General features: G+C 43.6%; 2 protein-coding genes across 2 annotated transcripts; both read right to left on the bottom strand.

Annotated features, from left to right (window-relative positions):
- Positions 1–12,342: 12,342 nt before the first annotated feature.
- Positions 12,343–45,491, bottom strand: SLC6A4 (solute carrier family 6 member 4). Its single transcript, XM_080826524.1, has 14 exons — positions 45,345–45,491; positions 33,394–33,847; positions 31,087–31,221; positions 29,748–29,967; positions 28,758–28,896; positions 28,096–28,230; positions 27,666–27,769; positions 26,269–26,396; positions 25,166–25,278; positions 24,406–24,537; positions 23,285–23,384; positions 21,280–21,380; positions 17,199–17,366; positions 12,343–14,754 (listed from the first exon to the last, which is right to left on the bottom strand). Exons 2-14 carry the CDS (start codon positions 33,734–33,736, stop codon positions 14,680–14,682), a joined length of 1,893 nt encoding a protein of 630 aa, XP_080682650.1. The 5' UTR covers positions 33,737–33,847; positions 45,345–45,491; the 3' UTR covers positions 12,343–14,679.
- Positions 45,492–54,503: 9,012 nt separating this feature from the next.
- Positions 54,504–98,715, bottom strand: BLMH (bleomycin hydrolase). Its single transcript, XM_080825972.1, has 12 exons — positions 98,492–98,715; positions 97,973–98,170; positions 94,085–94,194; positions 93,261–93,402; positions 92,573–92,661; positions 90,777–90,869; positions 75,227–75,382; positions 73,935–74,093; positions 73,748–73,815; positions 72,382–72,499; positions 69,627–69,696; positions 54,504–55,437 (listed from the first exon to the last, which is right to left on the bottom strand). The coding sequence occupies exons 1-12, from the start codon at positions 98,502–98,504 to the stop codon at positions 55,286–55,288; spliced, it is 1,368 nt and encodes a 455-aa protein (XP_080682098.1). The 5' UTR covers positions 98,505–98,715; the 3' UTR covers positions 54,504–55,285.
- Between the last annotated feature and the right edge of the window lie 20,308 nt (positions 98,716–119,023).

Below are 119,023 nucleotides of genomic sequence, written 5' to 3'. Positions count from 1 at the left end.
AGAGACAAACTACAAATTAAGGGTTTTCTTTTGATCTCCAGATACATGGATGTTTTTGCCTCTCTGGCATTCATTTTACCCTTTTCTTGACTTGGGTGGTAATTACTTGGCTGTTCTTTTCATTGTAAATATGTTTATAGATTCTCTATGTGTAATATATCCCACAACATTTTTATAATCTTAAAATTTCTAATACATGTGTCAGAGGAACAACATTGGCCATCCTGGTTAATCTTAGTCATTTCTACAGGAAGAATCTACAGAGATGTTGATTAATAGAATGGCTTACGCATAGGGCAGCGGTTATTTGAGAAGTATGATTTGGGCTAGTGTGAGTAAGAAATTCACTAGATTTGTTGGTGATGTGTGGTTTTTTGTTTTTCAGGGTTTTTTTAGATTTCATTTATTTGGGCGCCTAAGCATATGCCTTTGGCTCAGGTCATGATCTCAGGGTCCTGGAATCGAATCCTGCATCAGGCTCCCCTCAGTAGGTTGTCTGCTTCTCCCTCTCCCTTCTGCCCCTCCCCCTTCTCTTGCCCTCTCTCTCAGATAAATAAAATCCAAAAAAAAAAAAAAAAAAGGATTTTATTTATTTACTTGGAGGGAGAAAAAGACTCCCCACTGAGCAGCACTCCCTCCCCTTGTTGATTCTCACTGCAATCATATCAAATACATAGTGCTGTTTCATGATAACCATGCCTTCTACATACTTTACTTTGCCTAGAATGCCACCTATGTTTCTACCTAACTTCTTATTTTTAAAACTGAATTAAAGTGATACTGCCTCCATAAAGCCTCTCTCAATAACCATTTCAGCTATTTCCCTTGCATTCTGTGTGTTATAATATGACAGTATGTTAGTTGTTGGAGGGCAAAGATCCAATCTCAACTTTATATGCCTACTGCCTACTATAATGCAAAGTTTGTTTCTTTTATCTTAATATCCCTTAAGCATTTCTTAAAATCAGAATTTTTAGACTGGAATGACCTTAGAGATCATCTAATGTAACCCCTCCAATTTAAAACGTTTTTAATGCACTATGACATCATGTTTAGAGCTGAGACTTAGAGCTCTAGGGTCTACTACTTAACTAGCTGCATAACCTTGGACAAATTAAGTTCTCTAAACTTCAGTCTCATTTGTAAAATAGGGCTAATAAAAGTGTCTTTTGGGGCACCTGGCTGGTTCAGTCAGTGGAGCATGCAGCTCTTAATCTCAGGGTGGTAAATTTGAGCCCCATGTGGGGTCTGGAGATTACTTAAAATTAAATCTTAGGAAATAAAAAATAAAAGTGTGTCCTTCATAAGATTGATGTGAGAATTGCTTAAAACAATGCATGCAATGTTGTGCCTAAAATTAGTAAGCACCCAGTAAATACCAGTATTTGTCATCAGTTATATTACTACTACCATGAGGAGATGGGACCAGTGAAGTTGAGTGACTTATGTAAGGTTACTTAGTTTGGTAGTTGCTGAGAAAGGACTTGAGCCCTTGTCTTCTCAATCCCATCTGGTTGTTCTTTGCATTGGTGCAGGGAACTTTTTTGCTTTTGGAAAAATATATGGCATCACTCATACTTCTGATGGAGGGAAACTAGGCCAGATGAATGACATGAAATATGATATATTTTCAAGCATTTAGCAAATTGAGGGGTATGTGCCAGATGTGTCAGATTCTTGTTCATTATGTTAAGAAGACAAAGCCTAAAAGAAGAAATAAGGAATAGTTGTCAGGAAAGATGGTGGGTTGGGAAAAAGAGTTTAAAAATACACTTTAGTTTCTCCCCTGAAAGATGCTTTCTTTGTCCAAGCTCTGCCCACCCAATTATACTACTAATCCCCTTCCTCACTTTGCCCCTTAAGAAAATATGATGGCTAGGGACGCCTGGGTGGCTCAGTTGGTTGAGCGGCTGCCTTCGGCTCAGGTCATGATCCCAGCGTCCTGGGATCGAGTCCCACATCGGGCTCCTTGCTCGGCGGGGAGCCTGCTTCTCCCTCTGCCTCTGCCTGCCACTCTGTCTGCCTGTGCTCGCTCCCTCTCTCTCTCTCTCTCTCTCTGACAAATAAATAAATAAAATATTTAAAAAAAAAAAAAGAAAATATGATGGCTTTTAAGGCTATAATTATAACTATGAATGTAACCTGATCCTCTCCCCTTCTGATCTCCCTTCCCTAGCAATTCAGTCCATTAAGTGGTGCTTTGAGGGGTAAAAGCTGTCATGGCCCAGAGCTGGGTGTCACTAAAACACCCAGTGTTTAAACTGAGTGTTTAAAAAACATCCAATTTGGGGGCACCTGGGTGGCTCAGTGAGTTAAAGCCTCTGCCTTCAGCTCAGGTCGTGATCCCAGTGTCCTGGGATCGAGCCCCGCATGGGGCTCTCTGCTCAGCAGGGACCCTGCTTCCTCCTCTCCCTCTGCCTGCCTCTCTGCCTACCTGTGATCTCTCTCTGTCAAATAAATAAATAAAATCTTTAAAAAAAATAAAAAACACCCAATTTTTAGTGAAGAAAAGAATTATATAGGAGCAGCCTACACTCTATCAGCCCAAATGAGGGCAGTGGGTAATCATGCAAAGAGGAGGCCTATGCAAGACGTTGAGCCCAGGTGTGGTCGAGAAGGCCTCCATAGAGTGGTGGTGTGACTGCACAACACAGGTGGTCAGCCTGAGCAAGGTGAGAAGGGCATTCGTTCAGGAAACAATCCCAGCATGAGGTGTCAGACCCAAGTGGGATAAGGAGACCAGCAGCTGTAAAATATTGCTCACATTCAGGGACACTGATCAAATAGGTAAATATATTCAGGATAATGGAAGTCAAGTTTCTCATTGTCCTAGGAGGGGTTATAAGTATAAAGACAGAAAACTAGAGAGAACTTTGCAGTGTTAGGTTAGAATTGGAGATACTGGTATGCACTCCGTTTTCACAATAGAGATGGAGAAATAATCATGGATGCAAGTGTGTGTGTGTGTGCGCGCGCACACGCATGCGCTTGCGGACATGCACACACATACTTTTGTTCTGTCCAATGAGAGGACTTGGGATCAGTGACAGCCCAATAGCAACGATCATACCTACCCCTTAAATTTTGGTTTCTAAATACATTATTCACTAAAAGGAACCAGGGCTTCCTGGAGGGAAGGCTGTGTCAGGGAAAGTACAAAATTATCCTGGAACATTTTACTTCAGAAAGTAAGGACGTGTTCTAACTGATGGGGGCATGTTAAAGGGACAGCTTGCCAGGACTCTCACTAACTAAATATGGGATGATTTAAGCATCAAAATTAATGATTATAGTCCACTGAACAGAATAGGAATCCATAAAAAATAAATGAATAAAAGAGGAGGAAGGGGATATTTGCACAATCTCAGAGAAACATTCCCTACAAAACACTAATAACAAAAAAGAAAAGAAACTTGACAGCAGAAAGCCTGGCAGACACCACCTTATTTGGGTGGTTGAGTTAACATCAATATGGGACAAAATCAGATTGTGCTCTACCAGATAGAGGAACACAGCAATATTCCCACAGTAATTGCCAAAAATATGTAGCCTGAATCTAATCATGTGGAATCCATCATCAAACAAATCAAACTGAGGGACGTTCTGCCAAATATCTGACTTGTAATCTTCAAAAGTATCAAGGTTGTGAAAGTCAAGGGAAGACTGGGAACCTGTTCTGGCCTGAGGGAGACAAAAGTGACATGAAACTAAATGAAATGTGTGATTCTGGACTGGATCCTTTTGCTGAAAGGACGTCATTGGGGTCTGAGATTAAATGGCAGTGAGGTATCAATGTCACTTTCCTGATTTTGATGGTTGTATTATGATTATGAAGGAGAATGTCCTTATGTGTTGAAAATATATCCATCATGATTTTCATTTTTGAATTTAGGATCTGTGTATTTAAGCTTTGATGGGTAATGATTTTAAAGACAGCATGCAAGTTAATAACCTTTGGCCGTGAATCAGAAAACCAAGGCATACGTAAGTCCCGTCCTGGAACTTCTCAGCTGTGAACTTGAGCAAATTAATTGACTTTTTTGAGACTCAGCTTCCTCATTGGCAACACCACCCAGGGCTCTGATGATCATGTGAGATGATACATGTGAAAACACATTATAAACTAAAGTTCCGCTCAAATTACAAAGAATTGTAGTAATCTAGCTTTACTGAAATTTAATATTTCTAATTCTAGGTAGTTTTGATACTAAGTATTTGCAAATGACATGCAGTATTGGGGAATGGTGTAAATGTTTTGATAATATACAGTTAAGATTGAGATTTTTATCTTAACCTTAACCCTGGAAGTTTTGTTTTTGTTGTGAGACAGAACAAATCTATGTATCGTGATGTTAAGAGTTATTACAGTTGACAGTTCATAACATAAGGCATTTGCTGAGATCGCTCATTTAACCTGGACCATTTATGACTAAACTGCATAAATGAAAACAGAGGCATGCTATGTGTCTTAAAGAGGGGATTCTATTTTTAAACAAATAAAACTTAGTTTAGTTCTGCCACTAAAGTTTAAAACGTTTTATGTAAAAAATAACAGTGAGAAATTTCATTTTACCACTGTTAACAGAAGTGAATAGAAGAAGGAATTTACATCATGTTAGCTGTGGGTAATGTGGAAGAAGAAAGTAAGGGTGAGGGGAAAGAAATACCATTTATATAATTCAATTAACCATAATCCAGGATTTGAAGTACCTCACTGGTATGTCCCACATAGAAAGTATGCTGAAAAATTGTTTGTAAGTAAAATCCTATTTATTTTAAAGATCTATTTATTTGAGAGAGAATGTCTGAGTCAGGGAGAAACAGAGGGAGAAGAGAATCCCAAGCAGACTCCCTGCTGTGTGCGGGGCTCAGTGGGGGGCTCAATCTCATGACCCTGAGATCATGACCTGAGTTGAAATCAAGAGTCAGACATGCAACCAACTGAGCCACCCAAGTGCCCCAATCGAATCCTATTTTATTTTTAAAGATTGTATTTATTTATTTGACACAGATAAGATCACAAGTAGGGCGGCAGGCAGAGAGAGAGGGGGAAACAGTCTCCCCACTGAGCAAAGCCTGATGAAGGGCTCCATCCCAGGACCCTGAGACCATGACCCAAGCCGAAGGCAGAGGCTTAATCCACTGAGCCACCCAGGCGCCCCTCAAATCCTATTTTAAATTCCATTGGAGAAATAACTGCAAACTCTTAAAGTCCCTAATTTTATCTTAAAATTTTTTCATATATCAAGTTTTCTTAAGGTACACTTCTACTATTTGAGTTTTAATAAGAAGCATCTTTCAAAATAGCTTTTTTTTCTTTTTAAGATTTTATTCTATAGTAATCTCTACACCCAACATGTGGCTTGAACTCAAAACTCTGAGATCAAGAGTCACATACTCTACCAACTGAGCCAGACAGACACCCCCAAAATAGCTTAAAAAAAAACAGAAAAATGTTCTTCTTCGGTTATAATATTTTAGGTATTTTAGCATAAAGATGGAATAACTCCTCCTCCACAAATATTCGTTGTTTGGGCTGTCAGTGTTTACAGATTGCTAGAAATAATGATCTGCTATAATTTAGTCGATCAATTTGACATGGATATTGTGATGTGTTGGTAAGAGAAATATCATCTGAAATTCCAAGTGAAATATATTGTGAATTGTTAAAAAAAAAAAAAAGACTTCCCTTGAAAAGTGAGTTGTTTTGAAACACCCAGTTTAGAAACAATACTAAATAGATCCCAATTATATGAAACAGAAGGACATACATATGTAAGATTCCATCCTAAAATGTCTATCTTTTTCATGGAGGTAAATGCCAACTAAACCAATTGATAGGAGTTTTATTTCATTCGAGCAGAGGAAATACCTTCACCTTCATTTAGAAATTTCAAGATCCCAGGAAGAGCAATTAGCTAGATCACCAGGCTTGCTCTGCCTGTAATGTAGTTATCTGAACTTTAAAATATTGTTCTAGTGTCAAAATTTAGAGAGAGTTAAGCAATGAAGGGAAAGTAAGAAAAGAAAAAAATTAAAGATTTGAAATATTCCATCCATGGAGCTAATCACACTGAATTTTAGTAAGATAATATATTTATCTCTGATATTGAAAAAAAAAAAAGTCAAAACCCAGAACATTTCAAGTGGACCAGAACAGCTTTCTACAGTTTAGGAATAATCTCTTCTGTAACATTTCTTTTCCCATATTTGGACTTATAAATTCTCTAACATTCTTCTCAGATAAGCACTTTATAAGCTCAAATTCCTAGTGAAAAGCCTTTTGTGTAACTCACCTTGTGTTTTAATGATGTGTGAGCTCCATGTTGACTTTATCAAGAAAGGATGCTGTACTTTATCAAATGCTTTTTCAGCATCTATTGAGAGTATCATATGGTTCTTGTTCTTGCTTTTATTAATGTATTGTATCACATTGATTGATTTGTGGATGTTGAACCAACCTTGCAGCCCTGGAATAAATCCCACTTGGTCGTGTTGCATAATCCTTTTAATGTGCTGTTGGATCCTATTGGCTAGTATTTTCGTGAGAACTTTTGCATCCATGTTCATCAAGGATATTGGTCTGTAATTCTCCTTTTTGATGGTGTCTTTGTCTGGTTTGGGGATCAAGGTAATGCTGGCCTCATTAAATGAATTTGGAAGTTTTTCTTCCACTTCTATTTTTTGGAACAGTTTCAGGAGAATAGGTGTTAATTCTTCTTTAAAATGTTTGGTAGAATTCCCCTGGGAAGCCGTCTGGCCTTGGGCTCTTGTTTGTTGGGAAATTTTTTATGACTGCTTCAACCTCCTTACTGGTTAAGGGTCTGTTCAGGTTTTCTATTTCTTCCTGGTTCAGTTTTGGTAATTTATATGTCTCTAGGAATGCATCCATTTCTTCCAGATTGTCAAATTTGCTGGTGTATAGCTGCACATAATATGTTCTTATAATTGTATTTCTTTGGTGTTGGTTGTGATCTCTCCTCTTTCATTCATGATTTGTTCTTTTGGTTTCTATTTCATTGATTTATGCTCTGTTCTTTATTATTTCTCTTCTCCTGCTAGATTTAGGCTTTCTTTGCTGTTCTTTCTCCAGATCCTTTCAGTGTAGGGTTGGGTTATGTACTTGAGGCCTTTCTTATTTCTTGAGAAAGGCTTGTATTGCTATATACTTTCCTCTCAGGACCACCTTTTCTGTGTCCCAAAGATTTTGAACAATTGTGTTTTAATTTTAATTTGTTTCCATGAATTTTTTTTAGTTCTTCTTTAATTTCCTGGGTGACCCATTCATTCTTTAACCTCCATGTATATGAGTTCTTTCCAACTTTCCTCTTGTGGTTGAGTTCTAGTTTCAAAGCATTGTGGTCTGAAAATATTCAGGGAATGATCCCAGTCTTTTGGTACCAGTTGAGACCTGCTTTGTGACCCAGGATGTGATCTATTCTGGAGAATGTTGCATGTGCACTAGAGAAGAGTGTGTATTCTGTTGCTTTGGGATAGAATGTTCTGAATATATTTGTGATGTCCATCTGGTCCAGTGTCATTTAAAAAGTCTTTTATTTCCTCGTTGATATTTTGCTTAGATGATCTGTTCATTTCAGTGAGGGGGGGGTGTTAAAGTCCCCTACTATTATTGTATTATTGTCGATGTGTTTCTTTGATTTTGTTATTAATTGGTTTATATAATTGTCTGCTCCCATGTTAGGAGCATAGATATTCAAAATTGTTAGATCTTCTTGTTGAACAGACCCTTTTAGTATGATATAATGTCCCTCCTCATCTCTTATTATAGTCTTTGTCTTAAAATCTACTTTATCTGATATAAGGATTGCCACCCTTGATATAAGGATGATAATGATATCATTACCATGATATAAGGATTTCTTTTGATGTCCATTAGCATGGTAAATTGTTCTACCCCCTCAGTTTAAATCTGGCAGTGTTTTGGGGTCTAAGTTTCTTGCAGACAGCATATCGATGGGTCTTGTTGTCTTATCCGTTCTGATATCCTGTGTCCTTTGATTGGGGTATTTAGCCCATTTACATTCAGGGTAACTATTGAAAGACATTAATTTAGTGCCATTGTATTGCCTGTAAGATGACTGTTACTGTATATTGCCTCTGTTACTTTCTGGTCTGTTACTTTTAGACTCTCTCTTTGCTTAGAGGACCCCTTTCAATATTTCCTGTAGACCTGGTTTGGTGTTTGCAAGTTCTTTTAGTTTTGTTTTCCTGGAAGCTTTTTTAATCTCTCCTTCTATTTTCAGTGAGAGCCTAGCTGTATATTTTTCTCATTTAATGCTCTGAATATATCATGCCAATCCTTTATGACCTGCCAGGTCTCTGTAGATAGATCTGCTGCCAATCTAACTGTTGTATGTTACAGACCTCTTGTCTCAAGCTGCTTTCAGGATTTTCACTTTGTCACTGAGACTTGTAAGTTTTACCATTAGATGATGGGGTGTTGACCTATTTTTTACTGATTTTGGGGGGGATTCTCTGTGCCGCCTGGATTTTGATGCTTGTTCCCTTTGCCAAATTAGGGAAATTCTCTGCTATAATTTGCTCCAATATACTGTCTGCCCCTCTCTCTTCTTCTGGGATCCCAATTTATTCTAATATTGTTTCATCTATGGTATCACTTATCTCTCAAATTCTCCCCTTGTGGTCCAGTAGTTGTTTCTCTTTTTCTCAGCTTCTTTATTTTCCATCATTTGGTCTTTTATATTTATTTTATCTTTATTTTCCATCATTTGGTCTCTTCTCCCTCATTTATCCTAGCAGTAAGAGCCTCCATTTTTTATTATACCTCATTAATAGCTTTCTTATTTCAACTTGATTAGATTTTAGTTCTTTTATTTCTTCAGAAAGCGATTTTATTTCTCCAGAAAGCGATTTTATTTCTTCAGAAAATGATTCTCTAGTATCTTCCATGCTTTTTTTGATCCCAGCTAGCACCTTGATAATCATCATTCTGAACTCTAGTTCTGACATGTTACTAATGTCCATATTGATTAGGTCTCTAGCCATCAGTACTGCCTCTTGTTCATTTTTTTGAGGTGAGTTTTTCTGCCTTGTCATTTTATCCAAATAAGAATAGAGGAATGAGAGAACAAAATACTAAGAGGGTAGCAACAACCCCAGAAAAATATACACTAACCAAATCGAAAGAGACCCAAAACCAGCAGGGAGAAAGGAGAAGAAAAAAATGTATATAGATAGATAGATAGAGATATAGTTATATAGATATATATCTATATATATGGTATCTATGGTATCACTTATATCTATGGTATCACTTATCTATATCTATAGCTATATATCTATATATACCTATATATAGATATATCTAGATATATATCTATATCTATGTATCTATTAACTAGTCTAATATATATCTAATATATATATCTGTATCTCTAAGACTGGTGAATAGAACAGGGCCACACACTTGATTTTGGGTGCATCTGGGGCTGTTAGAAGAAACTTGCCTCCCAAAATTACGAAGAAAGAAAAAAAAATAAGGGTAGGGGCACCTGGGTGGCTCAGTGGGTTAAAGCCTCTGCCTTCGGCTCAGGTCATGATCCCAGGGTCCTGGGATGGAGCCCCACATCGGGCTCTCTGCTCAGCGGGAAGCCTGCTTCCCTTCCTCTCTCTCTGCCTGCCTCTCCGCCTACTTGTGATCTCTGTCTGTTAAATAAACAAATAAAAACCTTTAAAAAAAATAAGGGTAAACACAATGAAAGGATGGAATATGACTGTAATGATGAAAATTTTTAAAAGATTCTAAAAAAGAAATTGATAAGAAGTTGGTTGAGGGCACCTGGGTGGCTCAGTGGGTTGAGCCCTTGCCTTTGGTTCAGTTCATGGTCTCAGGGTCCTGGGATCAAGTCCCACATTGGGCTCTCTGCTCAGGAGGGAGCCTGCTTCCCCCTTGCTCTCTGCCTGTCTCTCTGCCTACTTGTGATCTCTGTCTGTCAAATAAATAAATAAAATCTTAAAAAAAAAAAGAATTTGGTTGAAAAAAGGGGGGAAAAAAGAGAATGTAATCAGGCTGGAGACTAGCACAAAGCCATGCACTAGATAGGGTATATTTTGATCTGTTAGAAGAAACTGTATCCCAAAATTCTAAAGAAAGAAAAACCTATATGTATACAAAAAATGAGGTTAAATACAATGAAGGGTTAGAATAGGACTATAACAATGAAAATTGAAAAGGATTTTTAGAAAGGTATTGATAAGATAAAATAGTTAAAAAAATTAAAATAGGAAAGATGAAAGAATTTTTAAATAGAGTAAGAAAAAAATAAAATTAAAAAAATTTAACTTTGAAAGACTAAGGAATCATGGGAAAAGAGCCATGAATTCTACGTGTTGCTTTCTCCTAGCTCTGGAGTTCTGCAGTTCTTATTGATCGGTGAACTTGGTCTTGGCTGGGTGTTCTTGCCGATCTTCTGGCAGAGGGGCCTGTTGCTGAGATTCTCAAATGTCTTGGCCCGAGGTGGAATTGTACCTCCCTTGCCAGGGGCCAAGCTGAGTAATCTGCTAGGGTTCCCTCTCTGGAGCTTTTGTTCCCTGAACGCTTTCCATACCACTTTGGCGGCCTTCCAATCTCCGGCCTAGAGGAGCTGAGAGCTCAGGGCCCCACTCCTCAGTGCACCCTCAGAGAAAAGCAGTCAATCTCTGGTCTCCAGCCGCACTCCATGCTCACCCAGCTTGTGACCGAGCATTTCTATCTCTGGTGCATGGCCCCATTTGGAGTCTTCAAACCCAGCAAATTCCTGCTGCCCTCTACCGCTCCTGGAGGAGGAAGGTGAGTCTCCCTGGATCTGCCACTTGTGGGGTCCCTGCTCAAAAAGTAGTGGTCCAACTGTGTCCCAGATCACAGTTTAAGGTAACCCTGAGCTGAAAGCCCACTACTTAGGTCCATCTCTGCATCCGGTTTCCCTGCTCCAATACCTGAGAGCTCCGCTGCACTCAGACACCCCCGGTCTGTCTGTGACCCTGAGGGACTGATACCGCACTGTCCCCGTGAGGGTTCCATCCCTCCTTAGCCTCTGGAGTGACGTCTCTCAGTATAGCAGACTTCTAAAAGTTCCAATTTTGTGCCCTGCTGCTCTATGGTTGCTGGGAGCTGGCCCCTCCCCTCCACAGTCTATCATCCCGTATATCACCCCTGACTCACTTCTCTGCATGTCCTACTTTCCAGAAAGTGGTCGCTTTTCTGTTTCTAGAATCGCTGCTCTTCTCTTCAATCTCCTGTTGAGTTTGTAGGTGTTCAGAATGGTTTGGTAACTAGCTGAACTCCTGGGACCCAATGATATTTATGTCTCATAGTCCTCCACCATCTTGCTCCATCCCCTTCCATGTTGACTTTAAAGTATATAACTCTTCCCATTGAGCGTAGGACTATTTTGCTTTTATTACATTACTTAATTACTTATGGGATGACAGGTTGTAACATAGTCTCTCTGGGGAACCTACTGCTTTTCCCCACTAGCCCCCGAACCAAGAAAAAAAGGAATGGAGAAAGGGATGGTGAAAAATGTTCTCTGATTGCTGCCGTATGAATGACCACCATCATTCTGAACAATTCTGGTATTTTATGCACCAGTTGTTGATTTATGAGTAGACATATGCTAAGAAGGGAACCAGCCTTGGATTGTCCAATTCTGTAACTAAGCACTAAGATATGGGGTAAGAACACCACAGTTAAGCCATTGCATTCCATAGTTTTAAACCTCGCTTTGACTGTGAAACCCAAATCAATTATACAATAGGTATAACATATCAGGTCACTCCTTCCTACTTATCAGAGAGAAGTATCCTTACTTCTAGAAGAGTAATCTCCCTTTTCAGGCTTGGGGATGGCATGGATAGGTTAAATGGAAATTCATATTTAAGCTTAAATTTTGAGATTAACCAAATTAACAAGTTTAGTAAAAAGAGGATGGTGAGGGGTTGACTCATCTCACCAAAAACCTTTTTTTTTTTTTTTGCCTTATTGTTAGATTTTATTATTTGATATGATTTTCACAAGTTGATTTTGGAGCTATTGTGTTGACTTTGTGCTTGTCAAATGGGGCAGCCAGGGCAATGAATTTAGGCTACCAATCATATGCATTCTAAACAACAAATGGAATAAATTTTAAATAGATTGTAAGTTTTCTGGAAGGGAGATGAATTCTTTGGCTTCATTGCTTATCAATATAGGAAACAACCTTAATCAGTTGAATTCCCCTGGCTGCCTTCCATGCCTTTATCTTCTGTATTGCCTCTTTCCTGGGTGTTGCTTACTAATAAAATCACAGAAAAGAAAATTAACTTCAGTAGTGAAATAACTTTACAATTCAATTCCATTTTATTTTTTACTTTTATGTAAATACTACATTAGATGTAAAAGGTCTTTAAAAGATTGTTTTAAGTCCATCTACCTGCTTCTAAGTTCTCCTTTAAAAAAAAAATCCATAGTAGTACTGATAAATAGGGATCAAGTAAATGAAAAAAGATTGTTTTAAGTCCATCTACCTACTTCTAAGTTTTCCTTTTAAAAAAAAAAATCCATAGTAGTTCTGATAAATAGGGATCAAGTAAATGAAAGTAAATGAAGTAAAGTAAGTAAATGAAAACTGTGCAGAACAGAGATTTCGTTATTTTTTTAAGTCCAGTGAAGTCTGAAAACTTTTCCAAACACCTATATAATTCCTTCAACACCTGGCTTGGCAGAACTCTAATTCTGTTTGAAAAAGTGCTTTTTTAAAAATTATGTCTCTGGAAAATGCATAAGTGTGGGGGGGACAGAAAGAATCCATATCTGAATATCTTCATAAAGTAGTTCTTTCAATTTGCAAAGGTAGTTACCACTGACTTACGCTGCCCCTTAAACAACCCCTCTCCTTTCAGCACGCTAGAAAGCGAAGAGAATGGAAATAAGGAGCATGAAGGAACGAAAGAGTGAAGATAATGAAGGTAGGTCAGTGAGGTACTTTTTAATCCCTCTACTCTTTTCCTCTAATATTTTGGGAAACTTCTCAGCAGCTCACTTCTATAAGGAAAATATCCTGCTGGGAGAAGCAAAGAATCAGAAATAGAAGGATATAGGGAGAATACAAGAAGATGGCTGGGGCAGAGATTGTTGGGGAAAGAAGCCAAGAGAGGAAGATCTATAATTGGATAAAACCAAGTCTCTGCTAGATGGGTCTTCTTTCTATAAGGCTGTTAGAATTAAATGCTATATATATAGAGGACTGAAATGATGTGCAGCAAGATGATTGAGTCCTTTTATCATTAGGTTTATTCCCTTTAAGATTTTGGTGAGGAAATCTTACATTACAAGGTAAATTTACTTCTTTACTTATGAATCTGAAAGCCATAAGCCACCCGGGGTCAAATTTACCTGATCCGTATTCAAGGCTTTATGTGGAATGCAAGGTTATTCATTTAACTGACCCTTTTCCAATTAGCCTTACTTAGTTTAGCCTCAATCTTGAATATTATCTGGAGGGCTCACAATCCTGGTAGTCAACCAGGAAGGGTTGGGGGAATTCCATTTAAGGCTAATCCAGAGTCTCCAATTACTTCTGGATTGAGGGCAACCTTGGTTAAGGTCAGGGTACCAGACCTTTATACCCTGTAAGCAAGAATTGGATTTAATCCTCTCTTCACAAATCAAAGTAACCTGAGCAGTCAAACCAGGTCATCTGAAACAGCTTAAATGAGATGGTCACCTGAACACCGAAGGAGCATTTGTCAGTATCCACCTTCAAAGCGGTTTACGGCCAAGCCACAGTCACTAATGAAATGGGCCGGATTTGCCTGTGGGACATTATCCTGAATGTTTAGCTGGTGGAGACAGGAAGATGGCAATGAAGTGCAGCAAACGCTGAACACGGGCCCATAAAGGAAGGTGGGCGCTGAAGTGTGTCACTGGAAAAGGCAGAGGTGGCAATGATACCCTTATAATAACATACACACACATTTGAGTAGGTGGAATTGTTAATGTAAGAAAAATCAGAGGAAATTCATATAGTTTGTAATGGGCCCAAAGTATTAGAATAGAGAGAAGGATACACTGAGACAACAGTATACACAAACACACGTGCTCACATGAATACATTATTTTTCCATTTAGTTTCTACATCTTCCTCTCCTGACTCCACAAAGGCACACGGGTTACAGGGTTCTAGAAGATTCCAGCTATAGAATTCTATGCTACTCAGAAAATATATGGCTAGCAAAACAGCATCCCTGTTTTCTCCTACGTGATTTATGCACTCATCAACAGTGAAACCTTTAGAAGCAAGTGGATGTCGGATACCAATGATCATAACAAGAAATGATGCAGGAGACTTATACAAACTTGATTCTAAACCTAATCCTAACTGATTAGATGGTGGCTCTCATCACCTCCATACACACCCTCACACATCCAAAATAGTCCAGTTTAGCTGGTCATAGAGCTAACATGGTGATATGTCCAGGAGATTTCCCAGAAACAAGTACTTGGAGGCCATAAGAGTCTGGGCACCATAGTCTTTTGGGACAGTCTCTCCATGAAGAAGCCCCGTTCATTGTCAGGTGTAGCTGGAAACTTGTTCACTGAGAGGGGAGAAGGCGAGGCATGACTTGTCAGAACCAGAGGAAGAGGTTGTTGGGAAGCCATTTTCCTCTCACTGAAGCATGTTATATGGCATTCAAGTGGATGTCCCCATAGGGAATTTCTGTAGCTGTTTCTGGAGTGATACCTTTAATAATACGCTGTTGGGAAGAAAACACAATGTTAAAAACATTCATTAAAACTTAACAGTATTGCAAAAATATTTCAACATTAATATGAAAACATTTAAATAGCGTTTTAATGGCATTTACTAGTAAGTGGGAATAGTCTCACTGACTTTCCTTAAGAAATGCATTCCCAATTTATTTGTTCCCAACTATAGATAAAAATGATACATTCAGGGAGCCTCTGGCTGGCTCAGTTGGAAGCTGTGACTCTTGATCTCAGGGGCAGGAGTTTGAGCCCCATGTTGGGTGTAGAGATCACTTAAATAAATAAATACAACTTTAAAAATGACATATTCAGGAACTATAAGCATCTGTGAACTAATTACAAAAATCATTGTAATATTAATGGGAGAAAATGATGAACTTTCAGTAGAACCTCCACTGGGGTATAACATGCTTTCAAGGACCTGGGAAAGCAAATCTTTTTCTCTGGACCAAGTAGGCTTCCTGTGGCCACACACAGCTCAGGGAGCAGAGAGAATGCTGGACTCTGTCCACCCCCTGCCCCCTGCACTCCTGCCCCAGCCAGGCTCCTTGCGCCCTGCACACACACCAGACGCATGATGTGGATGCGGCCACTGCAATGGCTAGGATGTCCCTGATCCCATGAATCTGCCTGTGAAGAAGTACTTGTTAGTTCATACAAAGGTACAAATTATCACAAAATTTAAAAAGATGTGATGATTTAAATCATCACTCCTAAAGCAAACTCACGTTGACATAGGACTCATTACAGGGAAGACTTTGTAGGAATTTTTAGTTTGGAAACAGCTGAGATACACAGAAGCTTTAAGACGATCTGAAATACACTTGGGCTTGGGTATGAAATATACAGCCCACCATGTAAAACTTAGCATCAGGGTGACATGAAGAAGGGAAAACAGCAGCAATTCAGAGGCTCAGATAAATCTTTATGAAGCTGCTTAGTAAAATTTTTGATGGCTGAGAGTATGTACAGGAAGTGGGCAAAATTGGATCTGGAAGCATTTTTGATTTATGGATTGTAGGTGAAGCTCTGCTACTCATCCTTTATATTTTGCATTGAAAATGAAAGTCTTTTTCTTTCTTTTTTTTTTTTTTTGAGTATAGTTCCTACACAATTTTACATTAGTTTCAGTCCTTCAATCTTTTTTTTAAAATTTTATTTATTTATTTGACAGAGATCACAAGTAGGCAGAGAGGCAGGCAGAGAGAGAGGAGGAAGCAGGCTCCCTGTTGAGCAGGGAGCCCGATGCGGGGCTCGATCCCAGGACCCTGAGACCATGACCTGAGCCGAAAGCAGAGGCTTTAACCCACTGAGCCACCCAGGTTCCCAGTCCTTCAATCTTTTATTCCCTGATTCTGGGAGTTTGTTCTTCTTTGCGGAGCAGGGCCTATGAAATTCAAATAGTTCCATCTGCATAGTAACGACATTAACAAAACTGTATATTTTGTGTTCCTAATCAAGTTCACATTCAAGAACTGAAGTCTCACGCCAGAAATCCCCTTAAAAAGAAATTGCTGCAACCCTCATCAGCTACCTGGACGTGTCAGCTCATTGAAAACATCATTTCACAAACCATCCCTCCCTATAGATGAGTACGTAAGCTGTAACTGATTAAGCTGAATTAAGTCTTGCTAATTGGGAACTGGACGCAGATCATTCTAACTAGTCTCGAGGGGAGCTATGTTATACAGGAAGAGCAGAGGGCACTGAGATGTATGGTGGAATGGTATAATGAGCAACGAAAGTAGAACTTTTGGCTTTTGTGTCCTAGTCCGCAGCCACCCATGCCCTTCTGGCTGCTGATCTCCCAAAATGCCAGGCCCACTTTTGTTTTCCCTGTTTTGGTAGCATTCTCGTTGCCACACTACCATTGCTCTCAAAATTTGCCAGGCCATGGCCTTTTGCAAGGTGACAATCTAAGAAACAGATCACCCCTGACTATGACCTCTGGATTTTAATCAATGGAACCAAGGGACTGCAGTAAAGGATGATTTAAAGGAACAGATTCAACAGTTCTGGGTCTGAGTGTATATTTCAAGCAACACCAGGGTCCAAGGCCCTTGGGGAAGAATGAGGTTGTGATAAAACAGGAAACATAAAAAGTGTGTATTGCTTCAGATGTGACAGATCTGCTGTCCATGCCCGAAGGCAAGCAGAAGGCAAAGCGGTCATTCTGAGAAGTTTAGAACGCTAGACACAGCTCAAGCTGTGGTGCATGCAAGTAACCAGCTCTCTCATCACTGCATCTAAGGCGCTCCCAGGAGAGGCAGCCGTTACAGGTCACCCACTGGTGTAGACTTACAAATACAGAAGATTGAGAGCCAACTGGTGAGCTTCACATGGGGGACTCATCTCCTCTGAACAGGGCACAACCAGAGAATCCTTTTCTCCCAAAACAATTACTAGTCGGAACACGCACACGAGCACCTACCTCTTTAAATGTCCCTGGAGTGACGATCAGCCGGTACGCTATGTATGTGGGGATGCAGACGAAAGACGAGGTCCCTATGCAGTAACCCAGGATGATACTCCACTGAGGGTAGTTATACTGGAAAAGTCGGAGCTGGGGTGGGCTCATCAAAAAACTGCAGATGATGAACTGGAACCGGAATGCCAAGAAACATTACAAATCGTAACGACATCCTTGCAGGTAGGGGCGGTTCTGATACCACGGACCCCAGATGCTAAAGCTGGGATCCTCTCAGGAAATTCCCCAAATGTGATAAGATCCTCGACTGAATCCTGACGCATAGAATCTACTCATTGCTGCGCCCGAGCTGCAACCAGGAAACAGTCAGGTGCTTGTATTGATTCTCCTCTCCACCCCCATCTCGACCCTTCGAGCGAGGATGCCAAGGCCTCAGAACGTTGTTTCTGAGGAGTTAAAGCAATCCCTTCGGGGCAAAGGGGAAAACACCAGCAACTGTGAAAAGTGGTTTGGGCCCCGTCTTGCCAGACAGTGGAAGAATGATCTAGATGGCCTCTCCACAGCATCTGCCAGTCCCAGGGCCCCACAGTTCTCTAGGTTCTGTTTTCACTTCCTCCTGCATTTCCCAGCTGTCAGATGGAAGTTACCTGTGTCCGGGAGAGATACTAAGGTTCTCAAGACCTGGAGAGGCCTTGGGCTCCTGTGTATGTGTGTCCCCTCTTTTCTTGAGGTCTCTGCTTTCTGCATTGAGAGCCTTAGCCTGGGGTTTCTACAGGCATGGCCCTGCCACGACGTGTCTCAGCCACGCGTGACCGCCCGCCCCGGCCCTCATCATGACCAGAATCGTGGAAGGAAAAAGAAAATTCGAGTGAAAATGTCTCCCCCACCCCCCCCCAAAAAACACCACGGTGTGTTCCCAACACTCAGTTTATAGGTTTTCTTACTTCAGTTTGGTTTCCAGAGGGAGAGCGTAAACACCAGTTTCTGCCTAGTAACCACAGGGCCGAAATCGTCACTGCTCTTGATTTAATTTTATTACTCCGTAGTCATAATGAAAGCAGTGATGTAAACTATTTGTATGGTTCGACAACTATTTATATCTTTCCTTCTTTGTCTGCAGGTAGTAAAATGGGAAGTTGTTAAACACACATCCATCTTCCCAACAGTGTTATCCTAAGTCTGGGAGAAAGCTCTCCCGACGCAGACCCTTCTCGGGACTCACTCTCCTCACCCCTGGACCCAGCTACTCAGGGAGCTAGTTCTGGAACATGGCAAGGCTGCACGGACGCCGTGAGGAGCCTCCCTTCTATAACTCCTCTCATCTTCACGTCAGGTATGTGAAATCCAGCCCAGTTCAGAAAGGCCTCAGGCTCCTGTGGTAGCCAGTGTGTGCTACTCCGGACACACCCCATGCAGGGACGGCCCTGCCTCTCCCTGCTCATATATACTTTCTTTTTTCTGAAACTTGGCTTCAGTGAAAAAGAATAGTTTTAGTAAGCTACTCCTTGTTCACTGAAGGCAGCCTTAAAAAGCACAGAGCCAGGGATCTGGTACAGAGACCCAGAAGTGGAAGATTTGCCTCCCCTTCGCTGGGCCCTGGAGCACTCGCCTTTAGAGGAAGCGAGTAAAAGCAAACACCGCAGGGATGGAATGGGGGGGCGGGGGTGGTGACGGGCCTCAGCCAAGTCTGTGCGTGAGTTCTGCTGGGCATGGGAGCTCACTGACTGCACACCACGCATTTGCCCAGGCTGCAAGACAGCCAGAGGCTCACAAAGATGAAACTACTATAAAGCCTGGGGCCAGGACGAGGGGGGAGCCTGTGAGGCACTCACCTTGGGCACAAGAGTTAAGTCGATTTTAGTCATCAAGGGGGAATACTTTAGTGAAATATTTTTAAAAAGACAAGATCTGACAGGGCCAGATTAGGGTAAGGTGAGCGAATGAGACACGCAAGTCCAGGTCAGGCCTCGTGTTTATTTAAAATGTTGAAATCTGCTGACTGGGGACTTTCCTGCATTAATTTTGGTTTTTAAAAAGTCTTGTATTAAAATGTAGTAGTTTTGAGTAGTTTTGGCACAACCCCTCCCCGCCTTCAATTTGACACCTGTGGCAGAATGCCTTACTTGCCTCTCCCGAATCCCAGCCCTGGACATCCTTTCCTTACTGGGTGGGGGATACAGAAGTAGAGAGACAAACAGACAGAGCTTCTTCCCTCAGGGAACTCAAAGGAACTCTCCTCTTCCTTTGAAAGCCAGATGAAAGGATCTAAGTAGATTATCAATAAGCACAGGTAATCACATAAATTACTAATTCATCTATGTGAGAACTGTGTCTAGTGATGGCAGGCTAGGCGGTTCATGCCAACCGTCTCACGGAAAACAACTAATGTCCTGGATTTAAAGAAAGACATGTTTTTAAAACAGATGAACATAGGGGAAGGGGAAAAAGAGAGAGCAAGGGAAAGCAAACCATAAAAGACTCCTAAGGATAGAGAACAAACAGGGTGGGTGGAGGGAAGGAGGTGGGAGGTGGGCGGGCTGGGTGACGGGGATTAAGGGAGGGAGCTTGTGGCGATGAGTACGGGGTGTTACAGGCAAGTGATGAATCACTAACTTCTACTCTACTAAACATTACACGGTTAACTAACTCAAATTTTAAAATTTTAAAGAAAAATATACACGTATTTTTAGTTTACCAGTGAGCTGATAAAGTAATAAGAACTACCAGGCCAAGTCTAGGGGAACACTAGAGCCACCAGAGCACTCCCCAGAGCCACCGGGCACTGAGAACTATCTGCTGCCCAGGGCAATGGTTGGCTTTGGTTTTGGAAACCTGCGGGGGCGAGGGGAATGGAAGTCAAGCAGGGCTTCTGGGGTACAGACAGACTCACGCAGCATCACAGAGGCAAGAGGGAACTTACTGCTCATCTTACACGTTCATGTCCAGATTACGGGCACAAAAAGTACCAAAAAAAGGGCCGCCCAGAGAAAGTCAGAACACACGAAGGGATTTTCCCTTGTTGTTTTAAACAAGATGGGGAAGGAACAACGACCTCGATGTCAAAGCCAGAGATGTCCCTAAGACAAAATGTTTGGCCCAGACATTCCTAACAAGTTAGAGCCGGATGGAAGGACCAGTCCAACAAGCTTTCTGGCTCTACAAGATTAAAAAAATTCCCTCCAAGATAAAATTACAGTTAAATGAAAGAACTGGAGAGTGATCCCTGCTGACCGGCACGGAGCCACTTTACGCAGGGCTGCCTCGGAGCACAGCTGGGATGTGAGCAGGGAGCTTCACCATCTTGGGGCAAGTGTCTCCTTCGGAGGGACACCGGGAGGTAAGCAGGGCTGCCTGCTGTCAGGGGGGGTGAGGACTGAACACAAAGAGGCAATGCTTGGAACTGAATGTTCTCACCCAGGTCCCTGGGCATTAGATGGATTCTACTTTTGACTCAGGTCCACGCTTGAGGACTTTCGTGTGGGGCATCTTGAAGAAAATGAATACGAAATTACAAAGACCCCTCCTCCCAGGGCCTTCAAGAGCAGCTGAGGAAATCCTTCCCAGGTCTTGAAGAGCTCTTACGTGTCACATGTGACCTGGGACCCTTCAGGCTTCAATGTCCTTAACTGTAAAATGGCGTATGAGGACTACGCTCCTTCGTGGAACAGTGGTAAGGATTCACAGAGCAACGGGTCTAAGTTTAGCACAAAGTCTGGTCTGGCACGTCATGTTCAATAAATGTTATTTATCATTCTCACTGAGCAGGGTTGTGATGGGCACATGCCGCAGGGACCCAAGCCCCGACTACCCTTCCATGGTGCTGGAAGTCAGAAAGCGGGGAAGCCTGGGGGACACAGTGACTGGGAGGGACACCGAAGGGGCTTCTCAAGGGCTGGTCATGTTTTTGTTTCTTAGCATGGTTCCTGCTGCGAAAGCATGCTTGATTTATAAAGTTGCAAAGAGAGGTACACTTAAGATTTACACACTCTTCTGTATCTATGTTACACTTCAGTACAATTTACTCTACGTAACAGTTGGGATGAACCTTTCTTCGGGGCCAGAGGAGAGGGAAATGGCCACTCACCAGGAGAAAGAGAGGGCTGATGGCTACCCAGCAGATCCTCCAAAACCACCCAGGGCTGAAGCCGAGCATTTCCTTCACGTCACTGCAGAACTGAGTGATGCCTAAAGTCACCCGCAAGAGAAAGAGAGATTGGTGAGGGAGGACATGGACCCCCTCAGAGACAGTGAGCAGCTCCGGAGTTTGTCATGGCGGGGGCTCAGGGGCACCAATCTGGTCTGAAAGTGGGACAGGGGACTTGTCACAAAACTGCATTTGATGGCCAGCAACGTTCTCTCTACATGGAGTGGGTGGCACAGGTGGACATTTGGGGAGCAACCCAAAGCCCCCTCTCGGTGCCCACACTGCGCTTGACTTCTGAGATCTCAGCACACATCTGATTTTACTGTTACTGTAGAAAAGAAAGTTACACTTTATCTAGGAATTGTGACCCCACTTGACAGAAACGGACTTGGACCGTACATTGGAAACATTCAAGAGGAAATTTTAACTGCAGATTGCCCGCTCACATGCCAGATCAAGATCAAGGTTCTTCTATAAAAAATATGTGAATGTGAGAACTGAGAGCTCCGACTGGTGAGAAACTGGAAACGGGAAGGCGGGGCGCCCTGCGGTCCATTCCCCGAGAGCCTCAGCAACAGCAAGGTCCACAACCACGCCTGTACCCTGAACTCTGCCCTCAGGATCACTGGCTCATTCATAGAACACGGGACTGGGTGGGATTCTTTTTAAAACACTGGGCTCATGTGCAACTCAAAATACGGGGCCTCCCCTTCTTCATGTTATGTGTAATGACAAACAGGCTAAGGCTGTTCTATTACCATAGAAACTAGGGAAATCAATACATTTTCAGAATGAAATAATCACTTCTTGATTTTAAAGATGAAGAGAGGTATCTCTGAACCTGGTTTCTCTCTCTCTTTTCTCTCTTCAAAGATTTTTTGGAGTAATCTGTACATTCAATGTGGGAGTCGATCTTAGATCAAACCCCAATTTTGATTTCTCTCTCTTTCTTTCTTCAAATATTTTATTTATTTTGAGTAATCTCTACATTCAATGTGGGACTCAAACCCTGAGATCAAGAGTCACACGCTCAGAGCACCTGGGTGGCTGAGTCAGTTAAGCATCTGACTTCGGCTCAGGTCATAGTCCTGGGTACTGGGATCCAGTCCTACATTGGACTTCTTTGCTTATCAGGGAGTCTGCTTCTCTCTCTCCCTCTGCCTGCAGCTCCCCCTGCTTGTGCTCTCTCTCTCTCTCTGTTAAATAATAAATAAACTCTTAAAAACACACACACACACACACACACACACACACACACAAAACCCAGTCCCGTGTTCTATGAATGAGCCAGCCAGGAGCCCCTGAACCTGGTTCTCTTCATGTCAATTGCCCAGGTCATCCCATCCCCACCCACGGATTCTTGGGAGCCCTGCTGATGGACCCATGTCAGCTTCCTCTGCTGCTGCAAGTTTCACCCCTATCAGATTGTATCCCGGCATCCCAGGGGCTGAACTGGGGATTTTACCAAAGCAGATAATCCACACAGGAACATTCTTGTGTCTTCCCTGGGAGAGGATCTCCCAGACTCTATCCTGGGGCTTTGCGGGGAGCTCTGTAGAATACCGGTATATTGTACCCTCTCCAAATGCATTCCCCGTGCACTGGTTCTTTGTTGTCTGTGCCACTCTCAGACCCCGCAGCATGTCCAGCATCCTCCACGGGTGAGCTCTATGGAACTGGTCAGCCCTCGCCCGCTGGGTGACCATTTAAACTCAGAAGGAGACCGTGTCCTCCCACGAGCCAGGGGAATCTGTGGCACGGAGTGTGGAGGACATGGTGACCTGCTTCTGAAGAAGCCATTCTGCGGGCGTGGTTTTCCAGACCCCCGGGGAGGTGACGTCTGGTACCCTGCCCCGGCTTTCTTGGATGAAATCAGCCCTTCTCTATTGTGGGGGCTACAGGCTGGTGTAGAAAGGCTCACGCCTGGCGGAGGGAAGCATATTACCATAAAACCAGTACACAGCCACGGCCTCGATGAGGGCAACAGTGAGCACCGCGGGGCCCGTGGCGTACTCCTCCAGCAGCTTCACCACGTAGGCCCCTCCCTGGAAAGGAGATGGCAAACCAGTTAAGGGCCCTCGGACGCACTGCCTCCTCTTCATGGGGAAGGCCGAAAGCCGCTTCTTAACTTTGGATCAGTCCCACCTTGGACCTAATATAAATTTCCCAGAGCCTGCCTCTGAGACCAGCCCTCGCAGCGTGGGCCAGACTGCACGGCACCAGACGTCCCTTCCTGTCTCCTTGCTTCCTCTCCCACTGAGCTTTAAGAGACAAACTCAGAAGAGACCCTGGATCTGTTTTCAACTTCCTTCCACTTATGTAGCACTTACTGTATACTCTGCCCTAAAGAATCCCAGTCCCTAAAGACTGGACCTGGGCCAGTTCGCAATACCAGACATGCTGAGCACGTTAGTCCTGTTTCACCTTCTGTCTTAACTTGCCAATCCCTTGGGTCCTCCTCAGGGCGCCCCCTCACACCCCACCCAACCCTGCTGGGGTCATAGCTTGAAGATGCAGGTCTTCAAAATCTGCCTTGAGTCAGGAGGACATAAGCCAGGGATGCCTGTGGGTGTGATCTTATTCCATTTTAACTGTATTTGCCTCCGCTTCAAAAAAAAAAAAAAAAAATCATGGGAGCGGGTCTGACTTCTTCACCATTGCACATTCTCTGGAGGAGACAAAATGAGATTACAAACAGGAGATGCCAGCCTCCAGATATTCTGGATATCGGGACATCAGGGCAGTAATCCCACGAAAGCAGCCCTGAAGACTGGAAAAGCAAATCTCAGTTCTTCTCCAGACACCCTGCCAAGCCTGAAATCCAGCTGGGTCGATTGCAAGACGGAAAGCCCTCCAACTACCAAGCACAGAACAGATTCTACACACAAACACTGCCGGAAACAACTTTCCTCCTGATCCCTGGTGACATTTTCAGAGCGGCGTCAAGCCCTCTTACTTGGGCCCCAAAGCCAGGGCGCCACGGAGGATGGAAGCAAAGGGATAGGTTCTTGCGGGGCTCTGCTGCCCACACAGAAGCTGCTCAAAGCTGGGGGTTGCGGTACTCACGAAAGTCAGGGTGGCCAGGGAGCCAAAGAAGCACGTAATGACGACACCAAGCACAAACCACTCCCGGCGCTTGGCCCAGATGTGCGGAAACTCGTCGAGCACAGCTGTGATCACCCCCTCCAAGCCTGCAAACTGAGAGGGACACGCCAGCTGTCACGGGGGAGGCTCGAGGCAAGTGTGTTACCTTCGAGGACAGCAAACGGGAGGGCAGGTGGCTGGTCATGATGGGTTCCCCCCAGACCCTGGCCCTTGCTGGCAACGTATCACCCCATTTTACACAGTCATTTAGAAGCCCCCCGCCCCGAGCACATCAAGGAAAGAAACAGAGCGCCCGGACAGGACTTCTTTATGTGAGGCCTCCCGGGGAGACTGCCGCTTCGCCAGAAAGACCAACTCAAAGCTGAGAGTCTTCCCACGCTACTAAGTGCCAGGTGCTGAGTCAAATGTGGGGCAGCAGGGCACTGAGACCCAGGAGGGACCTTTAGGGTCCCTCTGGTGCAGGGACAGCACCCAGTAATAGCAGTTCACATACCTGAGCCCTGGCCTGTGCAGACTCCTTACCCTCCTTAGCCCCTTAATGACTCTCTCAGGTCCTAGAGGGCCACGAGCACCCGAAGGGAGACCTGAACCAGGGGCTGAGGGAGCACCGGGAGGGAGCAGCCAACACCGCCTGGGGCGGCCAGGATGGGAAGGATACATGTGCCTTCCTCTCCAAACCCCTCGTCTCCAGAAAGCCAGGCTTCCCTCCCCATTCACTCACGGTGCTGTCCAGGCCCAGCGTGATTAACATCAGGAAGAAGATGATGGCAAAGAACGTGGATGCTGGCATGTTGGCTATGGCCTCTGCATACGTGATGAAGAGGAGGCTGGGGCCTGAGACAGAGGGGAGAGAGGAGGAGGTGGTCACCGACACCTGCCCTGCGAAGACGTCTCAGGGAAACACAGCCACACCAACAATTACACTTCTGTCACGAGAACTTACATGTGAAATAGGCTTTAACATATACCGAACACTTCCTCACACTCCACACCATCCCACCTGCCCATCCCGACATCACGTGAGGGAAGGAACCGCAGCCATCTTGAAAAGTGTAAACCCTCAGTCAGTTGGCGGGGGGTGTGGATGGAAAGAAACCCAAGACCCTAACACTAGCAAAGCTGCACACGGGAATAAGAGTTTCCACCATATCACAATTCAGAGCTTTTTTTTCTGGGCCAGGACTGATATCCAGACCATTTAGTTCTCTCTGATGGCATTAGCTAGAAAACAGTAGGAAAGGTGAAACATTCCAGAAGAATCATAGAGGCCTTGGAATAAAGACCTCCCGCTATTTTTAAAGTCCCTTTTGATAGTGTGAGGGACATGTCCTCCACCTCTCACGAGCTGGATCGAAGTGCCTGAGTTTGGGGTACACGGATGATAACAGCTGTGCATCAGGTCAAAGACAGAAGTATGTTGGCAGGAAAGCCCTGGGATTCCATCCACAAGCTTCCATGGCCACTTTTTCAATATCTGTTACTCCTTTTCCACGAAAACCTCACAATACAGTATCATGACTACATCATCTATATTTTATTTTCCTCCAAGGGGAAATTCTAAGGATTAATAATCATTTGCTTATCAGACTTGGACTCATCGGCAGACCCAAACCCAATGCTTTTAAAAGCCCTCATCCAGTCATCCAGCTGCCCCATCCCCCCTCATGGCTGAGCACACAGAAGGCGGTAAGTTTCTCTAAAACTGTGGACAATGTTTAAAGGAACATTTAGAAATATCTCAAAAGTTAGATATCTGTAAGGACCCAAAGAGCAGCCAAGCCATTCAGTGAGAGCAAGGGACATAAAGAGAACACAAGTTCCCACCTGCATCTTTGGCCACCTCGGACACATCCTCGTTCCGCATCTCGGCCATATACCCGAGCACCGTGAAGATGACAAATCCGGAAACAAAGCTCGTCATGCAGTTCACCACGCTGGTCACCAGGGCGTCTCTGGAGCAGAGAACCCACCAGGACTGAGACACTTCTAAGGACAGAGTCTCAAGAGCACCTGACTCCAGCCAAGGCCTGCAGGGACCTGTCCTGGTGTCCCCTCTTGTCCGCCCCAGCCTGGCCTCTCACACTGGTTGGTAGCTCAAAGCACAGGCTGCCATTCGCACCATGCATGGCATGGGGCGAGCCGGGGCTGGTTATAGTGACATCCTGTGGTGAACTGGAACCACCCAGACCTCTTGACTTCAAACAAGTATTGCTCTGGGGACTCCTGGGTGGCTCAGTTGGTTAAGTGACCACCTTCAGCTCAGGTCGAGATCCTGGAGTCCCAGGATCAAGTCCCACCTGGTCAGGCTCCCTGCTCAGTGGGGAGCCTACTTCTCCTCTGCCCCTCCCCGCCTCATGCACCCTCTCTCTCAAATAAATAAGTAAAATCTTAAAAAAAAAAAAATTGCTTGGAAGCAGGGTCTGGATTCGAGGCAGGGCCATGAGAGGGCCTTGGCCTCACATTCATAAAGTCCCCAGATTTAGCCTTTTGACACTACGTACAAATGAGGTTATGAGCCTGCCCCAGGGATATCCTGACACTCTTTTAAAAGAAGACCTCGTCATCCAACTTCAGGCTGGTGTCCCATTGCAATGCCACATTGCTTAGGGCAGTTGTGGATTCCTTTGGAAGAGAAGGTGAACTCTGTAATCATCTTACGAACAGCACAATTAGATTGCTGGACACTGCCCTCCATGAGAGGGCACACAAAGTTAACTCTTAAGATGACGAGCAATAGTGAAATCGTAATTGGTACAAACACTCCCTATTTCGTCTAAATTTCTGAGATGAGACTTTGCCACAAAAATCATGGTGGCATTTTGCCTTGTTCAAAATAGCTCAATCGTTATACTTTTGTGAATATGTACATAAATAATCACATTACAATTCTTATTAAACACATTAATAAGTAAAATTGAAATATTTACTGTATGTTGCAATTTTTAAAAATCTGCTGTGGAATTTCTTAGTTAAAAAAATTTTGTGTGTGGGTGAGAAGCTCTCACAAAACAGAAGTGGCCTGGGACCCCTCTCAAACCCTGACTGGCCTGGGGAAGGCTATGGACCTGGTGGGTGCTCTGGCCATGGGGGAACTGGTCAGGAACCTGTGGGGTGCCTGGGCCCGGCCAAGCCTGAAGCCATTGTTTTGAGCACCATCTTCTGGGCCAGTGACAATGCTCACCCCACTTTCAAGCTTTGCCCGGGGAGCCCCAGATACTCACTGGTAACAGTTGTTGTTGAACTTGTTGTAGCTAGCGAAAGCCAACAGGACCCCAAAGCCAGGACCAAGAGAGAAGAAGATCTGAGCGGCAGCATCCACCCACACCTGGCAGCAGAGGTGAGGGTGAGGGCCAAGCCTGGGCCACACTCTGGCCTCCACCCCTGGCTCCACACAAAGCGGAAAGACCAGCTGTCAGAGCTCCTCCCAGGGGCGACCACATACCATGTGGAAACCAATGTGATTTCTCTTCCTCACATTTTAGCATAAGCCAATCCACTGCCCTTGACTGTACTTCTCATGCTTGTTCTTCTGATTTAAAACATTATTGCAGACTTGCCACTGAACCTACATTTCTGTTGTCCCTACTGGGGGGACTAGCTTCCCTTAGTAAAATGATAGGCAGGTGCCCCTCGTTTTCCCTGTTATCTTACCCCCGTCTCCAGCAGTTTCTGCCAGTTGGGTTTCAAGTAGAAGAGAACACCCCTCCAGGCTCCGGGGAGGGTGGCCCCCCTTACCAGCAGGACAGAAAGGATGATATAAGGGAAGGTGGCTGTCACCCATACCACCTGTGAGGGAAGGGGGCAGAAACATGGATTGTCAGCTCGTGGGTCTTGGTGGCTTTTATGCTTGAAAACCTCTAGGAAAGGAAATGGACCTCTTCTTTTCTGGAACTATAGGAGGCAGGGTGATGTGGCAGAAATATCAGCCTTTAGAATCCGACGGGGATCTGATTCCCAGCTTGCCAATACTCCCACCTCCAGACCCACTTCCCACCTGCAATATGGGAAAACACCCAGCAAAGGACAAGACGGTAGCCAGTGGATATAAAGCATGGATCATGGCCCATCATGGGCTTTCAACAACTTACTGCCACGATTATTCATTGTGACACCATAGGAGGGTTAAAGGAATTTTTTAAAAAAATCATACAATGGTTCCTGGGATTGGCCCATTTCTAGAATTCCTGAACAGATTTGGCGAAGAGAAATTGAGCATCGTGGATGGTGTTTGGTGTTAAAGGACAACAGTGTCCCTCTCTGTCTATGGCTGACCAGGCTCCCGAGGGCCCCTTGGCAGCCAGAGTCCTCCTCACCTTGCCAGACATTTTGACACCTTTCCAGATGCTGAAGTAGATAACAGCAAAGATGCCCATGATGCAGAGGGTGAGCTGCCAGCTGATGCCCCCCAGGTCCTGAAGTCCCTTAGACCGATGGATCTGCAGGACATGGCGCCTGGAGCCAGCGAGAAAGAAAGGCGCGTGAGATGGCCTGCGCAGTGAGCGGACCAGGCAGCATGCCAAGGGAAGGGACAGACATCACGTCGCAAGGACCCAGCAGTCACTGAGCCTCAGAGACTGGTGGCCCTGCCGGTCCTGGGGGACAGAGCAGCAGAACAGCACATCCAGCCCACAGGCCCTGGGAAGAGTACTCAGCACCACCCACCCCCCCACACACACCTGGGGGACGACTCTCAGGCCCCCCTTTCCTGGCTGGGGCAGCTTTTGGGTGTCTGGGTAGTGCGCCCCTTCCCACCCCAAAATCCCGCTCTCCTGGTTGGCAACTGCCGGAAAGGCCCGCATTGAAGAGTACGACGTACTCCAGGCATCTTCCTCCAAAGGGTAGGTCCCGCTTGTGAAGTGAACACATGAAACCAGAAACTCTTTGAATAGCTGCGGACTACTGCAGCAGGGGGAGGCTTTGATTCCTTGACAAGGCGCCAGGGCCAGAGCGGGGCCCCAGGAAGAAGGCTGGTTTTGACGCGGAGGAGTCATTTTGGAATGTGAACCAAGGGATCAGCCTGGGCACCTGGGGGCAGCCTGGCCTGCCTGGCACATTACAAAGGGCAGGGGAGGGACAGCGCAGAGGGCCAGATTAGGGAGCACTCAAGGTCGAGTCCCCCAGCTCCACATCAGCGTGGGGCCGGCCCTGCGGCTCCTTCACTTACATGTAGCCCTCTTGCCCTAAGGGCTTCATCCCCCCCCCATACCAGGAAAGAGGAGAGCCCCTCCCTCCCTCCACGGAAGCCCCACCCCCGGGGGTGTGGCCTGCCTCTACCAGACCACCCCTCACTTACATGCACTTACGTGTAAAATTCTTCAGCGGGGGACGTCGAGTGCAGCGTCCAGGTGACGTTGTTCCCCGAGAAATAGTTGGTGCAGTTGCCAGTGTTCCAGGAGTTGGTGCAGCTGGTCCAGGGCAGCTGGTCGGTGAAGGAGGAGATGAGGTAGTAGAGCGCCCAGGCCATGATGGTGTTGTAGTAGGAGGCGATGTAGAAGGCGATGATGCAGATGGCGTAGCCGATCCCTGGGAGGGGAGTTGGGGGGTGAGGGCACGTTTACCGGGAGACCTGACAGTGACAGACTGACAGACCCGGGGTGGGGGGGGGGCCTTGTAGGGCCCTTGCAGCTCAAGGGAGCGGAGTGGGGGTTGCTGGGGGCTGCCATCCCCCTCATTCCCCAAGGCTCTGGGAGGTGGTGGACAGGTGGCAATGTGGTAAATTCCTTAGATGTATTTGCAGGATCACACGTTTGAGAAGCACACACACGTGTGTGCTGGTACTGCTTTAAACTCTATTTTGGTTGCTTTAGATTTTTAAAAAGTTTTTATTATTATTATTTGAGAGAGAGTGAGAGAGAGCGCAAGGGGGGAAGGGTCAGAGGGAGAAACAGACTCTGCCCGGATGGGGGAGCCCCATGCGGGACCCCAGAATCATGACCTGAGCGGAAGGCCGTCACTAAACTGACTGAACCACCCAGGCATCCCTATTTTGGCTGCTTTAAAAAATATTTTTATTTGAATATAGCTGACACACAACGTTACATTAGTTTCAGGTGTACAACAGGTGATGTGACAATATATATGTAATGCTCTACTCACCACAAGTGTGGCTACCATCTGTCACCACATGACGCTGTGACAGCACTATATTCCTGATGTGGTGCCTTTCATCCCCATGACCGGTTCATACCATAACGGGAAGCCTGTACCTCGCAGTCCCCTTCACCCATTTTGCCCATCCCCCACCTCTTGCCCTCTGGCAACCATTAGTTTATCCTCTATAGTTATAGGACTCTATTAGATCTACTTTTATTTATTTTCTAAAATGCTTATTTTACTTTTATCATTACTATTTTTAAGTTTATTTTTTAGTAATCGCTACACCCAATGTGGGGCTCAAACTCATGATTCTGAGATTAAGAGTCACATGCTCTAGCAGCCAGGTCCCCAGGTTTACTTTTAATTGCCATTTATTCTGTTTCTCTTTAACAGCTGCGTACCACTGGAGCAGTCAAAAACTTACTACTCAAGTCATCGCCCAGAGATACCTTCAGGCCCAGCTGATTCCGGAAGAAGGTCCCCAACTCCCATACTCTCCCCTGCAGGACCCACCTACCCACCCATCCACTCCAGCCTTTTGGTTACCTTTGAAAATCGGGCAGATTTTCCTCCATATGGAAATGCATCCATTTCGGTGGTACTGGCCCAGCGCAAGCTCCATGTAGAACAGTGGGATCCCCCCGAAAATGGCCATGATCGTGTAGGGCAGAAGGAAAGCCCCTGAGGCAAATGAAAGACAATTTCACCCCCTGCCCACATCTGCGCCAGGACAGCCCAGCTGATCGGGACACCCGGGGTCGCGCTGAGATTCACGGGGCGCTATGATGCTCGAGTCTCATGAAGCCACTCTGTGCTGCGTGACCTCACACTGTGGTCCCCTGACCTTAGTGCCTTCCCAGAGCTCCACGGTCAAATGGGGCTTTCAGAGAGTTAACGAAGGTAGCCGAGAGTACATGGAAAGAAAGCTGGGTTCAGAATCAACAGACCGGGCCCTGGAATGGGTTGCACATCTACCCACCCTGAGGACCGGGGTCACTGCCCCTCCCGGAACACGTTTCCTCCCCTATGAAATGACAGTGGCAGAGGGCTGAGATTCCCAGCTTCCCGAAGCCAGCCACACTCGGGAATCACTGGTGAGCTTAAGAACACAGATCCACCTATACCCCCAACGAGGAAGTTCCAGGTGTGGGTGTCAGGACAAAAATGTGCGACCCGCCCAGGTGATTCTGATGCAACCAGAGCTCAGGACCCTTGAGACAGATCACCTGTGACAACCTGCGCCAGGGCTCCAAAAATCAGCAAGTCCCTGAATTCCTATCTTCGGCCGTCCCTATCGTTCCTGGCTCCAGACCCTTGTTACTGATATGTGGCTCTATTCCCGTAACTCCCTTAAGCCGGAACGCTCCCTTCGGAGCAGCCTTGGCAGATGTGGCTGAGAAGGGTAGTTTGTCACAAAAGAAGGACGCCTGGAGCTGCTGCATCACCGGGGATGCTGGTGTCCCCGGCTCTCATAGTGACACAGAATTTGGGAATACGAGGTGGGGATTGCTCACCTGTCGCCTGAGTCTCAGCCCAAAAGGTGGGTCAGCTGTGATTTTCCCCACTGACTCTCCCTCCCAGAAAGTGCTTTGAACCTAGAAACCGGAAGTTGGGGCAACTCGGAAAGGTCCCATCTCACTTACAACTGCTCTGGGTACATCTGGCTTGGGAATAAGAACCACATTGTGTTCTCATGGTGGCATTTGTCCAATGGGTTTGCTTGACTGGCTTAATGGTGGGGAATGAGTGTGGGACAAATGTCCCCAGTGCCCCAGCGCCTTATAGAAGGTGAGTCCTCTCGAGCTGGAGATAACTTCCCTCCTCCTGGGCAGGGAGGGCTGGGCTTCCCGCATCCCCGCCCCCCCCAACCCCCAACTGCCTTTGCGGCCACGTGGATCTAGTTCCTTTAAAAATGCAGCAAACCCAGGCAACTCCACGTCAGGCCATGGAGGAAATGAGGACACTAATGAATTCTCCCTAAACTTCATTTCAGCCGCCCTCCCAAATCAACTACCAGAGCTTCTGTCAAAATAACGACTGATTTGACTTTCATTTCTCATCCTTGTCCCATTTTTGATAGCCAGTCCGGCGTCAACACAGGCACCGTCCGTTACTCCTCTCCACTCTACTCTCTGCTGCTCCCACAGCCCTGCCTACAGTCTGCTACTCTTTTTGATAATCCACCAGTTAACTGCTCTGAAGGTGTTGGGGGTGGAAGGAGGAACAGGAGATAGTCTCTAGCCTCAAAAATCTAACACTCTTGAAGGAGACAGAAGGCAGATCCAGTGTCTGGTTTGGGGTTATCATTAAGGCCATGCTGTGGCTGGGTTCAACTCTGGGTCATGCTTAGATTCCAACTCAAGACTCCGGACCTGAGCAGAAGCCCTTCTCTGACCACACACAGGTCCAAAGGTCCCGGAGGGCCTGGGACCCTGGAGCCACTTCCCAGTTTCTCCTCAGACAGATCTAGCCTCTCTGGCCTCTGCCGAGCAGAGCACGCACAGGGCTGATGGCCATTCTCACATCCCGCTGTGAGCGTGCAGTTGGGTCCTACGGGGGTGGGAAGGGGGTCCTTCTACACATGAAGCACAAGCACGCAGAGAATCTGGCAAGGTCAGGTTTGGGAGAGCTTTTATCTGACTTCCTAACCCAGGGAGCCTCAGACATGCTGACTGAACATTGGTCTTACTGGGAACCCATCTTTCAGACCAGCTTGAAAGTCTAAGCAATCATGTTCTGAGACTCATCAGTTTAGACAAGACAGAAAAGACACGATCTCCGCTGTGGCCTCCTGAGAGGACCTTAAAGACCATCACCAGCTCCGAGCCTCTGCTTGTGGCCCAAGATACTGACCCCCTCCATTCTGGTAACAGATGTAGGGAAAGCGCCAGACGTTGCCCAGGTCCACCGCATAGCCAATGACCGAGAGGAGGAAATCCATCTTCTTGCCCCAGGTCTCCCGCTCCCCTTGGTGAGCCTCGGCAACTAGGGCGGTGGTGGCAGCTGGAAGGGCGTGCTGAGTGTCGTCTCCGGCACCAGGGCTCGGTACTGCTGAGTACCCATTGGAGATGTGGCCAGACTCCACCTTATCCTCGGGGACGGGGACCCCCTTCTGCAGAACTCCATTTTCCTGACAATCGTCTTTATCCTTACACGCTGACAGCTCCTTCTGGGAATTTAAGGGCGTGGTCTCCATCCTGCTGGCTAAGAAACAATAACGACACCCATCTGTGGAAGTCCCCAGCTGAATTCAGGGCTCAGATCCTGGGATCTCCTCCAAGCTTTGTTATCAGCGGGATTGAGAGCTCTGTTGGAAAGGCATACAGTGAAGGGAGAACAGAATTACGCATTCTCCTTGTCTTTGGTATTAACTCAACAAACATGGTAAACTCTGTTTATTAATGGATTACAAAAGCATCTGTCAAGCATGAAACATCCTGATTGCTATAGGGCAGTCAATAAAATCAACCCAGTTTTCAACCTAGACGAGGTATCAAATCACAGTCAAGTCATTTGAAAAGGAGAAAAAACCTGAAACAATAAAACAAACAGGAATGGACAGCAAATCACCCAGGTCCCACATCGGCCTTGTTTAAGAACAAGGGACCGACTTCAGTTGGAGGGATCAGCACCACATCCTGGAGCTCACCAGTCACCCAGAAGAAGGTAGGAAGAGAGCTTGCTTCACCAATGCTTTGCAGAGTACTTACCTTGTCCTGGATGCTGTGCGGGGGAAAAGAAACCCAAAGAAAGGAGCAGTTGCTGCCTGCCAATAAATTAGGACGGTCCTAGGCCCTTTACGCCAAGCATGCCGTGTATTTTACATAAATTATAGGTATGGCTTTAAAAGGATGAAAAGGTGCCCCTAGCTCCTCAGCTGTGGACTTTTCCCCTCTTCCCAGGGTCCAGCCCTTAGAGATTCTAGCTGCTTCTGGGTGTGTCCAGTCGGTCTGTGCTTCGCAGAGCTGCCTTCGCCTCGTGCCTCTGCGGGTCCGCCCAGGCTTTGAAGGGCCCTGCTGCTCACGGTGGGTTCTGTCTGCCTCTCCCAGCGAGTCCTGAGCCAGATGCACCTGTTATTCGGCAACAGTGGGCAGGCGGGGAGAGCTGGAAGAGCCAGGGAGAGGAGCGTGAGGGTTACGGATGCCAGCATGGCTGGTTGTCTCTGAGCCCACAGAGCCTGGTGGCAAGGGCTGGCTGGGACCTCGGCACCTCCACAGCCCTGCCGGGGCCTTGGTTCGGGGAAGTCAGAGCAGCCATCGGGACCCAGGCCTCATACGTCAAACCTGGGGCAGAAATTCGAGCCCTTTTGGACTTTAAACCTATGGCCTGTTGTAAAGTCATCAGGAGCCAAGACCTCCCAGCTCACTTCATTTCATCTGGGCCTGAACTTTTCAAGCTCTTGAAATAGTCTGGGAGTTGAAACAGGTTTCTGTTTAGCTCAGGTCACATTCTACCTTTCGAGATGTCGAGGGATGAGCTATCGCTGTTCACAGCTGCAAAAATCTGCTATTACCCCTTCAAATCCGACAGCTGGAGGATGGCTAGAAATGGCCGGCTAATAAAAAATGGCCGTGTCGGTCTCCTACCTCTCTGGGGCTTTCAGTGACCAGAACCGAACTGTCCACACGTGGAAACGTGAAGATAAAAATGTAGCGAAGAATGAGAGCAGAGGAATGGATTCACACCGAGGACTGCGTACATAAATATTGGCAAGGGCGAGAAATGACCGAGAAATGACTGAGAGCTCTGTGTTCACTGGGTTCCTTTCTCTGTAAAGCAGAAAATAAAAATTTGAAAGGGCTTGGTTGTTGCCAGAAAGATTACAGCAACAAGAGAGAGACCAGCCAGCTCCATGGCTCTAGGGGACAGGGTGGGTGTCCCGTGTTCTACACTTTCTACCTGCTTGGCCCCCACCCCCTGACCCCACCCTGGGCTCAAGGTTGCTCACGAACGAACATGAATTTTGATAAGGAGTGATCTAGATAAAACCCCATTGTGCCCATCTTTATGCTGCTCTCGGCCTCTCCCTGTCCCCCTCTGTGGACCCCTCAGTTTAACCACCCATTCTCTCATCCACCATAAGCAACCATGTACCAGGCCGAGGGATTTTTTTTAAAGTTCATTATTTTTTCGAGAGATGATGAGGCGTCAGAGTATTTAAACTCAGAGCTAAATTAAACCTGCCCTTTGTGGTCTCTGGTTGTGTTGTCTGAAGCAGGCCTCCGCACTTCCCTTTGGCCTCAATCATCGGCCTGTTGTCTGCATTGAACACTGAAGAACTTGAAGGTCAGATGACAGAGATAAAGGGCTTTACCATGTGCAGCCCGATGGCACCCAACGGGCAGAGCCAGCCTTGACCAAAGCTCCCCTCCCCCACCTTTCTTTCTCCACCTTCGAATTTTTACCCCGAGCTTTTGCAGGAACTTCTCCCTATCTGGAATAACGCATTGTTGCTCGCATTGAAACTGCAGCTCAGGGGGCCTCCCCAGCTGGCTCACTGCCTGGAGCACGTGACTCTTGATCTCAGGGTCGTGAGTTCCAGTCTCAGGTTGGATGTAGAGATAACTTAAAAAACAAAACAAAAAACTGCAGCTCAAGGAGCAGCTATACCACCCAGTCATTCTCTGCCACATCGCCCATGGTCTCTCCCATAGACACCATAGACGTGTCTCTCCCATAGACCATGGGGGATGTGCCAGAGAATCGTGGTCGGGGGAGCAAACCCTCAGCCATGCTAGAGAATCTGTGAACTTCCTCAGGCCTGGGTCAAGCGATTTGTTCTAGGTTTCCTGTACACTCTCTCCTGGGGAAGCTTGCAGGGAGGCTGGAAAATGTGTGTGTTTTGCTGAACTCTTCTGGACAATGTATGTTCTTCAGTATCTTCAGGGGTCCGTCCCCTAAAGCAACTGATCTTGATTTCTTGGCACCTGCCCCGACCAGCTCCTAGAAGAATAATATGCGCTTCTCTGTTTTTGTTGTGAGCATTACAAAGACCTTGTTTCCTGATATATCCCCCAGCACTTTTTTTTTTTTTTTAATTACATCAACAGGCTGAAATGGCCCAAGTCCTAAGAAAGCAGGTTAAGAGGGATCCTGGGCTGACTCATGACTTTAAGCTGGTCACTCTCCAGCCAGCTCTGCTCTCTGGCACTCCTGATCACAGAAGCTGGGGTACAAACGTAAGTAACAGCCACCCAAAGCTCCCCAATGGGCAGGAGATACGCATCTCCTTTTTTTTTTCTGCTTCTCCCAACTGGGAAAAAACTCCTCCTGGAGACTCATCCAGATGGCCAGGAGACCACAGCCCGGCCCGCACCCCCTTCTGCCCAAGGCTCTCATGCTCCTTTCCTACTTTTCTGATTCTACAGAGCACTGGCCACCTTTTCCTACTGAGTCCAGCAGATCACAGTTGAGAGCAGGCTGCCCTGGGAATATAGAAGTAAGAGTTAAGAAAATTGGCTTCTAAGAATGTTCTCTTCAAAGCTTTCTTTTTTAAAAGATATTTTTATCCTGCTGGGTAGAGGTTGCAAACGAGGTCACTGTTAGAGCTGTGACCTCCTCCAGGCAGCCTTTGAGTTTCTCCGTGGCCAGAGAAAGCCCCAAAAGCCTTCCTTTGCACCTTGAATGTGGGCTCTTGCACCAGGCAGACCAAGTGACAGGCTGGGGTGGCATGATATCATGCTGCTCCTGGGTGGGATGACAGCCTGACACGTGGGACTCTCATCCCCACATCTCCGCACACAAGCAGCACGGTGATGCCTCTGGCAGGCTGACAGTCTGCTTTCTGTCCACACTCCTGCTTCCTCTCAGCCCAGGGGGTGGCCTAAGATACCCCACTCCCCCCCACACACACAAACACACACATATACCCCTCAGGAGAAAGGATTGTTTCTATTTAAACTTTTTCTGGTCAAATCTCCATTCCCCTTCCCACAAACCCTGCTTTGGTAGCCAGGGGAACCAGGATCAGAACAAGCATGTAATTATAGCAATTAGTCATGAAACAACCCAGACCTTTGGAAAATGGCCGTGACCTGACTTGTCCGTTGGACATCCGTCAGCACGCTCTAAGCAGAAACACTGGAGAAAGTTTGTACTTTGACTTCACTTGTTGAGATCAAAGTGAGTTCATGTCTCGGGACACTTGGTTTCCATTTTCAAAAACCAAACCAGACCCAGCACGGATGATGGGCGTACCATGAGAACAGAGTAATTATAGGTCAGACAGCCAAGTGGAAATTCACCTTCTCTCTTCAGAGGGGGCGTCTGACATTCCCAACACACCTCCCTGAGGACCAGAGCGATTACAAAGCTCTGGTGCCCATTGCTGGGGAGCCCCTGGGCTTGGCAACACTAATTCTGCAAAGGCACACTGTACGCCTACTACATGCCACGCAGGCTCTTGGAGGCAAGGCAGGTGCAGTCCTGCCTGCACGGAGTTCATGGGACAAGGCCAAGCTCCAACTGTGGGAAAACAGTACTTGCGCCGGAGGAGGGAGAGGCAGGGGTGCTCGAAATCCCTGTCGTGCCTCCCATTGGAAACGGAGCTTCCTGCGGACTGAGGCGGAGTGTTGAGGTAGCTCACATTTCGAGCCCCAAGATGCCTTCAGAGTCTACAAGTCATCCCTTTGTCCCTATTGTGCAGTTTCTGTCACAGGAGGCCCGGATGTGAGTGGGTTCTGACTCACAGTCGCCTGCAGCATAGATGCGGGGGAGTCCAAAGGGACTCCTGGCTCACCTTTCCAAACAAAACAGACTTCACTATGTGAACGGGGAGCGCAGGGAAAACCCGCCTGGTTTTGGACCAAAAGGGCTAGAAATGAACACTGCTTTCCCAACCAAAGAATTCTTTGTGTGAGACCGATAGTTCAATTTTTTTGGAGTGGGATTAAAGAGTCTCTAATCCTGAGGGCCGTCTGGGCCAATCATCACGAGAAAGGACAAGGGTCTCCTGTCCAGAACTTGCCCTGCCTGGGGGAGGGGGAGCTTCGACTCTCTCTGCACACAGACTGTGAAGTAGAGAGGACGAGCCGTCGGTGGTGTGGTCGACATCTCTCCAGAGGCCACACAAACGTGCTGTGGGTTGTTTACCTTGTCAGTGTCTAGCATGGGGACGTCAATAAATGACGGGGCATTGACAGCCACTGGGCCACCACATGTATGATGTCCCTCCTGCCCTCTGGCTTCACACCCCGGTCAGGCGGACCAGGGCCCACAGGCGAAGTGACTGCACCCCGTCCCACGAGCCCTCCCTGACTGTGATCGTTCCTCCCAATCAGCTCCTCTCCATGGTGTCACTGGGAAAGTTGTAAACGGCAGAGTCCTGGGCTGCCGTCCCAGGGATTATAATTCAAGAGCTCCATGTGGGTGCTGCATGCTTAATGGATGCCCCGGGTCATCAAGGGCAGGTGGGCCACTGAGCACCCCCAAGGGTATCCCTACCCCATGCCGTTGCTGCCCTAATTATCCCGAATCCTTGGAGGCCTGGGTTCAGTTTCTATCCACAAAGCTTCACTCACCACCCCAGCCCAAATGATCTCTCTCTACTCTGTATGATCACCAGAACATCACTTGTCACTGATTAGTAGGTGTCATCAGTTATCCTTTTATGTCTGTTCGCTTTGGATGACTTTGGTAGCAGGGGCCGTGAACCACACATCTCTGGGCTCAAATACGTGCACGGCCGCCAGCATGGAGGTTGTATTTCAGGTTCCTTGGATGCAGGGCCTGGGGAGCCCCAGCCACAATGCTGGAGGTTTTGAGCCTCAAGTGAGGCACAACACTGTGGTCCCCAGGGTCCCATTCTCAGGGGCCCTGCCCCACTCCTCACCCATTGGCAAGATGAGCTGCACATCTTGGCAGGGGAGGCGGCGGGAGGACTATCACAACAGTCATTTCCATGGACTCTGGACTAGAAAAGACGGACATGTCTGGGATTAAAGAGGAGTCCGGGTTGTGCTTTTAGACTCTGAAACAAGTACCAGCAGGCACACCCATCAACGGTCTGTGTTCCAAATGTTCATGTGTGAGTTGCTTGTTTGGAACATGGGATATGTTTTCTCCCTACAGAAATCCACCCTGTAAAGGGCGGGTAGCCTCCCAAACTCGCTTACAGAATCCTGGTTTGCCCGGAAAATACAGAAACATCTAAAATGTAAGCTGTGGGACACAGCTTTGTGAAGTATGACAAACGGGGGTGCGGGGACAATGAAGCTGATTGGGATGTATCTGTCACCCATCATCTCTCTGGCCTCACATTCTTTCTGGGTCTTGAGCAGAACTAAACTTTAGGAGAGGACAGGAAGTGGGGAGACTCTTGGTGGATTCTATGGAGGGGTCTTTGGGCAGCCTTCTAAGAGCTGTAGAAGGTGAGGACACACAGTTTTTATCACATTGAACCCCACAACTCACAACTTTTTGCTGAAAACGAAACCTCTGCTGCTGTGTCTCAGCGTGGACGAGGCCAGGAGAGGACTTGGGAAACTCAAACATCCAATGTGTTAGATTGGGCGGGCTGAGGAGTGCCCCTTATACCTTTGAAACCCTCCTTTATCGTTGTAATGCAATCTATGCCATAAATAGAAATCAAGATCAAAAAATGGGGCACCGTTTCCAAACACAGATTTTCTCATCCTTAATACAAAGTAGATCACTACAACTACTTTTGCGTAAAACAGACATGATTAGACCCACAAACGGAGCCTGTGGGGGGGAGGGTAGAGAACACCAGCCCCCTCCTTACCCCAGGGGCGGGGGTGGGGTGGGGGGGGAGGGTGTTAGGAAGTGAGGGTAGATTTACCTGTGGCACCTGAGCCAAGCAGAGAGAGAGGGGGCAGGGAGAAAGGGATTTGAAGTCGAATTAAGTACAGTGGGAGTGGTGCAGGCAATAGGAAAGGGGGAGCCACCCATTTTTCCAGGCGGGGCAGGGAGCAGGGAAGACACAGCAGCCCAGGGCTGAGGTCAAGGAGCAGAGAGGAGGGGCCCACGGAGGCCACAAAATGCTTCTACTTTAGGAAATATTGCCTGCAGGGACCTACACTCTTAGGTCAAGAAGTTCTGAAATGTGCTTTACAGTGTGTCGCGCACGCGGCTTGGGGACATTCAAGAAAATCAGTTCATCGTACATAGTACTGACCTAGGCCTTGGATGCACAGAGGTGGGGGCAAGAGGTGGTTTCCGACCCCTGGGAGTCTGTGGTCTCAAGAAGTAACCCTCTATCCTACAGAGGACACCCTTGAGAGAGTGGGGGAAATTTAAATAAGGGCTGTGATATTTGTGTATTTCATAAAAGTTGATCCAATTTTGTCCCAAATGTGATAATAACGGGGCCATGCTTATGTAGGATCAATGTCCTCATTCTTAGGAGACAAAATGTCAAGTATTTAGATGTCTGCAAACTCTGAGGTTCAACAAAAAAAATTATGTGATATATAGATTGTCTCACTGTTACATGAATTATGTCATACATATTATACAGAATGAATCAAACTACATATACTACACATGCAAAAATTAGAGCGAGTGGACACACAAACATGACAAAATGTTAATGACTGGCAGCTCTGAGGGAAGAAGTTTTGCCAGGCCATTTCTCTGAATTTTCAGTTGAAATGTTTTAAAGATTTTATTTATTTATTTGACAGACAGAGATCACAAGTAGGCAGAGAGGCAGGCAGAGAGAGAGAGGGAAGCAGGTTCCCCGCTGAGCAGAGAGCCTGTTGTGGGGCTCCATCCCAGGACCCTGAGATCATGACCTGAGCCGAAGGCAGAGGCTAACCCACTGAGCCACCCAGGCACCCCTCAGCTGAAATGTTTTAAAAGAAAAAACTGGGGGGAGGAAAATCATTCTAGTCTTCAGAACGCTGGGAAACCTCCAGTCAGTCAGACGTCCCTGCGGGCCCAGGGTGCGCCCAGAATAGCATATCTCCTTTCTCCTCTCTCTTCTCTCTCTCTGGGCAGGGCCTCCCTCCCCTTTCCTCCGGCCCCTGCTCCTTTCCTCTGAAATAAGGAAAAGAGCCAGCTAGCTGGATTAGTGTTCAAAAACAACACACCCAGGGGAGAGGAAAGAACAGAGGCGCAGGAGACACAAGTCCCAGGCCGGGCTGAGCCCTCAGAGCCACGGGTGAGCTGGAGTAAACCACAGGGGACCTGGAGCCCTTCCAGCTTGGCCCCTCCCTAAAATCGAGGGAGTCCCTTAGTGAGAGGGAAAAAATTCCGTTTATCTTCATTCAGCAGCTCAGAAGTAATGGAAATAAAATGTCCTTTTTCTTTGAATGTGCCAAGAAAAAAATCACACAAAAACACAAGAAGGCAAAGGCCCCGCTGACTCGCTCCCTCTAATGTAGTCCGCCTCCCAGCCTCCAGCTGCAGATTCCCCCAGAGCACACAGCTGGCTCTCCCAGATCTGCCACTTAGCCTTGTCACCACGTTCCCCCAACCCCACCCCACTTCTTCCCTCCCTGCCTCAAATAATGGCATAAAGAGCTGGATCTCAGGATCCCAGGAGTCCTTCCCCATGCCATCTCCCACTTGTCAGTGTCTGGAGACCCTGGTCACCCGGCCGGCCCCGGGGGACATGACCGCCACGTTGCCACACTGCTGGGATTCATCTCTCGCTCTGCAGTCCAGGGGGTTCGGGGATTACTGACAGGATATCCAGTCCTGGCTTTTAGAAAGCCTATCACTTGGGAGTCCCTGGCTGGGGAGCCTGCGACTCTTGATTTCAAGGCTGGGAGTCTGAGCCCCACATTGGGTGTAGGGATAACTTAAAAACAAAATAAAATAAATGAATTAAAAGTAAAAAAATCTAGGGGCGCCTGGGTGGCTCAGTCAGTTAAACATCTGCCCTCAGCTCAGGTCATGATCCTGGGGTCCTGGAGTCTGCTTCTCCCTCTGCCCCTCCCCTGTTCATGATTTCTCTCTCAAATAAATAAATAAAATCTTAAAAAAAAAAAAGTAAAAAAGCCTATGGCTTAAATAACCACTAATGAATACCAGTTGGTCTGAGGTTGGGGTGGTAACCAGGGAAGAGAGAAGGTCAATGGTCTCACACCGACCTCATCTCTACACATTCTGTCACCCCACACAAGGCTGGGAGCACACTCCCTTGCTTTAAAAACGTGTTCTTGACCCCCAGTAAATGAGCAGTCATCTCCCCAGTCACCAGCAGCCAGTCCCGGTCAGGCTGAGGGAGTGCCCCTGCACAGAGCCTGTACTCAGAGATCATTTTGGAAAATGGACCCAAGTCAGTACGATAAGCTGTGCCTAGAAAGAAGGGGGCTGTGTTCAGCCTCTGGTGGGTCTAGCACCCACCCGAGAAAAGCAGTTCACCCTCTGCTCAGGGAAAATCCCTTCTGCCAGGTGTCCCCCACAGGCCGCTTTCATCTATTTTCCACCCGGGTCCCTTCCAGCAAGATGCCCGCTTTTCTTTCCTTAGGGTGCTAGAAGGTTCAGCCCAGAGACTAATTGCCCCAGGAATGGAGAAGGGGCGATTTATCAGATCTTTGACTCCACACCCAAGCCTGTGACTGTTACGTGGAAACACCACAGTCTTCAGAGGAACCCGGGGCTGACCAGCAACAGATGTGTGACTGGAAGGAAAATGGGCAGAGCCCAGATCTTACTGCCTGGAGGCCGTTGCTACTGCTCCACACCCTGGGCGTCCTGCAAAGGGGATGTGGGGGGTGGGGAAACCCAGGCTCCTGTTTCCTGTGGGTGGTTGAGGTGCAGGATTTCACTTGTGCAAACCTCTGCCTTCCGGTGACCTCTGGGGGTCCCCTGGGGACCCTGACTGGACGGCAACATCTGGGCAGAGCCCCGGGGCTCGGGCATTTGGCAGCACCATTTCCAGTCGTGTTTGCTTAAAGCAGAGAGATTAGGGTCACGGTCACAGGAGTGGAGGGGACTTGGACATCTGGTTGTGCAGGGCCCCCTTCTGCCGCTCACTTGGAGCTGAGGAGCTGAGCTGCGATGGGAAGAACTAAGGCGTGAGGTAGCTTCTGACAGAAAAATTACTCCATCATTTGCCCTTTGGTCACACAGGCATCTTTTTTCAAAAAAAAAAAAGTCAAATCATGACCGTATCCTGTTGGTTCATTAAGCCAAATTGAAATTAAACTTCTTCAGGCAGCCCTACCTTTGTTCTCTCAAATTAAACCATTTGGTGATACCAAGGAGAAGGGACTGCCCCTCACTGGCTTCATTTGTGGAATCATCTGTTTCTCTTCAGAAGGGGACATCGGGGATGTTTCTGCAAGCCTGCCCTTGGAGACGACCCCCTCCAGCCAAGCACCCCCACCCCATGGCACATGGCCCATTTGTGAAGCTCTTGCCCATGCTTCTCTGAGTTTCATCAAAATACTCTCCCAACTCTCAATATCCCCCACAGAGGAATTTGTGAGGTTTTCCTGATTCCACTGACACTTCAGCATCACTCTGTCCCCATCCTCACCCCTCCGCCCACCCTTAGTATATGTTTTTTAAGCAAGAGACAGAGAGAAATGGGTTTGAGGAACTGTGCTGCTCTTAGATTCCTGAAATGTCCCACGGGCATCACCAGAGTGCTGAGGGGCCTTCTGATGAATTGTGAAGCAGTCTCAATCTGCTCTTGTTCGAGTTCAGTGAAAAAAAAAAAGAAAGAAAAGCCCATATACAAAATGGCTTGCTTAGTTAGCCCCATCAGAACCGGACTCTCCTCCGGGCGCTGGGAGCAGCCAACCCCACCCCAGGGCCGTGGTAGGAAAACCCCCTTTGGGCACCAGTGGCTCCACACAAAAGCAAGGACTAGGACAGGGTCAAAGCTGTGTGTTTCCCTTCAATGCTCAAAACCCAAACGCTAATGTCCCTCTGTGTCATTAAACCTAAATCCCAATGTTGCTTCCTTAGACATTTTTCCTATGTAACTGAAGGCAAAACACATTAAATATTTGATCCAGTCTTAGCATGATGAGAGCCAGCGGACTCATAAATAATCCACTGACCTGGTTCATTTTTCTGGACAAAATTGAGCATAAAAGTACACGCACACACACAAGCGTTGGTAACGTCTGACTCAGAAAGTCTCCCCCTCTCAGATTCTTCAGAACCCCAAGTGAACCAGAAATTCCTTACGCAAAAGACCCAGTGCAAAAGGAGATGTGCTCCCTTGGGTCCTCAGCTCCAGAGAGTGTTTTCAAAGACATATTTAAATGCACACGTTCTCTTCAGCAATTGACGGTTCCACGCTTGAACCCTGTAGAACAGCTGGCTGGAGTTTGAGTTTCCCATAAATTCTGAATGGCCCGGGAGGTGGCTGAGCGTGCACCGGTTCTGCCGGTGGGAACAACCCAGGCGCACCGAGACTCGTCCCACTTAAGAGTCCATTCAGAGATTCCTCTAGATCCTTGGGCATTTCTGTCAACCAGAAGCCTTCCCTCAGAAACGCCTCTGCACGCAGCCACCTGCACGCCACAGCGGTAAGGGACCAAACCCGAGCCGCGGAGCTGAAACTAAAGCAACTTTTCCCCACGCGCGGGACAACGCTTAGCCTAAAGCCCATCTTCACAGGGTCTTGCTCTGGTCCCCCAGGCCATCGGAACAGCCCCCGCGGGCGGCAGACCAAGGAGCCCTCCAGTGCCCCCCAGTCCCCTGGGCCGTGCCCTGTCCCCGGGCGCGCCGACTGTCCCCACCCATGCTCCCCTCGAGGGCGGCGGCAGCGCCTGGAGCCCACCTCGCGCACACGCCCGCCAGCCAGCCAGCGCCCGGGGGAGCCCCCGCGGGGTGGGGTGCGGCAGGAGAGGGGATTCGCAGACGGCAAGCCGACCCACCTGCCGGGAGTCCGTGGGGAGGCTGGTCCAGGGCCCTCGGAGGCGGGGCGGCCCTCGCGCCCTCGAGGCACCGGGGGCGCGGCTGCCTGTGCAGGAGCGGGCGCCCGAGCGGCCGTATTTGTACTCTCTCGTTCCCTCACATGGTCTGATCTCTAGATATCCGCCGCCAAAGAGCTCTTTAAGAATTTTTGCGTCACTTTGAGCTGCAGAAACTTTACGTTTCCCGCGTGGCCGCGGCTCTGCGCTCCCCCCGGGGTGGGGGTGGCCGCCCCGGCGCTCGCGCGGGGTGGGGAGGGGTGGGGAGGCTGCGCCGCGCAGGGAGGGGGTAGGGGACGGGGCGGGGCCCCAGGAACGGGAGAGGGGGCCTCCCTCCCTCGGAGGGACAGTGCTCTAGGAAGCGAGAGAGGCCGGGCGGCAGGGGCACTGGCAGAAGGCCCAACAGAGCCAAGAATCCCAACTTTTTCGCTCTCACCTCACGGGTGGGCGGGCCGCTCCCCAGCCGACAGGTATATTTCCACCCCTACCAGCTGCTTCCCAAGTTTAGGGTTCTGCTCAAAATCACTTCTGCAGAGCGATCTTTCTGGACCACTGACACTTGCCCATCACCCCTCCCTGAATCCTGCTCTGTTTTCTTCCTAGGACTTAGCACCTGGCATTCCTGGGGTTCATCGGCCCCACCGTGGGATGTGCGCTGGGCCAGAAGGGACCTCGTCTCATTTCTGGCCATCCCCAAGGCCTCTAGCAGTCCCTGACCTAGTGGCTCAGTAGTTACTTGCAGACAGACAGACGGAATGAATGAATGAATGAATGAATGATTTCTCCTTTGGTTAACTGGCCATACTTCAAAGCTGTATCAAACAGATTGTCCGGGTGGTGATGCCGGAGGGGATATGCCCCTGGTGTGGCTACAGTAAAGAACTTTCTACAGTATTTTAATTATCTGAAGAGGTTCAACAGGAGCGTATTGTTTTAAACCGTGTGAAAACATTGCTTTGATAATTTTTTTTTTTAAATCTAAGTTTAAAAGTGATTTTTAGTAGAATTTTTTTTTAACCTTTGAAAAGAACAGATGGAGTCCTTGCTTTGGGATGCCCCTGAGGCAGAGATGAGAGGGCACAGACTAGCCCACCACCCTCCTCCCAAAGGCGGCCAGGGACCGAGCAAAGTAGAAGGAAGAGAAGAATCGCAAGCTTGCAGCCCCCATGTACTTGGAGGAACCGAGTCAGCACAGACGCGGCGCGGTTGAGCAGGTGTCTGCGGGGGGACCCGGCGGCCTCTCCCGCCCTAGGAGGAATCAGTGTGAGGCTTTGGTGCCCCCTAGACGTCAGGGGGGCGATTGCAAGGTAGTGGTGAGCCGACTGGCATTTAGGGCTGTAAAGCCAGGCTGGTGATTCCTGGGCAAGCTTGGAAAATTCATCTCGGGCCAAATCCCCAGGGATCCCCTTTCAGATGAACAAGTTCCTGCTCCCCGGGTTCTGCTTGGCCTTATTAAACTCATGCGTAAGCGCAGTATGAACTACGGGCTGCAGAAATGTAGGGTGCGGTTCCAAGGAGGGGACAGGGCAGAAGCAAGGGAAGAGGAGACTGGGGGGGGGGGGGCACAAGTTGGGGAGGGCGGGTGATTTTAGCCCTCGGCTAAGGCTCTCCGGAATCTGTCCTCCACCTTGGTTCCAATGTGGCTTTTTAACACGACTCCACAGTCTCATAAAACTGCTGGCCCACCACTCCTGGCCTTCTTTCTAGATCCTGATACCCACTCCAGGGTGGGTACTGCCTTCTTTGGTGCAGTGCTGGCCTAGAGAGTGGGGATCCCATGGGCCTGGGTTAAATCTCAGCTCTGACCCTGGACTGTCTATGTAGGTTTGTTTCCACACAGGGTAAGTTCCCTTACCTCAATCCATCTGGCCTTTGGGTCCCTTGTGTGTAAAATAGGGATCCTGTGAATGGTGGGCACCACCCAGCTCAGGGCTGTGAAGAGGCTGATGGGTACATGGCCCGCCCCGCTGTGCGCCTCTCCTCCCGAGGGAGACTTCTGTATCTTCTTTCTTTGGCCTTGGACCACCCAGGCCAGGCTTCTCTCCTCTTGCTCCTCCTCAAACCCAGCCCCCTTCTCCTCCCTAAAGCGAACTCTTCCCCATCATTCCTCTCGCTGTCATTGTCACCACTTCCCAGTCATCTCCAGGAGCTGACTCTCCCTGGTGAAGATCCCTGGTCTCGCTGCCCATCCTCCATCCGCACGGGGGGGAGCGGACAGACGTCACCGTCTACTGGCGGGAAATCAGCATTTTGGGAAGGATCCCACGTCTGCTCCAGCCAGGCTACAGGCAGCGGAGCGGGGGTACTGGAGGCAGACAGGGTCCTCAGATCGGAAGGAATGAGGCCAGGAGGTACCAGTACGAATAGGGAGGAGGTGAAAGTCGGAAACTGGAGAACTGTGAGGCTCAGCGACTGGCCAGTGTCCAGAAAGCGATGAGTCTGTCGAAGATGCCCGGAACTGGGGTGAACCTGCATGACCATGACTGGGAGAAGAGCCCCGCTGGGCAACCGTGGTTCAGCACTAATTTCTCTCAGTTCGACCGGCTCTGGCCTCTGCAGAAGAAACACAGCCCTCTCTCCCTCACCACACAAACACGGCCACCAAGAGCTGGGCCTTCGTTCCCCTGTGGAGCCAGACCAGGAAAAACCCTGTAAGGCCAAACCTCTCTCTCCAGAAATCCTGGGGCCATCCGTCTGTCCTGCTTTCCTTCTGTTTAATGCAGTAATGAAAGACGAGGCCCACCCCTTCTTCTGGGCCTTTCCTCAGCATTCCCAGCCCTGGCAGTGGATGTCTGCCTGTGCCATCCCTTCTGAGGCACAAAATCCCACCCCGCCCCCCGATTCACCAGGGAGGTGACATAGTTTGGGTGACTCTGTTCACATTCAGCTGCGTGTGGAGGCCGGCACGGAGAGGGTAATCTCTGCTGCCCAGCGAGGCCTGAGCTCATCCCCTCAGAGGGCGGGGCAGGCGTGCCTCTGCAGCTGCTCCTCCTGGACCCAGGAGAAACAAGGAAAGGGCACAGGAGGTGCAGCCCCACCCAGAGTCCCTGGAGGGGGGACATGCTAGGCGGTGGCAGGAATGGGGGACTGGCTCGTGCTCGGCCTTGAGCAAGATGTTTTGGTTGCCTTTCCTGGCCCCTTCTGCCCCGTTCCTGAGGAGCCTCCTGCCTCGGATAAACAAGGCCTCTTCCTCCACGTTTGACAGCTATTGTGACTACCCCGTGCTCTAGCTGTAATATCTCTGAACCGGGGTTTTTGGTTTTTCCTTCCTTCCTACAGAATTCCCTCCTCTGACAGTAAACACCTAGAGCTGAGGCCACATTCTGGAAGCAAGCTGGTTTGTTTGTTTTACCTCCGACCTTGGCAGAGAAGTGGAAGCCAGGAGCACCATGGAGCCCCAAGAAGGGCCCCTGCAGCCCTGTGTGTGTGCCCCCCAGTATGTAGAGCCCCCGTGCCCCCTCTCCTACATGCCCACCTCCTCTGCTAGGCTCCAAGTCCCCACAGGAAGGGGCTCCACCTCTCCCCCACAGTTCAACACACAGTAGGCCCCGCGACCAGAAATGCCTTTTACTCTCAACAGACTCTGGGTGCCCTTAAAACTAGGGCCCCGGGGAAATCTTGGCACAGCCAATGCCAGGGTACCACACAGCTGTTGGAAAGAGTGAGGCAGTTGATCTGGGCTCATTTGGGGAGGTTCACAAGATTTATTGTTAAATGAGAGGGAAAAAAGCAAACGCAGAACAGGTGTTGCTCAGTTTGCTGGGCAGAGGAAGGTGAAAATGTGTGTTGAAATCCAAGAATAGACAGGTGAGGAAGAAGAAGAATTAGGAGGGGGAGGAGAAAAGAAAGAAGGAAGAAAACAGCTGAGGGAAAGACAGAAGGCAGGAGGACATCCTGGGAGCCCCAGCCTTACCACAGAGCAGAACCTGGAGGCGCTCCCAGGGGCGCAGCTGTACCCCACATGATTCAGACGTGTTTCCTCTCCAAAGGGGGCCAAGTTACTCAGCGCCATTGTGATTTTGTCTGTTCCTTTAGGAAGGGGGTAAATATTTGTACTAATTTCCTAGTGAGGGTGCCATGAGCCAAGAGGTGACGTTTAGGGCTTCGCTGGGGATGGGCTCAAGAGGGCCAGAGTTATTCTTAGAACACCTGTCTTGTGCTTCCAGGCCCTGAGGTCCTCCTGCCAGTTTTCCTTTGCCGGCTTAAGATTATAAAATACTCACCCTCTCTTTGGCTTTTCTTCCCTTCTAGGAACTTCAAGATAACTTGTGCCTCTGTGTATGGGGAGGTTTCCCCTTCATCTCTTCTTGGCAAGCTCGTCACCCTCATCCATCACCCTCACTGAGGTCTGCGGTCACTGTGGTTAGAAGTTAGTTTAAAACCAGGCAGCATTTCTTCCCTTCTCCGAGTTCCAGCCCCTTTGCAACCGTAGGGCACTTAACTAGCACTGTTCCCAAATGACAGCAGCTGGTGCGAATCAAACATTCCCTCCCTCCCGTTCTTCCTTTCCCTTTGTGATAAAATGGAAAAGGCTGAACTTGAAAAGGGAAACAAGGGGCACCTGGGTGGCTCAGTCGGTTAAGCATGCGACCCTGATTATGGCTTCAGATCATGATCTTGGGGTCGTGGGATGCAGAGTGGATCCATGCTGGGCGTGAAGCCGGCTTAAGATTCTCTCTCTTCGGGGCGCCTGGGTGGCTCAGTGGGTTAAAGCCTCTGCCTTCAGCTCAGGTCATGATCCCAGGGTCATGGGGTCGAGCCCCGCGTCGGGCTCTCTGCTCAGTGGGAGCCTGCTTCCCTTCCTCTCTCTGCCTGCCTCTCTGCCTACTTGTGATCTCTCTCTGTCACATAAATAAATAAAATCTTTAAAAAAAAAAAAAGATTCTCTCTCTTCCTCTCCCTCTGCCTGTCCCCCCAACTCCTCTCCTACCCCACCACCCCCACTTACTCTCTTTCTCTTAGGGATTTAAAAAAAAAAGGGGGGTGAAACAAAACTCAGGCTGGTTTATTCCGAGTTTTAATCAAATTGTAGCATGGACCCCGGGGAGGAAGGAAGAGTTGGCATCAGGCAACAATGGTTGGAACAAGTTGTCCTAAATACAGGAATGCTCATCTGGAATTACTTATAGAAGTCCAGCTTAACTAGTGGCGTTGGCCATGGTCAACAGGAGCGCCGGTTGAAGGACTTCGTTAGCTCGAGGTCCCCGGGGCTGCCCGCAGCCCATTAGAATCAAGCTGTTCTTTAAGGACAAGCTGGAGACAGCACTTGGGTCCGTGACCACATCCTGAAGGCAAGTCTCATTATCAGGTCCTGGCTTCTTGGATGTGTGGGGTCAGCATGACTCTACATGTCCCGAGAGTCCTCTGGCCGCCAAGGACTTTCCACCCGTCAGAGCAGCGGTTAGAGGAGTGCCCAGCCACACCTTCCTATTTCTGCGCTCAGCAGGCCCCCGAATATCAGCAAGGTCCTCCAATTCAGGTCTCTGGCTAAGCTTTGACCCATTTCCCCATACGCACTGCTGTTTGCTTCTCCCTACCTGATCCTAATTTTGAGAAATATTTTTTATTAAATATTTGGTTATAAAGATAATTTTTTTACATATTGTGGATTTTGTTTATAATTTGTTTTGGGACTTCTGCATCTATGTTTATGGGTGTGATTTACATGTAATTTTTCCTCTTACTATCCTTGTCAGAGTTATGCCAGTCTCACAAGACAATGCTTTCCACCATAATAGTTCTTTACATCTATCCTTTTGGGCTAATCAAGATCTCCCAGAGATTTCCAATCCCCTGGGCACTACATTTTTTTGTTTGTTTGTTTTGTTTTTAAGTTTTATTTATTTATGAGAGAGAGGGAGAGCAGGGAGCAGGGGAGGGGGGAGGAGCGGACGGAGAGGGACAAGCAGACTCTACACTGAGCACAGGGCCTGATATGGGGCTCCATCTCAGGACCCCGAGATCATGACCTGAGTTGAAACCATCTCTTGATGGACGACACTTAACTGACTGAGCCCCCCGGGAACCCCTGCCCGGCACTGGAATTCTAGGAGCACAAGATGGCAGAGAACATTCAGAATGCAAAGGCTCAGCCCTCTTATGGTACTTTCATCCCTGGCTGCGTTGCTGACCTCCAGACCATAAGCTGTTTTTCTCTCGAGAATAAATCTTGAATTGGCTGAAAGGGCAGGGGAGGGACAGTTACCCAGCTGCCCAAGGAAGGGATCTAACAGACAGTCAATCCTCCAGTAACCCCCCTTTTGCTCCTAGTTCCCTTAGTGGCTATCTGAAGATGCCCTATTTGGGGGGGGGGGTATTATGCAGTGTAGATTGGTTTGCGGAGCACTGGCTGTCTCCACCATGGGCTGAGGATTCAATGGTTTCAGCTCCGCTAAATTTCTCAATGCCTCTGTCTGCTTTCCAGCTTATTGTTTCTCTTCTGTTGCTCTGGAGGTTGTGGAATTATGTCTTCTAAATGAATCATTTAACAAAGTTTATCTTCCAGTTTTCAAATATCTGCAGTATCTATAATAGTGCTCTCCTTTTAATTTCTTGTGTATGTGTTTTCATTAGTCTTGTCAAAATCTGTTAATTTACTTAAAAAAAAAAAAAGAACCAACCTATGGCTTTGTTGATCTTTAGTTTCTGCACATACATTTTCTTTCTTTCTACCTTTTTTTAAGTTTATTTTACAGTTCTAATTTCTTGACAGGGATGCTAAGCTCAATTCTCAGGCTTTCTTCCATTCTAATAAAATTTTAAGGCTATAAAACTTATGTACTGTTTTAGCTCTACCTGCCATTTTGAATATGTAGTATTTTTTTTTTAATCATTGTTCGGGTTAAATTTCCTTTATGATTTCTTCTTGGACCTATGACTTAATTTCTAAACATATAGGAGCCTTTTAGTTAGCTCTTAATTTTAGTTTCTAACTATAAGAACTATTGGAAATTTGTTGAGGTTTACTCCCCAGTATATGGCCAGTTTTTGGAAAAGTTCCATATGCGCTCAAGACTGCAGTTATTAGAGCAATGTCCTATAGATGTCCATTATACCAAACTTAATAAATGCTTAAATCTTTTATATATTCACTTGAGGTTTGGTTACTTGATCTATCAACAATCAAGAAGTGTGTTAAAATCTTCCGTTATGATACTGGATTATTTTTCCATATAGTTATGTTTTTGTTTTATATAATTCGAGGTTATTAGGTACATACTAATTTAGAATTTAGAATCTTTATATTTTTCCGGGGAACCAAGTAAACATATAATTAATGCAGTGATTCTATCTCTAGTAATGCTTTTTTTTTTTTTTAAGATTTTATTTTATTTATTTGACAGAGACACAGCAAGAGAGGGAGCACAAGCAGGGAGAGTGGGAGAGGGAGAAGCAGACTTCCCATTGAGCAGGGAGCCCAATGTGGGACTCAATCCCAGGACCCCAGAATCATGACCTGAGCTGAAAGCAGCCGCTCAACTGAGCCACCCAGGTGCCCCATGCTTTTTGTTTTAAAGCCTATTTCCAGGGTTGATGTATTATACAACTCCAGGGAGACTGTGAATAACAGATCCTGGCATGAGTCTGTTTGTTATTCAGAGTAGTCCTAATTTTGCTAATTATCAGTATAGCTACACCAGATTTATTTTGCTAAGTATCTGCCTGATGTATCTTTCCTACCCTTTTCATATCCCAGGTTGCCGATGTCTCTTGTAATTAGCTTATGGCTGAGTTTCTTTTCAAACTCCAGTTTGAGGGTCTCCTGGGTGATTCAGTCTGTGAAGTGTCTGCCTTCGGCTCAGGTCATGATCCTGAGGTCCTAGGATCGAGCCCCGGGTCAGGCTCCCTACTCAGCAGACTCTGCTTCTCCCTCTCTCTCTGCCGCTCCCCCTGTTCATGCTCTCTCTCAAATAAAAAAAATCTTTAAACACTCCCAAAACCTCCAGTTTGACAATTTGCCTTTTTTCAGGAACATTTATATATTGTACTTACTGACACATTTAGATTTATCTCTGTCTAATTTTGGACACTCTATTTGTTTTGCTTTTTTTTTTTTTCTCTCATCTCCATCTTGTCTTTTTATGAACAAAAATACCCTGCTTATTTTTTAGTAGTTCATCTAGAAAATTTTGGATATATTATTAACATACCAAAGTCTAAGGTCAATCGATATACTTCTCTTCTTCCTGAATGACAAAGGATATGTTTAGTCCAACCACCTCCCTAATTATCATCATCTCCTTTCAGGTATTTTAGTCTCATCTTTCTTTGAACCCTATTAGACTTACCTACAGGCACTTTCTGTTTAGATGATGCATGTACTTATCACATTTCCTATCTTCCATACTGGATCACCTCCCTTCTATTTGACTGAAAGTGTACTTTATTTCACCCCTAAAAGACAATTTCATTGAGTATAAAATTCTAGGCTCACGGTTAACTTCTCCTAGCACCTTGAAGATATGTTTCACTGTCTTCTTGCTTACAGAGTTGCCGATGAGAAGACAGTCGTCAATCTAATGGTCTTTTCTTTGGAGGGAATGATCTGTGTTCCTGGATGCTTTAAAGGTCTGTTCTAGGGTTTTGCCATGATGTGTCTAGAAATGGGTTTATTTAACTTGCTTGAAACAGAAAAGGTTTACAACGATAGCGACACTTCAATTAAAGCTTGATCCTTTATCTAATGTTATCTTGGAAAGTGCTATGACAGACAGTATCCCCTGCTAGGACTGAGAAGATTCTAAGAAAACCAGAAAGGTAGGGGGCTCAGGTGCTGATGGAAATGTTGATTAGGAGGCTATATTTATTTGCTTTCAGTGAAAGGGAGACCCAGTCTCAGTAAAACACATACTCTCCAGCCAATTCCAAGGCTGAACCCAGCAAAGCTTCCTTTCTTACTCTTCTAAGATCTGGATGAAAAAAAGGTTAAGTAGCAGGGACACAAGCTCTCTCAGATGCGGTGCCTGGACATCCTCTGCGGAAGCCAGTGAGGGTCAGCACTGGCTGGGAAGGGCCATCGATACCACACAGAAAGTGAAGCAGGGAAGCCCTGAGCGATCTTAGGAATCACCTGGCTGCTTTCCTTTGTTGCTAAATAAACGCCTAGTCAGATCAAATAAGCCATTTACTCTCATTTAGCAAAGTGTTTTATTCAAAAGCTTCTCAGCACCATCTAGTTGTCAGAAAGAATGGCATCGCCTTTTCCTGCCCACCCGACTCCAGATTCCAGAGGCCGCAGTTAAACTGTTGAGCTAGAGCGCCCCCTAAGGGTTATAATTCAGATCATGATAAGATTTTGGTTGGTCTCACACTCCTCTTTCTCTAAGCCTCCACTCAGGGAGAGCTGTGCTTCCCCACAGTTCCAAACAGGAAGGAATCATGTCAGACTCGATCAACCTCCCATTCCTGGGCTATCAGAGGCACATAAAACTACTTTGACAAAAACGGGATTCAGTGACTGCCATCTAGGAAGGACAGTGATGCTGTCAGGCAGCATGCAGTTTGAAAGCTCGAATCTCAAGATAACCCTCCCCCAACTCCACCCTAGAAACAAGGAGCATCAGGTCCATTTTCTCTCCATATTCAATTGCTCATCCTCTCCTATCTTCTGAAAAGACACTAAGCCAGACCTTTTGACAGAGTTAGGACAAACAATGACAACTGATTAAAATGCTAAGAGATCCTGAGCTGTTGGGGATGAGGAGAGTAGAGTGTGACCTGATCCTTCCTTTTAAGAATATTTTGTCTCATCATAAAGCACACTTCTCTGAAGAGGTTCCTGGAGGAGAAATCCAAGAGTCTGACTGTGTCCTGTGGGAACCCATGTAACTTTGGCTTCAGTCCTTGGATCTGTCCGTTGCAGCTACTTCAGGTCCCGGAGGAGGAGGAAAGAGCTAGAGGCAGCGTCAGTCGGCCAAAGCCCCCATGGGGTCCCAGGCCGGCAGGACGATGGGTTCCTGCTCTAGCACAGCTAGCACCTCTTCGGGAACGTGCTTCTTGTCCACCACTACTTCGTAGACATACTCAGAGAACCACTCATCTGTCATGCACAGGTAACCTGGAGGAAAGAACAGAAGGCTCATGAACCACAGGGCAAGGGGCAAAGGGCGGAAGCCCCACTAGCACTATAAAGAAGCTTTTTACAAAACTTATACCTGCACACGTTTTTCAGCCTTCCTGTCTAGAACCTCACTTAATCTAAGTCTCACTAACCATTCTGTGATGCAGACGGGACAGGCATGGCTATAATTTCATCTGTCAGAAAACTGGGGCTCAGAGTAACTAGGTGACAGGCCTGGTCGCACAGGGGAGGTTCCGACCTGGGCCTCGGACCTAAGACTGTTCGCAGATCCTGTGCTGTTTCATTGCCTGGGCTGTCTGGGCTGAAGAGGAGCATGTGACCCTAGAAGACAGGAGGAAAGGCTTCTTGTTCATAGAGCCAACACCAAGGGGACTGATCTCTAGGTCAGAAGGGCAAGCACCCTAGTTTCATCCTTACCCTGCCCACCTTCTCAGCATCACAGGCTCTTCTCCTACCTTCCTCTCCCCTGTAAATTCCTGCGAGCAGCTAAGCTGCTAGGGGAAACCTGATGGGGCCCATGTCTTCATTCCCAGGTAGCTGCTTATTTGCTGGTGATCCTGTGTAAGTCAAATGGTAACACAGTCTTTGCTTTCCTAGTGGAAAATCTGTGGTAAAGATCAGGCAGAAATGGAAGACTGAGACAACTTCTTGACCTCTTTTCCTCAGCGAGGCCCTACAGTTTACAGACCTCTCCACTGGGTAGGACTGTATGAACACCCTAGGCTGAGAGCTCAGCCGAGAGAAAACATGGGGTCAGCCATCATCCACCCATCTTAGAAGCCTGCCTTTTCCCATTAGGAAGATTAACCTGTATTTCAGGCTGCTCTAGGACAAAACAAATTCCCCTTCAGGAACGTACTTCCAACAAACCTAAAGAGGGGAAAAAATGCTTCACTTGGCCACTAATAATAAAAAGAGTAAAATTAAAGTGAGCAACTAAAGTGTGTATTTAAAATAAGAATTGGTCAAGGAGAGAGCCCAGAGCACAGAAATGTGAACTTACACAGGGCTACTATGCACACCTACACATCCAAAGACTCATAGGAACTAGCAGTCTTCATCACCATCCTCATCATCACTCCCATCTTAACCATATCCGGCACCTGTTCTATACTAGACACTTGAGCCATTTTTCCCTCAAAGTGTTTGTGCAAATCGATTTCTGTGCTGTATCATTTCTCACTATATGGGACCAAGAAAAAGGAAGAAGTTGTAGGTGTTTCTCCCATGGCAGTCCTCTAGGGGAGCAGTTCTCTAATGTCCAGGCCCCACTATATTCTTAAAATGAATGAGGATGCCAGAAAGTTGTTTATGTGGGAAACACCTACTGGTGTTCACCGTATTAGAAATGAAAACAAAGTTAAAAATACTAATTCATAAGAATTAAAAAAAAACATGAATAGAAATAACATATTTTTAGGAAAAAACCATTATATTCTCCAGACAAAATAAACCTTAGTTAGAAAAATGGCTTTGTTTTACACTTTAATGTCTGGCTTCCCGAAAGACAAATGAATTCTTGTATCTGCTCTGTCTGCCATCTGCTGCAAACTGCTGTTCTGGCTGAAGGAGAGGAAGGAAAACCTGGCCTCACACAGATATGTTGTTGCAAACCCCCTAAGAGGGTCCCAGGGAGCCGCGGGGGTCCTGAGAGCACACTTTGACAACCACTGCCCTAAAGGCCAGACTGATTTAAGTCATTAAAATGCAACATGATGGCAAGTCTGATTGTGTAAGCTAAATGGTGTCACAGAGGACATTATTTAACATGAAAACACAACTGTTTTGGTGAGGTTTCCTGTGCCCAGTTCTCCTCTTCACCTCTGACAGAAGCCAAGGACAGCTCCCCCTGATGTGGCACAGGACGTCTATCATCACAAGGGAACACAGTGCAGAAGTGCTAAAGGGCTCCCTCCAAGTCAGCTGAGGGAATGCATCTCTGTGCTCTGACGGCCGCCTCCTGATCCAGCACTCTTCTCTTCTCAACCAGAGGTACAGGCATGGGGACCACAGACCCAACGGACGCTGTAGCCAGGGCTGCTTCCGGGTCCTGCCTGGATTCAGTACCCCCATGTCCCTGGCTTTGCTTGTGTCCGTTGAGGACCTGGCCCACACTATCACCTACACGAGTGCCACTAAATTCTCTCGACGGACAGAGAGTCCTATCAATAGACACCAACTATCCACTCGGGCAGCAGAAGGGCCAACCAGTACCATCTCTTGCTGCATCCCAAGTCACTGCTTCCTGAGAAATTCATTATCTGCCTTCCCCAAGAGGGGCTTTCAGTGGGCAGGAAACCAGACTACTAAACACCACACAATTTGAGACATTAGTCATCCTTCCCCTTCCCAGGCTAAATAAATCCCTAGAATGGCTCTGGACAGTGAGGCAGGTGAAGGACAGAGGCAGATTCGTGTAATAAAGTTCTGTGTCCTTACGACAATACTATCATCACACAATCAAATGAGTCTTCAAAGAATGCACAGAGAAAATGGACAATAAGTACATGTACACTATCTTGTTCCAAAAGCAGATCAGATTAAGTCCTCACAAATTAAAACTCCTATCAACTGCAATCCGCCCTCTCAGTGTCCCTACCCGGAGGACCTGCCTTGATTCACCTCTCTCTTCAGGATATGAGTTCTTTGGAGGCCCACAAAAACCTCACAGTCTAGGTGGTGGCCAGGTAATTGCACCCTGAGCAGATAATGAAATCGGGGCTGCTGTAACTGTTGTATCTTTCGTGTCTGGGGAGCTGGAGATTAGGATCAGTACGTCTGAGACCCGAGTGAGTGCCATGTGCGGGAGCAGCAAAGTACCCATTTAGGCAGGTTTATGTTTTGTTTTTTCAGGTAGGTTAAAAATGGCCATTGTGATTTGAAGAAAGTTGCAGCTTCCAGCCCTTAAGCACTCTGGCCACCAGAAACAGGGGTTCTCCAAGGAAAAAGGAGAAGAAAAATCTGCAACAAGGAGCCCAAGGTTATATTTAAGGAAACAGAAGGTCAGTTTTAGAAACTATGGAGAAATCACACTTTGCTTAAGCTGTAAATTAGAATGAGAAAGAAACAAAATATGTGAACAGTCCTCAAAAAAACTGCCAGTGTTTCTGTATTTGTTAAGGGAAAGGGTAGTGTTGGTCTGTATAGGGAAAAACGGTGTCTGTTGATACAACTCTAGACTGATTAGGCCAAACTCACTCAGAAACAGAATAGTATTGAACAGGTTACTTTAAGGGGAAGAAGATCTTTACCTGAAAATAACAGTTTTCTGAAATTCTACCAGACAGCTAACATTTTCCAACCTTTCAGACTTGATTAATGTGATAAATATATTATCATTTATGAGTTAGATGTTTTCTGTTTTTTGCTCCCTGCCTTCTATGAGGTATTTTACCTCACTCACAAATGATCTGTGGTTAATGTGGGGTGTTTTGGGGGGGCTATTTTTTGAAAAAGGTACGACAAAATCAAGTTTCTGTTCTGCTCTGATGGGTGAGCCTGGCAGCATGGATCCAAGGAGGCTGGATTCTCGGGGCCTCATGACGTCACTTCCGATCTCTCACCTCATGGTGATAACTCAAGGCTGAAGAAAGCCTCCAAGAAAGGAAAGCAAACACCTCACGGGCATTTGTCCCGTATTTCCAACCTCCTAATAAACACTGAGAAACTACTTCATGGGACATTAGCCAGTCATTTAAAATGAAGTTGCAAAGACCATGCAGCAACATGGAAAACATTTAAGCGATAAAAGTGAAGAGCATACAGACAATTTATCTTACATAATTACAACTATGTTACAAATCCAGATACGTAGGTGAAAAAAACCTTACAAGAAATAACAAAACGATAACTTTATTCAACGGGGTAGGTGATTTTCTCCTCAAAACTTCAGAATTATTTTTTTTTAAAGATTTTATTTATTTATTTGACAGAGAGAGCATAAGCAGAGAGAGCAGCAGAGGCAGAGAGAGAAGCAGGTTCTCTGCTGAGCAGGGAGACTGATGTGGGACTCGATCCCAGGACCCTGGGATCATGACCTGAGCCGAAGGCAGACACTCAACCGACTGAGCCACCCAGGTACCCAAAATTTCAGAATTCTTATACTGGTTTTTGGCTCCTAATTCTAAAGACTACTCAAATAAATTTTAATAAACACTTATTATAACAGATTTTGGAAACATGGGAAGAGGAAGAAGATGAAAAGGTAGAAAATGAGGAGGAAGAGGAAGAGGTGGATGAGGAGCAGGAGAGAAACATAAATTTAAGACCTGCCTGCAATCCCACCATCTAGAGATATGCTCTATTCAGATTTTACATCCAGCCTTTGATAAAGTTCCTGCGTGTAGACTCTACACATTTAATAAAAACGAGACATCACACATGCTCTTTTATTACAAAGTACCACACAGGCTACGTTTTCCACTTCATCTCTTTCCATGTTAATTTAAACAATACAACTATTCTACATCATAATTTTTAAGTGCTGAATTTGGATGAGCAAGCCAAAATGAATTTAATCAGTCCCCTACTGATGAAGTCTGGCTTGTTCTTTCATCCTTAGAAACAACACTGCTATGAATATTTTTGCAACTAAATCCTTAATTATCTATTTAATTTTTTTTAAAGATTTCCATTTTTATTTGACAGAGAAAGAGTGCGTACACACAAGCAGGGGGAGCAGCAAGCAGAGGGAGAGGAAAAAGCAGACTCCCCGCTGAGCAGGAAGCCCACCAACTCAGGGCTCAATCCCAAGACCCTAGAATCATGATCTGAGCCACAGGCAGATGCTTAACTGACTGAACCACCCAGGTACTGCAATACCTTGCATTTCTAGAGAATATATAGCAAATGTGGAAAATGACACAATACCTACGAAATGAAATTTGGCAGTGTCTATAAAAATTTCAAATGCGTTTACCCCTTTCCCTAATGCCATTTCTGAGACTTTGTCCCACAGACGTACAATACTTGCAGGAACATAGTAAGTATTTATGCACAATAACTAATACTCATTTGGCACTTACCATGTTAGGCACTGCTCGAAACATCACGCATATATTAACTCACTGCAACATTGTTTGTAATAGCAGAAGACTGGAAATACCCCAAGTTCCATTAGTAAGGAAACTGGTTGAATAAACTATGGTACATCCAGACAATGGAAAATAATGACGCTGTCCCGATACAGAAACATACTGATTTGAAATGCCTCCAAGACATGCTGTTCAGTGAAGTGAGAGCAAGAGGCAGAGCAGGCTAACGCGGTGTATTACCTTTGATGCACTAAACCACACTGATAACCGGAAAGAGAAACTAACAGGAATGGCAACCTGAAAGAGGGGAGTGGAGAGTGACAGAGAGGGAAACAAGATGCTTTTTAGATGCTTTTTTGTAATTTGATTTTGGAACACTGTGACCTTACGATTTATTAAAAGAATTATACTCTAGAAAGCAAAGCAAAACAAAAGCACACACATAAATCTATAGGGTGCTTCATTTCACAATGCAGTCTCATATCCACTGTCCTCATTTTGATTTTAATCCTGCAACACTGCAAGGCAGGAAGGGTTGGTATGAATTGTCTAAAGTCATGTAGCCTGTATTCAAACCCAGGTCTTCAAATTCAGCCTTTTCCATGGGGCTCAGCCCCCTCCTCTAGGGTGCTCGGAGACTTGGCACTTACGGCCGAGGCAGCAGGTCACATCTAGTTCGGACACCTGTTTGGCGCCAACTCCACCTGCTCACACATCCCATGTCATGTGTCCGGGTGCTGCTTATGAGATTACTTTGTATCTTTAAATCAAAGAGATGTCATGTATGCCAGGTGCACATATTTAGAAGACAGAGATGTGGTAGAACAGGACAGCTGGGCTTCCATTCCCTTTCTAAAACCTGCCCCAAAGCCTTTCCCCTTGACTCATTTTCTGACTGCTCCACTCACACTATGCATCACCAAGTTCTCCCTGACTTCTCACTAACCCCTCCCCCACAAAAGCTTCAGTGCCTTCCTATTGTCTCCCCACTGTGGGGGCCCTCTCCAGTTCTTCCTCTTTCTCTGTCATCTGCCTTCTTGGAGAAATCATCTCTTCTTTTCCCTCTGTGGGTCTACTCACCCTATATCTTACAGTCTGAGGAGCACACCACGAATGCCACTTCCGTCCCATCACAGCCCTCTTCAAGTCCCCTTCCTGTGTCTCTGGTGAATTATGTATGAATTCCTTGGAGGGTCCGACACTCATTCCACCATGGTCTGTGCACGGTTCCCTGCATCCCATCAATAAATGCGAGGTGATGCTATTGCTAATGGTTTTTCCTCAGCACTAGGTTTAGTCGCTTCCGCTCCTCTCTCTCATGAAACTAAGGCCGCATGACGAGCCATCCATCCGGTAAACGGGTCATGTAAGCGCAATGGTCACACTACGGTCCTGAATTCTTCGAGATCTGAAACTGGAGCTATGGGCAAGTTCAACAGCCCTACTCTAGAAGACAACATTTGAGGGGGACTTCTTGTTCTGCCTTCATTTGTCCACAGGTAACATTAACAACGGTCATGACGACAGCTAATATTTTTGAGCACTCCTTACATGCCTGGCACGGTTCTCACAACAACCATACGAGGGAGGTACAATTATTACCCGTTTTATAGATCGGAAACGTACGGCTTTTGCAGGTTAAATACCACGACCAAGGTCGTAGAGCCAACAGATGGGACTGCCAGGGCCCAGGCGGTCAGGCTCCAGAGCCTGTGCTTCCCCTTTATCCCTTTCAAACCAAGGCAAGAACATGTTGGAGACAATCAGGTGAAAACAGCAGGTCCTCTCCACAGGAGAAGGCAAACACACACACAAAACTCTATGGGAACGTGAGGAGATTTGTCCCCGAGACTGAGGTCTGGTTACGGTCAAAAGGAGCTACTGTGCCATAGTTTGTCCCCCCTCACACACGGTAGCCCTTTCCCAGCCACACGCTGTGATAAGGGAGCAGCAGTCAACCTGAGGGTGCATGCTTGCTCTGTCCCGCTGCCATGCACTGCTGTTTAGCCCCAGTCATGCAGGCTCTTTGGTTAAGAAAAATGGAGGACGAGAAGTCCCTATGAAGGACCTCGGATACTCGGGAGTTGGTAACAGCAGCACTTTTCCCAAGCTGGTAGAGACATGAAAACTCCGAGGTGACATCACATATTTCTATCTTGCCCCTTTCCAGAAAGTCGGAGACTTCTGCTTTTAGCTCATACGATTTTCTCTTATTTCAGTACATTCAGCTCAATATTGCCTGTAATTTACATTAATTGTGCTTGATATACAAAACGGAATCTCAAACAGATCTGCAAATACTATGTTATCTTTTATAGGTAACATACATTTTTAGGGAAGCTGTCTCTGTCAGAAAGCCTGGATGGCTCAGCTGGTTAAGTGTCCCACTCTTGGTCTTGGCTCAGGTCATGATCTCATGGGTCCTGGGATCAAGCCCTGCAATGGGCTTGGGGAGTGTGCCTGAAGTTTCAGTTTTTTCACATTCAACATGGGTATAATCATCCATGCTCATATCCTGAGTTACTCTACTCGATGCCGTGAGGAAAAATAAATGCAAATGTATCGGCAAATTTTGAATTCTTATAAAGATGCTATGAATTATATATACTGAGCAGCCCTGACAGAAATATGGAATACTCATTGAACTCTTCAGAGTTCTGTAGCAGCATATAGTCTGAAAAATGCTTTCACGCATTATTTCATTTGACGGCTATATACAAACTGTAGGACCTCACAAGGAAACAGAAATTATCCATGTTACAAAGAAATAGAAACTATACAGAGTCAAATTATGGTCCAGGATCTATAATCAAGAAAGTAGTAACTGTCTCTCCTGGTTCCACAATATAACATTAGATGAAGGATATGATGACTTTTTTGCCTAGATATATGAAATCATATGGGATAGTTTGGCTGGTAAGGCTAATTTTCAGGAAGCAGTAGAACTCCAGATGTAATCTGAATCAGCCACATAAATTTCTTTCCAGATTAATCTCCAATATGCCAAAGTCTCTTTGACGGAAATCAAGATACTCTCTCTTTTTTTTTTTAAGATTTTATTTATTTATTTGACAGAGAGAGATCACAAGTAGGCAGAGAGGCAGGCAGAGAGAGAGGAGGAAGCAGGCTCCCCGCTGAGCAGAGAGCCCGATGCGGGGTTGGATCCCAGGACCCTGGGATCCTGACCTGAGCCGAAGGCAGAGGCTTTAACCCACTGAGGAACCCAGGCGCCCCTCAAGATACTTTCTTTTAAGGAAGAAGTCTGGAAATTTCACTAAAATTAAGTCAGGAACAGAGAGGCCATTTGTAAGAAAAGATGAAGAATGTGGGTTAAAAACAATTTTAAATGTTCATGTATCCGAAAGGCACAAAAGCAATATAAAAAATGAAAAACTAATCTTTGTTCAAAATAAAAACTAGGAGACAAAATTTTTCAAAGAAATGTTTTCTGGGGCGCCTGGCTGGCTCAGTTGGTACAGCAAACAACTCTTGATCTTGGGGTGTAAGTTCAAGCCCCATGCTGGGTGTAGAGATCATTAAAAGAAAAAAAACTTAAATTTTTTTTTCTTTCAGTGACCACTGCAGATTTAGAAAATACTATTCTCCCTACCCTCACTTTAAGGTTGTATTATTTAGTATATTAAGAAACTAGGCTTAATTTAACATGAAGAACTTTGTTACGGTAATTCCATGTTCACAGTTCTGCTGTATCAGACTTTAAAATGAGAATACATCTCAGATTAAGTGAACCAATCATGAAGAAGTCAAGTTCCATAATAAGACTGGTTCATTAGGAAGAATACCCAAGAATTCAATTTACTGACTCTCAGAAACACTTTGTTATATGCATGCCAGAATTTGATAGTTACTGAAGTTGGGTGATAGGTACATGGGAGTTCCTTACTACTATTCTGTTTACTTTATACACACTTGAAATTATCCATGATTAAAAGTAAAGGGGGAAAAAAAGGCCAACGTATTATAAAGCAGCATAGACACAACAACTCTGGGAAATAATAGGTGGTTAGAGTTTTTTACTTGCCCCACTCACAATGTGCTATATTTGAACATAAACCTTCACCAGGTACCCCATCCCTCCCTCCTCCTTCAGATTCCCAGCCATAAATGGTGCTCCACAAGCCCCTTCTGTTGGCATGGGACACTTATGATGTCTCCAGATTCTTTATAGTTTTATATGTTCCCTCCACCACTAGTTTCTGATCACCAAAGATCATGAATCGATCCATTATTTCCATGAGTGGAGTGGATGCTACTAGAACAGAGAAGCTGAGAGAAAGCAGAGTTTCATGGCTAAGAAAACAAGCTCTCATGTCAAACTGTCTGAATTATAATTCTGGCTCAATCACCTATTAGCTAGATGAGTTGCAGGTTATCTTGGTTTAAAGAATATACTCTTTTCAGGTGAATTTCTGACTAAGAGAAGCACTAAAGGTTATTTCCTCTACTTTAAATTCTTAGATGTTTTTATAAACGATTTTACTCTAATAAGCCTACCAGTTTTTCAAAATGAAAGACAATGTAACAAGTCCCAAGGTCTGTTCCCCCATCCGATGTGAAATCCACTTTTTTTTTAAGATTTTTATTTTTATTTTTTTTTTAAGTAATCTGTACATCTCATGTGGGGGCTTGAACTCACAACCCTGAGATCAAGAGTCAGAGCTCTACTGACTCAGCCAGCCAGGCATCCCTCCATTTCTGATATGATCCTTACATGTACAAATCGCACAGCCAAGTATTTTAAGAAGCAAGTGAAAAAAGAAAGCCATGTTGCTAATACAGCATGTTAGATATGTATCCAATTTTCAGTCCAGCTGACTAAGAACACTGGAATTCAACAAGAGGAAGTAACCCAATGGGCCCAAGTAAGACAATAATTTATTTCTCCTTTTATGTCTCTTGGGGTCAGAAGGTACTTTTGTCCATTTTGGTAAACAGGTTATCCGATTTACTTAGTCATCTCTGTGTAAGAAAGGCCATGACCATGACCAATAGGGAAGACCAAAGCCAGGACTGGGCAGAGGGCAAGGGCAGCATTATCTCTGCTGTGTTTGTATCTAGCTTGTATCATCAACACTGCTTTTTCAGAAACGATCCATCTTAACAGGCAGAAATCTCAAAGAGAATAGTAACAGACTGTTAACAATGTTATCTATAGAAACAAAATCTCAGCAATGCTGTTTAAGATTGTTTCCTCTCCAGAGAGCAGGTTCTGCCTCACCCGTGCTGGCCAGTGCCCACCAGGCTGACAGACAAGAGGGACTCGCTGGGGTGAATATATAGCATCAGCGTAATTACATACTACACATACTCTCCTAAGGTCAGGCCAGGTGTGCTAATTAAGCTAGATCAAATTTTCTTTTCTTCCTTCCTGTTAAGTAAAAAGGAACATTGCTAAGGGGCACTTGTGTGGCTCAGTCAGTTAAGCATCCAACTCTTGATTTTGGCTCAGGTCATGATCTCAGGGTCGTCAGATCCAGCCCCAAGCCCCATGTCGCGCTCTGTGCTAGAGGCGGAACATGCTTAAGATTCTCTTTCTCCCTTTGCCCCTCCCCCATATATTACTAAGAAATACATGAAAATAATTTATTTTGGCTTTGAATGAACTATTCCCTACCCCCCCTCAGCTCCTATCTTTTAGTTCTCTACTGAAATGCTTTGCTAAGTTATTCAAGAACAAAAAAGTTAGTTTAACCTTAACTAGATACCGAAAGATTTCACCAAGAAGGATTATAGGGAGATCACAGGAATCAAGACCTCAGCTCTCAGCGTAACGGAATTCGGAATTAGTAAATCAGCAAAATCACTAAGTAGTAGTGAAGAGGTACAGCTGAATGGGAAAAAAAATAACACGGTGGCCCAGAATCCTCTTTAAGAGTAGGTATTTAGGGGTGCGCCTTGGTGGCGCAGTTTGTTAAGCTTCCGACTCTTGGTTTCAGCTGGGGTAGTGACCTTGGGGATTGAGCCCCACGTCAGCTCTGCACTCGGTGCGGAGTTTGCTCAGGATTTTCTCTCCCTCTCCTTCTCCCTCTGGCCTCCCTCCCCACTCTCTTGAGCTCACTCATTCTCTCTCTCTCTCTCTCTCTCAAATAAATAAATCTAAAAAATAAATAAATAAATAAATATTTAGGTTCAAAGTAATAAAGACAATAACTCACATTACTCAAAACAGAGCATTTGCCAGACTTAACTGTGTTTCTCTCTTAAATGGATATCACCACGTAGTGTAAACCCTGAGAGTTGTTTTTCTTTCTTTTTTTAATGCAAGTGCCTGACTTAAGCTTTGATTGCTAAGGCCTCAATGCAAAGATGCCTATCTCAAATAAACACACTGCCTGCACTAGACTAGATAAAGAGCCAGGCCACCTCCCCCACTGAGGCTCCTTTGTTTTAAGAGATCTTAGTTGATTCGATAACTGACCATTTAGGCCACTTGCATCATCTCTTCCCAAGCTCCAAGCTTCTGCTCTTATGTTTTAAATGCACCAATAAACAGTGAGACTGCGAGACCCTAGTCTTCCACCCTCAACCCCCTTTAAAGCAGAACCCACCACACGTGCACGCTGTCTACCTGCAGCCTCGAGGTGTGGCCCCAGGTGAGCTGTGTAATTTCAAGGTTCTGTAAGCAATAAATCTTTATTTTTTTCAAAATTTCCAGAATAAAAAAAAAAAATTCCAGAATAAAAACCACAAGGCCTGGTCAAGCCACAACACTGCTTGTGGACAGGCCAACAAAAACAACAAAAAACACACTACTCATCTACAAACCAAGTGACAGTTACAGATGGAAAAATATCACAGAAGCAAGCCAACAGATCCAGGCTCATCTAAACCGTAACTGTAGTCCTTTTCCTCAACACTAACCTTCACCATAACAAACTCAGTTACAGGGACCAAATTAGACCAAAAATGAAACATTTGCTACAGAGGTTCATCTGAAGCAATCTCTTATGTTTTAAAATGTTACAAATATCAAATCCTTCCAATTCAAGACAAGTTATTCCTTTGCATTCATTTCTTAACTACTACCAATTTGCAGCATTAACTAAATCATGAGTTATCTTAATCTTTCTGCAAGGTTTGTTAAGGTCTCTAATTCACCTAAACCCAGTGTGTATTTGTCTTAAAATAAAATTCATCATATAAGGACTCACCAGTTTAAAAATATATTGCCCTGTAATTCATAATAGTTAATTTAACAAGCAGCCCATAACCACAGAACAATCGCAGAACTCACGGAAGGGGCCCACCCAACTGAGGATGAACAGAAATGCATTAATAGCGCTTGTATTTGTTTACACAGAGACACTGAGCTGCCAAGTTTCATGGCAGATCCCAGGCATGGTGAGTGAAAATCCACCAAGGATCACATCATGGGGAGATGGAAAAGATTTAGAACAACGAATTAAATGGCTTCCAGGTTTTGGGCTGTGCTGCTGAATCACAGCATACTCAAGTCAAGTTCAAAACTCAGGTTAATAGACTCTTCGAAGACAGTAGTCCTCAAATATAAATGAAATCATTTATATTTGCTCACCTCCAAACATGCGCACCTGCTCCCTACCTCTTACCCTTGGAAATCCCAGGTCTCTGACAAACACGGTTGGGAAATCACTATCTAAAGAGGGAACAGGCAAAGAGTTGCTAAGATCCCTATTTTCTTTTTCTTATTTAGTAAGGAAATTTCTGGCTGATTCTTGGTTGGGGGGATTTGTGCTGAAGTTGGATTCCAAATGTTTGGGTATCTCTCACTGGATTCCCTACCTGCACCTCGTCAGTCTTCTAGCTAGTCTAGCAAGCTGTGGTTACTACATTTTTCCTAGCCAGAATCCATTGGCTAAATGTTAAGAATGCGGACTCTGGTAAAGAGCTGCTACAAAATACTACCCACACAAGCACATACATGCTCTCTCGCCTTATACTCTATGGTAGTTGCCACTTTAGGTTTGAAACCCTAAAAATTAAGAAATAAAAACACCTTAGGGGCACCTGGATGGCTCAATCGGTTAAATATCTGCCTTCGGCTCAGGTCATGATCCCAGAATCCTGGTATCCAGGCCTGTATCAGGTTCCCCGTTCAGCCGGGAGCCTGCTTCTCCCTCTGCCCCTCCCCCTGCTCCTTCACTCTCTCTCTCAAATAAATAAAATCTTAAAACACACCTTAAAAGGCTTTTATCTACTATGAAAAGCTGTCTTTAAAAAGTATGGTCTCAAATTTTGCAAGAATATAGGTGCGTGGGTGGCTCAGTTGGTTAAACATCTGCCTTCAGGTCGGGTCACGATCCCAGGGTCCTGAGATGGGAGTTCTGTGTTGGGTTCCCTGGTCACTGGGGAGCCTGGTTCCCCCTCAGTCCCCAACCCCGGTTCTGTGCATGGACTCATGTGCTCTCTCTCTCCATCTCAAATAAAATCTTTTAAAAAAATTTGCAAGAATATACCCTAAACTGTTAATCGAAGGTGATCTCTGGGTGATAAGATTACTTTATATTTTTATTTTCTTCATTTTGCTTTTATACATATATATAACTCACAGAATGCTATAACTCATAGAATACCTGTTAGCTTTTAGCTCAGTTACTATAATTTCCTTATGACTCCTGCCTGGGTTTTGATTTGTTAGAACACAACAGTTCTAAACGGTAACTAGAGTGTTCCTCTGCACTTTGGACTTCACAACTTCTAAGGAGACTCTAATAAATGGCTAAAGTTTCTTGCCAATCCCATTCTCCCACTCAGAAGGTTCTGACTTTCTAGAGTTGGTGAGGTAGATGAAAACACACCAAATGCTATACAGCAAGTGTCCCAGCAAAGGGAACTCAACCTGCTTGTTGGTCAAATGGTCCTGGTGCAGAGAGGTCTATGGGGTCAGCATGGTTTGGAATGAAGGCCCGCACACACTGGTCTCAGAATCTACTGTGGGTTCAGGCAAAACACGCTGGTCACAGGGATTATGGAGGGAAACTAGATCCTCAGATTTTCTGTAGGACAGTCTGGCTAATGAATTAATTACTGAAAAATGCTCCACACTAGGGCAGCTTTTTACCTGTATCTCTTAGGAGGCAGAGTAGCACAGACTCCAGTCACCCTGAGTTAGCATTACCAGACTAAGCTCACCTTTGTGGCCGTGATCTTCACCCCATGAATTCTCCACTCTCCATTTCACAAATGTGCCATCCTGATCATCCTGCAAAAGAATGGATAACAGTGTATAGTCTGAAACAGATCCCTCCTGCCAACGTGTCATGTAATTTTAGCTCTTCTGCAGCCACTCAGAAAAAAACAGTCTTCTCTATACAGCCATGATGTACATGATCAGGGCCATATATACTCTACTATAACCAAAGGGATACTCCAGTAGAAGTGAGGTTTAACTTTCTTGGGAATAAAAGTGCAATATACCTAACAAAATGACAAATACTGTTCTCTTCTTTACATTATATTCTAAAACAAAAATAAGCATACTAAATTGCTACTTGGCTGACAACATGAAATATTAAGTTACTAAGAGTAATGAACACCATCTGAAGCCAGGGACCCTTGCTTTTATCAGTCAGCATTCTCTGTAAAGGCTTCCCACTGTATTCACTTTAGAAATGACTCTAAGACCCAGTCAGAGTTTAAAAAAGAAAACAAACACATTCTCATCATACTGCCTAATTTTCTACTTAGTGGAACCAAGTAATGATACGTTCCAATGTGCGCTTTTACTGATTCGGTTACACAAATACTGAGTTTAATAAATAGAGATGGAATGGCAAAGCCAAAGTAAAAAGAGTATTTTCCTATAACAAAATCCAGACAGTTCTTGTTCTCCCTCCTTTATCTTCATTAATAAAATATACTCAATTATAGTCTCTTTAAAGGGACAATGACACTTAATGATAACCTTCATTGATAACCTTTGCTACAGGAACAGAGCAGAATAAGAGGAAGGCTCCATTTGGGAAGACTTTTTTCTTTTATGTTTACCCAGGGCATTCACTGATGTCAAAACAACTCAAATCTTTGAGAAGACAACTGGCTCCTAATGATTTCATCTGTCAACTCCCACTTGCATATAAGTGCATGAGTCTCATCTACATGGAATCTGACTCTTACCTTGGCAGTTTTCTTAGATCTCAGTAATTTTCAGTCTCAGAAATAGCCAACAATCAAATCAACAAGTTTCAAACACCCTTATCTGTACTACCTCTTAATCTTGGCCCCAGGTACCTTCAAAACCCCATAATTAAACTCTACATTTTGGAGCTAGCCTATCAGATGTCTGTTTTGGGTTTCTGCTCCCCCCATTATAGTATATTTTTACTTTCCTTTTAAATATCACCGTTAGAATCTATGCCACCTAAGGTCATTTTCTATAATGAGTCTGCAAATGTTTCCTCTCCTTGGCCAATGAATTCCTGCATGACCTAGACAGCTCTTCTCTGTGTCATCTACAAATAAGAAATAATACCTGGACCTCCATCATAGGGATTCCAAGAAATCAGCAACTAAGAAAGGATATCCCAGAATAGAGCTACTAGCATTTATCTTTGCATAATCATTCAAATGCAGTGCAAATTAGTATCAGTGGTCATTATTAGTCATTATTAGTCATTAGTCATTATTAGTATTAGTGGTCAAAAACCCAAACTGAGGGAAGAGAGAGATTTCAATACAGAATTCCAGTTATGATAATATAAATTCTGCTTTATACTATTAGCATATAAAGTAGCTCCATTTCCCTGAGGAAAAAAAGGCATGTTAATAAGCCATACCAAAGAACAGAAGTTCCAGAGAAAATGACACAGTGTATAAGATTTTTATTTCTGAAAATTAGGAATATAACAGAGATGGAAAAGGATTAAAAAAAAAAACTGAACCTCTCCTGGAAATTACAGGTTTTCATTTATTTTTGTTTTTTTAATAATTTACCAAATAATTTAAAAGTTTAACTTTAAGGAGTTTTTGTTACAAATCCAATACAGCAGGTCCAAACATACAATATAAATAAATATAAAAATATAAAATTTAAACCACTTAGTATTTTATTCTAAGTATTTTAGTATTTTATTTACTTTAGTATTTTGTTCTTTTTTTAATAGTATTTTATGAAAAGTTCCTTCTAACACTTAGCTTCTAATGGCAAGGTAGTTATTCTATAACTTTCTTTCCAGCAATTAGGCTAGAAAAAGAACATTTTTTTGTGTGGTGGTAAAGAACTAAAGTAGTTTTAGGTCTTTTCTTCTTATGATCCCTGAGCACAGGAGTGAAATATATACTCTACAGCCTAGAAACGGGGAAGCCTATTTGTGAAAGGTAAAATTTTAGTTATTGTTTCCAACACCAGGTTCTAGAAATAGTGATGCTATTTCTCAGAGTATTTCATAGGAAATTCTAAACACTTTACATCCAATTTCCTGAATAGCTCTGTATAAATCCAGCCATGGGCAAGGAGTCCACTGATCATTGTTATTGACATTTTACTGCAGAAGAATCTGAATGACAAATGAAAAAAAAGTAAATCTGAAAACATAAGACATCAAGATATGAATGCTTTCAGGGCATATTCTAATTCCTTACACATAGAAGTTATCTTCTCCCCCACGTTCTCTCGCTGACCTCTCTTCACATCAAGAACTTCCAAAGTCACAGAAAAGCTGTTACTTCCTTACTCCCTTTTGACCCAAATTCTATTCCTCACCCAAAGTTCCCATTTTTATTATCTCTGAGCATGCATCCAAACCCCAAGTGATACAAGTGCCAATGTCTTGCTTGGAAGCTAACTTTTAACAGAAATCACACAAATGAAGCTCTTTTAGATAACAGTCTACAGGAGAATGTAGGTCCACCTGTGCAAACAGTGCAGTAAGCATGCTAAGGGTCATACCTTCTCTGAGACAGCAGTGAAGGTCATGGCATGGGTCATAAGTGACTCACCAAAAGTCAACCTCTCTGCTTTATTCATGTTCTTCAAGGAGACACCGAACACTAACTCATGATCATAGCTGTAAAAAGAATGGTAGTACAGAATAAAGACAGTACAATCAAGGGGGAAAACTGGCTTCTGGTTGTAAAAGGGACATAAAAGAAGCTGAAGGAGATCCATAGTTCCAAATAAATATGGGCTGTAGCTCTTCCGAGAATAAGGTACACATGCAGAATTTGGTCTCTTGCTGGGATTCCATTCTCTATGTGCTACAAGAGTACTGAGGAAAATATGAAGTATTAAACAAATTCCCCATCTCAAAGGTGGACAAGATGAGTTTGTATTGGTCATTTTGGCAAGAACACCTTAAAAAAATTTTTTTTGAAGTAACCTCTTTAAAAAATGGTCTCTTTTGGGGCACCTAGGTGCTTCAGCTGGTTAAGCATCGACTCTTGATTTTGGCTCAGTTCATGATCTCGGGATTGTGAGATGGAGCCCCGTGAGATGGAGCCCTGCATCGGGCTGGCGCTCAGTGTAGAGCCTGCATAAGATTCTCAGTCTCTCTCTGCCCCTCCCTATCCCTCTCTCTCAAGGAAAAAAAAGTCTCTTCCAAACTGAACCACCCAGTTCAGAACCACCCAGTTTCTGAACTCATTTAGACCACTACTGACGGTGAAATTTAAATAAATAACGTCAGAAATATTGGAGAATATTGTCAAAGTTAAAAAAATATCATGAATTCTCTGTTTTAGAAGATTTCTCTGTTCTTAACTACTTACTTACTCAACTTCTTATAGCTAATAATAAGAAACTGTAAAGGGGTTTAATTTAATAGTCAAGGAATTTTGTATGATTTGGTTAGCAAATGAACCTTCACTGCCATAAACAATCAGGAGACATGCTTTAAAGCATGCATGCAAATTATTCCTAGTAGTCATAAAGACAAAATACATAAGGCATCAAAGTAAGGGTAGTAGTTAAGAAAGATGAAATAGTAAACAAGAAGTGTGGAAAACCTTTCACTACATCTCAAATGTACTGAGTCAATTCTTTTTTAAAAGTGCTTTTCTCATACAGGATGGCTTTTTAGGAACATGCAACAATTTCACCTTAAATATAAAGTATGATCTTGACCTCCCAGGTTAGAACATATACGTTATGTAGAGTTTATGCAATGAGCCCTCAAACTCTACAAGATGGAAAGAGAGAGACCCACCCTCAGGCCATCCTTAATCTTTGGGCAAACCTCAACTGAGTCATCTCAAACCAGGAGTGCACTCCAACAACAGCCCACAGATATTTTCTATTTTACATTTCTTGTACTCACACATTCATGTCACTGAGGCCTAGCTTGCCACTGAAGTGTTTTCCAACATCACAGCCAAACCACACAGCCTAGAAATAGAGGAAGGAAGAAGAAAGAAACTCAACATAAATCCTGTCTTCCTATTATACCAAACAAGTGAAGAAGAGGTTTTTAACCCCAATGGGGAAGACACAGAAACGATACCAACCTCTCCATCTTTGATGGAGGCAGCAACCATCTTTTTCAAGAAGTCAATGGGCTGGTTGTTATACAGAGTTTTTCTCCCGCCAACCATATTGCTTAAGTAGTCCACTGTGTAAACTCTGTTGTACTTGTGCTGTGGCCGAGGGTCATTCACTAAACAAATCTATTGAGATTAGTAACATGTTGATTAGAACATAAAACCAGGAAGGTCAAACAAGGTTCACCTCTCCTCTAAATTCATATATGAGCATCAAACTCATCACCTCTGTCTGCAAGGAAAAAACATTAAAGTACCTTGCTAAATAACAAAGAAACAAAAGGTGGCAAAGTCATGTGAAGAGAGATTCTTGCATAATCTAGTTAATGCAAGGAACACCCTTTGGGAGCTGCATCTACTGGTTTTTCCTACTGGCAAGAACTGCCCCAAAACCAATTCTCAGGAATTGTATGCACTGAGTAAATCAAGATGGACATCCCATCACTGTAAGACTCCTGTTCTCAAGTTATAAGACAGGCTCAACTCCTGGCAACACAGTAACCACACTGAGATTCCATTCCTAAAACAAACCCACTTGCTTCTAAGAGGGTCAAAATGCCAAGGAAGTAAGAGGCTCCGGTCATCTTGCTAGATTGGTGGAGAAGACCTAAAGAGAGTAGGAAAAACTAGGAGGGGAGAGTGCTCCTTTCCATGTGAAAGTTCCCAGTGAGGCCCATGGTACAGAGATGCTCTGAACTCACAGTGAGAAACACCTAGTCTCCTTTTATTGTTTTGCCCCTGAGATGGATTCTGGGCCCCAATCAGAGGAGTGTGTGGGAATTAAACTGACTGCTGGTTAGAAGTCTCTGAAGAGGGGGCGCCTGGGTGGCTCAGTGGGTTAAAGCCGCTGCCTTCGGCTCAGGTCATGATCCCAGCGTCCTGGGATCGAGCCCCGCATCGGGCTCTCTGCTCAGCAGGGAGCCTGCTTCCTCCCTTCTCTCTCTGCCTGCCTCTCTGCCTACTTGTGATCTGTCTGTCAAATAAATAAATAAAATCTTTAAAAAAAAAAAAAAAAAAAAAAGAAGTCTCTGAAGAGGAGCACTGGGGAAAGGTGAGACATCCTCAGACGACCAACTCCATCATTAGGTACATAAAATACCACGGAGAAAAGGAGAAAAAAGTTTGTTTACTGTCCAGGTTGATGACCACCCATATTAACTCAAGAATGTTAACTCATCATGTTAACTCTTAGACCCTTCCCTGTAGTCAACACATATTTGAAAGTAAAGAGCCAGTGGCTCCCAGTGCCAGTCTCCAACCTTATTTTCCATATTGAAGAGCGGCTTGACATGTTCCCTGTAAAACTCCAATGGTGTTATGGGGCCAATCTTCTGATAATTTTTATCCTTGTCTCGATACTCCCAGGTGAATGTCTCTGGTGGATTACCCAAACAAATGCACACTACTCGGAATATCTGGAAGAAAGAAGGAGGACAAATGAGCAATGGCTAGGGAAAAGTGTTGTTTTTTACCTCTTCGTTTTCCTCAAGCTTGGGAAACACTAGAAATCAGTTGCTAATTCAGGCCAGAAGTTTCACAGGACATCTAACATTGCTCCAAAAATTTGAAGGCTGATGTCCAGGATTTTTTTTTCATTTTATATTATTTTACTTCTTTTCAGTGCTCCAAAGTTCATTGTTTACGCACCACACCCAGTGTTCCATGCAATATGTGATGTCCAGGATTTGATCAGCTGACTTGTGAGTTCATAAACACTCTGAACAATACAATTCTGAAATGTTAATATTTAGTACTTAGTATTTGCCTTGCAAATTAAACTTCTTTAGCCAAGAAACCACTCACCACTGATACTCAAAAAGACCGGGGTTGCTGCTCTGCTGATTATATTTCAAGTGACAAATAAAGGGACATATTATAAATGGATTTCCTTCCCTTTAGGCATCTAGGTTTTCCTTTGATTGTGACAGGGATCTCCACTCATAGAAAAGACATTAACTTTTCAGGTGGAGCTTGGGTAACAATGCCTATTAGAAGTATTTTTAGAATAAGAATAATTTCTAGTGGAAGGCATCATTTTTGGGTTGTGGTAGTTTCTAATGATGTCACACCTTTAAGTTAGCATCATTATAATCCAAGGATATAGTCTGTATTATTTTCTGTATTATGAAAAGACAAAAATAGAAGCATAAAGAAATACCTTCTTTAAGATCACAGTATGGGAAAGCTCCCTCTGCTATATTAAATTTGCTATGTCTTTTATTTTTTAATTTTTATTTTTTTATTAACATATAATGTATTATTAGCCCCAGGGGTACAGGTCTGTGAATCGCCAGGTTTACACACTTCACAGCACTCACCATAGCACATACCCTCCCCATAATCCAACCACCCTCTCCCTACCCCACCCCCACCCAGCAACCCTCAGTTTGTTTTGTGAGATTAAGAGTCTCTTATGGTTTGTCTCCCTCCTGATCCCATCTTGTTTCATTTTTTCCCTCCCTACCTCCCAAATCCCCCACATTGCCTCTCAAATTCCTCATAACAGGGAGATCATATGATAACTTGTCTTTCTCTGATTGACTTATTTTGCTCAGCATAATACCCTCTAGTTCCATCCATGTCATCACAAATGATAAGATTTCATTTCTTTTGATGGCTTAAATTTGCTATGTCTTTTAAAACTACAACATGATGAACCTCTTCTGTCTCTACCCTGCAGTACCCACTCTGATCCAATTTCATCACTTATTACCTGCATTATTTGTATTACACATTTGTATAGTCCATTACATTCAAGAGAAATGGATCTTATATTTACTTAGTGTGCCTCTTTCATGCTGGATACTACATATCTGTTAGGTTCTCTTAATTCCTCATAACACTCACTCGAGGTATAATTTCCCCTCCCTTTTCCCCTCCCTGCCAGAGATTGAGACAAAGAAATTCGGTAAACTACTTAAGGTCACGTAGCCAGTAAGTGCCGAACCATGATCTGAACTAAGGTCATAGGTTGTTTAAAAAAAAAAAGTATCGTTCTATGAGTACAGGGTTTAAGAAAAGGGAACATTTACTGAATGTTACTGTGTTGTACTATAATCTTTGAATACCACATCTCTGAATCTTCTCAGCAAAAGTAGATGTTATGCTTATTTTACAGATAAGGAAACCACCATTCAGGGAAATAAATAACTTGACTGAAGTCAAAAAATTAATACATGACAGAATTATGATTTGAACTCAGATCTGATTTCAGTGCTGTTTCCATACCACCATGAATCAAGCATTTATCACTGTTAACTTTCTGGGTTTCATATAACTTATCTCCCCCAAAAGACCATAAACTTCTGAAGACTAAGAACCAGGTCTTGGCTATTTTGTCTCTCCTATAGCACGTAGCACTATATCTGATCTAGATATGACAGCTGATCTGAACACTGTTCCATTCTCCACATTATTAGAGGATGAATCATTTTAGAAGTACCAGTTTCTTCAAGTCACCTCCCCAGTTAAGATTCCATAATACTTCCCTAATACCCCCCGCAACAAATTTAAAACTCCAGAATCTGATTATTCTCACTTTTTTACTAAGACATAATGTATACTGAGTATGTAAAGTGTATTAATCTGAAATACATAGCTCTATTCAACTTTTTACATACATACATACCCATGTAACTACCAATCAATAATCCACACCTCCCCCAAGGTAACTATTATTTTGCCTTATATAACCATCGATTAATTCTGGCTTTCTTTAACTTCATATAAATGGACTCATACAGCATATTCTCTTTTGCTATGTTAGTATTCCACTGTGTAAACAGATTAGTTTATCTACTCTCCTGAGATGAGATGCAGGAGTTGTCTGCAGTTTGGGGTTATTACGAATAAAACTGCTATGGACATTTTTATCCAAACAGTTTTTAAAGGGGTTAAAGGAATTTACATACTTGCCAATATGAGAGGCAATACTTGCCTGCCTTTCTGCCTACTTGTGATCTCTGTCTGTCAAATAAATAAGTAAAATACTTTAAAAAAAATAAAATAAAATATAAAATAATGTCCTACTAATTCTATGGGCTCTTTCCATCCTGTGGTCTCAACCAAGGAAAATGACATATCTCAGAGAACGACCTGTGCCAGATCCCAAAGGTACCCTAAAAGCAGGCAAAAGGGAATGCTCAGAGGACAAAACAAAGCTACAGCCTATAAGAAACACCACTCTTCCCCCTCCTCTCCACCTACTCTGGAGAACTCTATTGTCCTTAAACTGACAGAACCCACATTCTTCCTCCACTTTACGGTCCTTTCCCTTCAGAAATATCTGCTCGTGCCTTTGTTCTAGAGAAATCACCAGATAATCTATGCCTCTCCCATCCCCATCTACTACTTTCACCCCGAAAGACCACTTAACAAGCTTAGTTTTGAGTACTTCTGAGCTTACTTGAGTGGTTGATTTCAGAAGCCAGGACTTTCTCCAGATTGATCTGGAGGGAAATTTATTAGAGAACCCCAGCCCTGTCTGACTTCCTTACTCATCAGGGAACACATATACATGAGATCTCTCAGTCTACATTTGTATTTCATCATCAAAAACTGAAATTGTTATGTATTTACTTCTCTTCATCATTCCCACTGCATTCCCAGCCTCCAAAAGCCTTGGGATAGACTGAAACCTGGTACCACCGTTCAAACTTATGTTCTGACCAAAGCTAGAAAGTGACAGCAATTAAAATAACAGAAATTAACAGAGTAACAGGCCTGCCTATGACATGAGGCAATAATTAAGGATAAAGAGCTTAATACATGGCTTATAATAGAAGACAAAGCATGATTCTACTATCTTAACAGAAGCAGATTAACCAACAGAAGAAGTTATGCTTGCCTTTCATTTTGTTATGTTCTGTTTTCCAAGAGAGAATGTTCTTTTACTGGTATTTACTATAAGAGCCTGAACAGCTGGTGCTTAAACCACCCCTCTCTTAATGTTCTTTCATTCTCAGGTTGGTTCCTAAGACCAAAGGGGCAGCGCATCTTATTAGCAAGTGTCACTGAGCTACTCTAACCATGGATTAATGAGGTGTTTGGGATTCACATGGCCTAGAGAATCCTTCGTATTTGCTCAGCACCAAGGTCACAAATGGCAACCTTAGGAATCTGTCATCGTGAGGAGGACAATGTCACTGGTAACTATGCTCAAGACAATAACAGTGAAAGTGTACATTTAGAACACGCTTAGATGACGAAGGTTTCATAAACCTAAATGATGAGCATTTTTTAAAGTTTTAATTTTAATTCCAGTTAACATTAGTCTCAGGTGTACAATATAGTGATTCAACACTTCCATACATTATCCCATGGTCATCATGACAAGTGCACTCCTTAATCCCCATCACCTATTTCACCCATCCCCCTCCCCTCTGGTAGTCATCACATTGTTAAATGATGTGTACTACCAACTAGTATTTGTCACATGCGTATGGCCATACATTGGTGGCCAATAAAAGGGAAAGGCTAGGGCTAGGCCTAATGAAGATTAAGACAACTAGGTCAATTTCTGTTTACTTTAAGCACATTTTAAATATAAATATAAATGTTTTATACTATAATTCACATAGTACCTTACTGTCCATTTGGCTCTATCTAAAGAAACAATGTTAAATCACTTCTTCCTTCTCCCTAAAAATGCATTAGTGGAAATTCATTTTTACTATCTAAATAGATTCTATGGTGAATCCATTTGCAAGACAAATGCTTATGCCCTAATGCATATGTTTTATAAGTCTGAATTCTTATTAAAGATGCCTGTAAGGTATGAATAAGGATAAGAGTACCATCTTTCTCTTGAATTTTAGTAAAACTATAATTTGAGACATGCTGCTTTGTTTCATATTGTTTGTTTACCATAATTATAAATTATCCAAAGTCATTCACATTTAGGTCAGTGTGTAACCCTCTGGAAAAAAACATTTGGTTCCAACCCAACTAACAATAGTTAAATGAGCTCTAACATAAAAAAAAATTTTTCTGAAGTATAAGCTCCAGAGGCCCTGATACTATATCTTCTTGATAAGAGGCCTGGCTGTTCTAAAATAACATTCTCTGTTCTCAAAGGTATAAAACTGACGAGAGAGCTTTGGACAGCCAGGTCTGCTCTCTGGTGGTTAACCTGGGAGTGTCACCTGCTTCTCACAAGATGCACTTGGCATTCTGGACAAAAGAAAAATACCAGGCATTGAACACAAGTCACTGCACACAACTGAATAAAGTAAGACTATATTCCTCAGAATATAAGTACATATTGAAAGCCACATAGTCCATTTAGGGAAATATATTTTTGACTTCAACTGAAATTACCCAGTGTCCATTCCAGAACTTCTGTTTTTCCCTCCTTTATTTTTCTCCATAGCACTAACCTTCTGGCACATGATACTTTTTATATATTTTATTCATCTCTCTCTATTAGAAAAGTAAACTATATGATGGCAGGAATTCCCGTCTGTTCTGTTCACTGCTAAATCCCCAATGCCTAGCTAGACACTACCAGGTAAATGTGTTAAGAAATATTTACTGGATGAGATGACTTGTAATTGTGATTTTAGATTAAACTTAGTGTCGGAACCAACCCGATAAAAAAAGGGTGTTAAGAGAGAGCCAAGGGAGTGGATTCAGGGAATACGGGCTTTCCAAAATGCTAGAAAGCTGAAGGCAGAGAGATCTATGTGTCAGTGCTACCAGGGAACCGATTCTGTTTTTCTCTCACTTCTCAGCCAATTAATGAGGTAATCCTTATGATTCTCACTACAGTTTAAAAAAACAATGAAAACGACAACAAAAACCCAGGAGAATCCAATGTTTGCAATTATTTCCTTAAGTACAGATTGGTAGAGAATGTGGTCTTAAAACCATGACATGAGCCAAATATAAGAGGGCAATAGCGTGCCAAAAATTGATGTTGGAGAAGGATTCACGGAGATCCTTCCCTTGCACACTTTGGGGAGTAAAGGGAAACTTCACTGCCATAGGCCGCAACTATACCTGCCTCCTGTGGCCAGCTGGCTTCTATGGGTCCATCTCCTTGGCTAATTAAAACTACTGGGAGTTGGGGCACCCAGGTGGCTCAGTGGTTTAAAGCCTCTGCCTTCAGCTCAGGTCATGATCTCAGAGTCCTGGGATCGAGCCCCACATTGGGGGGGGGGGGTCCCTGCTCAGCGGGGAGCCTGCTTCCCCCTCTCTCTGCCTGCCTCTCTGCCTACTTGTGATCTCTCGCTCTCTCTCCCTCTCTGTTAAATAAATAAATAAATAAAATCTTTAAAAATAAAAAAACAAAATCACTGGGAGTTTAAATTAGCCTCACAATGCGAATATGTGAAACAACCTATAATGTATCAGAAAAGTTTCACTTGGGGTCAGAAAGACCCAAGTCCTATTTGCAGTTTATATCCATTTATACTTATTGCCTATTATTATTACCTATTACACGGCCTATAAGTAGGCAGAATGTAAATTATAAAGAAAGGTTCTGCCTCTCAAGTCTAATTTTGTGAAAAAAGGTCCATTATGATTGGTCTCTAAAAATATTGTACCCAATCACAGAGCTCTGTTCATTTGCAATGATATGCTGAAGTCTACCATGGTGAATAATAAAATCAATAAAGGGAATTGAAAAAGAAAAAAGGACACAGAAGGCATGAGGCATGGAACATGGAACATGGAACATGCGGATCTCAATTTAAAAACAAATGATGTAGGACTAAGTCAATTCCCATACCCCTGGCTCAATGGGAGACAGACATCAAGTGGGAGGAGGAAGGGAGGATACTAAGTTGAGAGTCAGTCATGAATCCTTACAAGGGTGAGAGCTTAAAGCTGGCTATAGGCAGACACGGAACAGGGGAAGCTGTAGTAATGAGAAGGGTTAGAATAGAAAGGCGGTTCAAAGATAACAACCTAAGGGTGCCTGGGTGGCTCAGTGTGTTGAGCCTCTGCCTTCGGCTTGGGTCATGGTCTCAGGGTCCTGGGATCAAGCCCCGCATCAGGCTCTCTGCTCAGTGGGGAGCCTGCTTCCCTCTCTCTCTCCGTCTACCTCTCTGCCTACTTATGATCTCTCTATCTGTGTCAAATACATAAAATCTTTAAAAAAGAAAAAAAAAAGATAACAACCTAACTACTTATAATGGAGCAAAACTGGCAGAGCTAAAAGATTTCAGTGCTTCAAACCACTACAGAAGTGAGAGAATCTTGGAATCTTCATTTGTATTTACAACACTGGGTTGTTGAGAGAGTGTACAATGAAGTATAAAGCATTGTAGAAATATTAGTTGCTTTTACTGTTATAAAAATGCAAAGCTACAGTGCCCCTAAGAAATCATGTGCTTGGGGCGCCTGAGTGGCTCAGTTGGTTAAGCATCTGCCTTTGGTTCAGGTCATGATCTCAGGGTCCTAGGATCGAGCCCCCCACAACCGGCTTCCTACTCAGCTCTCTCCAGTAAATAAATAAAATCCTAAAGAGAAAAATCATCTGCTCCAACTTACTGACCAAGGAATCAGGCTCAAAGGTAAAACGACCTACAATCTCAGAGTAGAAAGGCCCCAAGGACACAAAGGTGGTAGCAGGAAACAGCTGAACTTTGAAGAAAGTTCAGTGTGGTGGGTAAATAAGCTAGTTACAAGCCGGAAGGAGTAGGGACCTTGGCTCCTGCTGATATGCAGTGGAGAGAAGAGAAGACAGCTCTCTACTGCTTTCTAGTGGGGAACAGAAGAAAGGCAATGATCTGTTAAAAAAATCAAGGGGCCCTGGGTGGCACAGTAGGTTACGTGCCCAACTCTTGGCTTCAGCTCCGATTGTGATCTCAGGATCGCGGGATCAAGCCCTGAATCGGACTCCACCTGCTTGAGACTCTCTTTCCCTCTCCCTCTGCCCCTCTCAGCCCCTTTCCCTTTCTCTAAAATAAATTAATTAATTTAAGAACAAATTATAAAACACCCACCTGTGCCTGCAAAAACAGGCAAAGGAAATACTTTCTGGAGGCACTGAATATATATTCAGGCAGGGAAAGACATTAAAAAGTAGACTTAAAAGCTATGTGCCCCTCTGTGATGTTAAATGAGCTCATATAGAGAGCTGATAACTAATAGTCAAATGATGATTTTGAGGTCTAGAGCCGCATTTGAATCAAAGAAATTGAAATGCAGACTTTCTAGCTCCACCCAGACCTGAATCAATCTGCATTTTAACAAGCTCTCTAGGGAACTGGTGAGCACACTGAAGTTTGAAAGCACTACTTTCAAACCACATCTATTCTTTCCCTCCTCCAAAGCCTTATTATTTATTATTTTTCTCATTTGCATTTGCTAGCCCTTTCCACACACTGCCCTAACTGCCTACAGACCTTCTCTGTCTCTGCAAGCCCTCCCCTTCAAGGTACCAGGCCATCAACTGACGTCCCCCTGACCTCAGCAAGTCCTGAGAGCTTCACTTTGGAAATATATTCCAAAATGTATGGCGTTCTCTCCATCTTCACCCTCACCAGCCTGGACCCAATCATTATAACCTCTCCTTTAAAGGACCAGAAGAGCCTCTTAAATAGTCTCCCTACTTTTTCTCTTTATTTTACTATCCATTCTCAAAACACTCAGAGGGATTTTTTTTTAACTGCCATGGTTACAAATGCAAACTCATTACCCTGGCTTGTAGGCCGCATGTTCTCCTATCCTCTACATGACCCATTCCAACCATTCCCACCTTCTTTCCAAGCTCAAGCCACAATGCCTTCCTTTGTTCCTCAAAAATACCAAGCTTTCTCCCATCTTATGGCTTTTGCACTTACTGTCCCCTCTGTCTGGTATGCTCTGTATCCACATCTCTGCACAGCTGGTCTTCCTGTTACTCATGTCTCAGCTCAAATTTGACCTCAGAAAGGCCTTTCCTGACCACCTCAGCAATCACCGTATTACTTGTTCTTCAAAGTACATATCACATTAGATAGTTTCCTGTTCATTTACTTGTCTGTCTCCCTCCACTAGTATGTAAAGTCCATGAGAGCAGGGACCATGTCTGTCTTGGTCATCACTATACTGCTAGCACTCAGAAATGCTCAGTATTTAGTAGGTATTCCATTAATGCTTACGGAATTAACGAGTATCAACGTTTTTCCTCACTCCCCTTCACCCCAAAATTTAGCCTATCCCCTCAATCCCCTCCTTCGGATGAACATCAGTTTGTTGTCCGTATGTATAAATCTGATTCTCTTTCTTGTTTGTATTCATTCATTTCCTTAACATTATTTTTAATGATGAATTCTTGGTAGATAAGCTGCCAAGTCATAGAGATTTTTCCTCTCAGAGCTCAGTTTCTCCCCTCTTCCATTTCTACTGTCACTACCCTTGTTCAGGCCTAATCAGTCCCACCTGAACTGCCACGGCTTCATAACTGGTCTCCCTAACTCTCCTCCTCCTTCCAGCTTCACTTAATTAAATTAATCTCCTGAAGGGCAGCTTTATTTCACATCACTCCCCTCCAAACTTTCTAACTGCTCATTTCCTACTTAGTTAAACTCTTACCCTAATATTCAAAACTCACGCTTGCTTCGGCAGCACATATACTAATATTCAAAACTTTTATGATGTTATGTCTAATTCTAACTTTCCACATTATTCTAGCTTCAAACTTCAGTGTGTCTCAGGATCACTAATTTAATGCGGATTATAGAGCCCATCCCCAGAGATTCAGATTCAGTATATCTGCAGTGGGACCCAGAAATCTGCACTTTTTGACAAGCTTCCTATGATTCTAATGCAGACAGACTTCACATCACTTTCTGAGAAAAACCATTTTTGCTCCTCCCCAAGACTCAAGGTAAAATAGCCTCCTCACTGCTCACCAAATCTCTCGTAAGCATATCTAGAATGCTTTTCACTCCAAACTTACTTCATTCAAAGTGTACCTCAAATGCGACTTTCTCTAGGAAGCCTTCCTTGATCCCCCAAGTAATAAGTACCAATTCCATCCTTGGAGTTAGACATGCCTGCATATCTTTACATTTACTTTACTTCACTTTGTATTACTTATTTTATTCCCCTACTAAATGTAAGTTACTTAACATGTATTATCTGCAACTCCTCCCATGTAATAGGCACTGAGAAATATGTTGACTGAGTGCTGTGGGGGTCCAGAATGCTTCACACAGTATGCCTCGTGGGTGCTACAGTCAAAACAGAACCTTGGGCTGGTTGGATCCAAGTCTGACTCAGCAAGCAATTCTGAACATTCTTTCAAGTCAAGAGTTGGGAGGATAAAAGTCTTTCATCCACTTCAAAAAGAAAAACACATCTTCATGGGCTTTTGTTTTTCTTTTTATAATATCCACTAAACTATGATAGAAGAAATGCAGGTTTATTTTCGAAACAACTCTGATTCTCAATGAGCTAAACAGAAAAATGTGACTCAGATCCAATGAAGACATTTAAATGACAGTTCACAAAGGTAAGGAATAAAGGTCTTCATTATGTTTGGTTTTCATGACAGATAATGATGCAAAATGTATTTAGGGTTGTAAGCAAACATGATACACAACTTATCTCCATTTTAACTAAGGATTTTGTATTGTTTGGAGATGTGAAATTTTCACTTCTGAAGGAATTCAGTCAACTAACTTTCAGCTCCAGAATACTTAAGAGACTGCCTGAATTTAAACACTTAGTTCATATTACTTCAGAATTTTAACTATTAATGAAAGTCTTTGGTTTAAGTACTTACTGATTTTCCTGATTATATCTCTTTAGTAAAAAGGGAAAAGAAACATAGTAGGTGAACATTCTCTTTTTCCTTTAAGAACCTTTAAGAACTAACCTGAGGTTACTCCCTTATTCAGTGTCAGAGATGTCCTCCAAGGCTATCAAAAGAATAATTCCCTTTTCTCTTCCAGAATCCAAAAGAGAAGACCATACTAGAAAATGTTATTTCTTCATAGTAGTGGATCTTAACCAGAATCATCTGAGAAGCTTTTAAAAGTACAGATGCCTTAATTAGATGCCAAAACAAAATTAGCCAGGAAAACAATAAGAGAAGAATGAGACGGGACCAGCCTCACAAATATTACAACACTCTATGTAGCTCCAGCAACTAAATACAGTTATTGGCAAAAGAATAAACAAACTAACAGAACAGAATTGAAAGCCCAGAAGCTTTAAAAGGATAAAAATGGCATCAAATTAAGGGGTAGAGAGAGGATGGAAAGGAAAAAAATGTGGGTAAATTGGGTAGCCTTCAGGGAAAAAAGTTAGATCCATGCCTCATACCCTATGCCAGGATAAATTTTAAACAGATTACAGATTCAAATACAAAAATCAAAACCCTACAAGTATTAGAAGAAAAATGGAAGAATTCTTTCATAATTAGAGAAAAGTCTTTCTACTTAAGAACTATAAAAAATTTCAAATTTGGCTATATCTAAGTAAAAAATTCTGCATAGCAAGAAAAAAACATATCACAGATAAACAAAAGACTAAGGGGAAAAAATGTAATTTATATCAAAAAGGGCCAAGGTAAGGAGTACCTAGAAATTATAAGAGAAGAAAAATAAGTTACAGTTCACAGAAATGATGCTCAGCCCCACTCAAAGTAAGAAAATATTACAATGAGATACTTTACCTATCAAATCGTTTATCTATCAACTGTTTACCGATCAGACTGGTAAATATCCAGTTGTTTGATAAGTATATTGCCTTGGTAAAACTAATGGTAAACAGGTTCTATCAGATACTGCTGATCTGAGTATAAACTGGTATAATCCCCAAAGAAGATAATTTGCATTACATACTGAAATTACAAATGAATATTTTCTCTGACTCAAAAATTCTACTTCTTTGGGGCACCTTGTTGCCTCAGTCAGTAAAATATGCAACTCTTGATCTCAGCGTCATGAGTTCAACCCCACATTGGGTGTAGTAAAGCTTACTTTAAAAAAAATTCTACTTTGGGGCACCCAGGTGGCTCAGTTAAGTGTCCAACTCTTGATTTCAGCTCAGGTCTTGATCACAGGGTTGTGAGCTCATGCCCTGCACTGGGCTCCAGGCTGGGCATGGAGCCTACCTAAAAAAAAAAAATTCTACTTATAGAAATATACCTACAATTATACAAGCATATATGCAAAATAATGTATATACAAGATTATTTATTATATTTTTAATAAAAGCTTGAAAATAATCAGAATGTCCATTACTAAGGACCAAATAAATCATTTATACAACAGAATTCTATGCAAATATTTTTTAAATGCAGAAACTCTTCAGGTATCAATATAGAAAGATTACCAAGACATATTGTTAAGTTAAAAAAAAAAAAACACGGGGCACCTGGGTGGCTCAGTGGGTTAAGCCGCTGCCTTCAGCTCCAGTCATGATCCCAGGGTCCTGGGATCGAGCCCCACATCGGGCTTTCTGCTCAGCGGGGAGCCTGCTTTCCTTCCTCTCTCTCTCTGCCTGCCTCTCTGCCTACTTGTGATCTCTGTCTGTCAAATAAATAAATAAAAATCTTAAAAAAAAAAACAAAACGCTGTGCAGAACAATATGAGTAATAGACTAACGCCTCTGCAAAAAAAAAGAGGAAAATAATATAAACTCATATTGGATTGTAAAAAAAAAAAAAAAAAGGTTTCTGGAAGGATAACTAACAACTAATATAGAAACAAACTAAAAAAACTGGTTGGGGGATACAGGAGAACTAGAAGGATGGAGAATAGGATGGAAAGAAGACTTTTCACTGTATACCTTCTTATGTTTTTGATATTTAGAAAATGTTTTTTATGCAAAGATGTCTTTAAAATAAAAAATAAAAATACAGATAATTAGGCTCCAGTCTCAGGGAAACTGATCTTGCACGTCTGGAGCAAGCCTAGGCCTATGTCCAGTTTTAAGAGCTGAGCGCCACTGCTACAGAATTTCTTCAGCGAATCATAATGGCTTCCTATCTCTTTTCATGGCACTGGTAAATATTGTTTCCAGTCTTTATGTTTTGTTTTCAACAGAGTTTTGAGAGACTACATTAATAATCCCAAGGAGATCTGGGGGCTAAAAAAAAAAAGAGTAGATGCACCAAGAAAACACTGCAGTAAAGGGGACTACATGTTTCCAAAATGGATCTGTCTGGTCTGTCATCACAACAAGCAACCTGCACTTCTCTAAATAATGCCTTTAGTACAAACACATTTCATTCAAAGCCATCTGAGCTTCATGGCTGTTAATTTAGTCATTATTTTAATGTGCCTACAAGGCTAGGCAAATCATAGGTTCTAATTTGTGGCTTTAAAACCAGAGCTAGACTCCTCATTACCAAAGAGTCGTAATCAATAAAGAGGGGTTTAGGGGTCTGTAAAAATCTAACGACCGACCACACAGAATTCTGGAGTCAACAGTTTAGGCAGAATCATTAGGTAAATAATCTTATAAAACATCCACCATATTCATGGACTCAGTAAGGTGGTGTTTTACTATTTTTCCGAGATAGGAGTAAGGAAGGAAAAATATATGAAATACATCTGCCCTAATTTTTATCAGCCAATCCCAGGGTCAGGACACGGATCTTAGATACACTATTTGAAAGATTGTTAAAGCAAACAACAAAAGCCAACAGGATGCTTACAATTTGTAAGAAATATTATCTAGGCTCTTTTCCAGAACTGTTTATAGAACTTTTATGCTTACTATACCCTACCATTTTACTATAATCATAAATGAAAGCAAATCATGCAGGAAATATGGCCTCAACAAGAGAGATCATTCCAAGCTTGAAGGAAGAGAATTAACACATACTGGACAACTGCTATATGCCAGGGACCATGGCTTGCATTCTTCTATCTAATTCCTTATTTGATCCCCACAAAAATCCAATGAGGAATATATTTTAAATCCCAAACTGAATCTCAAACAGGTTAAGCATATTATCGCATATCAGAGAGCTGTAAGTGATAAAACCAAAACTGAAATCCATGTCTAACTCCAAAGACTACTTTTTCCTATTACTCTCAGATACCTCTCTTAAATAGGAATCCTCAGAAAAAACGGGTAGATAGGAGATAACTTAAATGCACTTAGCAAAATGAAACCCCTGCATCCAATCCACTCAATGAATATTTAAGTAATAGGGTTGCCTGGGTAGCTCAGTCAGTAAAGTGTCCTACTCTTGGTTTTAGCTCAGGTCATGTCAGGGTTGTGAGGCTGAGCACCATGTTGGGCTCCGCACTCAGCGCTGAGTCTGCTTGAGATTCGAAAGAAAGAAAGAAAGAAAGAGAAGGAGAAAGAGAAAGAAAGAAAGGGAGAAAGAAGAGAAGAGAAGAAGGAAAGGAAAGGAAGAGAAGAAAGGAAAGGAAAGGAAAGGAAAGGAAAGGAAAGGAAAGGAAAGGAAAGGAAAGGAAAAGAAAGGAAAAACAGCTCCTGTGTGAAGCACTAGGCTAGGCACATTTACCTGAACAGACCTGATAGCTTAGGAACCTGTCCTGGGTCACACACCTGTTAAATAATGAGAAGACTAGAACTCAGACAGTCTGATTCCAAGGACCACAGTCTCAACTACACTTTAAATGGCTCTCTGAAATTCAAAGGAAAACACAAGTGAAGCATTAGGTTTGTCCATGGCAGTGAAAAAATTAGGCCATTTTAACTCTATACAAACAGTTTTGAAAGGAAACTGTTAGTTGACTGGTTCCTAGTCATGGAACCCACTAGTAATGGGCCCACTGGATGAAAAAGGGAAATGCTTTTTCTTTTCTCAGAGTAATTCATACTTTTATACATATCCATCTGTATTATGTATAGTCTTAATAAAGATTAACTGCCTTGATAATAAATATTACACCTAACATTTGCTTAATGCTTTTCATGTTTTCCAAAATGTTTTCACATACATTAAGTGACATAACCATCAATAGCTTCCGATCTTTATTCCTACAAAATAAAGCCAAAAGTCCTGACCACTACCTAAGATCCCTTACAGCCCTGCCTTTCCAGCTTTATTTGCTACCAATCACACACAAGATACTATGTTTCAGGGACCCCTGGGTGGCTCAGTTGGTTAAGCAGCTGCCTTCAGCTCAGGTCATGATCCCAGCGTCCTGGGATCAAGTCCCACATCGGGCTCCTTGCTTGGCAGGGAACCTACTTCTCCCTCTCCCTCTGCCGCTGCCTATGCTCGCTCACTCTCTCTCCCTCTCTCTCTCTGACAAATAAATAAATAAAATCTTTAAAAAAAAAAAAAGATACTATGTTTCAGCTACACTGTTCTCTGAGGATACCTTTGTTCATGTCACTGTACATGCAATTCCCTTCGTCTGGAACACTCTTCCCAATCAGCCATCTGATAAATTCCTATTGTTTTCTAAGAGCTGGTTCAAATATCTTCCCCATGAAACCTTCGGCTTGTTGAATTAGCTACTCCCTCTTCTAAGAGGGAGTACTAGAGGACTAAAAAATCCTTTTTTACACACCTGTGACACAGGATATACCATAACTAATCGTGTGTTTCTTTTTCCAAGAGATTGAACACTTTGTAGAGACTATGTCTTTCTCTTTTTTGTATCCCTAGTGCCAAAGTCCTAGCAGATATTTAATATTTATGAAATGAATAAAAGAATGAATTGTATAGAACATTAAATTGAGAATTAGAAGATGTTAAGTGCAAGTCCCATATTAAAATACAAAGTTTACACCTCAGTTTTTTAGTCGTAAAGTAATTAATTTTCAACTCAATTCTACATTTACTGCGATGACTGTGCTTCCTAATCAGTTTAACAGATGGAAATATTCTGAGAGCTCTTTAGAATGGTCACAAAAAATCCAAATAATTGTTATTACCTCCTCCATCATGACATCTTGTGTGGCTGAGATTTCTCCTCTGGTCGCTCCACTGTGTACCAGGTTCCGTAGTCGTATACAGAATTCCCTCATCTATGACAGAAACTTATTCAGTACTCCAAATAGTTAACCCAACTTCAACTGTAAATGAGCCTAGTAGACCAGTACTAGTTCTTTTGAAGTGTAACTAAACCAAGACCCAGGGCAAAGTTCATAAAAACATGTATGTACCTCCCCAACCAGTCCACTTAAAATGGCTAAAAACTTTCCATACAGGGAAAAAACATGGCTTATTCCCAAAGAATTATAGAGGGACCTGTTCCTACTCTGCAACTAATGATACCCTCTGTGCCAATATGGGCCTGGGTATGGGGAAAACGTCTGATTCCATAATGCCTATCACCCCTAGGAAAAGCAGGAGACTTAAGATTATTATGCCACTAAGTCACTCTAGTAGATTTTTATTTAGAATTTTACTGGTTGTTCACTTCTCCTTCCTTACCAAATCATTATAACAAATAGCTATGCCAACCTTAGAGTTTTCATTTTTGTTGTTTTCAATTCTGAAAGTACCTAAGATAAAGGTGAGTCTTAAATCTAACCACAGTGCTCTAAAAAGGATCTTGCTCTCCTCTAAAATGAAACCCAAAGATATACTATTAAGGATCTTTTAACCTGTGGATAAGAATTCTGAGTTTCCTGGGTGGAAAATAACCTACTTCTAGTATTGGGGAAACACATCTATAGTTTATATTAAAATCCAATCTTTCTCCCAGGGGTGACAAATCCAATCTCAGCCTTGTAGATCAAGAGAGGCGATTCTGGCAACTCCCAGTTCTCTAAAAAGAGGTCTGGCTGGTGGAGCACCATCCCTGTAAGACTGAAAACCTTTCTTGCGGGGGTGCCTGGCTGGCTTAGTCAATAGAGGATGCAACTCTTGATCTTGGCTTTGTGAGTTCAAGCTCCATGTTGGGTGCAGAGTTTACTTAAAAAAAAAAAAATATATATATATATATATACACACACACACACACACACACACACATATATATATATATATATATATATATATATAACCCACCTTGGGAAAATGGGTTATGTATAGAAAAAGAATGATTCACTAAGATAACTGAAGCAATAAAAAGCAGTTTAGTGACACATCAAATCTTTAGTGGGTGGATAAACTACACTGATGTGGTTTGGGGCGCCTCAGAACTCTGCATACTCTTTAAGAAAGTCTCACAAGTAATTCTCTCTGGTTTTACTAGAACATAAAATTCTCCCAGACACTAGAACCCAGTGGGTTTATGGCCCATATTAAGCGTGGGACTTTCTTTCCTCAGTACCCATAAGAAAACACTTAAATTGGGGCGCCTGGGTGGCTCAGTCAGTAGGGCAGTAGGGTCCTGGGATCAAGCCGCGGATCAGGCTCCCTGCTCAGTGGAGAGCCTGCTTCTCCCTCTCTCTCTGCCCGCTGCTCTGCCTACTTGTGCGCGCTCTCGCTCTCTCTCTCTCTCTCTCTGTCAAATAAATATATAAATAAATTAAAAAAAAAAAAAAGAAAACATTTAAATCAATAGAAATAAAAGTAGAAGTTTTTTAAAAAGACAATAAATCTCTCTAAGCTCAATTATTTTTAAAGTTAATATGTAGCTACATTGCCTCTGAAAGACACTGAGTAGCTACCTTGTACATAAACTGTACACTGAAATGCCCAGAAATCCCTCTTGAAAATCAGTTAAGAGTTTTAAGGTAAGTACACTAAATTCAATCCCACCCTGCTCCATATGTTGCACCTTGTGATTCAGAATATCATTCATCCTTCTGGTTGCCTCTGTTGTATAAGATTCAGGGAAGCACTTCTTAGGGACGACACCATATTTTTCTAAAAGAAAACATATTTTGGCGTTCAATAAGGTAAAAGCATACTCCAGCACTAAAAACTGTGGCAAAAATAGCTATCGCTTTAAAGAACAGGCCATAGTTTGCTGGTCTAAATCAGAAAACTTAACAATTTTATGCTTCATATTAATAAACAGGTCACTGAATCTGGATATTTATCAACAGATCTAAGAAAGAATTCTGCTCTTTTTATCTATAATACTATGTAAAGAGCTCAGCATGATGAGGTTTTCCCAAAAGACACCACTTTTTTGAACGAGGATATTATTAAACAGCTGCAGTTGTAATTAAACAGCTGTGTCTTGATTACATTGATGGACAAAAGATAAACTTTTTCATAGAAAGTTGGTTCTACTTAATACAACCAGTTTCTTCCCCAACCAACTCTTCACAGTACCTATCTCCTTACCTCTCATTTAAGAAAAAGGTGAGAGTATGAGATAAAAGTTCTCAGAGCTAACTACATCCTTCTGGGGGACTGATTTTACTCTGCACATAACCACCAAAGAAACAGTCCATGCCCAACTACAGGGCCTTGCTTGATCATGCTGAGTTTCAGTTCCATTAGAGAAAGGCTCTTACCAACAATATTGACAAGCATATCCCACTGTCCACCATCATTCGCGGGATTCATAAGCAAATACTGCACCAGCCTACCATCCTCAGGCTCCTTCTTCTGGGCTGTTTCCACAAAAGCATTTAAGAAGAAATAACAACGTTCAACCTAGATAAGAAAAGTTAAATAAAATTAAAGGAAAAGAGAGCTAAAACTTTTATTGGCACTAGCAATACAACAGGAGTTTGGGCCTACCATAGCCCCACCACAGCAGGTATTTTTAAACTAAAGTTGGTAATTAAGTATCAGTATCTGGCTTCATAAGAATATTTAAAGTTTCTTCTTATATTTCTATAGCTACATCCCAATAGTTTATCCAAAACCATGCACTGCTTTATTTTGAAACAAAATCTGATATTCCGTAAATATCTAATGAACACTTATATGATGTACATTTTAAAAATTAAAAAATTAAGCAAAATTTACTGTTTTTCATATAAGTACTACCCAGAGTCGGGAAATTAGGTCCTAGAAAGACCAAATAACCTAAATAAAGATGGTAAGAGGAGAAATTATTAAAAACAAAATAAAAAATTTTAAATAAGTTAAGAAACAAAGAAGCAGTAGGTGAGTCAGTAAGTAGACTTATTATTTCCTTGCAAAAAAGTAGCCACCTACCAAACAAAAGCAGTTCTGCCTTTGAAGAGTCAACCTTTGATACTTTGGAAATCAGAATAAGTGGTGTCCCATCTATAATGGGGCAAACTACAACTGGAAAAGCAAGAAATGAAGAGATAGTCCCTATCAAGGTTGATACTGAAACAAGAATCTTGCAAGATCAGTCCCCTACCTTGTCCCAGAAAAAGAGATAAGATTGACTAAACTCAAATTCTTCAATATTTAATTTTTTCATGAATGGAAGTCTCATAACATTCAGACAAGAAAAGATCCAGCATCGCCCTGAAACAAGAAAGCAAACCAAAAAATTAGACTGAGTGTTCACATAGATTACAACATTGTCCTATCCCTGTTTCCCAAAACTGAATGCATGAGAAGATCTTGAACAATTTAAAACTAAATCAGAAAGAACAGAAAGATTAAAACAACACCAAAACAAGAAAGGTAGGAATTAGTATTTGAAATATATATGCAAAGGATATATGTTAATATCCTTAACATATGAAAAAATCTCTTTACATACCATTTAAAGAATCCAATACAAAAAAAAAAAAGAACCCAATACAAATCACCTAAGAAAATCACATTAGAAAAAGAAATATTGCTAGAAAGACATGAGCAGAGATCATGAATACATAATGGCAAAAAAAGATACAAATGGCAAAGAAACATTTTCAAAATGTTAGGTGGGGATACATTATTTTTTAACTGATTACGCCCAGTATTGGGATGGATTTGGGAAACAGCATTATTATACAGTCTGGATAGAGATCTAAACAGGTACGAAATACCTGAGGGCAACTGGCAATATATGACAAAAGCTTTAAAAAGACCCCACCCATTAATCTGGAACATACAGTATATGCTTCAATATAAGATGACCCTAACATAAGTCAATCCCCAGTCTCCCAAGAGAATTAAAAAGAAAAAGCTGTTGGGATGCCTAGCTGGCTCAATCAGTTGAGCATGCAACCCTTGATCTCAGGGCTGTGAGTTCCAGCCCTGCATTGGGTGTAGAGATTATTTAAAAAATAAAATCTTCGGGGGCTCATGGGTGGCTTAGTTGGTTAAGCATCCAACTCTTGCTTTTGGCTCAGGCCATGATCTCACTGCAAGACAGAGCTCCATGTTGGGCTCTGCACTGGGTATGGAGCCGACTTGGAGTTCTTCCCTCTACCTCCGCCCCCCTTCCCTGCCCCCAACCCCTGCACACAGGTTCACACTCTCTCTCTCAAAAATAAATAAAATAAAATCTTTAGGAAAAAAAAAAGAAAAAGTTGTTTAGCTAACTGGACCATACAGACATTAAAAAATAGAGATGAAATAGTAAATGTCCACCTACAACATTAAGTAATTTAAACATATACAGATATTTAAAGTCATGTTAACATTAATAAATTGATGTAGCATTGTTTTTTTCACTTTCACATATGTCATTTTCACACTGATTCACTCTTCACTTGTATCTTGGTATCGTGCTTTTGACATCATTAGACCCACTCTTACAATTAGAACACATCATCTTTCCTCCATCTATTATGTTTGAGTCACAGCAATGTTTTGAATTCACGCATGATGCTGTTCCTGAAAACTGTGTGCCAGTGCCAATTATACAATCATCTTCTTAACTTGTCTGGTAAGCAGATAATCATAAACTCTACAATGTTACCATTACCTGTACTGATGTAAGTGATCTTTAGCCTATTTATAATGATAGCCAACATTTCCATGTGAGGTCCTGTCCTAGGAATATACTATGTTCAAATTTTTCACCTTTTTAAAAAACTGATTCAATCCAATGATCTCTATAAGCATCCAACACTAGCACAGATTGAGGTCATTTCAGAGTAAAGTGCTTACCAAATTGTATTTTACTTCAAAATAAATTAGCCAAGAGCGCTCCTTACGAGGATCTCTGTAAGGCCTCAAACATAGGGTAACTCTCTCTTTCCTAAAGGAAAATTCAGAGGGAAAAACCTTGACTTTTATTTGGGGATAACTTCTTTACTGCTATGAACTTATGTTCATGCTATATTGGTAAGTGAGAAAGGTAGACAGGTTACCTAACAATATGTAAGGTATCCACCTATATTAAACACACACACACACACAGAATAAAGACCTAACAGAAAAAAACATATACTTGTTGGTATTTTGCAAATATTCTACACTAAAGAACAATAATTTTGTGGCACACCTGGGTGGCTCAGTTGGTTAGGTGGCCAGCTCCTGATTTCAACTCAGGTCACGGTCTCAGGGTACTGAGATAGAGCCCACGGCAGGCTCCACACTCAAGAGGGTAGTCTGGCTGAGGATTCTTTCTCCCTCTCCTTCTGCCCTCCCCCTGCCCATGTGCCCCCCCCAAAATAAATAAATCTTTTTAAAAAAAATAACAATTTTGTAACAAGAAAAAACAATTAAAAATAAGTAACTATAGTGGTTTTTGAAAGTCACTAATGACTTAGTTCATCTTTACCTTGGGTTTGTCTAGATGCCACCTCTCTTATATTATTATTATAAATATATTATACTTATATATTATCAATATATATTATATATTATTTCCCAGTAAAGAAAATATGGATGAACTGTTAATGTGAAAAGTGCATGAAAATAAACTACATAGCTCATGTGGTATTGATATCTGTTGTAAATAACAGTGTTACTACAGAATATATAAGACCTGATCTATTCCAGAGGTCACTGAAATCCGGATTGTGTAGGGCCACTGTGACATTACTAAATGGATCATTTGTAGCCTGACAGTCCACACCATCCCAAGCACGTCCTACTATGGCAAAACAGTAATTATGGCAAGGTCGTGACTTTTTTTTCCTTAACATTTAAAAACCAATTTTACTGAGGTCTAATTTCCATACAACAAAATATATCCATATGAAGTGTACACTTTGAGTTCTGACTGGCTCTCAGCAAGGACTGATCTGCTTTCTGTCAAAACAGACTGGGAGTAGGGCACTTGGGTGGCTCAGTCGGTTAAGTGTCTGACTTCAGCTCAGGTCATGATCCCAGGATTCTGGGATCAAGCCCCACATCGCTCATTCTGCCCAGTGGGGAGTCTGCTTCTCCCTCTCCCACTTCCCCCACTTGTGCACGCTCTGTCTCTCTCTCTCTCTCTCTCAAATAAATAAATAAACAAAATCTTTAAAAAAAAAATAGACTGGGAGGGGCGCCTGGGTGACTCAGTGGGTTAAGCCTCTGCCTTCGGCCCAGGTCATGATCTCAGGGTCCTAGGATCGAGCCCCACATCGGGTCTCTGCTCAGCGGGGAGCCTGTTTCCCTCTCTCTGCCTGCCTCTGCCTACTTGTGATCTCTTTCTGCCAAATAAATAAATAAAATCTTTAAAAAAAAATAGACTGGGAATAATTTTTAAATGGATACACTTTACAAAGTTCTTTTAGTACGATTTTGTTATAAGAATGTCCTCCTTATTTAGATTCCTGGATAACCAATGTTTCACCGTAGCTGTTTTTCTGACAGTGGTGCTAGACAACAAAACAAGAGCTCTTGAGGAGTAAGGCATGAGAATTGAGTATTTTTCTGTATTACAAACTGGTCTATTGGCAGGAAGTGAGCCCATTAGCACATCTGCTCAAACTGCAACCAAAAAGCCTACTTAAAAATAACATCGTGTCTTTTCCATTTCATACATTTGTGTATGGCCTTCAGGGCAAGAACATTTTGGGGAGTTTCTGGATCATGAACATTTCTGCATGGTTCACTTTGTACCAAAACAAGGTATCTCCAAGACACCAGGCTAAAGTCACCTAACTTCAGGACACCATACAGTGAATTACATTCAAACAGATGACCATGGACTTGTCATTTCAGTGCTTAAAGCAGATACACTACCAAGGCACAGAGGACCAAAATAAGTCATAAGGTAACGTCCTTGGATCTGCCTTTCCCTGTGCCTGTTCTCTAGAAATTTACTTCAAGTTCTTTCAACACAAACTTCTACTCAAGACCACTCTTAAGACATCAAAATGGGGGCGCTGTCAGGAAGGTCCAGTAAAGTGTGCAAGGAGCTGTGAGACCTCACCTGAGCTCTTCTGGTTAGTGACTGGCTTGCCTTCCTGAGTCACAGCGTGCTGGAACACATGCTGGGCACCCTGTACCGTGGCCCTCTTCAAGCAGATGTCCAGCAGGTCGTGGGTGGTCCCGACATTCTGGGCAAGTACGAACTGAGGGTCGGAATTCAGTTTCTGAATCAGAGCAGCTACCTTCTCCGAATTCAGCCCTGTTGGAAGACCAAATGGTATTTCTAACACCAAAAGGAGGCTTTAGAGGGCCGATCCCGGACTCCCACTGCTTGGCTCCAACTTCGGAGGCCCGACCATCCGGAGATGACACTTGCGGCGGCGAAGCCCTTTACTGGCGACCTCCCCCAAGTGCTGTCTCCCTCCAAGACCGCTCCAGCACGCCCTGAAAGCTCCATTCCCGCCTTCGCCCCCGGTCCCAGGCCCGGTTCTCTCCCCGCCGCCGGGCCTCCGGGGCCCAGCTTGAGCACCCCCCAGAGAGGACCCCGCTAGGGCCTCGGCGGGGAAGAGCGACGCCTCACCCGCGTTGTTCATGGTGGCCACGCCGCCCGGCTGGGGACCGGTAGCTTCGGGGTTCTCAGGGGGAGCACCGGGGTTACGCCGCGGCTCGCTACCTCAGCGGCCGGACCTGCCACTCGCACTCGGAGCGCCGGAAAGAGGGAACCGGCTCGGTGGCGGCGGAGGGCTGAGGCCCAGAGAAACGGGGTCCGCGGAGGGACAAAACTCCCCCTCGCGTTGCTGAGTCAGCGCCGTCTGGGCTGGCCCCGCCCAGGGGAGGGGCGACCGGGCGGGCTCACCACACGGTCCGTCCCGCCCGCACCCCTGCCTCACCTCGGTGCTGACGGGAGTGGGCCCCACGCGACCCCGGCTTCCTGGCCCACCCTGCTCCCGCTTCCTAGCTGCCGGGGTGGCTGCGCGGTTCTGTGCTGGGCCCAGAGCCCGAATACTCTGGCCTTGGGTACTGGACCCAGAAAGCCTTTCCAGAAGCCTTTAGAGCGCTCGAGGCAGCGGGGTGGAGGGGAGGGGCTGCATAATTAAACGCAGGCTTAGGATCGGTTGACTGTCTTTCACACACACACACACACACACACACACACAGACTCACACAGACACACACACACACACACACACACACACACACACACACAGAATGTTCCCAAAGTCTCTTCCTGTAGGCATCCTTTGCTGACCATTCACTGCGTTTTCGATGGCAACTTGTTGCTTGGATTCTAGTCAGAACCAAGTTCTTGTATTTGAGGGAAAATTGGAAGCAAGCTCTTTCCCACCCACTCGGGAGCTACTACCACGGTTCTACAAACACACATCTGCTCATTTCAAGAAAACTACCCATTCTGGGCTTCAGGGAGTCAGTGAATGTTTCCTGCTTAGCCCAGCATGTGCTAGGGGCTTAACTAAGGGGAATGACAGAGGTCCGTCCTACGCATCAACCGTGGATCGCCAAACCCTCTCCAAAACCTGCCAATGAGCATCCCTATCCTCTCCGCAGGCTTCCGGGATAACTCAGATGTTTTAGAAGGTTTTGAGAGTTCGAAGCCCTGTTATATTGTTTTTCGTGCTCTGAAACCTCAGTCTTTAATGAGATGTTGGAATGGGACCCACGGATGATAAAGCAAATACAAATGTATCTGCCTTATTGAAAATCCTTTCTGCTACTCAGAAGTGTGAGAATCTATCGTGGAACCTGGAACCTAGGTCTTAGACTGAGAATCATGACTGGTTCTAAGGAACCCTATTATCTCAAAAGATCCACACTCAGATACTAGTTGTTTGAGAAGTACAATCTCTATGTCCCTACAGAGACAGAGCTAAAGTTTGGGGATGTGACATAACCGTCTCCAACAGAACCCATCCTATTCTGAGATGTTTCTGATGTCTGAAGAAAAGGAACAAGCTGAAGTTATGCTGAAAAAAAGTCATTGGTCCTTTCACAAAATGATGTCCAAGCACCCTGCCCAATTCGACTTACAAAATTTTATTCAATGTCTTCCAGGGTACCAGGCACAGAGCAAGCTGCTGATGATACCAAGACCCACAAAGCTTAGGCTAGCCCTTAAGAAATCCCACAATGTAGTGGGGAGGATACAAAATAACTTTTAGACAATCTGTATTAGCATACCAGTAGTACTGTAGTACCAGTGAGGAGAGAGCCATGAATTAGGGACAGAAGTTCCTGAAAAAGAGATGATGAGTGAGCATAATCTTAGAGTGGATGGGATTTTATAAGGCAAAATAAACCAACCAAATGAACAAACAAACAAAAACAGAGGAAGGGCACACAAGGCACCAACAAAGGCACAGAACATTAAAGCACATAGCAAGAACTTGTTAAAGAAACTGTGCATCATAGTCTGATGTGGTTAAGAACAAAGGTGTCGAGATCAGGGGCGAGGTATAGAGCTGGAAAGGTGGGTTTGGTCAGGATATGAAGGCTTTTATATGCCATGCCCCAGCATCTGTAGTTTATCCTATGGTTAATTGGAAGAATTGGCTTTTAAACAAAGAAGCAGTATGCTTAATTCTGTGTAATGAAAGAAACCCAATGGCGATGAGGAGGGTGACGTAGAGGGGAGAGATTCTGAAGTTAGAGAAACTAGTTAGGAAGCTGTTCCAGTAGTGCCTTTGGGAGACGATCCTTAAACTGAGGAAAGGGAAGAGATGCAGACAATCGGGAAAGTTTTCAGTTGAACGAGAAGCTGGATGGCGGTGTCTTTAACCCAGAGAGGGAATACAAGAAAATAGATGTTTGGGAGTAAGTGAGAAGGGAGATGATGAATCCAGTTCGGGCCTTGGCAAGTTTGGGGCACCCACAGGACCCCCAAGAACAGAAGGACAGGAGTTGAATGAAAAGATGTCTAGAGATTAAATAAGACATGCCAGTATTGGAGCCATGAAAGTCAACGAGGTTGCAGAGGGAAAGAGTAAAGCAAAAAAGGACCGAGGACCAAGCATAGTGCCCTGGGTGGCAGCATGCAGCTTTGTAGGGTGATTGAGGCACAAGGGTGCCAGGCTGAGTGGGGGGAATAGGACCTGAAGTCCAGTCCAAGCTCTGCTTGCCAAGCCACGCCCCCTGGCCCAGAGCTGTGCTCAGAGTATGGGGCATCTTTTACTGTTTATTACAAGGAAGCCATATTGGGGTACCATTAGCTCTAGAAACAGCAACATTTAAGGAACTGGTGAAGACAGAGGAGCCCGCAGGAAAAGACAGAAAGAGCAGACAGAGAGGTAGAGGAAGACATGGAGTGTTATGTCTTGGAATCTGAGAAGATGGCGAAGGGGACTGAAAGCTTCAGGAAAGTTTGGCAACTGGATCATGGGTGAGCTTAGAGAGGAGAACCACACTGCAGGAAGCGGAGAGGGAAGAACTAGCAAGGAAGCTCCTTGGGGAGAAAAGGAAAACATGTCCACCAGGAGGATGAAAGGCAGGAACCAATAGAGATGCCAGATGCCAGGAGGGTATAATGGCTAGAGTAAGAATCCAGAAAAAGAAGAGGGATGGAATCACTGGGGAAGGTGGAGGGGCCAGTTTTGCAGCCAGTGCCACCCTTTGCATGCCAGTGATTACATTTCCCAACCCCATGCCCAGAGATTCCTATCAACACTTTGCCAGGTCTCTTACTCTGCCCTCGTTGTCAGGGTGGTACCCTTAGTACCAGCTTTCCACTCAGCAGCTCACACCCATGTATCCAGTCCCTGTGTGAGCACAGAGATGGAATGCAGAAGAAAACTGGTTTCCTAGTGGGTTCACCCCAAATGACCCACTCAGCAAGACATTTCCCCAAGAATAGAATTTTTAGGACCTACCCCTCTAACTCTGTCCAGAAGAGATGTTGTTGGGCTCGGTGACACCTCGTAGAACAAGCAAGCAGAAAAAATTCTAGTAGGAAGTCCCCAATATTAGCAAAGAAAATCTTTATAAATCCTGTGAAGTGGGGCCACCTGTCATTGTAGATGTGCCAACTGCCTGTTGCTCCCATGGGTTCTCCCCAGTTAAAGCAAACAGGACCAGTCTCAAGGCAAATTCTGCGTCCTCGCTCCCCGCTCTGTGCTGTCCACCGGTCTTTGACATGTGTTGGTCACCTGCTTCTACTTTGATGGAAAAGACCAGATTTTTATGTTGGGTGGAATTCTGGATTAGGATGTAACCCAAGTATTCTACATTTAAATGTTGTCCTAGTTGAACCCTCCTACACTGTTGGTGGGAATGCAAGCTGCTGCAGCCACTCTGGAAAACGGTATGGAGGTTCCTCAAAAAGTTGAACATAGAGCAACCCTACATCCCAGCAACTGCACTACTGGGTATTTACCCCAAAGATACAAATGTAGTGATCCAAAGGGGCACCTGCACGCCAATGTTTATAGCAGCAATGTCCACAATAGCCAAGCTATGGAAAGAATCCAGATGTCCATTGACATATGAATCCATAAAGAAAATGTGATAAACAAACACACACACACACACACACAAGAATATCACGCAGTCATCAAAAAATGAAATGTTGTCATTTGCCACGACATGGATGGAACTAGCGGGTATTATGCCAAGCGAGCTAAGTCAAGCAGAGACAGACAAATATCATATGATCTCACGGATATGTGGAATTTTAGAAACAAAACAGAGGATCGTGGGGAAGAGAGAAAGAAGTAGAACAAGATGAAACCAGAGAGGGAGACAAACCATAAGAGACTTTTAATCATAGGAAACAGAAGATTGTTAGAGGGAAGGGGAGTGAAGGAATGGGGTAACTGGGTGATGGACATTAAGGAGGGCATGTGATACACTGGATATTATATAAGACTGATGAATCACAGACCTGCACCTCTGAAATCAACAATACATTATATGTTAATTAATTGAATTTAAATTTTAAAAATAAATAAAAATAAATAAATAAATGTTGCCTTAGTTAACACTGAGATTTGCTTTGATCAGGAAGCCTGATAGTTCATCAAACCTGACAGTAAGCTTCTGAGGTCACATTTTGGTGCTCTGCTGGGCCAAATTCAGTTCCTAGATGTATTGCTTGGCCTGCGTGGTGTTTTAAAATTTTTGAGCCAATATTTAGAATCGAGAGATTTTGTATACTAATCTGGGCTACTGGCTTCTTTTGAAAATATTGTTTCCCCACGATAGTCATTTCTCTATCAAAAGTGAAAAATATGGGGTGCCTGGGTGGCTTAGTGGGTTAAAGCCTCTGCCTTCAGCTCAGGTCATGATCCCAGGGTCCTGGGATCAAGCCCCGCATCAGGCTCTCTGCTCAGCAGGGAGCCTGCTTCCTCCTCTCTCTCTGCCTGCCTCTCTGCCTACTTGTGATCTCTGTCTGTCAAATAAATAAATAAAATCTTTTAAAAAGAAAAAGTGAAAAATATTATTTCCCCATGATAGTCATTTCTCTATCAAAAGTGGAAAAAAAAAAACTGCAAGTGAAGGGATCCCATATAAACTTCTTTATATCAAGCTTGCTTCACTCATTTATATGTATTACATTTATTTATGTTTGAATTTTTCATCCCCTAATTTTGGGTGACCTAGGTGCAGTTTGGGAAGACTACTCTCCTTCTATACTCCTGCCTACCCTCACCCCCGAAATTCTTGCCTCCCGGAGATGAGTAATGTCAGCAGGAGGGGACTCGGATAAGGCTTTCAGATACTGAATCTTGGGACTCTTAGGGCCCAAAGGAGCCAGTATCCCTTCACTACACTTTTCCTCCAGACGTACCCAGCTGAGTACAGGTAACTGACAACTTCAGGACTTCTACCTTCCCTGTCATTCCCAAACTCCATGTAGGCTTAATCTAGCCCTGCTACCCCTCCTTCAGATTCAAAGTTGACATCAGTTGTAAATCATGTCTGTGCCTTTTTTTTTTTTTTGAAACATTGTCCATGTTCTAAAACAACATTGTTGTATCAGCCATATTATACCTTCCTCTGGATATGACGTTTCTGCCACTCCCTCGCTGCTCTGGATGCTAGCTATTCACAGAGCATTCCAGGCAGAGGACACAGCATACGCAAAGACAAAGAGGCACAAATGGGCTTGAGTGTGATTTAGAAAAAGTAAGAAGGTCTGGTCAAGTTTCGTGAGTATTTTATTTATACGAATTTGAAATAGTTCATGATAAACTATCAATAACACCTTACTGCATGCACAAAATCTGAAGCAATGTGAAGCCTTCACAATGTTTAATATTTGTTGGAGAGGACATACTTTCAAAGCTGGTGGTGGCTAAGTCAATCAGAAAGTACTTATGTAGAAAGAAAGGAAGGAAGGAAGGAAGGAAGGAAGGAAGAAAGAAAGAAAGAAAAGGAGGGAGGGAGGGAGGGAGAGGGAAGGAGGGAAGAGAAGAAAGAAAGGAGGAAAGAAAGAAAGGGAGAGAGAAAGAAAAAGAGGGGGGAAGGAAGGAAAGAGGGAAAAAAAGAAAAAAAGAGAGAGGAAGGAAGGAACGAATGAACGAACGAACTACTTTTGCTGTTGCCACACGGCGGAGCCATTTTAGCTAGTAAAATAGTATCCTCCCTGCAATAAATTTACATTTATCACAAAATAGTCTTGCTACATACTGCTTCTAAATAGTCTTGAATTATGGATGTTTTTAACCTTGTGTGAAGTTTTCAGGAACGTATCCCTTGTGTAAAATTTGACTGCGCTAGAATTTGGTGTGACAAGAGTAAATGATAGGGAGAAAGAAGACATATAGGTGTAAGAAATAAGGTTGGAAAGATTGTTTATAGACAGATTGTGAAGCACTTTGAAAGTCATGCATCTTTTATTCATGGGGATATTACTATATCCACAAAATTCCCCCATAGGTAGCAAGGAGAATGGGAGAAAATTATCTTCAAGTAATATTTCCCGTAAAGGCAATAGGTTTAGTATTATATTTCTCCCAAATATTTCATTTCCCTCTTTTTCCTTCCTTCCTTCCTTCCTTCCTTCCTTTCACTTATTCAACAGCTTATTGAACTATGTACTATTTGGCAGCAACTACACGAAGCACCTGAAATACAAAAATGAATAAGACATTGGTCCCTGACCTCCAGGAGCTTCAATCTAGTAGAGAAAATAAAAGATAAAATCAATCATTATTTTTTGATTAATGCAAAAAATAGTGAGTACTTACTATGTGTCAGGCACTGTGTTAGATGTAGAAATACACAGGAAAGACAGACAGACAAGATTCCTGCCTTCCTGGTGTCTACATTCTACTGCAGGAGACATAATAAAGAAATGCAGATAATTTCAATAGCGATATAAAGAAAATAAAACATGATGTGAGAGCGACGGGTCAGAGATACCGATAGCATCAATAGCCCACCTGAGGAAGTGACCATTTGGGCTGAGCCTGAACGGCAATGAAGAACTGGCCCTGTGAGGATTTCTGGGAAAAAGTAGCAAGAAAAGGGAAAAGCAAGGGCAAGGGCTTCAGTATAGAAACAAGCAGCAGCCAACAAGGCCAGAAAGAACCCAGCTTCCTTCTGGCGCCAGGATCTGCCACCCACAGTGTTAGTACCATTCTTGGCCTTTTCCTCGTGCTTCCTTTTTCAAGTCCAGTGGGGGAAAGTCTGGTATTTTCTTACTTCCTTTAAGAGTTAAAACCATCTTTCTGGAAGTTTCTGGCAAATTTCACCCTGAACTGTACTGTCCACAATGAGGTCATGTGCTTTCTCCTGAACCGGTCATAGGCTAAGGGAAGGGGATTTACCCCCTACATCCATCTATCGGGTCTATCCCTGGTGCAATACTCAATTCCCCAAATTGCATTGCTTCTCCTGAGTGCAGGATGGGTGGGATGGCTGTGGGATGTCAACCTGCCCCCTACACCAGTAAGATGTTTAGATTTTATTCTAAGTGCAATGGAAAGGAGTGAAGGAACGTGTTCTGGTTTATGTTTTTAAGGATACACTGAAGATATATGTAACACATTTAATTAAAAAATAATATTAAAATTATACAAAGAATTCCTAACTATTAGTAGGAAAAAGATAAACAACGTAATAGAAAAATAGGGACGCCTCAGTGGCTCAGTCAGTAAACGTATGACTCTTGATTTCAGCTCAGGTCATGATCTCACGGTTGAGAGATCAAGCCCCATGCTGGGCTCCAATGTGCAGCAAAATCTGGTAACCATCGTTTTAACATTTTCCTTCCTTTAGTTAATAATACATTATGGAGCTTTTCCCTTGTAAAATCATACAGATCAATATGACTATTTTTAATCATTGCAGAGTATTTCATTGTACGGGTGTAATGTTATTTGTTTAACCAATCCCCTGTTTATGCCGTTTCAATCATTCATTTTAGGTTCCTGCATGGAAATCTGTATCAAGTCCCTCATGAAGTCCCCTGTGGGGCTCTGTGCTGGGTGTGGAGCTGGCTTAAGATTCTCTCTCCCTCTCCTTATGCTTCTCCTCCCACCTTCTTGTTTTCCCTGTATTTAAAAAAAAAAAAAAAAGTAAAATAGACGTTTCACCAAAAAAGAAGCATGACTGGCAAATAAACAGTCATGGTGGAAATGGAAAATAAAATTGTGATAAGATGCCACTTGATACGTAGACAGGTAAAAATTTTAAAGGCAGACATTAAAAATACTGTTGATGATTCTTACAGACAGCTTGTGAAAGTATAAATTGATATTGCCACTTTAGAAGACATTTGTCAATATTTATAAAGTTAAAGTCACACACACTCTATAACCCAGCAACTTTATTCTTTGGTTTATGTTCTAATGTATGTTCATACCATCCAGTATGGTAGCCGCTAGAAACTTGTGGCTGTTTAATTTTAAATTAATTACAGTTAAATAAAATAAAAAATCTAATTTCTCAGTTGTAGTAGTCACATTGGATAGTATAGATGTAGAACATTTTCATCATCACAGTAAGTTGTGTTGGACAGCCCTGCCCTGGAGAAATTCTTGCATATGTGCACTAGAAGTCATAGTCAAGACCATTTATCTGAGCATTGTTGGTGATTGCATAGCACCTGGAAGAATTCCAAGAGTTCATCAACAGGAATTTGCATGAATTGTGACACATTCATAAAATGGAACACTACACAGAAGTGAAAATCAACATAGATAAAATTCAGAAACATGACGTTGAGTGCAAAATACAAACTGCAAAGCAAATGGCATATAAATCTAAAGATTCAAAAACAAGCAAACTTAATGTATTGTTTAGAGTTGCCTACATGGGAATAGAATTAAAACACAAAACAAAACAAAGGAAGGGACTCCTGGCTGACTCCGTTGGTAGAGCATGGGAGTCTTGATTTTGGGATTAGAAGTTCATTGGGTGTAGAGATTACTTAAAAAAAGTCTTTTAAAAAAATTTTTTAAAAACGAGGGAAAATTAAACACCGTATTCAGGATAGTGTTTACCTTTGTGAAAGAGACACAGTCTGCTTCAAATTTATAGGCAGTATTTTATTTCTTACATTGGTGGCTGTTCACTTTATTCGTTATACCTAATTTTACACATTATCTAGAATTTTGTGTATATGAAATAGTTCTTCTTTTAAAAATTACTCTAGGGGTGCCTGGGTGACTCAGACCATTGAGCATCCTACTTTGGCTCAGGTCATAATCTCAGGGTCCTGGTTTCAAGCCTGAGTTGGGCTCCCCACTCAGCAGGGACTCTGCTTGCCCCTCTCCTTCTGCTTCTGCTCCTCCCCCAGCTCATGCTCTCTCTGTTTCTCTCTCAAATAAATAAATAAATCTTTAAAAAAAAAAAAAGATTACTCTAGCTGTAGTGTAAATGATGGACTGAAGAGAGACGGGAAGGTAGGCAAGAAACCTGCTAGGCGACAAGATTTGATCAGGCAAAAGGTGAATGGTGGTTTGGATCCAGGAGGCAGCCATAGAGAAGAAAAATCATTGGCTACATATGGGATATATTTCAGAGGCTAATCACCCAAGCCTTAACCCTAAGCCCGATCCTAACCTTTATGCTCTGGTAGAGTTTGCACCATGTAAGGTAGAGCTCGCAAGAGGAATATCTAAGTCAGACTGGGAGCTTTAGGAAAAGCTTCTTGGAAGAGATGACAGATCATCTGAGTTTGAGACAATCACAAATGCCTTAAGTGATGACTGAGAAACAGCATTCCAGGTGTGTGTAATGACTTATAAAAAGATTTTAAGGCAACAAGTTGCTGTTCAGGAACTGAGGACATTGAGTACGGCTAGAACTAAGAGAGGGCAGGCATCAAACATGGAGGACCAACTGTGCCTCCTGAGGGGTTGAGACCTTATTCTGAAAATGCAGGAAAACTGCCTCCATTTTTCTTTCCCTTTGCCAGGGAGAGAGGAAATCCCTGTGAACAACAAGAGAAGGCATCAATACAATGCTTTGAGTGAATCTAGCTATGGGGAGGTCTTGATTGGGCTATTCTGAAAATGCTTCTCTTTGTACTAATCATTTTTTACAAAATGATCACTAAAACCTATATTTTGTGGAATCACAGAAAGAATGAAATGAGAGGAAATGAAAAAAAAAAAGCAAATAGAAGAGAAAATGACAGAGATGAAAAAGAAGAAATTGGATCTGAAAGAACATAATTAAATAAATAAACCTGGGAGAAGAAATAAACCTGGCCAAAAGACACATGAAAAGATGCTCAACATTACTTATCAGGGAAATACAAATCAAAACCACAATGAGATACACCTCACTCCTTTCAGACTGGCTAAAATTAACAACACAGGAAACAACAGGTGTTGGCAAGGTTGCAGAGAAAGGGGAACCCTCTTACGCTGCTGGTGGGAATGCAAGCTGTACAGTCGTTCTGGAAAACAGTATGGAGGTTCCTTTAAAAAATTAAAAATAGGGGCACCTGGGTGGCTCAGTAGGTTAAAGCCTCTGCCTTCGGCTCAGGTCATGATCCCAAGGTCCTGGGATCGAGCCCCGCATTGGGCTCTCTGCTCAGCAGGGAGCCTGCCTCCCCCTCTCTCTCTGCCTGCCTCTCTGCCTACTTGTGATCTCTGCCTGTCAAATAAATAAAACCTTAAAAAAAAAATTAAAAATAGACCTACACTATGACCCAGCAATTGCGCTAGGTATTTATTCAAAGGATACAAAAATACTGATTTGAAGGGACACATGCACCCTGATGTTTATAACAGCATTATCAACAATAGCCTAATTATGGAAAGAGGCTACATGTCCATCAATTGATGAATGGATAAAGAATTTGTGATATATATATATATATATATATATATATACACATATACATATATACACATATGTATATATGTGCCCCATATCGGGTGTGGAGATCACTTAAAAAAAAATCATATGGTATTTGTCTTTCTCTGACTGACATATTTTGTTTAGCATAAAACACTCTAGCTCCACCCACGTCATTGCAAATTTTCATATATATATATATACACACACACATATACATATGTGTATATATACACATACATATGTATATGTGTGTGTATATATACACATATGTATATACACATACATATATACATATGTGTATATATGTTTATGTGTGTGTTTTCATATATATACACATATATATACATATGTGTATATATACACATACATATGTGTATATGTGTATATATACACATATGTATATACACATACATGTGTGTGTGTGTGTGTGTGTGTGTGTGTGTGTATGAAAATTTGCAATGACGTGGATGGAGCTAGAGTGTTTTATGCTAAACAAAATATGTCAGTCAGAGAAAGACAAATACCATATGATTTTTTTTTAAGTGATCTCCACACCCGATATGGGGCTCGAACCCATGACCCTGAGATCAAGAGTCTCACACTCCACTGACTGAGTCAGCCCAGTGCCCCCATATGATTTCACTCATGTGGAATTTAAAAAACAAAACAGGGGCGCTTGGGTGGCTCAGTCACTTAAGTATCTGACTCTTGATCTCAGGGTTATGAGTTCAAGCTCTGTGTTGGGTATGGAGCCTACTCAAAAAAAAAAAAAAAGAAAGATGCAAAACAGATGAACATGGGTGGGGGGCAGGAAGAAAGAGAGGCAAACTGTAGAACAGATTCTTAACTACAGAGAACAAACTGAGGGTTGCTGGAGGGAGGTGGGCAGAGGTGCGGGGATGAGTTAAATGGGTAATGGGGATTAAGGGGGGCACTTGTGGGGAACACTGGTGTTATGTGCACATGGTGAACCACTAAATTCTGCTCTTGAAGCCAGTATTACACTGTATGTTAACTAACTAGAATTTAAATTTAAAACTTGAAACAAACAAAAATGACATCAAAAAAATAATAAATACATAAATACCACTAAGACCATAGATCCTTGTTTCCTTTTAAGAATGTTGTTAGGCTGGTTTCCCTTAAACCCGTAAAGAACAAAACCAGAGCTTTCTGTAATTCTTCTTTTGTTCGTGAACTGCATTCTTCACTGTCTGAAGCAAATACTGAAGTATTTTAATTATGGCATTTTTGGCCTCTCTTAAGAGGCTCTTCTTGAGATGCATAAAAAGTGTCAAATGAAAAGGATTAAAAAAATCTCAGGGATAAAGTTAACACGAAGGAGTTGATGACCCAAAAGCAATGTGTATCCTTTATAAAATTTGTAAAATTTATAAAATATAAATTAAAATATAAACATATTTTATATAAAATATAAAATATCCTTTATAGATATCCTTTATAAAATTGGACCCTTTCCAATGTGTATCCTTTATAAAATTTTTCATTTGATTTTAATTTTTATGCCTCATCTTATTTTTCTTTCTTTTAATTTTCTTTCTTCCCTAATCCAAGAAGAATAATTCATCAGATAAGACTGAACACATTCACAGAGCAAACTAAAAAAAGACAACATGCCTCTCACCCTGAAAGTGGGTGAAAAATAAAATTGGTCTCTCTTTTTACGACTAAAAAAAAATGTTTCTTAAAAGTTGTCAAATAGAAAACCTGATTTTTTATGTAAAATAAGAAAGGCAGCATGGAGTTAAGAAGCCAAGGTTTGAAGTCCATTAAGTCTGGTTTTAGTCCCAACTACTATTTACAGGCATAAACAATCATTTAAACTGAGTGTCCATTTCCTGCTCTGAAAAGTAGCGTAGCAGTTATAATTCCCAAAACTTAGGGAGCACTTACTATCTCATGATCTTATAATGGACAAGCCTTTGTTTCTGCATTTCCTCATTTATAAAATGGGCATGGTGATAGAAGGCACCTGCTAACTCAGGGTCATGGTAAGGGTTAAATGAGCCGAGAGGTTAGGTAACTTGGACATCATCACATAGCTAGTGAAGTAGTAGAGTTGGGATTTACCCCCATGTAGTCTGATTCCAGAAACTATATATGTAAACTCATGAGATATAAAGGGCGTCTGGGTGGCTCAATCGGTTAAGTGTCTGCCTTCGGCTCAGGTCATGATCCCAGAGTATTGGGATCGAACCCCTCATTGGGCTCTCTGCTCAGGGGGGAGCCTGCTTCTCCCTCTGCCTGCTCCTCTCCTTGCTTGTGCGCTCGCTCTCTCACTCGCTCTCTCTCTCTCTCAAATAAATAAACACAAAATCTTTAAAAAGAAAAAAAAAATGGAGAGGGCGCCTGGGTGGCTCAGTGGGTTAAAGCCTCTGACTTCGGCTCAGGTCATGATCCCAGGATCCTGGGATCGAGCCCGCATTGGGCTCTCTGCTCGGCGGGGAGCCTGCTTCCCCTCCCCTTCCTCTCTCTCTGCCTACTTGTGATCTGTCTGTCAAATAAATAAATAAAATCTTAAAAAAAAAAAGGAGAGATAACGTAAGTGAAAGCATTTTGAAACTGAAGTACTTTAGACATGCCAGCCTAAACAATAAGCATGCAGATTTATAAATTGTTGTGTGTCATGTCATTTTTCAATTTGCAACAAAGCAACCATTGTGGATATTCCGTTTGTGGATGGTTCAGGTTTATGGGTGCTTTTGTTCTAGGCTTTGACAAATGGGATATAATCAGGAAGTTTGTCTTAGACACTTACATATGCAGCTGTTATGTTTTCATATTGGCCCATTTTAATTTGTCTGATATAGGTAGAAAATCATGAAGACCACACAACAAGACAAAAATGGATCAATGACAGAAGCTTTACCTGGATGATTGATAGCATTGTAGAATCATAAAACACGTCACGCCTGCATTTAGAGGAATAAAGGACATTGTACAGAAATCTTTAGCGGAAATATAAACTTGTTAATAAATCAGTAAATATTTTCTTAAAAACAAATATGACACATCTCAAATTGGGCAAAGTCCTTTAGACTGGTGATTTTCATGTGAGCCAAGTTTGTTATTAAACACTTTTATGAGTACCATAACTATAAAATTCAGGAATTCAAGGCTATGCTGCTTTAGCAGAAGCAAAGTTTATATCGTCTTTGGCGGAATGTTTTAAATTATGCCCTTGAACGGCCTATAAAGCTTACAAATGTCAGCTAGAGTGAAACATGACCCATTTGGGACTGAGAACCTATTGCAGAAGAAACACACAGTTTGCAAAATGCCATACAAAGAGGTGGTGAGGCCTCCCAAGAGGTGTTTCATTATCAGTCATTTTCATATGAGGACTCCCAGGATCTTAGAGATTATCTTTTGGTCTAGAACCTCAGTCTGGAATCTCTGGAAGATTATGGGACATCCCGGAGCTGAACAGCTCATTAGCGCCAGAGCAAGAAGGGAGGCAGGCGTGTTTTCCGAAGCAACTGTTCATACATCTGGTAGCTTCACGTACATCTGGTAGCTCAAACTTTTCCATGAGCAACGTTGAATATACACGGCAGAATTGCGTTACAAAATACAGGAGGGCAATTACCTCCTTTAGCACCAATCAAGTTGGATGATACAAGTGGCTTTGGCTTTAAGACTCAAGGATGAAGTTCCAAAGTCAGGCAAACATTGATTATCATCAACATCTTTGGAAATTCACTGGGGAAGTGTTGCTTCAGGGACTCAAACAGCTCCTCCGAACAAACACAGCAGAGCAGGTTTTCCTTCCAGAACAGGAAGAGATGGCTGGCTCTTTGGTTGGGAACCAAAGTAAATAGCTGGCTTGCATTCAGGAGCCGTGTTGTAAAGAAAAGTGCACATCCTTGGACACTAGACTCGTCCTCCGCTCATGAGATGCTCACACTTTAAGAACCATGAGGGAACTTGCTGATTCTCCTTCTCCTCTTCTGCTCATATCAGGCATGTTCTTTGACTCAAATGGCTGGCCTCTCACGGTACTTTCCATTGTTCTCTCTCCCTGCCTCCCATCCTCTCTCCCTCCTTCCTCACCCCTGCCCCTGCCTTTTTTTTGCCCATTTTTCACTCCCTCCCTCCCTATCTCTCTGCATCTACCTTCAACTTGAACTAACTCAATTAGTGGCACTAATAGGGATTAAATCAGTCCATGGATGTTTGTTCCTACCATGTAAGAAGGACTGTGTAAGTCAGTTCTTAATGTAAAGGTAACTTTTCCTGGTGGTTGAAAATTCAGAAACCATACCACCTGGGTCTAAATCTGGTTTAGCGCCAAATAAGCTGTGTGACTCAAGGTGCACATGACTTAAATTTCTCTGCGCCCTAGTTTTCCTCTCCTATAAAATGGGTATGATAAAAATAGGATCCTTGCTGTGTGATTGTTATGAGGATTCAGTGAATTATAATTTATTTCAGGTGCTTAGGACAGAACAAGGCAGGTACGTATAGGAGTGTAACTATTGTTATGTGATGTCCCTGTCCTTCAGGTCACTCAGAGAACTCAATTTTGACAGTTCCAAGTCATTGTGTGTGCTAGTTTAATTTCTCATCTTCTGTTTCCCTTCTTCCTGGCATACTTCTGAGGCAAAAGGGCTGAATGAGTATCCTGGAACTCAAACTGAAAGCAATTGTCGGGGCGCCTGTGTGGCTCAGTGGGTTAAAGCCTCTGCCTTCGGCTCAGGTCATGGTCCCAGGGTCCTGGGATCAAGCCCTGCATTGGGCTCTCTGCTCAGCAGGGAGCCTGCTCCCCGCCCCCCTCTCTGCCTGCCTCTCTGCCTACTTGTGATCTCTGTCAAATTAAAAAATTCTAAAAAACTGAAAGCAATTGTAATACTTTACATAGAACCCGAAGGCAGGGTGATAGGAGGGGTGACTCTTGTTACTAGCTGTGTGACCTCAGATGGATCGCTTCGACCTTCTGAACTTGAGTATTTCCGGTTGCAAATCATACAGGAAGACAGCCCTACCTGTGTCCCAGGTGTCTGTGAGGATCAAACAAGATCTATGTGAAAATGTTTCCTAACTGTAAGGCAGCTTGAAAGTGTAAGAAATTGTTACTAATAACCATAATTTAAACAAAGGCTAAAGCTGTTGTTGTGGCTATAGAGAGCGTCTGAAGAAATAAAGTCGGATATTTTCTGAATTTCCACAGCAATACTTTACCATAGGAATCTGTTGGCAGGGATGCCAGAGTCCCCAATTTTTTCTTTACATGTGCGCAATTCTCTGAGAACTCAGTTTTGGGGAATTTGCGATAGTGTCCTCCGTGTTTTCCAGTATTCTGTCGATGAAAACTCCCCATGCTCTAAGTTGTTTGTTCTAGAATAACCTTGGTGTTGCAGAGATGGGCTCTTGAGGAAAGATTACCTGAGTGTTCAAGAATTTGCGATTCATTATGGGTTTTATGTATTATAGTCACTGGCATGACATTAAATATTATTCGGATTTTTTAAAGAGACAAGTTAATTTTTTTCTGGCTTCCCTTACTGCTGCCCTATTTCTTTTTTTTTCTTTTTTTTTTTAATTTACTTATTTGACGGACAGAGATCACAAGTAGGCAGAGAGGCAGACAGAGAGAGAGGGGGAAGCAGGCTCCCCACCAAGCAGAGAGTCCGATGTGGGGCTCGATCCCAGGACCCTAGGATCATGACCTGAGCCGAAGGCAGAGGCTTTAACCCACTGAGCCACCCAGGTGCCCCTATTTCTTTTTTTTTTTAATAGAGATTCTTATTTATTTATTTGACAGAGAGAGACACAGTGAGAGAGGAAACACAAGCAAGGGGAGAGGGTGAGGGAGAAGCAAGCTTCCCGCTGAGGAGGAAGCCCAATGTGGGGCTCAATCCCAGGACCCTGGGATCATGACCTGAGCCAAAGGCAGACGTTTAATGACTGAGCCACCCAGGTGCCCTGCTGCCCTATTTCTTTAAAGATGTGAGTTTATTCAAAGAGGAAAATGTGATTTTATTGCAGGTTTTTCAGCATTTTAAATGATTCAGTGTCCCTGGTTGGGGGGGGGCAGCTTATGATGAACTTGTGCCTGAAATTAAACATCATCTCATTAAACTAGATTAAACCTTCTCCTGATTTCTTATTATAATGAAACACCTGTATTAGGATAGATTAAGTCATGCTGCCGTAACAAATTAATCCTAAAATCCAGTGGATTAACACAAGGGTCTATTTTTCACTTACCTGTGAGCAGGGACCTCTGTTCCACACTGTTACTCAGAATCTCAGGCTGACAGATGCTCTTAACATCTCTCCATAGTGGCCATATTGGTGGAAAAAAGAACCTAAGGAACACTCACCCATTCTGCTTTGCCTTGCCCAGAAGCAACACTGTTAATTCTATCAATAGGCTAGAACTAGTCACATGTACACCTAATGGCAAAGGAGGCAGGGAAGTGTGAAGAACAGAAGGATATTCAGTTAATGCTAAATATCTGCCCCAACTCCCAAAACCCCGGTCAGTAAGATGCTGTCAATCACATTCCAGTATCTTTACCCCTGTCCCCCCCTGCCCCAGGGCAGTGCAGTGTAGGAAAGGAGCATGGACTTGAGGTCAGTGTGAGGTCAGTGACTCCCAGCTCCACCCCATGCTAATTGTGCTAGTTGGACCAATTTATTTTGTTTCTCTAATCCTCAGTTTCCTCATCTATAAAATGAGGATTCCAACACCTACCTTTTAGGGTTGTTGCAATGATAAGAAATTATCTAGGCAAACCCTTTGGCAAAGAGTAATACTTGTTGATTACGATCGTCAGAAGGATGAGCAAATATGTAGGGCAGCAGTTCTCAGCTCCCAGACTGCAACACTGTAGGACATCTTGAACGATCTCAGGGAGTGTTGTAACATCTTCAAAATGTTCTCCAACTACAATCGTAAATTCCCCTGACTGACTAAGTTATCTATAGGTCACTAAGGTAGGATTGGACATCATTCTTGGCAATATATGAGCGAAGTGAAGTTTGTCTTTATTATTCAACCTTTGTTCCTTCTGTAATATCCTCTCCCTTACTCCAGGCCCCATTTGGGGATCAGCCCGATATGAATCCCAGCTTAGTCACTCTAAGTTGGTGAAGCATTCTGAGCCCTGGTGTCCTCGTCATCAAAGTTGGGACAGTCATGAGTACTTCATAAGGGTTGTTGACAGGATCAAATAACGCAGGTAAAGTCCTCAGCACTATATAACTAATTTCCCTCTGATTTAGTTATTCGTGATCATGCCTGAGCTTTGGAGGAGAGGAGGACAGGAGTGAAAATTACATGAGCTGTTTCATAAAAATCTCCATGAGATAATGAAAACCCAAGACAAGGCTGGGTTGTAACTTAACTGACAGAGACTAGCATGTATTGGGGTGAGCGGATTCTTCTACTCGTAGACATCCAGGATTTCAAAAAAATTTTTTTTAAGATTTATTTATTGGGGGTGGAGAGCAAGAGTAGAGGGAGGAGCAGAGGGAGAAGGACAAGCAGACTCCCCACTGAGTGCGGAGCCCGACACGGGGCTCAATCCCACCACCGTGAGATCATGACCTGAGCCGAAACTAAGAACTGGACACTTAGCTAAATGAGTCACCCAGGTGCCCCCCCAAATTTTTAAATTAAGAACATTACACATAAAAATTCAGAGTTCCGGCTTCTCTTAAAGAATCAGAAGATCTGTCCCCAATGGCAACTATTCACCCTCTTTTAGAAATTTGCCCCTGTCCTCACCGCTCCCTATTGTTTAAGAACTTGCCTATTTCATTGATCTGCTTGACCCCTGTAAGAATTTGACTTTATGACCCCTGGCCAGTAGGTTCAGGTGATGGTGGCAATAACAGGGGTAAAATTGGTGAGCAAAGGAGTTTGTAAGCTATTTTCAGTGATTCAAAAAACCTAATGGCAGTGATTATATTGTTAACCTATAAAAGACTGTCCAGGTTAAGTAAAGCACCAGATTTCTTTGCTTTGAAATTGAATTACATCAACTGGGTAATTGCATTATCATGAAGGAAGTTCAGATTGGCAAGTAGAGATCACTGATGTTTTATTTATTTTTATTTTTATTTAAGCAGGCTCCATACCTGGTGTGGAGCCCAACGCAGGGCTTGAACTCACCACACTGAGCTGAGATCAAGGGTTGGATTCTTAACTGAGTGAGCCACCCAGGTGCCCCAGTATCACTGATGTTTTGAAAATTGGGAAAGCAAATTATTATTACTTAATAAATACTGGTTGGTTGATAGACCAGTTTTGGGTTTTTTTTTTTTTTTCAAAAAATGAGGCCCAAGAAGGAGAAAAATGATAATTATAAAAGGTGTCCCTATTGGTAGAAAGGCTGAGAAGATACTAACTGGCTTTGTTTGTCACTTCTCCACTGGTATTTGTAGTCCAAAGTGTCAAAAACAGAATATTATTGTTGGAAATTCAAGTATCTGATAGTAGAGAAGACATTTAGGGAAAGGCTAGGGGGCTTCTTTTAAATTCTGGAATTTCATGTCTTTTTAAGACAAGTTGTAGCCTGAACTTCTAATTTTATTTATTTAATTATTTTTAAAAAGATTTTATTTATTTATTTGACAGAGAAAGAGATCACAAGTAGGCAGAGAGGCAGGCAGAGAGAGAAGGGGAAGCAGGCTCCCCACTGAGCAGAGATCCTGATTCGGGACTCGATCCCAGGACCCTGAGGTCATGACCTGAGCCGAAGGCAGAGGCTTAACCCACTGAGCCACCCAGGTGCCCCAACTTCTAATTTTAAACAAGAGACACCGTTTTGGGTCACTTGGGCGGCTCAGTCGGTTAAGTGTCTGACTTGATTTCAGCTGAGGTCATGATCTCAGGGTCCTAAGATCGAGCCCCACCTTGGACTCTGTGCTGGGCATGGAGCCTGCTTAAGATTCTGTCTCTTCCTCTTCCTCTCCCTTTGCCCCTCCCCCCTTCAAAAAAATAACAATAGACACAGTTTTTAATAAAGGCTCTGTGTTTTTTTTTGGCCAAACTAAGGCAAAATGAAAGGCAGTGATCATTTACGACATTGCTATACTCTGTCAAAACTGATGTTCCTTGTCTATGCTAATGTAACAAGGTCACTGGAGTTTGTAAGGGTGAAGAAATTCCCTACTGATGACCTGTAATACTCAAGGATTGCTATATGTCCTAGAACAAAGCTGATTCATAATTCTACCACGTAGGCCAAAGGTATTACATTGTCAGTTTTTCTTGCCAACTCCTTCCAGCATTTAACTAAAGTATTTGGGAATCCTTTGGGAATCACATGAGTTAACATGAAATTTAACATGAAAATTAATCCTTCTTCCAATCCAGCATCCTCATATTCCAAAGGCCCAAGGGACCTTAAAGGATTTGCCCAAGGTAACACAGCCAAGACCGGAATTCTGGTCTCCCGATTCCAAGTCCAATTAGATAGGTAAGTTTTTCCCATTTCCCCTTCCACTTTAAACTATCCCAACCCCTCATTGCCAGAGATGTGTGTGTTTTTTCCATATAGTCTCCAGGCTTCTCCTGCACTGTCTAAACTTCCAGATTTTCACAATCCTCCTACCTTGTCCTTACACCGCTTTCACAGGGCTTCCAAAGTCTACTTTAAGAAATCCTGAATGAGGAACAAGATCTGGAGGCTTCCCCACACAGTCCTGCTGGGGCCTCTAAGAAGACAGAGAAATCGGAAAATCACAGTCTTCAATAGTCTCTCTCTCCATTCACATGCAGAAGTTTCCAAGGAAGCAGAGAGAAACCTCCAGGAGGATGTGTCTGTGTCCCTCTTACACACGAGACTGTTAAGATTTCATACAATCTGCT

This window comes from Martes martes (genome assembly GCF_963455335.1).
Source record: "Martes martes genome assembly, chromosome: 16".
Lineage (NCBI taxonomy): Eukaryota > Metazoa > Chordata > Mammalia > Carnivora > Mustelidae > Martes > Martes martes.
This window is presented reverse-complemented; position numbering and strand designations above follow the sequence as displayed.

Excerpts from the sequence above, each read along its gene's own strand:
- BLMH (XM_080825972.1), bottom strand. Across the intron at positions 90,870-92,572 it reads ATGATATTCTGAATCACAAG|ATGAGGGAATTCTGTATACG; the intron begins GTGCAACATATG and ends TTTCTGTCATAG. Across the intron at positions 72,500-73,747 it reads GGCCTCAGTGACATGAATGT|CTATGATCATGAGTTAGTGT; the intron begins GTGAGTACAAGA and ends TTCTTTTTACAG.
- SLC6A4 (XM_080826524.1), bottom strand. The coding sequence starts at position 33,736 with ATGGAGACCACGCCCTTAAATTCCCAGAAGGAGCTGTCAGCGTGTAAG. Across the intron at positions 23,385-24,405 it reads CCCTGGCCACCCTGACTTTC|GGAGGGGCCTACGTGGTGAA; the intron begins GTGAGTACCGCA and ends TCTCCTTTCCAG. Across the intron at positions 21,381-23,284 it reads GGCTGTGTACTGGTTTTATG|GCATCACTCAGTTCTGCAGT; the intron begins GTAATATGCTTC and ends GGGTGACTTTAG.